This window comes from Pleurodeles waltl, chromosome 7, assembly GCF_031143425.1.
Source record: "Pleurodeles waltl isolate 20211129_DDA chromosome 7, aPleWal1.hap1.20221129, whole genome shotgun sequence".
Classification (NCBI taxonomy): domain Eukaryota; kingdom Metazoa; phylum Chordata; class Amphibia; order Caudata; family Salamandridae; genus Pleurodeles; species Pleurodeles waltl.
Genome location: NC_090446.1, coordinates 623,656,106 through 623,800,284, shown reverse-complemented (window position 1 = coordinate 623,800,284; position 144,179 = coordinate 623,656,106).

The window sequence follows — 144,179 nt, the reverse complement described above, 5'->3', positions numbered from 1 at the left end:
AGCTCTTACCTCCACCAAATTGGCACAGCTGGATGTTGGGATGGTTAGAGATACTTTAGTCCACCACATGTGTCACTGGATCTACGCCTGTCATCTGAAGAGGGGGCCCAAGCCACAGGTCGTTGTTGAAGAGAGGTACCTGCTGAAGCAGGGAAGTGACTCCATCACTCCACGGGGGATTCCTTTGGTTCTTCTGGTACTTGACTCCTGCTGGACTCTTGCAATCTGAATCTGAAGAAACACCCAGAGGAAAGATCCTAATTAGCCCTGACAGGGGGACTGGTCACCTAACCAGGTAAGCACCTATCAAGAAGGGTCTCTGACATCACCTTCAGGCACCGGACACTCAGATGCTCCCAGAGTACCCCACCAATTTGGAATCCAAGATGGCAAAACCCAGTGACATTTGGAGGAGCTCTGGGCACCACCCCTGGGGTGGTGATGGAAAGGGGAGTGGTCACTCCCCTTTCCTTTGTTCAGTTTCGCACCAGAGCAGGGACTGGGGGTCCCTGAATTGGTGTAGACTGGATTATGCAAGGAGGGCACCATCTGTGCCCTTCAAAGCATTTCCAGAGGCTCTGGGAGGATACCCCTCCCATGCCGGTAACAGCGATTTCCAAAGGGAGAGGGTGTAACACCCCTCTCTTAAAGGAAATGCATTGGTCTGCCTTCCTGGGATTGAGCTTCTGAAGCCCCAGGAGGGAAGAAGCCTGTCTGTGAGGTGGCAGCAGCTGGGGCTGTAGTGAAATCCTCAGAAGGCAGTTATGGCAGTACTGGGGATCTACTGTGGAGTCCCTGGAGTGCATGGGCTTGTGCAACCAATAATGGAATCAGTATTGGGGTACAATTCCGAGTTGTTAGACATCTTACATGGCCATATTCGGAGTTACCATTGTGAAGCTGTTCATAGTTATTGACCTATGAGCTGTGCACACTTAAAATGGCATCCCGCACTCACGAAGTCCGGGAAATGGCCCTGGACAATGTGGGGGCACCTCTGCTAGTGCAGGGGTGCCCTCACACACAGGAACTTTTCATCCAACCTTCACGGTCTGAAGGTTTAACATATAGGTTACTTATAAGTGACCTGGTGGTGTGAAAATGGCTGTGAAAAAGTGCATGCACTATATCAAACTGGCTGCAATGGCAGTCATGTAGACATCGTTGCATGGGCTCCCTATGGGTGGCAAAAGAAATGCTGCAGCCCATATGTATACCCTGGAACCCCAATGTCCTGGGTACCTAGGTACCATATACTAGGGACTTGTAATTGGGGTCCAGTATGCCAATTTGAGGTGAAATACTGGGATACCAGTATGTAAGGACAAATTTGGATCCAGAGAGAGCATAAGTACTGGGGTCCTGGTTAGCAGGATCCCAGTGACACAGTCAAAACACACTGACAAACAGGCCAAAAATGGAGGTAAACATGCTAGAAAGAGGTTACTTTCTCACATAACTCCCCCCAAATGAAGGACAATATGGCTAACCTTGGCCAGTTGAGACTTTATTGTCTAAGTGGTGGTAAGTGGAGAGCAAATCTCCAATAGAATGGTTACTCCCTTTATCATCCACTGTATGGTTATTTCCCTGTGGTGAGGTAAACCGCCCTGTTTGGAGATTTTTACCTAGAAAACAGTGCAAGTGCGTACGCTGAGATTCCCTATTTTAAGGTTTAAGAGGTTTAAAGTGGGGCAGTGTGACTATCCTCTGATCCAATGTCAAGACAAGGCTGCTGTCCGAAGGATTGCAATGCCAGACAGGGGTGCTGTCTTAGCAAGGCGAGAGCAGGGAAAAAAAATTGACCCCATGGCTCTGAGAGAAAACAGGGTTGCTGTTCCTCTTGGTTTGAAGCAGAACAGTCTGCTGTCCTAAAGGCTCCACATGAGGACAGGACTGCTGTCCTATGTTTTTAAAGGTAGTGCAGGGCTGCTGCACTAATATTTACCTGGGATGGCTGGACGGTGGCTCCAAATTTACTGAAGTAGTGCAGTTCTGCTTATCTGGTTTAGTGGTTCCACAGAGAGGGACGTTTACATCTGCAAGTTTAACTGTTTCAGCTGTGGGCTCCCTTGGTACAGGTTCCACCCCAGGAGAGGTCTCTCCTACCACAGCAATGGTATACTTTGTGGTAGGGTAGGAAAGGGATACTTTGATACCCTTTTCACCTGTGTGGCGAGGAGGATCCTGAGGCTTCAGAGCTCCTTCTTGTAGGAGGCTGGACTGGCTTGTAGTGAGTACCAAGGGGTACTTGCACCTTGCACCAGGCCCAGTTATCCCTTATTAGTGTATAGGGTGTCTAGCAGCTTAGGCTGATAGATAATGGTAGCTTAGCAGAGCAGCTTAGGCTGAACTAGGAGACGTGTGAAGCTACTACAGTACCACTTAGTGTCATATGCACAATATCATAAGAAAACACAATACACAGTTATACTAAAAATAAAGGTACTTTATTTTTATGACAATATGCCAAAGTATCTTAGAGTGTACCCTCAGTGAGAGGATAGGAAATATACACAAGATATATATACACAATAGCAAAAATATGCAGTATAGTCTTAGAAAACAGTGCAAACAATGTATAGTTACAATAGGATGCAATGGGGAAACATAGGGATAGGGGCAACACAAACCATATACTCCAGAAGTGGAATGCGAACCACGAATGGACCCCAAACCTATGTGACCTTGTAGAGGGTCGCTGGGACTATTAGAAAATAGTGAGAGTTAGAAAAATAACCCTCCCCAAGACCCTGAAAAGTGAGTGCGAAGTGCACCAAAGTTCCCCTAAGGACAAAAGAGTCGTGTTAGAGGAATAATGCAGGAAAGACACAAACCAGCAATGCAACAACTGTGGATTTCCAATCTAGGGTACCTGTGGAACAAGGGGACCAAGTCCAAAATCACAAGCAAGTCGGAGATGGGCAGATGCCCAGGAAATGCCAGCTGTGGTTGCAAAGAAGCTTCGACTGGACAGAAGAAGCTGAGGTTTCTGCAGGAACGAAAAGGGCTAGAGACTTCCCCTTTGGTGGACGAATCCCTCTTGCCTTGGAGAGTCGTGCAGAAGTGTTTTCCCGCCGGAAGGACGCCAACAAGCCTTGCTACACGCAAATCGTGCGTTTGGCGTTTTTGGACGCTGCTGGGGCCCAGGAGGGACCAGGAGGTCGCAAATTGGACCTGCAGAGAGAAGGGACGTCGAGCAAGACAAAGAGCCCTCACTGAAGCAGGTAGCACCCGGAGAAGTGCCAGAAACAGGCACTACGAGGATGCATGAAACGGTGCTCGCCGAAGCTGCACAAAGGAGTCCCACGTCGCCGGAGACCAACTTAGAAAGTCGTGCAATGCAGGTTAGAGTGCCGTGGACCCAGGCTTGGCTGTGCACAAAGGATTTCCGCCGGAAGTGCACAGGGGCCGGAGTAGCTGCAAAGTCGCGGTTCCCAGCAATGCAGCCCAGCGAGGTGAGGCAAGGACTTACCTCCACCAAACTCGGGCTGAAGAGTCACTGGACTGTGGGGGTCACTTGGACAGCATCGCTGGATTCGAGGGACCTCGCTCGTCGTGCTGAGAGGAGACCCAAGGGACCGGTAATGCAGCTTTTTGGTGCCTGCGGTTGCAGGGGGAAGATTCCGTCGACCCACGGGAGATTTCTTCGGAGCTTCTGGTGCAGAGAGGAGGCAGACTACCCCCACAGCATGCACAAGCAGGAAAACAGTCGAGAAGGCGGCAGGATCAGCGTTACAGAGTTGCAGTAGTCGTCTTTGCTACTATGTTGCAGGTTTGCAGGCTTCCAGCGCGGTCAGCGGTCGATTCCTTATCAGAAGGTGAAGAGGGAGATGCAGAGGAACTCGGCTGAGCTCATGCATTCGTTATCTAAAGTTTCCCCAGAGACAGAGACCCTAAATAGCCAGAAAAGAGGGTTTGGCTACCTAGGAGAGAGGAAAGGCTACTAACACCTGAAGGAGCCTATCAGCAGGAGTCTCTGACGTCACCTGGTGGCACTGGCCACTCAGAGCAGTCCAGTGTGCCAGCAGCACCTCTGTTTCCAAGATGGCAGAGGTCTGGAGCACACTGGAGGAGCTCTGGACACCTCCCAGGGGAGGTGCAGGTCAGGGGAGTGGTCACTCCCCTTTCCTTTGTCCAGTTTCGCGCCAGAGCAGGGGCTAAGAGGTCCCTGAACCGGTGTAGACTGGCTTATGCAGAATTGGGCACATCTGTGCCCAACAAAGCATTTCCAGAGGCTGGGGGAGGCTACTCCTCCCCTGCCTTCACACCATTTTCCAAAGGGAGAGGGTGTCACACCCTCTCTCAGAGGAAGTTCTTTGTTCTGCCATCCTGGGCCAGGCCTGGCTGGACCCCAGGAGGGCAGCTGCCTGTCTGAGGGGTTGGCAGCAGCAGCAGCTGCAGTGAAACCCCAGGAAGGGCAGTCTGGCAGTACCAGGGTCTGTGCTACAGACCACTGGGATCATGGAATTGTACCAACAATGCCAGGAAGGCATAGAGGGGGCAATTCCATGATCATAGACATGTTACATGGCCATATTCGGAGTTACCATGGTGAAGCTACATATAGGTAGTGACCTATATGTAGTGCACACGTGTAATGGTGTCCCCGCACTCACAAAGTTCAGTGAATTGGCTCTGAACAATGTGGGGGCACCTTGGCTAGTGCCAGGGTGCCCTCACACTAAGTAACTTTGCACCCAACCTTTACCAGGTAAAGGTTAGACATATAGGTGACTTATAAGTTACTTAAGTGCAGTGTAAAATGGCTGTGAAATAACGTGGACGTTATTTCACTCAGGCTGCAGTGGCAGGCCTGTGTAAGAATTGTCCTAGCTCCCTATGGGTGGCAAAAGAAATGCTGCAGCCCATAGGGATCTCCTGGAACCCCAATACCCTGGGTACCTCAGTACCATATACTAGGGAATTATAAGGGTGTTCCAGTAAGCCAATGTAAATTGGTAAAATTGGTCACTAGCCTGTTAGTGACAATTTGGAAAGAAATGAGAGAGCATAACCACTGAGGTTCTGATTAGCAGAGCCTCAGTGAGACAGTTAGTCACTACACAGGTAACACATTCAGGCACACTTATGAGCACTGGGGCCCTGGGTTACCAGGGTCCCAGTGACACATACAACTAAAACAACATATATACAGTGAAAAATGGGGGTAACATGCCAGGCAAGATGGTACTTTCCTACACTTCTCTTTTTGCTTTTTCGTTTCACTTGAAGCGAGAGGAAGCAATTCCTCAGGGATACCCATCATAGATGCATGGGTTCTAAACTCCACCTCAGCCCAACCTGAGGATATAGGGCCTGATTCAGACCTTGGCGGACGGCAGAGGCCGTCCGCCAAGGTTCCGCCGCCGAATGACCGCACCGCGGTCAAAAGACCGCGGCGGCCATTCAGACATTTCCGCTGGGCCGGCGGGCGCTCTCCAAAAGAGCGCCCGCCGGCCCAGCAGAAATGCCCCTGCAACGAGGACGGCGGCTCAGAATTGAGCCGGCGTAGTTGCAGGGGTGCGACGGGTGCAGTTGCACATGTCGCGTATTTCAGTGTGTGCAAAGCAGACACTGAAATACTTTGCGGGGCCCTCTTACGGGGGCCCCTGCAGTGCCCATGCCATTGGCATGGGCACTGCAGGGGCCCACGGGGGCCCCGCGGCACCCCCTACCGCCATCCTGTTCATGGCGGGTTTCCTGCCATGAACAGGTTGGCGGTAGGGGGTGTCTGAATCCCCATGGCGGCGGAGCGCGCTCCGCCGCCATGGAGGATTCATTGGGGCAGCGGTAAACCGGCGGGAGACCGCCGGTTTACCCTTTCTGACCGCGGCTGAACCGCCGCGGTCAGAATGCCCTCGGGAGCACCGCCAGCCTGTTGGCGGTGCTCCCGTGGTCGGTGACCCTGGCGGTCACCGGCCGCCAGGGTCAGAATGACCCCCATAGATCTTTACCTAAGAGACAGTCTATAGGCAAGCTAGGTGATACTACCACCTGCTTTGGGCGAGTAACTCCACCCCAACTAAGTTGCACTACATCTAAAGGGAGAGCCTGAGTGGAGTTGTTGACATCAGTAACTTGGTACTTCCGCCCAAGGAGGTGTTGTGCAGGTGACACCAGGGTTTCAGTCACCAAAGTGATACTGGTACCTGTGTCCCTGTAGGCCTGGGCGTCAACACCATTTCTTTTATTTGACTGCTTGTACTTGTCCATGTTAAGGGGACAAGCCACCAGGTGTGATAGAAACTGTGTTAGGGGTTTCTACACCTACCCCAGTTTCTATTACGGACCCAAAAGTGAACCCAACTATACCTTTAGTTTGACTATTGCCAGCAGTCCCACCGCTATTACTCCTACTACTACTAGGGGTACTAGAAGTTGAGTGGCTGTAATAGTGGTACTAGGCTCAGGGGCTTTACCTGGGCAGGACGTATCCCCTGGTCTATGGCCTTTACCTCTGCCCACATAGCACCAAGAGTTTTTATTGTGTGTAGAGGAGAAAGAAGAAAATGTTTTATTTCCACCCCCAGAAGAGTGGTGTGGACCTGAAGAGGAATCTTTATGTTTGTCCCCATGCTTGTCCTGAGATTTTTCAACATCTTTCTTCTTTTCTTTATCACTCCCTGTATGAGCTTTTCTGCTCACCCTTGTTCTGACCCATTTGTCAGCCTTCTTTCCCAAGTCTTGGGGAGAGGTCAGATCTGAGTCCACTAGGTACTGGTGTAACAAATCAGACACAAAACTATTCAACATATGCTCTCTCAAAATCAGATTATATAGACCTCACAGTCAGACACTTTGCTGCCATGTAACCAACCTTCTAAAGCTTTGACAGAACAGTCCACAAAGTCAACCCAATCTTGTGAAGATTATTTCTTGGTTTCCCTGAACTTAATTCTATATTGCGCAGTGGTGAGCTCAAAACCATCAATGAGTTCATTTTTCAGAATGTCATAATTGTCTGAGCCCTCCTCCCTAACAGTGACGAGCCTGTCCCTCCCTTTATCAGAGAAGGACAACCAAAGAATAGCAGCCCACTGCCTGTGCAGACCCTTTGAACTTTACAGGCCCTCTCAAGTGCAGCAACCCACTTTTGGATATCATCCCCCACCTTGTACAGGGGGTCCATTTTTTGTAGGTTTCTTGAGTCAATGGTGTCCTCTCTGACCCCATAACCTCTGAAACTACTACTGTTGCTGCTGCCATCATGGGGAACTAACCCCAACCCCTGTTTTTTCCTAGGGCCAACTGTTCCTGTTGTAGCCTCAGTCTAGCCTCTTCCAATCTCAGCTTTCTGAGCTCCCTGTCGAGGGAGTTATCATCAGGATTGAATGTGTGGGACCCTTCAGAGACTGAGGTGATATAAGAGTGAGCAGAGACAGACCTTTCCCTAGCTTGTGTAATCCTAGTAACCTGGCCTCTAGGTGTGAAAGGTGCTCTAGTTGTATATGGCCCCCTCCCACTGCCAGCTACACTAGATGGTTTACCAGGGGAAGATTTTGTGAAGACACTCCATTGCATCCTCAGGACCCTCTCCTGATTCTACTAAGCTAGAATCCCCCTCTCTCTCCTCTTCCTGGTGACCAGACTGTTCCTGTGCATCCTGGAAACAGAGATTTAAGAGGAAATCCTCTTTCCTAGGATTCCCTAGGATTCTCTCTAAGCACAGCCCCCTCAAACTTTTAAAGTTGAGATTCTCTTAAGTAGTTTTACAAATCCTAGGGATGGTCTCAGAGGAAGACATAGTGATAGAAAGTTAGAGTAAAGTAAAAGGAAAGAAAATACCTTCTTTATCTAACTTTTAGAATTTTAGAATGCAAGTGAAATACTAGGGATACTTTTTGTATAGCTCCAAGTACACAGTACACTTTCATGTGGAAAGCATTGGTGACAGAGTTATAAGGCAATTGCAAGTACTTATCCCATTGCTGCACCACCAATGTAGGAGGCTGGCCTGGTTTGTAGCGGGTATCAGAGGTACTTACACCTTATACCAGGTCCAGTTATCCCTTATTAGTGAGTGAAATGTAGTTAGTGTCTAGAAGCCAGGCTGTCTAGAGGTAGCTATAGGCAGAGCAGACAAGGCTGATCTAGGAGACATGCAATGCTCTTGCAATACCACTGTAGTCACACAGTACTCATACACCTGAAAAACAGTACTCAGTGTTACCAAAAATAAAGGTACTTTATTTTAATGACACTATGCCAGAAATACTTTGGAGACTATACTCCCTTAGGAGGTAAGTAAATTACACAATATATACACTAGTAACCAAAATACAGATAAGTAAATAGTCAGTAAATAGTGCAAACAGTGAAAGTCACAATAGGTTGCAATGGGCCTGGGGGAACACAAACCATACACTAAAATAATGACATGCAAAAGTCAGTTTCCCACCTAGGCAAGTGTAGGATGTACAGATAAGTAAAATACCCCACCCCAGAGCCCAGGAACGCAGGAGTAAAATACATCAAGTTTCTTAAAACACACTAGAAGTAGTGATAGAAGACAGTGCGAAAACCAGAAGAGACTGCATGACACCAACAATGGATTCCTGGACCTTAAGACCTGTGGAAGAAGGGGACCAAGTCCAAGAAGCACTGAAGAGTCCAGGGATAACAGGAGCCCATGCTAACCCTGCTGAAGGTGCAAAACTAGAACCAGTGGTGAGAAGACAAAGTCAGTACTGCAACAAAGAAGACATATGTGGGTTCCTGGTTGGTGCAGAAGATGTCCCATCCTGAAAGGATGAATGCAGTCTGGTTTACGTCATTGGATTCTGCCAATAAGCCTTGGATCACGCTAAACACGCAGCTGGCATAAAATGACTCTGCCCGGAACCAGGAGGGACATGATATTCTCTACCAAGAAGGGGGAGACAGAGGGGGCTCTCAGCAGCTTAGAGAGCCCTCAGAAGACCAGGAAGTATGCACAGGAGTCCCATAGCACAGGGACAAAGAAGGAGGAAATGGTGGCCCACACAGCACAACACAAAGGATTTCCACGCCACTGGAGAACCACTCAGGAAGCTGTGCATCGCAGGATGGAGTGCTGGGGGCCTAAGCTGTGCTGTGCACGAAGAACTTCTGGGAAGGTCTCACACAAGCCTTAGTAACTGCAAGTCACATGGTGCACGGGGTACTGTCTTGCGTGGGGAGGCAAGCTCTTGCCTCTACCAAATTTGGACAGCTGGGCTTTGGGACAGTTGGAGTCACTTTAGTCCACCACCCATGTCGCTGGATCCATGCCTGTTATCTGGAGAGGGGACCAAAGCCACCGGTCATCGCTGCAGAGAGGTGCCTGCTGAAGCAGGGAAGTGACTCTGTCACTCCACAGGAGGTTCCTTCGGTTCTCCTGATCCTGGATGAAGACAGGCAGTCTTCGGAGGATGCATGACCTGGAAAGTGTTGCAGGTGCTGGCAGGAGCTGAAGGTACAATGTTGCAGAAGTTGTCTTTGCTTCTTTGTTGCAGTTTTGTAGAGTTCCTGGAGCAGTCAGCGGTTGATTTGTCGGTAAACAATGAAGTAAAGGATGCAGAGAATTCCTGCTGGTGTCTTGCAATTTGAATCTGAAGAAACACCCAGATGAGAGACCCTATATAGCCCAGAGAGGGGGATTGGTCAACTAACCAGGTATGCACCTATCAGAAAGGGGTCTCTGACATCACCTGCTGACACTGGCCACTCAGATGCTCCTAGAGTGCCCCACCACATTGGAATCCAAGGTGGCAAACCCCAGGGACACTCTGGAGGAGCTCTGGGCACCACCTGTGCCCTTCAAAGCATTTCCAGAGACTCTGGGAGGATACCCTTTGCATGCCTGTAAGACTTATTTGCAAAGGGAGAGGGTGTAACACCCTCCTCCCAAAGGAAACACATTGTTCTGCCTTCCTGGGATTGAGCTGCTCACACCCCAGGGTGGCAGAAACCTGTCTGTGAGGTGGCAGCAGCTGGGGCAGCAATGGAAACCTCAGAGAGCTATTCTTCTTGCAAAATCTCTTATCACGACTTTTAGTGTGCCCTGAGGAAACTTGCTGTGCTTTACTCCTGCTTTCCTGGGCTCTGGGGTGGGGTATTATAGGAAAGTACCATCTTCCTTGGCATGTTACCCACATGTATGTCAGTATGTTTTTGCCTGTTTCACTGGGATCCTGCTGGTCACGACCCTAGTGCTCACAGTTTATGGCCTAATGTGTGTGTCTGTATAGTGCTTAACTGTGTCACTGAGGCTCTGCTAACTGAGAACCTATTTACTATCTTTCTAAAAAATTCTAAGTTTGAAAACGTTTTTACAAAGTCAGGTGAGGTACTAACCAGAACCTCAGTGCTTATGCTATCTCTGCTTTCAAATGTGGGGCGTGGTCTGGCCACAATCATCGATGGGAAGAGCTCAGCGGCGAGGATGGCAGCGCTGGTGGCGCACGAGAGTCCCCCAATCATTACCAGGCCAGATGCGGGAGATCGGTGGTGCGGGTGCGGATGCGCCGCTAGCCGTGGAGGGGGACGTGCGATCTCCCCGACAGCTGGGAAGAGCGGAAGCCGAGATCGAGGCCTGCAGTGAGTCGGCCAACCGCGGCCTCGGGTGGGAGGGGGCCTAACCCGGAAGGTGCGCCTCCCTCTGCTGTGAACCCCGGGGTGACGGGCGTCCAGAGGATTCCTCCCCACCCGCCCTTGCCCCCCCCACCCCTGCTTACCACCAAGACATGCGCCAAGGGTCGAGGCGTGGAGGAGGAGCCACAGACCTTGCCGGAGGAAGCGCGCTCTCCCCGAGAAGACGGGGAAGAGCGGAGAAGGCATCAGAGGCCCGTGGCAAGCTGGTAAGCTGCGGCCTCGATTGATTGGGAGATCCGGTCCTGAAGGCGGACCTTCTCCCTTTGCAAACCCTTTGGGCGAGGGCGCCCAGGAACGCTCTCGCCTGCCCCACAGCCTTCGGAAATGCTGCGAATCACAGAGCCCCCCTGCCCAGGGGACCGAGGACCCTGGACACACGGGCGCTCCTGCAACGGGTCGAGAGAGGGTGCCGCATAGACCTGAGTTGCGGCCCTTGCGACTGCACCAACCACTCTACTTCCTACCTTACTTTTTCAGGGTAGAATCCTACAGGGAGGAGAGAGAACGGTAGAAAACAGTCAGCAACAAGACAAAGCTAAAAAAAAAAAAAACTACTAGACAAAAGATGGAGGACAAAATAAAGTAAACAAAAAAAAGAAGGAAGGAAAAAAGAACAAAAAAGGGCGGCGAGGGGGCGGGGTAGGGAAGGGGTGCAACATTACCAACATTAACAGCTGAGCCCCTGAACACCCAGGGGACTCGTCCTAGGGGGCGCGCCCCACCAGCACTCCTACTCCTTCTTTTCCCCTACAGACTTCTTCACGGAGGCAGGCGACGACGAGCGGCAACCGTTCCCCTTTTCAGTATCAGTATCTGTCCAGATGTGCTTCCACTCTGTCCCACTTCCTCTTTAAGAAAAGCAAGGGGATAACAGGGACTACCTGAGTCCGCACCTAAAACCAGGTTCCACACTCTGACCGTGTATCTGATTGTCAGTCTTCTGAGGTTGTCCTGGGAGATGAAGAAGTATCCACCTGAACTTGTTGACGGCCTGGTGCTCCCCCCCTCACTTTACTTTCCCAACAATAATCACGCTTCCAACAGTTGCCACATCAAGTACAAGTATCCTTTGAAATCCTTCCTGTGTGGGGGAACCTGCAATGCCCAGGGGCAAGGCGACGGGCAAATAATCGGGCAAACCAGCCCGTCAATTACTCTTTTCCGAAGAACTGCGGCAACAGAAACTTACTTTGGCGGAAGACCCTCCACCCCACCCCCACATCATTGGCAACATGGCAGAGGGCACACAAGGGTTGTCAATGGACCATATACTACAGGAGGTATCGGCGGTGGGACACAAACTGGAAGGGATGGATAGCACCATGGCCGCACTGACGGCGGAGACAAGATCTATGCGCTTGGAGATAGTGGGGTTCCAGTCGCAAGTCTCAGGGTTGGATCAACGAGTCACAATACTGGAAGCCCATGTAGCTTCCTGGACCGACAGAGATCAAGAACTTCTGCACCTCCGAAGCAAACTGACCGACTTGGAGGATAGAAGCCGTAGGAATAATATCCGCCTTCTTGGATTTCCGGAAGGCACAGAGGGCACCAACACACTCTCCTACCTCCAGGACATGCTTCCGAAGCTAACGGATATAACTTTTGATCCTCCCCTGGAATTTGAAAGGGTGCATAGACTATGCCCAAAGAGGCAAGATGGAAAGGGACGCCCTCGCCCGATCATAGCCTGTTTACTCCGCCATGGACAGGCTTGTCAATTACTGCAGGCAGCCCGAGCGCAAGGTCCACTCCGGCTGGGCACCCTGGAAATCCGACTCTCAGACAATTTTTCCAAAGAGACTGCAGATAGAAGGAGAGCTTTCCTTTCTCTCCGCCCTCGCCTCCGCCACCTGGATGTGAAATTTGGTCTGTTCGAACCGGCCAGGATGTGGATCGCCAAGAACGGCGAATCACGGACTTCCTACAACCCAGAGGACCTGAGAATATTCCTAGAGAGACTTCAGGAACAGACACAACCTATGGAAACAACAGCCCAGACCCCCCAGGACACACAGGGCCTATCCCTGGGAGTCGGTCACCCAGAAACCACATTTAACCCGGAGGGAGGAGCAATCATGGATACTCAAAACAGGGGAAGAGACCTAGAGAGACTGACAAAAAGCCACGACAACAGGGGTCAGGTACTTCAAGCGGTGGCGATGTACACCCAGTTGTCAGACAGGGACAAATCCCGATCCCCTTTGAAGCCCACAGCGGCCCCCTCCTGAGGCCGGCAAGACTCTAGAGCCCCTTAGAGTTTTCATCACCATGAACCTTGGGTTATTATGGATGAGACAAAGAGACCCCGTGGTGGAGAAGACCAACCGGAGAGATGAGTACTTGATCTTGTGAACTCATACAACATCCTAATTTTGTGGGTCTTTGTCCCTGACCATCCCCGTTTAGCGTTGCTGTTGTTTAAGGACCGTTTTTTCTGACTGCACTTAAGTCACCTGTTTTTATGCACCCTTTCACACGCTCTCTGCCCTGAGAGAGACTCAGAACCCATTCCCCCCCACCCTTTTTCTACCTCCCTCCTTACAGTAACACATCTCCCGACCAGACTTGTCTGGTAGCTGGAAGGTATGCATCCCCCCCCCTTTTGTACGCTTGGTACGGTTGGAACTGTTCCCCTGCCCCCCTTCCCCGTCAATATGTCCTAATTGGGTTTGTTTGCAGGGAAGTGTAGCAGAAGGCCCACTGAGGGCAACATAGCATAGCAGCGTAGAATAGATACACACACAACCCCCCCTTCCCCCTCCCGCGTGCTCGTGTCTGTCTCTCATAGTCCCCCATGTAGCCTGAACCCACTTGCATATGGAAGAATCAGTGCAGGGGGGGCCCGGGCGCCACGCGTGTGCTGCCTCCCTCGACGCGGGGCCCGCTGGCCGGGCATTGGAGCTCGATTGACCTGGGTTTTAGACCCGAAGGTTACAGTTCGAGATCGACGGGACCCTAGTCCCGATTTCTTGCTTTTTTTCTTTTCGTTTTCCTTTTTAGCTACCCTTCTCTTTTCTCTTTTCAGCCTCGCTTATTTGCTCCTTTTTGCGCAGATGCCTCTCCCCCCTTTCTCCCCTTTCCCTATTTTTATCCCCCCCAAATACCCACTGCCCCTTCCTTCCCCTACCTCACCTTTCTCCCTTCCCGCTTCTAGAGCCCTAGCCAAGTCCCTATCTTTCTTACCCCCTTTTCACCCATTTACCCCTTCTCTTCCCCTACCCGCCCTGCCCCTTGTGCCCACACCTTCGGGTATGTTCCCTTAGGGTACTAAGATGTCTGATTCAAACAAGGCACCGGCAGTGTCTCTACGGATTATATCATGGAATGTAAACGGCCTCACCCACTTCATAAAGCGGAAAAAAGTCCTGTCTTACCTTAACAAAAAACGGCCCGACATTGCCCTCTTACAAGAGACACACCTGGGCAGACTAGAATCCGATAAACTACGACATGATTGAGTCGGCACCGTCCTATCTAGCTTCAGCCCACCCTCACCCAGTACGGAGAACACCCCGAGAAAATGCGGGGTGGCACTATTGCTACGTAAAACCCTCCCCCACGTGGTCACCAAATCATAGATTGACCCGGTGGGTCGCTATGTATTTGCCAAGCTAAAGATAGGTGACTCCTCACTATGCGTGGGCTTCGTTTACACACCAACGGGTCCTAAACGCCTCTTATTCTTACAAATTAATCAGATCCTGACTGAGATAGGAGCATCTCGCTATGCAAAAGGGGGTGACTGGAACATAACTAGAGACGCAGTATTGAACAGAACGGGACCCTTGGACGTAAGTAATAATGTAGGCAGAACCTTCAAGACCAATGTCCTTTCAGATAACGGCCTAGTAGATCATTGGAGGTTGACCCATCCGATAGAAAGAGAATTTACCTACATCTTGACGGGACATGGCACTCAATCCCGACTCAACTACTTTCTTATATCCCACAGCCTCGTGGCCCACGCACACGATAACAGCATATTAGAAGGCGGCCTTTCGGACCACTCCCCAATCAGTGTAGCCATCTGTTTAGGCCTAGTATCCCCGGGCCGCAAACCCTGGAGATTTGCAGTCCACTGCTACCGATCCCCCCAAGGTAAGTTACAGTTGCAAGACCATGCAGCCACCTTTGCCAAAGACAACCTAGGTACTGTTGAGTCTAGCCGCATCATGTGGGCCACAGCCAAGGCCTCAATTAGGGGGCAACTCATGCGGGACGCCGCGCTGGCGAACAGAGACAGAAAAGAACAGCAGGCGGCACTAGAACTCGATATCCGTTGCCTCACTAGACTATATACTACACATCCCTCCCTACAGAGACGCCGACATTTAGAGCGTGCCCAAATGGCCCTTAACAAGCTATATACTATGCAGACCGAATATGCCCTCCAGAGGTTACAAGGGAGACACTACGAACAAGGCGAAAAAGCGGGGCGCCTGCTGGCAGCCCAGCTTTGCCAAAGAACAGCTGCTCTTGCTATACCGGCCATCGCGCTTCTTCTAGGGGAAATACTAACGCACCCGCAAGCCATCGCAAACAAATTTGCGTCGTTCTACAGGCACCTCTACACACCAGAAATAACATTCAGCCTGGTGCAAGCCACAGCCTTTTTAGAAGGCCTTGACTTACCCTCCCTATCAGATGAGGGCCGCAGTCTCCTTGAAGGGGAAATAAGCAGACAGGAATTATACAGAGTCATCTCCGACCTCCCCTACCATAAATCACCCAGGATGGTGGATTCCCAGTGGAATTTTATAAATGGGTAGGGAAAGAGGCGATAGATATCCTACACGAGGCCCTAAATGAAGCGTGCTCAACACAGACGCTAGGTCCCATATCCAACAACGCAATGATAGCTGTTATTCCAAAACCCGGGAGGGACCCTCGGCTGAGTGGCAGTTCTAGGCCCATATCTCTTCTAAATGGCGATTTCAAAATCTTAGCAAGTATCCTGGCAAACAGACTGCGCAAGTCATACCATCCTTAATCCACCACACACAAGTGGGGTTTGTATCGGGTCACACCTCTAGGAACCATTTGCGCACCTTATACCACACCCTATGGACCTCGAGGGACCAGCTAGAGAAGGCGTTGGCTCTCCCCTTAGATGCCAAAAAGGCATTCGACCCCATAGAGTGGCCCTACCTGTTCACGGCCTTTGAGAGATTTGGCCTGGGAGACAAATTTATCTCACTAGTGTGGCTACTTTCCGACCAGCCAGCGGAAAGAGTCAACTATGAGGGTTTTCTTTCACACCCCTTCCCTATCCGTAAAGGTACACGACAGGGTGGCCCCCTTTCACCACTTTTTTTTTTTACTGGCTATGGAGCCTCTGGACACAGCCATTCAATCCTCCCCCTTATAACCGGCCTCACACTCCCTGAAGGTATATCCAAAATTTACCTATACGCCGATGATATCTTCTTAACCCTCACGGATCTAGAAAGCTCCATACCAGCTATATTGGAGGTCATTTTGGGATTTGCTACCCTATCTGGCTACCGTATCAACTGGGACAAAAGCGAGGCGCTCCCCCTCTCGCGGGTAACCACAAAAGCAGCACTCCTAGGTTTTCCATTTCGGTGGACACCGAAACACCTTAAATACTTCGGGGTGCTAATCAACCCGGGCCTGGCGCACATGGTGGCAGACAACATCGACCCCCTTGTTGCACGGATGAAACTCGACTTCGCAAAATGGACCCAACTGGGCCTGTCCATGTGAGGTCGAGTACAGGCGGTCAGGATGGACACGGTGCCTCACTTTACCTACATTCTGGGACTTCTCCCCCTACAAGTGCCCCTCCATACATTGAGAAACATAGCTGCCCTCTTCAGATCGTTTATATGGGGCTCAATGCGACCGCGATTATCGCCCACCAAGCTCCTAGCCCGTCGCTCCCACAGGGGCATGGGACTTCCATCGGTGGAACACTATTCACTACCGTTACAGCTATCACAGCTGTCCCACACATTGTCCATGGCACCGGACCCACCACAGTGGATCGCCGTGGAACGGCGGTTGTGATCCGCAAATGAGGGACTTGGGGGACCTTACCGCGATGACCTCCCATCTGCTGATTCGGTGAACCCTATCTTGAAAGCGACCAGAGCAGCCTGGCGAAGGGCCCACCGATTGCTTGGGGCCCATCCTCTTATTCACGCCCTGGCGCCCCTGTGGCGTAACAATGGTCCGGATAGGTGGTGAAGTGCTAAATTGGTCACAGTGGAGGGAGGCTGGCATTCACACTCTCTCTCAGATCCTGGAAAACGACGTGATCAAACCCTAACCAAGGTTAAGGGAGGAATTTGGTCTACAACTGAGCCAAGAATGGAGATACTGACAACCTAAGCACTGTATCTCCCAAGGGACTGACGCGACCCGACGGGGGTCCCAACCCTCACCCATAGTGGCCTACCTTCAGCAGTGGGGACAATATAAGGGAGTTATGTCAGGTCTTTATGACCTAATCATCCAACAGTTCTACTCCAACCTCTCCTGGATAAACTGCGCTTACAACGGCAAACCCGGTTACAACAGCCCTTTGACCCAGAGGACTGGAAAGATGTTCTAGAAGCTCTGGACAAAGGTACCCGCGAGGCAAGATTAAAGTTCTGTCTCTTTAAGGTCTTACACGACTGGTATTGGTCCCCGGCGAAACTGCATAGGGTGGGGCTCCTCCCACATGCGCAGTGTTGGAGATGTTCAGAGACTCGCTGTGACCTAAATCACATCCTGATTGACTGTCCAACGGTCCGACCACTGTGGGAGGCTGTGAGCTCTACCCTGGCTGAATCTATGTTACTCTCATCACCGCTCCCCCCTTCTCTTATGCTTCTACAAGACACGACCCCCCCCTCCCAGACCTCTCTAGACCGCACAAAAGATTGCTGCACACAGCACTTGCCACTGCAAAAATATGCATACTCCGCCACTGGCGGTCAGAGATCTCTCCAACCCCGGAAGAATGGATCACAGCCATTCTGGGGAATTTGCCCTGAACAATGTGGGGGCACCTGGGCTAGTGCCAGGGTGCCCACACACTAAGTAACTTTGCACCCAACCTTCACCAGGTGAAGGTTAGACATGTAGGTGACTGATAAGTTACTTAAGTACAGTGGTAAATGACTGTGAAATAATGTGGACGTTATTTCACTCAGGCTGCAGTGGTGGCCTGTGTAAGAATTGTCAGAGCTCCCTAAGGGTGGCAAAAGAAATGCTGCAGCCCATAGGGATCTCCTATCACGACTTCTGTGCTCTCAGGGGGTAGGAGGTGCACTTTACACCTACCTTTCAGGGTCTTGGGTTGGGCTATTATTCTAACTCTCACTGTTTTCTTACAGTCCCAGCGACCCTCTACAAGCTCACATAGGTTTGGGGTCCATTCGTGGTTCACATTCCACTTTTGGAGTATATGGTTTGTGTTGCCCCTATACCTATGTGCTCCTATTGCAATCTACTGTAACTTTACATTGCTTGCATTACTTCCTTTTGCTATAACCTGCATAATTTTGGTTTGTGTACATATATCTTGTGTATATATCTTATCCTCATACTGAGGGTACTCACTGAGATACTTTTGGCATATTGTCATAAAAATAAAGTACCTTTATATTTAGTACTTCTGTGTATTGTGTTTTCTTATGATATTATGCATATGACACCAGTGGTATAGTAGGAGCTTTACATGTCTCCTAGTTCAGCCTAAGCTGCTTTGCCATAGCTACCTTCTAGCAGCCTAAGCTGCTAGAAACACCTCTTCTACACTAATAAGGATTAACTGGACCTGGCACAAGGTGTAAGTACCTCTGGTACCCACTACAAGCCAGGCCAGCCTCCTACATTGGTTGTGCAGCGGTGGGATAGGTACTTGTAACTACTTACCACTTTGTCATTGTGTACTTTTCATAAGAGAATAATATACAAAACAAGTTCAGTGTATGTACACCTAACCATAAAGTTTTGCTTTTCTCCTCTTAAACGTTTTACTAAGTTCTGAAAAGTACTCTAAAACTTCTAAAAGTTTCCAAAAAGTTAGAAAAACTTTTTTTTCTCTGTTCTTTAAAAAGTTCTAAAACTTTTTCTTTCTTCTCACTGTCTCTAAACCTTCTTCTATCATGTCTGATGTAGAGTCTGCTCTTAAAATGGTCAATACTACCTATGACAATTTAAATTACAAGAGCCTAAGGAGTCTCTGCTTAGATAGAGGTTTAGTGATAGGAAAGAACCCTACAAAAGAGTTTCTATATAACATGCTTATGGTGAATGATGAGTCCCAAGCAGGCACTTCAAATGAGAAGTTAATAGATGGCTCCCATTCTGACTCAGGAGATCTCCTTGAGGGAGGTGGGGAGGGTTCTGTTCCAAATCTGCCCCCTGGCAGGCCACCTAGTAATGCTGGTAGTATTGGAAGCTCCCATCATAGTAGGGGTGTCTTCATTCCTGGAGGACAGGTTATTAGAGTCCCGTCAGTTAGGGACAGATCTCCCTCTGTTGTTTCCAATTTATCTTCTGTGTCCAAGCATTCCAAACCAACCCACCCTGAAGACAGCATGTTAGAAAGGGAACTCAAAAAGTTGAGATTGGAAGAGACCAGACTGAAGCTTAAACAGCAACAGCTGGCCTTAGACAGGGAATCCCTAGACCTGGAGAAGGAGAGACAGAGATTGGGTTTTGGACCCCATGGTGGCAGCAATAGCAGTATTCCTGATAGTAATCCTGTTAGAGAGCATGATTTCAGGAATCTGCACAAGATAGTACCCCCCTTACAAGGAGGGGGATGACATCAACAAGTGGTTGCTGCACTTGAGAGGGCCTGTATGGTACAGGGGGTTCCTCAAAGGCAGCGGGCTGCAATATTGTGGCTAGCTTTCAATGGAAAGGGTAGGGATAGGCTCCTTACTGTTAGAGAACGTGATGCTAACAATTTTGCAGTTTTGAAGGATGCACTCTTGGATGGATTTGGCTTAACCACTGAACAATACAGGATTAAGGGTCAGATGTAGCAAAGTAAAATTTTACGAGTTGCAAATTGCGAGTCATACCGACTCACAATTTGCAACTCGCAAAATTTGATGCAGAAAGGTGTCTCAGACACCTTCTGCGACTCGCTTTGGGGTCGCCAAGACCCACCTCATGAATATTAATGAGGTGGGTCGCATTTTGCGACCCCATAGCGAGTCCCTGCACTCACAGGGATAGTGGCCTGCTGGAGACAGCAGACCTCCATGTCTGTGACTGCTTTTTTAATAAACCAGTTTTTTTTTTCTTTTTGCAGCCCATTTTCCTTAAAGGAAAACGAGTTGCAAAAAGAAAAACTTCCAAAACCATTTGGTTTCAGTTTTTTCGGCATTCACAAAGGGGAAGGGGTCCCATGGGGACCCCTTCCCTTTTGCGAGTGAGTTACCACTCACTTCAAGTGGGTGGTAACTGCAAGTTGGTTTGCGACCGCATTCGCGGTCACAAAGCAACTCAGCATGGCGATGCGGTCGCAAATGGGAAGGGAACACCCCTTCCTATTTGCGAGTCGCATCCCAAAATTGTGAGTCGGTACGACTCACAATTTGGGGGTGTGCATCGCGTTAGACTGTTTGCATGGCGCAAACTGCATTTTTCGCAGTTTGCGACATGCAAACAGCTACCTACATCTGGCCCTAAGTTCAGAGACACTAGAAAAGAGTCCTCACAAGACTGGATAGACTTTGTTGACTGTTCAGTGAAGGTCTTGGAGGGGTGGTTACAAGGCAGTAAAGTTTCTGACTATGAAAGTCTGTATAATCTTATTCTGAGAGAGCATATTCTGAATAACTGTGTGTCTCACTTGTTACACCAGTATCTAGTGGACTCAGATCTGACCTCTCCCCAAGAATTGGGAAAGAAGGCAGACAAATGGGTCAGAACAAGACTGAACAGAAAAGTTCATACAGGGGGTGACAAGGATGGCAAGAAGAAGGATGGTAAGTCATCTGACAAGGGTGGGGACAAAACTAAAACTGAGTCTTCATCAGGTCCACAAAAATCCTCTGGTGGGGTGTTGGGACCAAATCCTCTTCAAATCAAGTGAAAAAGCCTTGGTGTTATTTGTGCAAAGTCAAAGGCCATTGGACAACTGATGCCAGTTGTCCAAAGAAAAACACCAAACCTCCCACTACTACAACCCCTACTGCAAATTCTAGTGTCCCTAGTAATAGCAGTGGTGGTGGGAGAAAACCTACTAATAGCCAATCCAAGAGAGTAGCTGGGCTCACTTTTGGTAATTTAGTTGGGGTTGGTATTGTTAGGGAGACCACAGAGGCTGTGTTAGTCTCTGAAGGTACCATTGATTTGGCCACCTTGTTTGCTTGTCCCCTTAATATGGATAAGTACAAGCAACTTCCCCTAATAAATGGTGTTGAGGTTCAGGCCTACAGGGACACAGGTGCCAGTGTTACCATGGTGATAGGGAAACTGGTACACCCTGAACAACACCTACTTGGTCAGCAGTACCAAGTGACAGACGCTCATAACAACACTCTTATCCACCCCATGGCTGTTGTGAATCTCAACTGGGGGAGGGTTACTGGTCCAAAGAAAATTGTGGTTGCCTCAGATTTACCTGTAGACTGTCTACTAGGGAACGATTTAGAGACATCGGCTTGGGCAGAAGTGGAGTTGGAGGCTCATGCAGCAATGCTGGGCATTCCTGGGCATATTTTTGCTTTGACAAGGGCTCAGTCCAAAAAGCAAAAAAGGACAGGGTAACTTGGATCCTAGAACAATGGACCAAGTGCTCCCTAAAGCTAGGGGTAGCACGGGTAAATCCCTACCCACTATCCCTCCCTCTACAGATGATTCTCCTTCTGAGGAAGAAGAATTTCCTCCCTGTGCAGAACCTTTACTAGATGAGCTGATAGCAGACACAGCTGAGCTTTTGGGTGGAGGGGGGCCTGCCAGGGAAGAGCTGAGTGTGGCACAGCAATCCTGTCCCACATTAGAGGGTCTCAGACAGCAAGCTGTAAAGCAGCAAAATGGGGATGCCAGTGACTCACATAGAGTTGACTGGGAGGACAACCTCTTGTACACAGAGGCAAGGGACCCAAAACCTGGAGCAGCCAGGAGATTGGTCATTCCCCTGCAATACAGAGAGTTCCTCCTAACTCTGGCACATGACATTCCTTTGGCTGGGCATTTGGGCCAGATCAAAACATGGGAAAGGCTTGTCCTCCTGTTTCACTGGCCTAGGATGTCAGAGGATAATACAGATTTTTGCAAGTCTTGTGTGACCTGCCAAGCCAGTGGCAAGACTGGTGGCACACCAAAGGCTCCCCTTATTCCACTACCTGTGGTTGGGGTCCCCTTTGAAAGCGTAGGGGTTGACATAGTTGGCCCCCTTGACCCTCCTACTACTTCAAGCAATAGGTTTATCTTGGTGGTTGTGGACCATGCCACAAGATATCCTGAAGCAATTCCTCTAAGGACCACTACAGCACCTGCAGTGGCAAAAGCGTTCCTGGAAATCTTTTCCAGGGTGGGTTTTCCAAAAGAGGTTGCATCAGACAGGGGTAGCAACTTTATGTCTGCATACTTGAAAGCTATGTGGAAGGAATGTGGTGTAACTTACAAGTTCACCAGTCCTTATCATCCACAGACTAATGGACTGGTAGAGAGGTTTAATAAAACTCTCAAAGGTATGATAATGGGACTCCCTGAAAAACTCAGGAGGAGATGGGATGTCCTGTTACGTTGCCTCCTTTTTGCTTACAGGGAGGTACCCCAGAAAGGAGTGGGCTTCAGCCCCTTTGAACTCCTCTTTGGACACCCTGTAAGAGGTCCATTAACACTTGTGAAGGAGGGTTGGGAACAACCTTTAAAAGCTCACAAACAGGACATAGTGGACTATGTACTCAGTCTAAGATCCAGAATGGCCGAGTACATGAAAAAGGCCAGTAAAAACCTTCAGGCCAGCCAAGAGCTCCAGAAGCAATGGCATGACCAGAAGGCTGTTCTGATCCAGTACCAACCAGGACAGAAGGTGTGGGTATTGGAGCCTGTGGACCCAAGAGCATTTCAAGACAAATGGAGTGGACCCCATCTAATTGTTGAAAGAAAGGGTGAGGTTACCTATCTGGTAGACCTGGGCACTGCCAGGAGTCCCCTTAGGGTGATTCATGTCAACCGCCTAAAACCCTACTATGACAGGGCTGATCTCACCCTGCTCATGGCAACAGATGAAGGACAGGAAGAAGAGAGTGTCTCTCTCCCTGATCTTTTCTCCTCCACTGAAGAGGATGCTTTAGCGGAGGGAGTAGTTTTAGCAGACTGTCTGACTGCAGAACAGAAAGACAACTGCGTAAATCTCCTTGGACAATTTTCTGAATTCTTTTCAACTGGGCCAGGCACCACATCTTGGTGTGAACACACAACTGATTCTGGAGACAGCTTGCCTGTCAAAAGTAAAATCTATAGGCAGCCTGACCATGTCAGGGACTGCATAAAACAAGAGGTTCAAAAAATGCTTGATCTAGGAGTGGTTGAACCTTCTGAAAGCCCATGGGTGTGTCCTGTGGTGCTTGTACCAAAGCCTCACTCAAAAGATGGAAAAAGGGAGATGAGGTTTTGTGTTGATTGCAGAGGTCTCAATCAGGTAACAAAAACTGAGGCTCACCCTATACCCATGGCAGATGAGCTCATAGATACACTGGCATCTGCCAAGTATCTAAGCACCTTTGATTTGACCTCAGGATATTTGCAGATCAAATTGGCTGAGGGTGCTAAACCTAAAACTGCATTTTCAACTATAGGAGGGCATTACCAATTTACAGTGATGCCCTTTGGTTTGAAAAATGCACCTGCCACTTTTCAGAGGTTGGTGAACACGGTCCTGCAAGGGTTGGAGGTTTTCAGTGCAGCATATGTGCAACATATCTAGATCATATAGCTGTCTTTAGCTCCACCTCGGATGAGCACCTGGTCCACCTTTGGAAAGTTTTGGAGGCCCTGCAAAATGCAGGCCTCACTATCAAGGCCTCAAAGTGCCAGATAGGGCAGGGAAAGGTGGTTTATCTGGGACACCTGGTAGGTGGAGAACAGATTGCACCACTTTAGGGGAAAATCCAGACAATCATGGATTGGGTTCCCCCTACAACACAGACCCAGGTGAGAGCCTTCTTAGGCCTTACTGGGTATTACAGGAGATTCATTAAAAACTATGGCTCCATAGCAGCCCCACTTAATGATCTCACCAGTAAAAAGATGCCTAAAAAGTTATTGTGGGCCCCATTGCTCATAAGTATGTGCCCTGTATGTGTTCCCTGTGTGATGCCTACCTGTTTCACTGAGGCTCTGCTAACCAGAACCTCAGTGGTTATGCTCTCTCTGCTTTCCAAATTTGTCACTAACAGGCTAGTGATGAAATTTACCAATTCACATTGGCATACTGGTACATCCATATAATTCCCTAGTATATGGTACAGAGGTACCCAGGGTATTGGCGTTCCAGGAGATCCCTATGGGCTGCAGCATTTCTTTTGCCACCCATAGGGAGCTCTGACAATTCTTACATAGGCCACCAGTGCAGCCTGAGTGAAATAACGTCCACGTTATTTCACAACCATTTTCCACTGCACTTAAGTAACTTATAAGTCACCTATATGTCTAACCTTCACCGGTTGAAGGTTCGGTGCAAAGTTACTTAGTGTGTGGGCACCCTGGCACTAGCCAAGGTGCCCCCACATCATTCAGGGCAAATTCCCCAGACTTTGGGGGTGATTCCAACCCTGGAGGTCGGTGATAAAGCGGCGGCCAACCCGCCAACAGGCAGGCGGTTAAAAAAAAGGAATTCTGACCCTGGCGGGAACCGCCAACACAGCCCACCACTTTAACACTCTGACCGCCACGGCGGGACAGACAAACAGCGCGGCGGTCACCGCCAACAGGCAGGCGGCAGACAATGTACCGCCCACCCTATCACAACTCACCAATCCGCCACCTTTTCTGGGGCGGGAGCCCCGCCGATAAAAACACGGCGGAAACAGACTACGAACGGGAAAACGCTCACCTATACACACTCCACGAGGAACCTGGACAGCATGGAACCCGAATTAAACATCCTACCAGCTATTGTCTACCTGCTCATCTACCACGAGTACGAACGCCGTCGCAGACGACAACGGTGAGTACTGCACCTACGACACAGGGGAGGGGGGAGCAGGAAAGCTTACGGGCACACACATACGCAACACACTCCCCCCCCCTGTGAGAAGGTAGCCTCTTTCTAGCCTTGTTACCCCCACTTTTGGCCTGTTTGTGAGTGTATGTCAGGGTGTTTGTCACTGTTTTCACTGTCTCACTGGGATCCTGATAGCCAGGCCTCAGTGCTCATAGTGAAAACACCATGTTTTCAGTATGGTTGTTATGTGTCACTGGGATCCTGCTAGTCAGGACCCCAGTGCTCATAGGTTTGTGGCCTATATGTATGTGTCACTGGGACCCTGTCACACAGGGCCCCAGTGCTCATAGGTGTGCATGTATATGTTCCCTGTGTGGTGCCTAACTGTCTCACTGAGGCTCTGCTAACCAGAACCTCAGTGGTTATGCTCTCTCATTTCTTTCCAAATTGTCACTGACAGGCTAGTGACCATTTTTACCAATTTACATTGGCTTACTGGAACACCCTTATAATCCCCTAGTATATGGTACTGAGGTACCCAGGGTATTGGGGTTCCAGGAGATCCCTATGGGCTGCAGCATTTCTTTTGCCACCCATAGGGAGCTCTGACAATTCTTACACAGGCCTGCCACTGCAGCCTGAGTGAAATAACGTCCACGTTATTTCACAGCCATTTTACACTGCACTTAAGTAACTTATAAGTCACCTATATGTCTAACCCTTACCTGGTAAAGGTTAGGTGCAAAGTTACTTAGTGTGAGGGCACCCTGGCACTAGCCAAGGTGCCCCCACATTGTTCAGAGCCAATTCACTGAACTTTGTGAGTGCGGGGACACCATTACACGCGTGCACTACATATAGGTCACTACCTATATGTAGCTTCACCATGGTAACTCCGAATATGGCCATGTAACATGTCTATGATCATGGAATTGCCCCCTCTATGCCATCCTGGCATTGTTGGTACAATTCCATGATCCCAGTGGTCTGTAGCACAGACCCTGGTACTGCCAAACTGCCCTTCCTGGGGTTTCTCTGCAGCTGCTGCTGCTGCCAACCCCTCAGACAGGCATCTGCCCTCCTGGGGTCCAGCCAGGCCTGGCCCAGGATGGCAGAACAAAGAACTTCCTCTGAGAGAGGGTGTAACACCCTCTCCCTTTGGAAAATGGTGTGAAGGCAGGGGAGGAGTAGCCTCCCCCAGCCTCTGGAAATGCTTTGTTGGGCACAGAGGTGCCCAATTCTGCATAAGCCAGTCTACACCGGTTCAGGGACCCCTTAGCCCCTGCTCTGGCGCGAAACTGGACAAAGGAAAGGGGAGTGACCACTCCCCTGACCTGCACCTCCCCTGGGAGGTGTCCAGAGCTCCTCCAGTGTGCTCCAGACCTCTGCCATCTTGGAAACAGAGGTGCTGCTGGCACACTGGACTGCTCTGAGTGGCCAGTGCCACCAGGTGACGTCAGAGACTCCTTGTGATAGGCTCCTTCAGGTGTTAGTAGCCTTTCCTCTCTCCTAGGTAGCCAAACCCTCTTTTCTGGCTATTTAGGGTCTCTGTCTCTGGGGAAACTTTAGATAACGAATGCATGAGCTCAGCCGAGTTCCTCTGCATCTCCCTCTTCACCTTCTGATAAGGAATCGACCGCTGACCGCGCTGGAAGCCTGCAAACCTGCAACATAGTAGCAAAGACGACTACTGCAACTCTGTAACGCTGATCCTGCCGCCTTCTCGACTGTTTTCCTGCTTGTGCATGCTGTGGGGGTAGTCTGCCTCCTCTCTGCACCAGAAGCTCCGAAGAAATCTCCCGTGGGTCGACGGAATCTTCCCCCTGCAACCGCAGGCACCAAAAAGCTGCATTTCCGGTCCCTTGGGTCTCCTCTCAGCACGACGAGCGAGGTCCCTCGAATCCAGCGACACTGTCCAAGTGACCGCCACAGTCCAGTGACTCTTCAGCCCAAGTTTGGTGGAGGTAAGTCCTTGCCTCACCTCGCTGGGCTGCATTGCTGGGAACCGCGACTTTGCAAGCTTCTCCGGCCCCTGTGCACTTCCGGCGGAAATCCTTCGTGCACAGCCAAGCCTGGGTCCACGGCACTCTAACCTGCATTGCACGACTTTCTAAGTTGGTCTCCGGCGACGTGGGACTCCTTTGTGCAACTTCGGCGAGCACCGTTTCACGCATCCTCGTAGTGCCTGTTTCTGGCACTTCTCCGGGTGCTACCTGCTTCAGTGAGGGCTCCTTGTCTTGCTCGACGTCCCCTCTCTCTGCAGGTCCAATTTGCGACCTCCTGGTCCCTCCTGGGCCCCAGCAGCGTCCAAAAACGCCAAACGCACGATTTGCGTGTAGCAAGGCTTGTTGGCGTCCATCCGGCGGGAAAACACTTCTGCACGACTCTCCAAGGCGTGGGGGATCCATCCTCCAAAGGGGAAGTCTCTAGCCCTTGTCGTTCCTGCAGTATTCACAGTTCTTCAGCCTAGTAAGAGGTTCTTTGCACCAACCGCTGGCATTTCTTGGGCATCTGCCCATCTCCGAGCTGCTTGTGACTTTTGGACTTGGTCCCCTTGTTCCACAGGTACCTTCAGACAGGAATCCATCGTTGTTGCATTGCTGATTTGTGTTTTCCTTGCATTCTCCCTCTAACACGACTATTTTGTCCTTAGGGGAACTTTGGTGCACTTTGCACTCACTTTTCAGGGTCTTGGGGTGGGTTATTTTGCTAACTCTCACTATTTTCTAATAGTCCCAGCGACCCTCTACAAGGTCACATAGGTTTGGGGTCCATTCGTGGTTCGCATTCCACTTCTGGAGTATATGGTTTGTGTTGCCCCTATCCCTATGTTTCCCCATTGCATCCTATTGTAACTATACATTGTTTGCACTGTTTTCTAAGACTATACTGCATGTTTTTGCTATTGTGTATATATATCTTGTGTATATTTCCTATCCTCTCACTGAGGGTACACTCTAAGATACTTTGGCATATTGTCATAAAAATAAAGTACCTTTATTTTTAGTATAACTGTGTATTGTGTTTTCTTATGATATTGTGCATATGACACTAAGTGGTACTGTAGTAGCTTCACACGTCTCCTAGTTCAGCCTAAGCTGCTCTGCTAAGCTACCATTATCTATCAGCCTAAGCTGCTAGACACCCTATACACTAATAAGGGATAACTGGGCCTGGTGCAAGGTGCAAGTACCCCTTGGTACTCACTACAAGCCAGTCCAGCCTCCTACATTGGTTGTGCAGTGGTGGGATAAGTGCTTTGAGACTACTTACCACTCTTGTCATTGTACTTTTCATAAGAGAAAAATATACAAAACAAGGTCAGTGTATATACACATAGCCAAAAAGTTTTGCATTTCCTCTTTTCACTCTTTTCTAAGTGCTGAAAAGTACTTCTAAACTTTCAAAAAGTTCTTAAAAGTTTAAAAAGTTTTTTTCTGTCTTTCCAAAAAGTTCTGAAAACTTTTTTCTCTTTGTCTATCACTTTAACTCTCTCTAAAAATGTCTGGCACAGGCCAAAAAGTTGAACTGTCCAAACTTGCATATGATCACCTTAGCTGGAAAGGAGCAAGGAGTCTCTGCATAGAGAGAGGTTTGAGTGTAGGGAAGAATCCTTCCTTAGAACTGTTAATTAATATGCTTAGAGTACAGGATAAGGCCATAAGTGCCCAATCTGTAGAAAAAGTAGCTAATGGTTCTCAATCTGATCCAGGGACTCCCCCAGGAAAAGGTTCAGGAAAGAAACTTCTCAGCCTGCCCATTACTAGACAGTCTAGCATAGTTGGTACAGAGGTTGAATCACACCATACTGATGGTGTGCTCTCACATTATACTGGTAGCCAAGCTGTTAGGGTGCCCTCTGTAAGGGACAGGTCTCCTTCTGTTCATTCCCATCATACCTCTGTATCTAGAAATGTCCCTCCCACCCACCCTGATGACAGATTGTTAGAAAGGGAGCTCAATAGATTGAGAGTGGAGCAAACCAGACTGAAGCTCAAGAAGCAACAGCTGGATTTGGATAGACAGTCTTTAGAAATAGAGAGGGAAAGACAGAAGTTGGGTTTAGATACCCATGGTGGCAGCAGCAGTATTCCCCATAGTCATCCTGCAAAAGAGCATGATTCCAGGAATCTGCACAAGATAGTTCCCCCTTATAAGGAGGGGGATGACATTAACAAGTGGTTTGCTGCACTTGAGAGGGCCTGTGCTGTACAGGATGTCCCTCAAAGGCAGTGGGCTGCTATCCTATGGCTATCATTTACTGGAAAAGGTAGGGATAGGCTCCTTACTGTAAAAGAAAATGATGCTAACAATTTCCAAGTTCTTAAGAATGCACTCCTGGATGGTTATGGCTTAACCACTGAACAGTACAGGATAAAGTTCAGAGATACCAAAAAGGAGTCTTCACAAGACTGGGTTGATTTCATTGACCAGGCAGTGAAGGCCTTGGAGGGGTGGTTACATGGCAGTAAAGTTACTGATTATGACAGCCTGTATAACTTAATCCTGAGAGAGCATATTCTTAATAATTGTGTGTCTGATTTGTTGCACCAGTACTTGGTGGACTCTGATCTGACCTCTCCCCAAGAATTGGGAAAGAAGGCAGACAAATGGGTCAGAACAAGAGTGAACAGAAAAGTTCATACAGGGGGTGACAAAGATGGCAATAAGAAGAAAGATGGTGAAAAATCTCAAGATAAGCATGGGGATAAGGGTAAAACCAAAGATCCCACTTCAAATCTTAAACACTCTTCAGAGGGTGGGGATAAAACAAAGTCTTCCTCTTCTTCCCAACCTGCACACATTAAAAAGCCTTGGTGCTTTGTGTGTAAAAACAGAGGCCATAGGCCAGGGGATAAGTCCTGTCCAGGTAAACCCCCTGAGCCTACCACCACTAATACATCAAGCTCTAGTGCCCCTAGCAGTAGTGGTACTAGTGGTGGGACTGCTGGCAACAGTCAAGCAAAGGGTGTAGTTGGGTTCACTTATGGGTCCATAGTGGAAACTGATGTAATCAGTCCCAAGACAGTTTCTGTCACACCTAGTGGCACTGGCCTTGCCACACTGGCTGCTTGTCCCCTTACAATGGATAAGTACAGGCAGACAGTTGCAATAAATGGTGTTGAGGCCTTGGCCTACAGGGACACAGGTGCCAGTTTCACTTTGGTGACTGAAAACCTAGTGCCTCCTGAACAACACATCATTGGACAACAGTATAAGATTATTGATGTCCATAACTCCACTAAGTTTCTTCCCTTAGCTATAATTCAGTTTAGTTGGGGTGGAGTTACTGGGCCTAAGCAGGTGGTGGTATCACCTAGCTTACCTGTAGACTGTCTCTTAGGTAATGACCTAGAGGCCTCAGGTTGGGCTGATGTAGAGTTTTATGCCCATGCAGCCATGCTGGGCATCCCTGAGGAATTGTTCCCTCTCATTTCTACTGAAATGAAAAAGCAAAGGAGAGAAGGCCTGAAAACTCAGGATCCCTCTCCATCAACAGGTAAAAAGGGTATCACAGTATCCCCTAACCACCCTACCATTCAGGATACCATTCCTGTGGTGGGAGAAACCTCTCCTGGGGTGGCACCTGTTCCAAGGGAATCATCAGCTGGCATAGCTGGACTCCCTGAGGTAGAAGTACCTCTCTGTGGGATAACTAACATTGGTGACAAAAAGAACACCATTTTAGTTAACATGGAGCATCCCTCCAACCCTCCCAGAGAAACTTTAGTGCAGAAACCCTGTACTGCCTCACAACACTTAGGACAGCATCCCTGCCCTAGTGTGGAGCTCATAGGACAGCATCCCTGCCCTGCTCCAACTCAAGAGAAACAGCATCCCTGTTCCCTCTTCCAGCCAAATGGACAAAGTTTTTGCCCAGCTATGGCTTTACTGAGACAGCATCCCTGTCTGGCATTTCCATCATTGCAAATAGGTTCAGTGGATAATTCCCACTGCTCTAAACTAAAACTTACTGATAGAAACTCTGAAAATACATCTTCACATTGTTGGTTAGCTAAAAAACTTCAAACAGGGTGGTTTACATCCCCACAGGGAAGTAACCATATAGTGGATGATAAAGGGAGTAACCAGTCTATTGCAGAGCTACTCTCTACTTATCACCACTTAGACAATAAAGTCTCAACTGGCCAAGGTTAGCCTTATTGTCCTTCGTTTGGGGGGGGGGTTGTGTGAGAAGGTAGCCTCTTTCTAGCCTTGTTACCCCCACTTTTGGCCTGTTTGTGAGTGTATGTCAGGGTGTTTGTCACTGTTTTCACTGTCTCACTGGGATCCTGATAGCCAGGCCTCAGTGCTCATAGTGAAAACACCATATTTTCAGTATGGTTGTTATGTGTCACTGGGATCCTGCTAGTCAGGACCCCAGTGCTCATAGGTTTGTGGCCTATATGTATGTGTCACTGGGACCCTGTCACACAGGGCCCCAGTGCTCATAGGTGTGCATGTATATGTTCCCTGTGTGGTGCCTAACTGTCTCACTGAGGCTCTGCTAACCAGAACCTCAGTGGTTATGCTCTCTCATTTCTTTCCAAATTGTCACTGACAGGCTAGTGACCATTTTTACCAATTTACATTGGCTTACTGGAACACCCTTATAATCCCCTAGTATATGGTACTGAGGTACCCAGGGTATTGGGGTTCCAGGAGATCCCTATGGGCTGCAGCATTTCTTTTGCCACCCATAGGGAGCTCTGACAATTCTTACACAGGCCTGCCACTGCAGCCTGAGTGAAATAACGTCCACGTTATTTCACAGCCATTTTACACTGCACTTAAGTAACTTATAAGTCACCTATATGTCTAACCCTTACCTGGTAAAGGTTAGGTGCAAAGTTACTTAGTGTGAGGGCACCCTGGCACTAGCCAAGGTGCCCCCACATTGTTCAGAGCCAATTCACTGAACTTTGTGAGTGCGGGGACACCATTACACGCGTGCACTACATATAGGTCACTACCTATATGTAGCTTCACCATGGTAACTCCGAATATGGCCATGTAACATGTCTATGATCATGGAATTGCCCCCTCTATGCCATCCTGGCATTGTTGGTACAATTCCATGATCCCAGTGGTCTGTAGCACAGACCCTGGTACTGCCAAACTGCCCTTCCTGGGGTTTCTCTGCAGCTGCTGCTGCTGCCAACCCCTCAGACAGGCATCTGCCCTCCTGGGGTCCAGCCAGGCCTGGCCCAGGATGGCAGAACAAAGAACTTCCTCTGAGAGAGGGTGTAACACCCTCTCCCTTTGGAAAATGGTGTGAAGGCAGGGGAGGAGTAGCCTCCCCCAGCCTCTGGAAATGCTTTGTTGGGCACAGAGGTGCCCAATTCTGCATAAGCCAGTCTACACCGGTTCAGGGACCCCTTAGCCCCTGCTCTGGCGCGAAACTGGACAAAGGAAAGGGGAGTGACCACTCCCCTGACCTGCACCTCCCCTGGGAGGTGTCCAGAGCTCCTCCAGTGTGCTCCAGACCTCTGCCATCTTGGAAACAGAGGTGCTGCTGGCACACTGGACTGCTCTGAGTGGCCAGTGCCACCAGGTGACGTCAGAGACTCCTTGTGATAGGCTCCTTCAGGTGTTAGTAGCCTTTCCTCTCTCCTAGGTAGCCAAACCCTCTTTTCTGGCTATTTAGGGTCTCTGTCTCTGGGGAAACTTTAGATAACGAATGCATGAGCTCAGCCGAGTTCCTCTGCATCTCCCTCTTCACCTTCTGATAAGGAATCGACCGCTGACCGCGCTGGAAGCCTGCAAACCTGCAACATAGTAGCAAAGACGACTACTGCAACTCTGTAACGCTGATCCTGCCGCCTTCTCGACTGTTTTCCTGCTTGTGCATGCTGTGGGGGTAGTCTGCCTCCTCTCTGCACCAGAAGCTCCGAAGAAATCTCCCGTGGGTCGACGGAATCTTCCCCCTGCAACCGCAGGCACCAAAAAGCTGCATTTCCGGTCCCTTGGGTCTCCTCTCAGCACGACGAGCGAGGTCCCTCGAATCCAGCGACACTGTCCAAGTGACCGCCACAGTCCAGTGACTCTTCAGCCCAAGTTTGGTGGAGGTAAGTCCTTGCCTCACCTCGCTGGGCTGCATTGCTGGGAACCGCGACTTTGCAAGCTTCTCCGGCCCCTGTGCACTTCCGGCGGAAATCCTTCGTGCACAGCCAAGCCTGGGTCCACGGCACTCTAACCTGCATTGCACGACTTTCTAAGTTGGTCTCCGGCGACGTGGGACTCCTTTGTGCAACTTCGGCGAGCACCGTTTCACGCATCCTCGTAGTGCCTGTTTCTGGCACTTCTCCGGGTGCTACCTGCTTCAGTGAGGGCTCCTTGTCTTGCTCGACGTCCCCTCTCTCTGCAGGTCCAATTTGCGACCTCCTGGTCCCTCCTGGGCCCCAGCAGCGTCCAAAAACGCCAAACGCACGATTTGCGTGTAGCAAGGCTTGTTGGCGTCCATCCGGCGGGAAAACACTTCTGCACGACTCTCCAAGGCGTGGGGGATCCATCCTCCAAAGGGGAAGTCTCTAGCCCTTGTCGTTCCTGCAGTATTCACAGTTCTTCAGCCTAGTAAGAGGTTCTTTGCACCAACCGCTGGCATTTCTTGGGCATCTGCCCATCTCCGAGCTGCTTGTGACTTTTGGACTTGGTCCCCTTGTTCCACAGGTACCTTCAGACAGGAATCCATCGTTGTTGCATTGCTGATTTGTGTTTTCCTTGCATTCTCCCTCTAACACGACTATTTTGTCCTTAGGGGAACTTTGGTGCACTTTGCACTCACTTTTCAGGGTCTTGGGGTGGGTTATTTTGCTAACTCTCACTATTTTCTAATAGTCCCAGCGACCCTCTACAAGGTCACATAGGTTTGGGGTCCATTCGTGGTTCGCATTCCACTTCTGGAGTATATGGTTTGTGTTGCCCCTATCCCTATGTTTCCCCATTGCATCCTATTGTAACTATACATTGTTTGCACTGTTTTCTAAGACTATACTGCATGTTTTTGCTATTGTGTATATATATCTTGTGTATATTTCCTATCCTCTCACTGAGGGTACACTCTAAGATACTTTGGCATATTGTCATAAAAATAAAGTACCTTTATTTTTAGTATAACTGTGTATTGTGTTTTCTTATGATATTGTGCATATGACACTAAGTGGTACTGTAGTAGCTTCACACGTCTCCTAGTTCAGCCTAAGCTGCTCTGCTAAGCTACCATTATCTATCAGCCTAAGCTGCTAGACACCCTATACACTAATAAGGGATAACTGGGCCTGGTGCAAGGTGCAAGTACCCCTTGGTACTCACTACAAGCCAGTCCAGCCTCCTACACCCCCCCCCCCCAACTATCTACACACCAATGCAGAGCAACAACTCAGAGGTTCATTGAAGTCATGGAAAATCATCTATTTGAATTATTTAAAAAAAATAATGAACAGTGCGAAATATAAATACATAGGCAATAAGTCCAGCTCATTTTGTTAAAGTTCCACAGTCCGTGGGCCAATGTCCACAAACACATGGGCAAAGCCCACACAGGAGACCAGATACCGTTGGAGAGAACACTGCTGGGGCATCAGATGATAAAACTACAGGCACCTCAGGGGGAAGGGGGGCACCTCAGCCACAGGAGTCCACGACACCAGATCCACGAGGGGCCTCCATGGCCACTGTGCCATCCTGGGGAGTGCAAAGCCACAGTCTCACAAGTCTCTACAGTGGGTGGATTGCCCACTGTGCCATCCTGGGGAGTGCAAAGCCACAGTCTCCAAGTCTCTACAGTGGGTGGCTTGCCCACTGTGCCATGCTGGGGAGTTCAAAGCCAGAGTCCATCAGATGGATAACCGACTCCACTGGTATTGGAGGAGGCAGGGTGCTCAGAGTGCAGCGTGAACACCAGCTCGACACAGAACCGGCACTGTCAATGGGCCAGCGGTGCTTGAGACGGCGGGGCCCAGCGGAGCGGTGCTTGAGACGGCGGGGCCCAGCGGAGCGGTGCCTGAGATGAAGGGCCAAGCGGAACGGTGCTTGACAGGAAGGGCCCAGCGGAGCGGTGCTTGACAGGAAGGGCCCAGCGGAGCAGTGCTTGAGACGGCGGGGCCCAGCGGAGCAGTGCTTGAGACGGCGGGCCCAGCGGAGCGGTGCTTGACAGGAAGGGCCCAGCGGAGCGGTGCTTGACAGGAAGGGCCCAGCGGAGCGGTGCTTGACAGGAAGGGCCCAGCGGAGCGGTGCTTGAGACGGCGGGGCCCAGCGGAGCGGTGCTTGAGACGGCGGGGCCCAGCGGAGCGGTGCTTGAGACGGTGGGGCCCAGCGGAGCGGTGCTTGAGACGGTGGGGCCCAGCGGAGCGGTGCTTGAGATGAAGGGGCCAGCGGAGCGGTGCTTGAGATGAAGGGCCCAGCGGAGCGGTGCTTGACAGGAAGCGCCCAGCGGAGCGGTGCTTGAGACGGCGGGGCCCAGCGGGAGCGGTGCTTTAGATGAAGGGCCCAGCGGAGCGGTGCTTGAGACGGCGGGGCCCAGCGGAGCGGTGCCTGAGATGAAGGGCCCAGCGGAGCGGTGCTTGACAGGAAGGGACCCGCGGAGCGGTGCTTGAGACGGCGGGGACCAGCGGAGCGGTGCTTGAGACGGCGGGGCCCAGCGGAGCGGTGCTTAAGATGAAGGGCCCAGCGGAGCGGTGCTTGACAGGAAGGGCCCAGCGGAGCGGTGCTTGAGATGAAGGGCCCAGCGGAGCGGTGCTTGAGATGAAGGGCCCAGCGGAGCGGTGCTTGACAGGAAGGGCCCAGCGGAGCGGTGCTTGAGATGAAGGGCCCAGCGGAGCGGTGCTTAAGATGAAGGGCCCAGCGGAGCGGTGCTTGAGATGAAGGGCCCAGCGGAGCGGTGCTTGAGACGGCAGGGCCCTGTTCAGCGGTGCCTGTCTTGGCGGGGCCCTGTTCAGTGGTGCCTGTCTTGGCGGGGCCCTGTTCAGCGGTGTTCTTCACGGCGGGGCTCTGTTCAGCGGTGCTCTTCACGGCGGGGCCCTCTTCAGCGGTGCCTGTCTTGGCGGGGCCCTGTTCAGCGGTGCTCTTCACGGCGGGGCCCTGTTCAGCGGTGCTCTTCACGGCGGGGCTCTGTTCAGCGGTGCTCTTCACGGCGGGGCCCTGTTCAGCGGTGCTCTTCACGGCGGGGCCCTCTTCAGCGGGGCCTGTCTTGGCGGGGCACTCTTCAGCGGTGCCTGTCTTGGCGGGGCCCTGTTCAGCGGTGCTCTTCACGGCGGGGCCCTCTTCAGCGGTGCTCTTCACGGCGGGGCCCTCTTCAGCGGTGCTCTTCACGGCGGGGCCCTCTTCAGCAGTGCCTGTCTTGGCAGGGCCCTGTTCAGCGGTGCTCTTCACGGCGGGGCCCTCTTCAGCGGTGCTCTTCACGGCGGGGCCCTCTTCAGCGGTGCCTGTCTTGGCGGGGCCCTCTTCAGTGGTGCTCTTCACGGCGGGGCCCTCTTCAGCGGTGCCTGTCTTGGCGGGGCCCTCTTCAGCGGTGCCTGTCTTGGCGGGGCCCTCTTCAGCGGTGCTTGTCCTGTCTTTCAAGGGAGCCAGACCTGGCCAGGACTCCCCGCTTAGTCGCCCTCCGACCGTGCGGTTGCTGGCCCCTCCTGTGATGGAGTCCTGGGCCCGTGGGTGTCCTCCGTCACACCCGGTATGGGGCTGGTGGGGCCCTCCTGGTCCGCGCGCCTGCTGGCTGACTTCTCCGCCTTGCTGCCCTTGCCCTCCTTCGATGAAGCTCTCTGGCCCTTGCCTCCCCTTGATGTTGTGGCAGGTGACGGGCCACGACTACGCTCCTTGGTGGCAGCCGTCTCAGCCTTCTCGCGCCGGCCCTTTGTTTTTCGGGTTCTCTTCCCAGGGGGTGGGCTGGCTGTCCCCTTGCTGCTGGCCGATGTATCTGCACTCGGAAAAGGTGGACTCCAAAACCCGTGCACAATGGTCGCCCTCGATGCAGGGCTGGTGGTGGCTGAGGTGCTCTTAGGACTCTTACCAGATGGAGGGGGTGGGTCAGGTGATGCAAAGAGGTTAACTTTGGAGAGGAGCAATGAGAAGGGTAGGTGTAGTGGGTATGGGAGTGGAGGAAGAGGATGTGGTTGTAGGAGAGTAAAGTGTGCTGTCTTTGGGTGCAGGTGCTTGTGACGTAGGCTGTCGTGAGGTGGATGGCTGTTGGGTGGGTGGCTGCCTGCGTTTGTGTGTTTTGGAAGAGGGGGTGACAGACACACTGGGAGAGGACACAGGGGACGAGTAAATGGCAGTGGGGGTGGTGACTGCACGTGTGCGGACTGTACTGGAGAGTGTGCTGGTGATGGAAGTACTGGCTGATGGTGGTGTGCATGCAGGTGTGAGTGGAGATGTCACAGGGAGGGAGGAGGGAGACGAGGAGGAGGGGGACACATAGTTGGTAGTGACTGTTGGCATGTGTGCATCTGGATGTTGTTTGTGTGAATGCTTGTGGGATCTGTGGTGCTTATGTCTGGATAAGCTGCCCTTGGGTGTTGAGGTGTGTGCAGGCTGGTCTAATGGTGTGGATGGGATAGGCTGAGGAACAGGAGACTGGGACTGGGTGGAGGCAGTTAGAAGAGGGAGGCTGGAAACAGGGACAATGGCTGCCGTCAGTGCTGAGGCCAGAGCATTGAACGATCGTTGATGAGCAGCCTGACCCGAATGAATGCCCTCCAGGTATGCATTGCTCCGATGCACCTCCCTTTCTACACCCTGGATGGCATTCAAGAGGGTAGACTGCCCAACAATGAGTGTCCTGAGGAGGTCAATGACCTCCTCACTGAGGGCAGCAGGGGTAACTGGGGCAGGGCCTGAGGTGCCTGGGGCGAAGGAGATGCCCGCCTTCCTGGGCGAGCGGGCACAGAGCGAAGGCTGAGGGGCTGCTGGGAGGGCGGGGCTGGTGCGCTGGGTGGCGGCTGTACCTGTTGTGGCGGTGGGCACGGATGTTGCCGCCACCGCAAGGGAGCTCCCTTCCGAGGACGTGTCGGTGTCACTGACGTCTCCACGGGTCCCCGTTGTGGAGCTCCCCTCGCCCTCCGTCTCACTGGTGAACTCGGTGTCTGTAGCCTGGCCCTCCGGGGCCATGTGAGTTGCAGCTCCCTCGTGCTCCGATGCCAATTCTCCTCCGCCTGATGATGCTAATGCACACATGCACAGGAAGAGAAAGAAAATGGGTGGGGGGAGAAATAAAGACAGGTTGAGTGCATGCATTGGCAACACCGTTGGCGGAGAGGACAGACACAGAAGCCCCCTGCACTACGCCGCGCAATCGGGGTACACTACTCAGTACTTGTGACTAGGCCTACAGGTCTATGGACAACAAATGCACACATGGGTGATGCAGGACCATGGATAGCTCGACTTGGCACCCTACAGAGGTGGGGGGCGGGGGCACAGGGCCATGCCTAAAGGAGGGGACTAGCCTACAGAAAGCGCCCTGGCCTAAAGTCACCCACAGCCCTCCTTCCCAACCCAGACACCTCCACTGCGCGCAAAGATAGCAGAATGTGCTGATACTCACCCCCTTGTGTCTGCTGTGATGTCCCCATGCGCCCATCCAAATCGGGGTAGGCCACCGCCAGGATCCGGGACATCAGGGGGGTCAATTGGCGGCTGGCACCCCTCCTACGTTGGGAGGCCATCCCCAGCAGAGAATCGGCGGTCTTCCTGGTCCCGCGGCGGATGTCCTCCCACCTCTTTCGGCAGTGGGTGCCCCATCTGTTGTGGACCCCCAGGGCCCGGACGTCCTTGGCGATGGCACGCCAAATCTCAATCTTCTGATGGGCGCTGACCTATGTGACATGTACAGGGTGGGAAAGGAAATATCATCACTTTTCTGCATAGTAGATGTGAGTGGCCCCCCCTCCCCAACCTTGCCATGTGGCACATGCTCTCATCTGTCGTGCGTTGCACTCCTCATTCGCTCCCCTCCCCACCATCTTACATACACCCCACTCAACACAGGCATAGCCCATTCAACGTGCACCCAGTGTACTCACCTGTTGGTCTGGAGGACCGTAGAGTAGCGCATACTGGGGGAGGACCCCATCAACAAGTTTCTCCAACTCTTCTGAAGTGAAGGCAGGGGCCCTTTCCCCAGTCGCAGCAGCCATAGTATCTCCCGTGCCGAGGTCACAGCAGCACTTGCAGTATAGGTCCTCTGCTGTGGATGATCAGGTCTCGAGTGATTAAGCAGCTAGAAAATGGCAGTCACGCCCGCGGCGGTGCGTACCGCGACCACCGGCGCACATCGTCATTGGCTCCTGAGACCCATAGGGTTCAATGTTAACCAATGCGGCTTCGCACCGCGGTCTTCGACCGCCTACCGCCACGGTGTGCCACGCCAGCGCATTGACCTCACATCCCATTGTCACACTTCACAGGTCAGGCAGCCGCCATTTCAAAGGCCCACATGGCTTAATTTCTACTGCGTCACACAGGCCTAGGCCGTGCATTGCCACTCATACATGCCTTTCACTGCATTGCGATTCATTTACTGTGCAAGCTGTGTGAACGAACCTGTGGCTTGCTTCACTCTGTACTCCATGTTGTCCTTCCTAGGCACCGTCCGCTGGGACTTGCGAGGAGAAGGATGAATCCTCCCGTGTACCGACCGCTGGTGGACCTGTCGACAATGGAAGAACAACATATTATACTTCGTTACAGACTTGACAGAGCCACTATTCATGTACTGTGTGCCCAGCTGGAGCCAGACCTGATGTCCCCCATCCGCCAACCCACAGGGATTCCCCCTCTGGTGCAGGTTCTCTCAGTACTCCATTTTTTGGCAAGTGGGTCTTTTCAGACAACAGTGGCCATGTCATCAGGGATGTCTCAGCCTATGTTTTCTAAGGTTTTGTCCAGAGTGTTGTCTGCCCTGATGAAATACATGCGGAGATACATTGTTTTCCCTGAGGAGGATGATTTGGCTACAGTGAAGGGTGATTTCTATGCCCTTGGACATATCCCCAACATCATTGGTGCCATTGATGGGACCCATGTGGCTTTGGTACCCCCCAAAGGCAGTGAGCAGGTGTACAGAAATAGAAAGAGTTATCATTCTATGAATGTCAAGGTGGTCTGTTTGGCAGACCAGTACATCTCCCATGTGAATGCCAAGTTCCCAGGGTCAGTGCATGACGCGTATGTTATGCGAAATAGCAGCATCCCCTATGTGATGGAACAGCTACAGAGACACCGTGTGTGGTTATTAGGTGACTCTGGTTACACCAACCTCTCCTGGCTATTGACCCCAGTGAGGAATCCCAGGACAAGGCAGAGGAACGGTACAATGAGGCCCATGGGCGAACTAGGAGGATAATAGAAAGGACCTTCGGGTCCTGAAGGCCAGGTTTAGGTGCCTGCATATGACAGGTGGATCCCTAATGTACTCACCAAAGAAGGTGTGCCATATCATCGTGGCCTGCTGTATGCTTCACAATCTTGCATTGCGACGCCAGGTGCCTTTCCTGCAGGAGGATGGTCCAGATGATGGTGTTGTAGCAGCTGTGGAGCCTGTGGAGAGTGAAGAGGAGGAAGACGACGGGGACGACGGGGACGACACGGACAACAGGGATACAGTTATACAACAGTATTTTCAGTAGCACACAGGTAAGATTCACCCACGCCATTTTACATTTACTTCAGGCCTCCTGCGTCTCTACTTTCTGTGTTTCACACCATTTCCTTTTAACTGAATTGTGACTTTCCCTTCACTTTTCAGAGCTGTTTGACCAACTGCGTGACTTCTGCTTTGTTTGCCCATGGACTACAGCTTGTTGTCATTGTTATGTTGTCATTACAATGTAACAGAACATAATTGCACCGTTATGTGTGATACATAATAGTAAAATAAAAGCAGACTCCTGTAATTGTAAGTGCAATAAGTGATTTATTATAAGTGCTACATATAGGTACATGATAGTAAAACGGTGATGGGTGGGGGTGGAGAAATGTCCATGGCAGAGTCCAGTTCTCAGTTTCACAGGTGCATTGTCCATATGCCTGTGGAAGGATGGAGCAGGGGCAGTTCAAGGTTGGACAGGGTGACAATGTGGGACAGTGGGATGACATCAGGGGGTATCTTATGCTGGCGGGGGTCTCGCAATCCTACTCTGTCTTCTTGTGTGATCTCAGGTTCTGCTTGCGGGGTGGTTGTTCTTCAGCAGGAGGTGGGGTTCTGGTGGCCTGACGTTGTGTGGGGGCCTCCTGTCCACTAGCGCCGGCGGAGGTGGTAGGCTGTTCCTGGCCTGGGCTAGTGACAGGGGCCCTTTGGGGTGCCACATGGTCCCGCAATGTGGTGACTATCTGGTTAAGGGCCAGGACGATGGTCCCCTTTGCGGAACCGATGTTCATTAGTTCCTCTCTGAACCCCATGTACCGTTCCTCCTGCTGTGCCTGGATCTCCTGGAACCTGGCCAGTACCGTCGCCATCGTCTCCTGGGAGTGGTGGTATGCTCCCATGATGGTGGTGAGGGCCTCTTGGAGAGTCGGTTCCCTGGGCCTGTCCCCCCCCTGTCGCACAGCAGCCCTCCCAGTTCCCCTGTTTCCCTGGGCCTCTGTCCCCTGGACGGTGTGCCCACTACCACTGCCCCCAGGTCCCTGTTGTTGTTGGGGTGGTGGGTCAACCTGGGTGCCCTGTAGTGGCGGACACACCGCTGATTGACGTGTCCTGGAGACCGAGGCATGGGCCCGCTGGGTGGGAGCTGTGCTGGTGTTCCCAGAGGGGGTTAGGTCTGGTGTAGCCTGTGGCTGTCTGTGGGGAACCGACTGTCCAGAGGTCCCTGATGGGCCGGGCTGGTCATCTGGGTCCAGGTCGACAGAGCTGCTGTCATCGCTGGGGGCCTCTTCTGGGGGTGGGATGGACATCTCTGGACCCTCTGTGGCGGTGTGGTGGCGTTCGGGTCCTGCAGGGGTATAAGGGTATGGTTATTGGTTCTGTGTGTGGCATTTCGTGGGATGGATGGGTGTCCGTGTACCCAAGTGCAGGCATTCCCGTGTGGGGGCTTTGGTGAGGGTGGCTTGTGGGGGGGATGGTTATGTGCAGTGGGCATGCTTTGGTGATGGGTGTCCATGCTTTGTGGTCGCATGCAGGTCTAGGTGTTGGGATGGGTGGGTTGTGATGGTGGTACATTTGGAAGGAGTTGGTGTGATGGGGGTGGGGGTGAGGGTGGGGGTATGTGCTGGCATGCAGATGGGGTGGGAAGTAGTAGTTAAGATTTGCCTTACCAGAGTCCATTCCTCCGCCTACTCCTGCGAGGCCCTCAGGATGCAGGATGTGCAAGACTTCCTCCTCCCATGCTGTGAATTCTGGGGGAGTAGGTGGGGGTCCGCCGCCAGTCTTCTGTACCGCAATGTTGTGCCTTCATACCATGGAACGCACCTTCCACCGTAGGTCGTTCCATCTCTTCCTGATGTCCCCCCGATTGCGTGGATGCTGTCCCACCGCGTTGACCCTGTCGACTATCCTTTGCCATAGCTCCATCTTCCTAGCAATTGTTGTATGCTGCACCTGTGCCCCGAAGAGCTGGGGCTCTACACGTACTATTTCCTCCACCATGACCCTGAGTTCTGCGTCAGAGAACCTGGGGTGTCTTTGGGGTGCCATGGGGTGGTGTGGATGAGGTGAGGGATGTTGTATGTGTTGTGGAGTGTGATGTGTGTGGTGGTGTGTGGTGTTTTGTGCGTTGTAATTGTGTGGGTGATGTTGTGATTAGCCTCTGTGTGATGGTCTACTCTAAGCAGTGCTGTCTCTCTCTGTCCTTGATTCGCAATTGTGGAAGTAAAGGTTTGTGGGTAATGTGGGTGTGTGTTTTATATTGTATTGAGTGTGTGGGAGTGGTGTGTGTATGTGTATCAGGTGTGTGTATTTCAAATTGTCCAATGTGGTTGTGTTTTGTAAGGGTGTGTGTATTTTGACCGCGTTTGAAAGACCGCCGCGTGGATTCGTGGGTCGTAATGGCATGGGCGTATTTCTGTTGGCGTGACGGTGGAGGTTTGGTCATTGCCATTTTTTCGCTGACCTTTGGTGTGGCGGACTTTTGTGGATGTCGGGTTTTTGGCGGTTTGCCAGTTGAGGGTCAGAATGACCGTGGCGGTTTACCGCGGCGGTGTTATGGCGGTCTTCTGACCGTCAGTAAGCGCCTTTTACCGCTGAGGTCAGAATGACCCCCTTTGTGAGTGCGGGGACACCATTACACATGTGCACTGTACATAGGTCACTACCTATGTTCAGCGTCACAATGGTAACTCTGAACATGGCCATGTAACATGTCTAAGATCATGGAATTGTCACCCCAATGCCATTCTGGCATTGGTTGGACAATTCCATTATCCCCCGGGTCTGTAGCACAGACCCCGGGTACTGCCAAACTGCCTTTCCGGGGTATCCACTGCAGCTGCTGGCAACCCCTCAGACAGGTTTCTGCCCTCCTGGGGTCCAGACAGCCCTGGCCCAGGAAGGCAGAACAAAGGATTTTCTCTAAGAGAGGGTGTAACACCCTCTCCCTTTGGAAATAGGTGTGAAGGCTGGGGAGGAGTAGCCTTCCCCAGCCTCTGGAAATGCTTTGATGGGCACAGATGGTGCCCATCTCTGCATAAGCCTGTCTACATCGGTTTAGGGATCCCCCAGCCCTGCTCTGGCGCGAAACTGGACAAAGGAAAGGGGAGTGACCACTCCCCTGACCTGCACCTCCCAGGGGAGGTGCCCAGAGCTACTCCAGTGTGTCCCAGACCTCTGCCATCTTGGAAACAGAGGTGTCTGTGGCACACTGGACTGCTCTGAGTGGCCAGTGCCAGCAGGTGACTTCAGAGGCTCCTTCTGATAGGCTCTTCCCTCTCTTGGTAGACAATCCTCCTTCCGTGGTAGCCAAATCTCCTTTTCTGGCTATTTAGGGTCTCTGCTTTGGGGAATTCTTCAGATAACGAATGAAAGAGCTCACCAGAGTTCCTCTGCATCTCCCTCTTCACCTTCTGCCAAAGGATCGACTGCTGACTGCTCAGGACGCCTGCAAAACCGCAACAAAGTAGCAAGACGACTACTAGGAACCTTGTATCGCCTCATTCTGCCGGCTTTCTCGAGTGTTTCCAGGTTGTGCATGCTCTGGGGGTAGCCTGCCTCCTCTCTGCACCAGGAGCTCTGAAGAAATCTCTCGTGGGTCGACGGAATCTTCCCCCTGCAAACGCATGCAACAAAAGACTGTATCACCGGTCCTCTGGGGACCCTCTCAGCACGACGAGCATGGTCCCTGGAACTCCCACAGTCCAGTGACTCTTCAGTCCAAGTTTGGTGGAGGTAAGTCCTTGCCTCCCCACGCTAGACTGCATTGCTGGGAACCACGTGATTTGCAGCTGCTCCGGCTCCTGTGCACTCTTCCAGGATTTCCTTCATGCACAGCCAAGCCTGGGTCCCCGACACTCCTTCCTGCAGTGCACAACCTTCTGAGTTGTCCTCCGGTGTCGTGGGACTCCCTTTTATGACTTCGGGTGGACTCTGGTTCACTTTTCTTCTACGTGCATGTTCAGGTACTTTTGTGGGTGCTGCCTGCTTCAGTGAGGGCTCCCTACATTGCTGGGCGCCCCCTCTGTCTCCTCCTCCAAGTGGCGACATTCTGGTCCCTCCTGGGCCACAGCAGCTAGCAAGGCTTGTTTGCGGTCTTTGTGCGTCGGAACACCTCTGCAAGCTTCATCGTGATGTGGGACATCCATCCTCCAAAGGGGAAGTTACTAGTCCTCTTCTTTCTTGCAGAACTCCAAGCTTTTTCCAACAGGTGGCAGCTTCCTTGCACCCTCAGCTGGCATTTCCTGGGCTCCTGCCCACTCTCGACACTGTCGCGACTATTGGACTTGGTCACATTGACTTACAGGTACTCAGGTCCGGAAATCCACTGTTGTTGCATTGCTGGTGTTTGTTCTTCCTGCAGAATCCCCTATCACGACTTCTGTGCTCTCTGGGGGTAGTAGGTGCACTTTACACCTACCTTTTAGGGTCTTGGGGTGGGCTATTATTCTAACCCTCACTGTTTTCTTACAGTCCCAGCGACCCTCCACAAGCTCACATAGGTTTGGGGTCCATTCGTGGTTCGCATTCCACTTTTGTAGTATATGCTTTGTGTTGCCCCTATACCTATGTGCTCCTATTGCAATCTACTGTAACTTTACATTGCTTGCATTACTTCCTTTTGCTATAACCTGCATAATTTTGGGTTGTGTACATATATCTTGCCTATATATCTTATCCTCATACTGAGGGTACTCACTGAGATACTTTTGGCATATTGTCATAAAAGTAAAGTACCTTTATTTTTAGTACTTCTGCGTATTGTGTTTTCTGATGATATTGTGCATATGACACCAGTGGTATAGTAGGAGCTTTACATGTCTCCTAGTTCAGCCTAAGCTGCTTTGCCATAGGTACCTTCTATCAGCCTAAGCTGCTAGAAACACCTCTTCTACACTAATAAGGGATAACTGTACCTGGCACAAGACAAGGTGTAACCTCTGGTATCCACTACAAGCCAGCCTCCTACAGGGAGCCGATTCCTTGCATCGTGGGGGCTACACCATGGACCCCTAGTACTGCCAAACCAGCTCTCTTCAGCCATCTTGCTTTGCAAGGTGTGGGGGCACTCGGGAGGGCTCTGAGTGGCCAGTGCCAGCAGGTGACATCAGAGACCCCTCTTGATAGGTCCATACCTGATAAGGTAGCCAATCCCTCTCTCAGGTATATTTAGGGTCTCTCCTGTGGGTTCTCTTCAGATTCTGCTTGCAAGTTTCCTTCAGGAAGGCAGAACAGAACATTTCCTCTGAGAGCAGGGTGTTACACCCTCTTCCCTTTGGAAATAGGTGTTACAGGCTAGGGAGGGGTAGCCTCCCCCAGCCTCTGGAAATGCGTTGAAGGGCACAGATGGTGTCCTCCTTGCATAAACCAGTCTATACCGGTTCAGGTACCTCTTCTCCCCTGTTCTGGTGGGAAACTTGACAAAGGAAAGAGGAGTGACCACTCCCCTGTCCATCACCGCCCCAGGGTGGTGCCCAGAGCTCCTCTAGTGTGTCCCAGACTTCAGCCATCTTGCTTTGCAAGGTGTGGGGGCCCTCTGGAGGGTTCTGAGTGGCCAGCGCCAGCAGGTGACGTCAGAGACCCCTCCTGATAAGTCCATACCTGATAAGGTAGACAAACCCCTCCCAGGGCCATTTAAGGTCTCTCCTGTGGGTTCTCTTCAGATTCTGCTTGCAACTTTCCTTCAGGAATCCTCTGCAACAACTTCAGACTCGTCTGACCTCGGACCAACCGCAGCCTGCTCCAAGAAATGTTGTAACTGCAACAAAGTGTCTACAAGAGATTATTTTCTTCAGCAACCTCAGCTCCAAGTCAGCAACTGCAAAAGTTTCTACAGTGTGCATGCTCTGGGGACTCCCTGTCTTCATCCTGCACCGGAAGGACCGAAGAAATTTCCAGTGGAGTGATGGAGTCACTCCCCTGGTCCAAGCAGGCACATTCCAAGACGGCGACTGGTACCCTAGGATTCCTCTCACAGTGATGAGCATGCTCCTAAGGACACAGAGGGTGGACATCATCGATACAGACTGTCCTGAGGTCCTGCTGACGCAGTTTGGAGGAGGTAGGACCTTGCCTTCCCTGTGAGCGACAGTAGCCCTGTGTACTGCGCCTCCTGAAGGCCTCTGTGCAGTATTTGCAAAATTCATTCTTGCACTTTCTGTCCCAGGTCCCCCGCACTCCATCCTGTGATGCTCAACTTGCTGAGTTGTTCTCCGGCGGTGTGGGACCTTCTTTGGTGTGCTGCATCAACTGCATTTTGCACCTCCTTTGAACATGGATCCTTTGACTCCTGCGGCTGCTGACTGGTATTGTGAGTGCTCTCCAAAGTGCGGAGAGCCCCCTCTTCCTTCTCACACTGAGTTGCGGGCCTCAGGTCCCTCCTGTGTCCATTCAGTGCCGTTTTGATACAAAATGCACTTTTGTCATAGCCAATGCTCGTTGGTGACTTCCAACACAAAATCACATCTAACACGATCTTCATGCCGTGGGACAGCTTTTGCATTATGCAGGAATCCGCTGGCATCTTTCTAGGGTGCATTCCTACAGTCTTTGACTAACTGGGGACTCTTCTTTTGCACCCACTTCTGGGTTGGTAGGGGCTCCTGCCCTTCCTGGATCTTCTTTTGACTTCTGGACTTGGTCCCCTTCCTTTGCAGATTTCCAGGTCCAATAATCCAGCAGTTGTTCTTTGCAGACTTGGTTGGCTCCTGCAAAATCCCCAAAACGAGGTGTAGTGTGTCCTAAGGAAATTTACAGTACTTTACTCCTCCTTTTCTGGGCTCTGGGGTGGGGTAATTTACTAACCTTTACTGTATTCTTATTCTTCCAGCGATTCTGCAAACACTACACTTGTCTAGGGGGGAATTTGTGATTCGTATTCCACTTTCTTAGTATATGATTTTTGTTGCCCCTAGACCTATTTTCTCCCAATGCAGTCGGTAGGATTTGCTTCTGTTTGCATTGTTCTCTGACTATTTACTTGTCTAATTTTGGTGTCATGTGTATATATTGTTTATAACACTCACCTCCAGAAGGAGTATTGTCTCTAAGATATGTTTGGTACTGTGTCACCCAAATAAATACTTTTATTTTTGGTAACACTGAGTATTGTCTTTACTTGTGTATAAGTACTCTGTAACTATACGTAGTATTGCATGAGCTTTGCATGTCTCCTAGTTCAGCCTAAGCTGCTCTGCTATAGCTATCTCTAATCTGCTAGAACGCTACTACTTCACTAATAAGGGATAACTGGACCTGGTATAAGGTGTAAGTACCCAAGGTACCCACTACAAACCAGGCCAGCCTCCTACACCAGGTCCACCAGGTAGGCAACCTCACCTTTCTTTTCCACAATGAGATGGGGTCCACTCCATTTGTCCTGGAGTGCTCTTGGGGCCACAGGCTCCCATACCCACACCTTCTGTCCTGGGTGGTACTCTGTCAGGACAGCTTCTGGTCATGCCATTGCTTTTGGAGCTCTTGGCTGGCCTGAAGGTTTTTAGTGGCCTTTTTCATGTACTCAGCCATTCTACTTCTTAGGCCAAGTACATAGTCCATAAAGTCTTGTTTTGGGGGTTTTAAAGGTTGTTCCCAGCCCTCCATAACAAGAGCAAGGGGACCCCTAACAGGGTGACCAAATAGGAGTTCAAAGGGGCTGTAGCCCACTCCTTTTTGGGGTACCTCCATGTAGGAGAAAAAGAGGCATGATGAGAGGACATCCCATCTCCTTCTGCGTTTTTCAGAGAGTCCCATGATCATGCCTTTGAGAGTTTTAGTAAACCTCTCAACCAATCTATTAGTTTGTGCATGATAAGGGGTGGTGAACTTGTAGATAACACCACACTCAATCCACATTGCCTTGATGTATGCAGACATGAAGTTTCTACCTCTGTCTGATACAACCTCCTTAGGGAAACCCACCCTGGTAAAGATTCCAAGGAGGGCCTTTGCCACTGCAGGTGCTGCAGTGGTCCTTAAGGGGATAGTTTCTGGATACCTTGAGGCATGGTCCACCACCACAAGGATGACTCTATTGCCAGAAGCTGTTGGAGGGTCAAGGGGGCCAACAATGTCAACCTCTACCCTTTCAAAGGGCACCCCAACCACTGGCAGTGGGATTAAGGGGGCCATTGGGGTGCCACCAGTATTGCCACTGTCTTGCCAGGTGACACAGAAGCAACAAAACTCCTTTGTGTCTTCTGACATAAGTGGCCAGTGAAAATGTGGAACAAGTCTGTCTCATGTTTTACTCTGGTCTAAATGCCCAGCCAAGGGAATGTCATGAGCAAGAGTTAGGAGGAATTCCCTGTACTGAAGGGGGATGACCAGTCTCCTGGTGGCACCGTGTTTTGGGTCCCTTGCTTCAGTATAGAGGAGAGTATTCTCTCAGTAAACTCTGTGGATGTCATTGACATCTCACCCTGCTGTTTGACAGCTTGCTGTCTGAGGCCCTCCAATGTGGGACAGGTTTGTTGTACCACCCTCAGATCTTCCCTGGCAGTCCCCCCTTCACCCAAAAGCTCAGCTGTATCAGCTCCCAGTTCCTCTGGTGTAAGTTCTGTGCAGGGTGAGACTTTTCCTCTTCCTCAAAAGGGGAATCATCTGTGGAGGGAGGGATAGTGGACAGGGGTTTGCCCTTCTTACCCCTACTTTTTGGGAGCACTTGGTCCATTATTTCAGGATCCAAGTTTTCCTGTCCTCTCTGTAAGAGCAAAGATATGCTCAGGAATGCCTAGCATTGCTGCATGGGCCTCCAACTCTACTTCTGTCCAAGCTGAAGTTTCCAAATCATTGCCTAGCAGACATTCTTCAGGTAAATCGGTGGCTACCACAACTTTCTTTGGACCAGTAACCCCCCCCATTTGAGATTCACAACAGCCATGGGGTAGCTAACAATGTTGCAATGGGCGTCTGTCACTTGGTATTGGTGACAAAGTAGGTGTTGCTCAGGGGCAACCTGTTTGTCCATCACCATTGTGACACTGGCACCTGTGTCCCTGTAGGCCTCAAACTGAACACCATTAATCAGGGGTAGCTACTTGCACTTATCCATATTAAGGGTAAAATCAACTAAAGTGATGAGGTCAATGCTACCATCAGAGACTAAAACTGCATCAGGGATCTCCCTAACTAGACCAACCCCAACTACATTACCAATGGTGAGCCCAGCTACACCCTTTGATTGGCTATTAGTAGTATTCTTTCCACCACCACTGCTACTACAAGGGGCTCTAGTGGTTGCAGTTGGGGTTGTGGTGGTGGGAGGCTTGGGGGGTCATTCCGACCCCGGCGGGCGGCGGAAGCCGCCCGCCTGCCGGGAACCACCAAAAGACCGTACCGCGGTCAAATGACCGCGGCGGTCATTTTGACTTTCCCGCTGGGCCGGCGGGCGACCGCCAGAAGGCCGCCCGCCGGCCCAGCGGGAAAGCCCCTTCAACAATGAAGCTGGCTCCGAATGGAGCCGGCGGAGTTGAAGGGGTGCGACGGGTGCAGTGGCACCGTCGCGATTTTCAGTGTCTGCACAGCAGACACTGAAATCTTTATGTAAATGTAAAAAAAATGTAAATTAGCACTTGTATAGCGCACTACTCACCCGTTAGGGTCTCAAGGCGCTGTACTCATACCGCTATGGAACCCCTCCTGGCTTTTCCCTGTGAGGTGCCCACTCCTGAGCACCCCCAGGGTGAAGCCAGGCATCCAAGCGCTGTTGGGGCCGTTGTGGAGATTAAGCAAGCTATTGCCCAGAGTTGCAGAGTGGGACCCATGAATTAGATTAGGCACCGAGGCAAGAATTATCTGTCAAGGGGAATTGAGCCCAAGACCTGACGAAGCGGGACTTGAACCCTGGTCTTGAGCCAGATCTCTGCTTCAGGGTCTGCCGCTCTAACCATTGAGCCACACTTCCCCACTTGTTAGGGGTCCCCTGCACTGCCCATGCCAGTGGCATGGGCAGTGCAGGGGCCCCCAGGGGCCCCACGACACCCGTTCCCGCCATCCTGTTCCTGGCGGTATTTACCGCCAGGACCAGGATGGCGGGAAGGGGGTCGGAATCCCCATGGCGGTGCTGCAAGCAGCGCCGCCATGGCGGATTCCTTGGGCCAGGGGTAAACTGGCGGGAAACCGCCGGTTGCCCTTTTCTGACCGCGGCTTTACCGCCACGGTCAGAATGGCCCAGGAAGCACCGCCAGCCTGTTGGCGGTGCTTCCGCGGTCTCCGGCCCAGCCGGTCATGGACCGCCAGGGTCGGAATGACCCCCTTGGTGTTTCTTTTTGGACAATGAGGATCAGTGTAGGGAAGTACCATCTTGCCTGGCATGTTACCCCCATATTTCACTGTATGTATGTTGTTTTAGTTCTTGTGTCACTGGGACCCTGCCAGGCAGGGCCCCAGTGTTCATAGTATGTGCCCTGTATGTGTTCCCTGTGTGGTGCCTAACTGTCTCACTGAGGCTCTGCTAACCAGAACCTCAGTGGTTATGCTCTCTCTGCTTTCCAAATTTGTCACTAACAGACTAGTGACTAAATTTACCAATTCACATTGGCATACTGGTGCACCCATATAATTCCCTTGTATATGGTACTCAGGTACCCAGGATATTGGGGTTCCAGGAGATCCCTATGGGCTGCAGCATTTCTTTTACCACCCATAGGGAGCTCTGACAATTCTTAAACAGGCCTGCCACTGCAGCCTGCGTGAAATAAAGTCCACGTTATTCCACAGCCATTTACCACTACACATAAGTAACTTATAAGTCACCTATGTGTCTAACCTTCACCTGGTGTGAAGGTTGGGTGCCAAATTACTTAGGCCCTCATTCCAACCCTGGCGGTGGGAACCGGCGGTTTCCCGCCGGTTTTCCCCTGGCCCAGGGAATCCTCCTTGGCGGCGCTGCTTGCAGAGCCGCCATGGGGATTCCGACCCCCTTCCCGCCAGCCTGTTTCTGCCGTTTTTCACAGCCAGAACCAGGATGGCGGGAACGGGTGTCGTTGGGCCCCTGCACTGCCCATGCCACAGGCATGGGCAGTGCAGGGGCCCCCTAACAGGGCCCCATACAGATTTTCACTGTCTGCTTTGCAGACAGTGAAAATCGCGACGGGTGCCACTGCACCCGTCGCACCCCTGCAACTCCACCGGCTCCATTCAGAGCCAGCTTCCTCGTTGAAGGGGCTTTCCCGCTGGGCCGGCGGGCGGCCTTTTGGCGGTCGCCCGCCGGCCCAGCGGGAAAGTTGGAATGGCCGCTGCGGTCTTTTGACCGTGGGGCGGTCATTCGGCGGTAACCGCATGGCGGGCGGCGACCGGCGCCCGCCGCGGTCAGAATGACTGCCTTAGTGTGTGGGCACCCTGGCACTAGCCAAGGTGCCCCCACATCATTCAGGGCAAATTCCTCGGAATTTGTGAGTGTGGGGACACCATTACACGCGTGCACTATACATAGGTCACTACCTATGTATAGCGTCACAATGGTAACTTCGAACATGGCAATGTAACATGTCTAAGATCATGGAATTGTCACCCCAATACCATTCTGGTATTGGGGGACAATTCCATGATCCCCCGGGTCTCTAGCACAGAATCCGGGTACTGACAAACTGCCTTTCCGGGGTTTCCACTGCAGCTGCTGCCAAGCCCTCAGACAGGTTTCTGCCCTCCTGGGGTCCAGGCAGCCCTGGCCAAGGAGGGCAGAACAAAGGATTTCCTCTGAGAGAGAGTGTTACACCCTCTCCCTTTGGAAATAGATGTGAAGGGCTGGGGAGGAGTAGCCTCCCCCAGCCTCTGGAAATGCTTTAATGGGCACAGATGGTGCCCATCTCTGCATAAGCCAGTCTACACCGGTTCAGAGATTCCCCAGCCCTGCTCTGACGCAAAACTGGACAAAGGAAAGGGGAGTGACTACTCCCCTGACAAGTACCTCCCAGGGCAGGTGCCCACAGTTCCTCCAGTGTCTCCCAGACCTCTGCCATCTTGGAAACAGAGGTGTTGGGGGCACACTGGACTGCTCTGAGTGGCCAGTGCCAGCAGGTGACGTCAGAGGCTCCTTCTGTAGGCCGTTAACTCTCTTGGTAGCCAATCCTCCTTCCTTGGTAGCCAAACCTCCTTTTCTGGCTATTTAGGGTCTCTGCTTTGGGGAATTCTTCAGATAACGAATGCAAGAGCTCACCAGAGTTCCTCTGCATCTCCCTCTTCACCTTCTACCAAGGATCTACCGCTGACTGCTCCAGGACGCCTGCATAACTGCAACAAAGTAGCAAGACGACTACTAGCAACATTGTAGCGCCTAATCCTGCCAGCTTTCTCAACTGTTTCCTGGTGGTGCATGCTCTGGGGGTAGCCTGCCTTCACCCTGCACCAGAAGCTCCAAAGAAATCTCCCGTGGGTCCACGGAATCTTCCCCCTTGTAACACAGGCACAAAAGACTGCATCACCGGTCCTCTGGGTCCCCTCTCATCCTGACGAGCGTGGTCCCTGGAACACAGCAACTCTGTCCAAGTGCCTCCCACAGTCCAGTGACTCTTCAGTCCAAGTTTGGTGGAGGTAAGTCCTTGCCTCTCCACGCTAGACTGCAAAGCTTTGTACAGCATGATTTGCAGCTGCTCCGGCTCCTGTGCACTCTTCCAGGATTTCCTTTGTGCACAGCCTACCCTGGGTCCCCAGCACTCCGTCCTGCAGTGCACAACCTTCTGAGTTGTCCTCCAGCATCGTGGGACTCCCTTTTGTGACTTCATGTGGACTCTGGTTCACTTTTCTTCTAAGTGTCTGTTGGGGTACTTCTGTGGGTGCTGCCTGCTTCTGTGAGGGCTCTCTGAGTTGCTGAGCACCCCCCGTCTTCTCTTTCAAAAGGCAACATCCTGGTTCTTCCTGGTCCACAGCAGCACCCCAAAACCTCTACCGCAACCCTTGCAGCTAGCAAGTCTTGTTTGTGGCCTTTCTGCGTGGGAACACCTCTGCAAGCTTCATCGCAACGTGGGACATCAGTCTTCCAAAGGAGAAGTCCCAAGTCCTCGTCTTTCTTGCAGAACTTCAAGCTTCTTCCAACCGGTGGCAGCTTCCTTGCACCTTCAGCTGGGGTTTCCTGGGCTCCTGCCCCCCCTGGACACTGTCGCGACTATTGGACTTGGTCCCCTTGTCTTACAGGTACTCAGGTCTGGAAATCCGTTCTCAGTGCACTGTTGGTGTTCGTTCTTCCTGCAGAATCCACCTATCACGACTTCTGTGCTCTCTGGGGGTAGCAGGTGTACTTTACTCCTACTTTTCAGGGTCTTGGGGTGGGGTATTTTTCTAACCCTAACTGTTTTCTTTCAGTCCCAGTGACCCTCTACAAGCTCACTTAGGTCTGGGGTCCATTCGTGGTTCGCATTCCAGTTTTGGAGTATATGGTTTGTGTTGCCCCTATACCTATGTGCTCCTATTGCAACCTATTTTAATTCTACACTGTTTGCATTACTTTCCTTGCTCTCACTTACCTAATTTTTGTTTGTGTACATATAACTTGTGTATAGTACTTACCTTCTTACTGAGGGTACTCACTGAGATACTTTTGGCATATTGTCATAAAAATAAAGTACCTTTATTTTTAGTAACTCTGTGTATTGTGTTTTCTTATGATATTGTGCATATGATATAAGTGGTATAGCAGGAGCTTTGCATGTCTCCTAGGTCAGCCTAAGCTTCTTTGCCATAGCTACCTTCTATCAGCCTAAGCTGCTAGAAACACCTCTTCTACAATAATAAGGGATAACTGGACCTGGCACAAGGTGGATCTGGTACCCACTACAAGCCAGGCCAGCCTCCTACAGTACCTAGGTACCATATACTAGGGACTAATAAGGAGGGGTCCAGTACCTTTATTTTTGGTAACACTGAGTATTGTATTTTATTGTGTCATTTATTGTGTATAAGTACTGTGTAACTATAGTGGTATTGCAGGAGCTTTGCATGTCTCCTAGCTCAGCCTAAGCTGCTCTGCTACAGCTACCTCTAGACAGCCTAAGCTGCTAGAACACTGCCTACATTTCATTAATAAGGGATAACTGGACCTGGTATAAGGTGTAAGTACCTTAGGTACCGACTACAAAACAGGCCAGCCTCCTACAAGGGTTTAATAGGTTATAGGACTTATTGAAGCTAGAGTCTCCTATGTTTTCTGTTTGTATTTTATTTTTTTATTTTTTTATGGTTCCTGTTTGCACTTTTATTATTTACTAAAGGAAGGAGGTGTGTTATGATCTACTATGCTTGTTATGCATTTGGTGCACACCTACATTGTTCTCTCCTCTACTCAGCCAGTGTTTGAGGTCATGGAATGTTGGTGAGTACACAGAGTGTGTGACATTTAGAGAGAATTAGCTGAGCAGAGAGGATGCTGTTCTTGATTTAACTGTGGGAAAGTAATTATTTTTGCTTTGATCACCCCCATTTCTGATGGATACTGGTGGTTACTGATTCTGACTGTGCCCTGGACTTTTCTAACCAGACCCAGGGCCAGTGCTCTGTGTAAAAGGTATATGCAAATTAGACATAATTATTCTTGGCTATGACAGCCTACCTATATGTCCCTAGTATATAATAGGGCAGGGAGCATAAAAGGCCCAGTGGGTTTAATGCGCTCTAATGTGCACTGCTGTAGTGCCTGCTGTCATTCTAAAGGCAGCCCTGCTTTGACATCTGCTTTTAAAGGTAAATTATATGTAAGAGCTCATGAAACTCTGCCATGACCAGAAGTCTGCTATGCCTGAGTACAAACCAGGACAATTGGTGTGGGTGTTGGAGCCTGTCACCCCTAGTGCCCTCCATAACAAGTGAACAGGTCCTATCCAATACTAGAGAAGAAGGGTGAAGTTACCTATCTGGTAGACTTTAACACCCCGAGGAACCCTCACAGGATCCAGCATGTCAATAGTTTGAACCCCCACCAAGAAAGGTGTATACATGACATTGTCACTGGTGACAGCCTACCTGTCAACAACAAGTTGTACAGGTTATTTGACAAGGTCAGAGCAAGTATCAAAGCTGAGGTAGCTAAGATGGTATAACTGGGGTTAATTGAGCCCTCTGGTAGTGCATGGGCCAGCCCAGTGGTGCTGGTACCCAAACCTAATCCCCAAGGTGGAAAAAAGGAGTTAAGTATCTCTGTAGACTACAGAGGATTGAATGCAGTCAATAAGACTGATGCTCACCCTTTACTTAAAGCTTATGAGTTTATTGACAGGTTAGGAGCTGCAAAATATCTGAGTAAATTTGACATTGAGCAGAGGTCAGCAATCTCAAGGCCTGAGAAGCACTACCAGTTCAAAGTAATGCGGTTTGGTTTAAAGAATGCCCCTACTACCTTCTGAATGCTAGTGAACAGGGTCCTTTCTGGGTTAGAACACTTCAGTGCAGCTTATTGTGACAATATAGCTGTGTACAGTTCTACCTGAGAGTATCACCTGGTCCACCTGAAAGAAATGCTTACAGCCCTGTACCAGGCAGATCTTGGTATTGAGGTCAGCAAGTGGCAGAAAGGGCAGAGTTCAGTGGCGTACCTGGGCCACCTTATACATGAAGGCCATGTACAACCCCTCCAACCCAAAATCCAGACCATTCTGGAATGGGAGGCTCCTAAAACCCATACACAGGTCAGGGCCCTTCGTGGCCTGACTGGGTATTACAGAAGATTTGTAAAAAAACTATGGTAACATTGTGGGTCCCCTGACAGAACTCACCTCAAAGAAACAGCCCAAGAGAGTCATTTGGTCTCCAGAGTGTCAAAAGGCCTTTGAGACTCTGAAGGAGGCTATGTGTTCGGCACCAGAGTTGCTGGCCCCGTGTCTACACAAAGGAATTTGTGGTTCAGACAGATATTTCAGTACATGGGATTGGGGCAGTGTTGGCACAAATAAATGAAGAGGGCCTAGATGAGCCAGTAGCCTTCATTAGCAGGAGACTACTCCCCAGAGAGCAAAGATGGAGTGCCATTGAGAGGGAAGCCTTTGCTTTGTTCTGTTCCGCGAAGAAGCTGAGATCATGCATGTTTGGTACTCACTTCCATTTCAAACTGACCACAGATGTCTCAGATGGCTCATGCAGATGAGAAGGGGGAATCCTAAACTGTTGATGAACTTTTCAGTTGAACACAGACCTGGCACTGCCCATGCCAATGCAGATGGAGTTTCCAGGTTTTTTCACTTAGCTGATGAGTAGGACCCCGGTGTAGGTTTGTGACCCATTACATTTCTTCTGGGGGCGTGTGGGAAAATCTTCCTTTGTGCCCTGGTCACCCACATTTATTGACTGATACTGGTGGTTACTGGCTCTGACTGTGCCCTGGGCTCTGCTAACCAGATCCAGGCCAGTGCTCTGTGTTAAAGCAATATCCAAAGTAGGCATAATTATAAATTGACTATGACAGCCTACATACAAGTCCCTAGTATATATAATAGGACAGGGAGGAGTAAAGTCCCAGTGAATTTAATGCACTCTAGTGTGCAATACTGTAGTGTCTACTATCATTTTAAAGGCAGCCCTGCTTTGCAGACTATTTTTAAAGGTAAATTACATGCAACTTCGACTTTGGAATTAAAAGTACTTCCAAAGTCTCAAACTACCTAATGTTTACATATTAGTCACCCTTAAGGTTCCCTCCTAGTGCCCCAGTGGTAGGGTGCTTTGTACCTATAAGCAGGGGCATGATAAAATATGTTTTGTAGGCCCTGGTGAGTGAAACACTCCCATTTTATCACATTGCAGTACATTAGCTCCACAGGCTGACATTGGAATACTTTATTAAAGTGTGTTAATCAAACAAAGTGCAGCAAGCCCAAAGCGGAACGCATCAATCCCTAGTAGTTTCCAAATAGTCACAGTGTACACAGAAAATACATTGTTGAGCATGATATGGTGTGCAACTCCACCAAAGTCCCTGCTGCACAGAGGAACCAGAGGGGTGAGCAAAACACCCCAATTGTCAAAGAAGAAAGGATTAGGGGGTGCACCACTTTAAATTGTAAAGACGATTCTATATAATGATTACGAAAAGTCCCAAATTACTGAACAGGTAGTAACGCAGAGTTTCTGTTAGTTTCTTCCAGAGAACTTTATTTGGTCAGAGATACTTGTTACGACAGTAAGTTCATGAAGTCAAGCAGCCAAACAGCCAACGCGTTTCGCCCTATACACTTGGGCTTCTTCAGGGCTGCAAGAGTAACATATGACCATAGAAGAGTAAAGTAACAGTTGTATTCATAACGTTATAAGAACAAAATATACAGAATATTGTATGGTACAGAGCACAAAACACTATTGCTACATATGGTTGTGAGTCAAGTCACAAAAGAGAAGAAAAAATTCAAATACAGACAATATCTCTGTTTTTAAATCAACCTCAAGTCGTATATAATGGATAGAACCGACAAGGAGGAAAGTAGAAAAGAGGGGAAGAAAAAAGAGAAGTAAATTCTAAAGATTGCATTTGTGACAAAATGTGCACAAAGACGAAACAAAGTGGAAACTATGAATAATATGATAATATAGTGAACCCTGGAACAAAGTAATACCAGCATCACCATGCCAAAGTGTCTGAGAGTCCATCACCAGACACACGGTAACATAAGGTGACAAGAGTTAAAACAGAAAGATGATTTACGTTGAAAAGGACACATACCAAAAAGTTTCAATTTGGATTTAGAAGTCGTTCACAAGGTATGTATGAATACAGATGGAGGTTCAAAAAACTGGAAATAAGAGAAAAAGGAGAAGAAGGGGGGAAAAACGATTCATAATATCCAGAAAATGTCACTAGTTTTAGAAAAAATGGACTGAAAACATTGTATAGGCGTAGGGTTAAATTGAACCATTAAAATATAAAAGCAATAAAATAATATGTAATGTAAGCGGTACCTTTGGGAGTTAATTTAAGTACATTCAGGTAACCGTGCTTGTAAGTTAAAAGGCTACTTCAGCCTTACCTGAAATATCAGATGTGTAGCTGCGCACTGTTCCCGATATATAACAGGTCAGTAGGTAACAAAACAAGGAAGAAGAGAGGCGGGCCCGGCCGTGTTGCCGCCCGTCAAATTTAGCAGTGTATGTAGCGCGTCAGAGTATTGGAAAATATACGGCAAGTAGTGCCGAAGGTTTATAAATGCCGCCGTACGCGGGAGAGAGGTGTAAACATAAATAGAGGACTATACCCAACGGGCGCCATTACGCAATTAGTTTGTGCGGCGGCCATATTGAAGTGAGCAAGAGTGTACAAAAAGTTGTATATAAGAGTATTGCAAAGCGTGAAAAAAGGGAAATATGGGCCCAATAATTTAACAGGACAAAAAAATTTAAAACTGAAGAATAAAGGGATGTAGATTCCAAAATTAATATAATAAAGTGTATTAAGAAGCAGATAATAAAGTGTAAAAAATTAATAATAATAAATAATAAGATAGAAATAAAGAAATATATATATATAAAATATATTATGTAGAGTATATATAGAAAATATAAAATAAAATAAAAAATATACAGAACCCGATAAGAGAAGGAAAAATATTTATATGAGAGTGATAGTACAATAGCAATTATGACAGTAATGGAGCCTATGGTCCCTATTACAATACAATCTCAGTTTTACTAAAGAGATGATCCATTAATATATGATGAACATATAGATACAAGCAGAGTATTATCAAGAAATAGTAAAGCATATAATCCAGAATATAATACAATCTCAGTCTTTATATAGATAGTTGTAATCTATTTACATGTGTTAGAGGCAATTCTTAGGTCACAGCTCTATTCGGCATTGTTAGTAGAAACATTTGTGTTCAATACTCGAAAGAAAAGTGTGCTAAAAGAAAATTGGTATGTATAGTATACAACAAAACCATTACAATTAATAGTGAAGTTCGTGGTCAGTGTTGTGTCCCAACTCGACCGTTCGTAAATGATAAATCCAAGATGCTTCCCTTTTGCGTAGTTGCAGCTCTCTATTACCCCCACTAGGGTTTGGTGGAATGTGGTCAATCCCATGAAACGAGATTAAATCATCATGTCGGTGGATCAATGTCATATGCGATGATAATGGATACGTATTGTCATTGTTCTTAATAGCACGTATATGCTCCTGTATTCGGTGTTTCAGAGGTCTTATAGTGCTACCCACATAAATTTTGTTGCATGTGCATTTTAGAATGTAGATCACAAATTTGGTATTACAATTAATAAAGCTCTTAATAGTAAAGATCCCTATATTGTTATAACAGAAGGTACTAGTTTTATCCAGACCAAAAGCACATACATTACATTCATGACATGTGTAAAAGCCCGAAGGCTTGGCCGGAAGCCATGTAGATACATTAGGTACAGAAACATAACTCGGACAAAGATAATTTCTCAATGTTTTGCCTCTTCGATAGGTAATTTGAGGTGTCTTAGGGAGGAGCCCTTTGGGTCCATGCAAACCAGTAAGTAAGTGCCAATGACGTTTGAGTATTTTATAAATACCCTGACTGTGGACCGTATATCTGGTCACGAAGGACAAACGTTCACTGTGTGTATTCTTTTTGCTTTTGGGTTTTAATAACAACGTGTCCTTTCTAGATGTGCTCATGATACGTTGTTCTGCAGTGCGAAGAGTCTGATGATTATAACCTCTATTAATGAATCTCTGTTTAATGAGTCTAATTTGTTCACAAAATAGGTCTTCAGTACTACAATTTCTTTGCACGCGTACCATCTCACCAAAGGGGATATTGTTGATGGTAGAAGGTGGATGTGCGCTTGTTGCATGTAAGAGGCAATTGCAAGACGTGGATTTCCTGTAAAGAACACTCTGTACAGAATTATTGTAAATGAAAAATCTTATATCCAAAAAGTCAATACTGTTCCTACTATAATGAAGACTAAGTTTTACATTATAGGGATTGTCATTGAGGAATGCGTGATAAAGAGTGAGTTGCTCGATGGATCCATTCCAAATCAGGATAATATCATCAATATACCTCCCCCAAAATACAATAAATTCAGTCCAGGGGGAGGCATGTTTGCCCCATGCATGTATTTTTTCGAACCAGCCCATAAAGAGACAGGCATATGAAGGGGCAAATTTGGAACCCATCGCTGTCCCTTGTGTTTGTTGAAACCATCTGGTGTTATGTAAAAAAAAATTTTTGGATAAAATGATATCAATCATTTCTAAGAGCATCTGATTGTGATCATAATGGTCAGCAGAGCGGGTGTTAAGATATGAAGTGACTGCCAACAGGCCGAAAGGTTTTTGGATACAAGTAAAAAGGCTATTGACATCCATTGTAACAAATAAAAGGTAATTGGACCATGGGAAATCCTCAAATTTGTTCAGGATGTCGTTGCTGTCCTGTATAAATGAAGGTAAGTTACAAACAAACTTTTGTAAAAATTTATTAAAGTGTAACTATTGATTGAGAAGAGCTAAAAATGTCCTTCTTGGACTCAAAATGATAGAATAAATGTTAAATGTCTTATAACTAACACAGAAAGTAAGTTATAGAACTTTATTTTCTGTGAGCCAAGATCCAGCCTTCTAGCAGCCCTTCTCTAATTGTCCAACCTCTGCTTGGCTGAGCCAAGATGCCTTAATGAGGTGTGAAGTGGCTTGCATTGAGACAATGGGACATCTGATGGGTGGAGATCTGCAAGCTGCGGAGCAAAAGATAAGAAGGGGGCTGGGTAGCCAAACTGTTCGTCAAAGGGGGTGACAGTTAGGACAGGACTCTGACTCACACCCCTACATCCTGCCAGCTGAGCCAGATGGGTTCCCCAGTAGTTGGATTAGCAGAGGGCCTGGAGAAAGAGTCTCAGTAAGAATAGGTCACACCAGTAGGATGACTTAGCCAGATTCTGGCCTCAAGGAGAGAATTGCTCCATCTTGGATTTTGGAAGAATAGTGCTTCCTGGAATTGATTTTTGCCATACTTGGCATGAAATGGTCACCTCAGATGGTGGCAGCCTGCACCCCATTGGTCAAGGGTGCCCACCTGCTTGCCAGCCAAGGAACACTGGATGAATATGGCAGAGTTGCCCAGCAACTCAGAACTCTGCCTGCAACTGCAAGACGAAGAAGGACTGCCTTGCTGGAACCCTGGTCTGCACCCCAAAGGACAGCTGTAGGAAAGTACCATCTTGCCTGGCATGTTACCCCCATTTTTCACTGTATATATGTTGTTTTAGTTGTATGTGTCACTGGGACCCTGGTAACCCAGGGCCCCAGTGCTCATAAGTGTGCCCGTATGTGTTACCTGTGTAGTGACTAACTGTCTCACTGAGGCTCTGCTAATCAGAACCTCAGTGGTTATGCTCTCTCATTGCTTTCCAAATTGTCACTGACAGGCTAGTGACCATTTTTACCAATTTACATTGGCTTACTGGAACACCCTTATAATCCCCTAGTATATGGTACTGAGGTACCCAGGGTATTGGGGTTCCAGGAGATCCCTATGGGCTGCAGCATTTCTTTTGCCACCCATAGGGAGCTCTGACAATTCTTACACAGGCCTGCCACTGCAGCCTGAGTGAAATAACGTCCACGTTATTTCACAGCCATTTTACACTGCACTTAAGTAACTTATAAGTCACCTATATGTCTAACCTTTACCTGGTAAAGGTTAGGTGCAAAGTTACTTAGTGTGAGGGCACCCTGGCACTAGCCAAGGTGCCCCCACATTGTTCAGAGCCAATTCACTGAACTTTGTGAGTGCGGGGACACCATTACACGCGTGCACTACATATAGGTCACTACCTATATGTAGCTTCACCATGGTAACTCCGAATATGGCCATGTAACATGTCTATGATCATGGAATTGCCCCCTCTATGCCATCCTGGCATTGTTGGTACAATTCCATGATCCCAGTGGTCTGTAGCACAGACCCTGGTACTGCCAGACTGCCCTTCCTGGGGTTTCTCTGCAGCTGCTGCTGCTGCCAACCCCTCAGACAGGCATCTGCCCTCCTGGGGTCCAGCCAGGCCTGGCCCAGGATGGCAGAACAAAGAACTTCCTCTGAGAGAGGGTGTGACACCCTCTCCCTTTGGAAAATGGTGTGAAGGAGGGGAGGAGTAGCCTCCCCCAGCCTCTGGAAATGCTTTGTTGGGCACAGATGTGCCCAATTCTGCATAAGCCAGTCTACACCGGTTCAGGGACCCCTTAGCCCCTGCTCTGGCGCGAAACTGGACAAAGGAAAGGGGAGTGACCACTCCCCTGACCTGCACCTCCCCTGGGAGGTGTCCAGAGCTCCTCCAGTGTGCTCCAGACCTCTGCCATCTTGGAAACAGAGGTGCTGCTGGCACACTGGACTGCTCTGAGTGGCCAGTGCCACCAGGTGACGTCAGAGACTCCTTGTGATAGGCTCCTTCAGGTGTTAGTAGCCTTTCCTCTCTCCTAGGTAGCCAAACCCTCTTTTCTGGCTATTTAGGGTCTCTGTCTCTGGGGAAACTTCAGATAACGAATGCATGAGCTCAGCCGAGTTCCTCTGCATCTCCCTCTTCACCTTCTGATAAGGAATCGACCGCTGACCGCGCTGGAAGCCTGCAAACCTGCAACATAGTAGCAAAGACGACTACTGCAACTCTGTAACGCTGATCCTGCCGCCTTCTCGACTGTTTTCCTGCTTGTGCATGCTGTGGGGGTAGTCTGCCTCCTCTCTGCACCAGAAGCTCCGAAGAAATCTCCCGTGGGTCGACGGAATCTTCCCCCTGCAACCGCAGGCACCAAAAAGCTGCATCTCCGGTCCCTTGGGTCTCCTCTCAGCACGACGAGCGAGGTCCCTCGAATCCAGCGACACCGTCCAAGTGACCCCCACAGTCCAGTGACTCTTCAGCCCAAGTTTGGTGGAGGTAAGTCCTTGCCTCACCTCGCTGGGCTGCATTGCTGGGAACCGCGACTTTGCAAGCTACTCCGGCCCCTGTGCACTTCCGGCGGAAATCCTTCGTGCACAGCCAAGCCTGGGTCCACGGCACTCTAACCTGCATTGCACGACTTTCTAAGTTGGTCTCCGGCGACGTGGGACTCCTTTGTGCAACTTCGGCGAGCACCGTTTCACGCATCCTCTTAGTGCCTGTTTCTGGCACTTCTCCGGGTGCTACCTGCTTCAGTGAGGGCTCTTTGTCTTGCTCGACGTCCCCTCTCTCTGCAGGTCCAATTTGCGACCTCCTGGTCCCTCCTGGGCCCCAGCAGCGTCCAAAAACGCCAAACGCACGATTTGCGTGTAGCAAGGCTTGTTGGCGTCCATCCGGCGGGAAAACACTTCTGCACGACTCTCCAAGGCGTGGGGGATCCATCCTCCAAAGGGGAAGTCTCTAGCCCTTGTCGTTCCTGCAGTATTCACAGTTCTTCAGCCTAGTAAGAGCTTCTTTGCACCAACCGCTGGCATTTCTTGGGCATCTGCCCATCTCCGAGCTGCTTGTGACTTTTGGACTTGGTCCCCTTGTTCCACAGGTACCCTCAGTCAGGAATCCATTGTTGTTGCATTGCTGATTTGTGTTTTCCTTGCATTTTCCCTCTAACACGACTATTTTGTCCTTAGGGGAACTTTGGTGCACTTTGCACTCACTTTTCAGGGTCTTGGGGAGGGTTATTTTGCTAACTCTCACTATTTTCTAATAGTCCCAGCGACCCTCTAGAAGGTCACATAGGTTTGGGGTCCATTCGTGGTTCGCATTCCACTTCTGGAGTATATGGTTTGTGTTGCCCCTATCCCTATGTTTCCCCATTGCATCCTATTGTAACTATACATTGTTTGCACTGTTTTCTAAGACTATACTGCATATTTTTGCTATTGTGTATATATATCTTGTGTATATTTCCTATCCTCTCACTGAGGGTACACTCTAAGATACTTTGGCATATTGTCATAAAAATAAAGTACCTTTATTTTTAGTATAACTGTGTATTGTGTTTTCTTATGATATTGTGCATATGACACTAAGTGGTACTGTAGTAGCTTCACACGTCTCCTAGTTCAGCCTAAGCTGCTCTGCTAAGCTACCATTATCTATCAGCCTAAGCTGCTAGACACCCTATACACTAATAAGGGATAACTGGGCCTGGTGCAAGGTGCAAGTACCCCTTGGTGCTCACTACAAGCCAGTCCAGCCTCCTACAACAGCACACTACATGTCTGCAGCTGCTGCAAACTTGGGAACTACAGCTCTAAGGACTTTACCTCGCTTCAAGAAGTAAAGGATTCGACTCCCTGACAGCAGCAGGTTAACAGAGCTTCACCTGCATCATCTCCATCAAGAAGACCTGAGTTGGACATCCTCCAGTGACCTTTGAAGGAATTGGCCAGGTGTATTCTGGGAAACGTAGTCCCAACGTCCCAAGGACTATCTCAGAAATTCTAGACCCTTGGATTGGTGTTGTGGACCCCAAATACCCCTGCCTAGAAACAAGAACAAGGACTGCTCTGGTGAACCCCTGGCCTGCACCACAGGGACTGCACTCACAAAGACTGCATCTTCTGTACACTCTGAGCTTCTCAAAAGCGGACTTTACCTGGCTTCTGAAGGAATCAGGAGTGGACTCCCCTGTAACCAACAGGTATAAAGAAACTACCAAGAGCCACCTGCATCAGCTCCTGTCAGAAGAGTGCAGCTGGATGGCGTTCATTGGACTTTTAAGGATTTGGCCAGATGCATTGTGGGAATTTTAGTCCCAACGTCCCAAACAGAAACTCAGAGATTCTGGAGCCCGGATTGGTGTTGTGGACCACTTTCCTGCATCAAGAAACATTACTGAAAGTAAGTGTAAAAGTGTTACATCGTGTGCGGCTAGAATTTTTCACTTTGTCCTGCTCCAGCTTAACCTTTTTTAATCATTTTAGCGCTATTTGCTTCTAAGCACTAGTTTTACTTTTCAAGTTTAAAAATTGATATCTCTGGTTCCCTACATTGGATTTTTCTCATTTTAGTGTCTATGTTTTCATTAAAATGTAAACTATTTATTTTAATTGGTACTGGATTTTTATTGTGTGTTGTGTCTCACTTTTGTAATTGTTAGACTCGGCATCCTTGGCGTGGTCTCCCCTAACTTTTTGCCTCTGTTCCCCAGGTTGTTGATGTGTGTTGTTGCTGTTTTTGGTACACTGGGCACGTTAACACTGCTATCTAGTGCTAAAGTGCAAGTGCTCCTAAGAAAAATGTATGTGTAATTCGCTTTCCATGATTGGCATATTTGATTTACTGGTAAGTCCCTAGTACAGTGCACTAGAGGTGGCCAGGGCCTGTAAATCAACTGCTACTATTGGGCCTGCAGCACTGATTGTGCCACCCACATGAGTAGCGCTGTAAACATGGCCCAGACCTGCCACTACAGTGTCTCCGTGTTTAGTTTTAAATTGCCAAATCAACTTGGCAAGTGTGCCCACTTGCCAGGCCTAAAACTTCCCTTTTCTTACATGAAAGGCACCCCTAAGGTAGTCTCTAGGTAGCCCCATGGAAAGGATGCAGTATATGTTTAAGGTAGGACACATACTAATGTGTTTTCTATGTCCTGACAGTAAAATACTGCCATATTCGGTTTTCACTGTGCAAAGCCTATCTCTCTCATAGGTTAACATGGGGGCTGCCTTTAAATATTATTAAAGTGCAGATTCCCTTTGGGAGCAGGTAGAAATTTGGAGTTTAGGGTCCCTGAACTCACAATTTAAAAATACATCTTTTAGTAAAGTTTATTTTTAGATTGTGTGTTTGAAAATGCCACTTTTAGAAAGTAGGCATTTTCTTGCTTAAACCATTCTGTGACTCTGCCTGTTTGTAGATTCCCTGTCTGTGTCAGTTTGACAGTAGGGATGTTTGCACCTCTCCTCTAGACAGTGACACAAAGGGTGCTGGGGTGTAGCCTGCATATCCTGGTGAGACATTTGTGCTAGGAGGGAGGGGAGGAGTGGTCACTCACACCTGAAAGGGTTATGCCTGCCCTCACACAATATAGTCCCCAACCCCCTGGTGTATGTCTGGGGCCTGGCCAGGGCAAGGCAGCATCTTACAAACAAGAGAGACTTTCCTTTTAAGTTTGCCTATGTGACATGTGAAAGGGGTATAAGTAGTGGATGTAAAACCCCTGAAAATTAGATCACTTCTGCAATCAAAAGGAACCTCTGCCAAGGCGAAGAGCTGAAGAGCTGAGGCGAAGTGCTGCCCCTGCCTGTGACTGTGCTTGGATGGACTATCTTGCAGTTGGTTCTGCTGTCTGTGGAAGGGGACGTAGACTGGACTTTGTTGTGCATTCTTACTTGAGAAGAATCTCCAAGGGCTTGAATTGAGCTTGCCTCCTGTTGATGAAGTCTCAGGGCCATCAAAGATTTCCCCTGTCAGCACCTGGACTCTCTTCTGAGACTCCTGCCCTACCAAGTGGTGCTCTATCCAGTACCTGGGCCCTTGAAAGGTAAAGTTGTCAGACAACAACTGAAAATCCACGCTCAGAACGAAGTATGAGGACATTTCTGACACACCTTACGCAGCGCGGGTGATAAACGATGCACCACCGGCTTCGTGGCTTGAATCCATGCCCCACCTGCATCCCGTCTGGGAGATCAATGCATCGTGGCTGGAGAAACGATGCACAACAGCCGCTTATGTAGCCCGAGCTACAGGTGTTACAGATGTTAGTGTATCTTCTCATCTACTAGGAGTACCAACGTCAGCGGGGATGACCACAGTGAGTACTACTCCTAGCACACAGGGGAGGGGGAGAGGAAAAAGAGAGTGACACACACACACAACACCCCCACCCTCACACCCAACACCATACCCACAAACAAATGCAACAACATTACATATACACCCCGCAACCCTCTGAAAGAACCCAAGTACAAAAGGAATTGAGTCAAATTAGTGTCATATTAGAAATAGTCAGAAATACGTTACAAATTCAAAAAGCAGTATTTACAATATATACAATATGTACATAAGGCAGTACATTGTCCACTCAAAATGTCCTTGGGCCATAGGGCCATATCACATAGGCCAAGCCCACACTTGACTCCTGCCTCAATACGGAGAGAACACTGCAGGGGCATCAAGTCGACAAGACACAGGCACCACAGGGGGATGGGGAAGGGGGGCACCTCAGCCGGAAGATGGGACAACGCCACTGCTCCTGGAGGGGGGGTCGATGTCCACAGCTATGTCCGCAAGTCTCTCAAAAGTGGGTGGTTTGCCCACTGCCTGGTCCTGGGGAGTGCAAGGCCACAGTCTCTCAGGTCTCTCAAGTGGGTGGTTTGCCCACTGCCTGGTCCTGGGGAGTGCAAGGCTACAGTCTCTCAAGTCTCTCAAGTGGGTGGTTTGCCCACTGCCTGGTCATGGGGAGTGCAAGGCCACAGTCTCTCAAGTCTCTCAATTGGGTGGTTTGACCACTGCCTGGTCCTAGAAAGTGAAAAGCCACAGCCTCTCAAGTCTTTCAAGTGGGTGGTTTGTCCACTGCCTGGTCATGGGGAGTTCAAAGCAAAGTCTCTCAAGTGGGTGGTTTGCCCACTGCCTGGTCCTGGGGAGTGCAAAGCAACAGTCTCTTAAGTGGATGCCTTTCTCCAATGGTTCTGGAGGGGTCTGTGTGCCCAGTGTGCTTCATCCTGCCAAGGATAGGGTGAGTGGATGCCTTTCTCCACTGGTTCTGGAGGGGGCTTGGTGCCCAGTATGCTTCATCCTGCCAAGGATAGGATAAGTGGATGCCTTTCTCCACTGGTTCTGGAGGGGGCTCTGTGCCTAGTGATGCAACACTTGGGGTGTGGCAGTTCACAGTCCCTCACCTGGGTGTCTGAGCCACAAGATTTGCAGTGACCAGGATGCAAGTTAGTCCATGGATGCAGAGCTAGAGGCCATCCGGCGGAGGCTAAAGCTGCACAGTAGTGGTAGTGCTGATGCTGGTGGGGGTGCTGCCAGTGGTGGAGGGAAACTCCAGCCCCTCTCCTGCAGCCTCGGACGGCTGTCAACTGGGGATGCTGCTGCTGGCAGTGGTGCTCTGTCAGCGGTGCAGGTGAGGGTGCTTGCAGCAGGGCTTGCGGCAGTGCTTGAGGTGGTGCAGGTGGCGGTGTTGGCCGCAGTGCAGGTGCCGGTGCTGCCAGTGGTGGGGGAAGGTTCCAGCCCTTCTCTTGCAGCCTCAGACAGCTGTCCACTGGGGTTGCTACTGCTGACAGTAGTGGTGCTTGCGACAGTGCGGGCGGCGGTGCAGGTGGCAGTGCTTGAGGCGGTGCTAGCGGCGGTGCTAGCAGCGGTGCTAGCGGCGGTGCTAGCGGTGGTGCTAGCGACGGGGCTGCTGGCGGTGCTGGCCACAGTGCAGGTGGCTGTGCTGGCAGTTGTGCTGGTAGCCACCAGGCCTTCACCTGTAGCCTCGGGCGGCTGAAGTGCCTTGCCTGGTGTTTTGTGCCCCTTCCTCACCTTGGCAGATGGTGGTGTCACTTTGGCAGCTGGAGTCTTTGAGGTGACCTTGCTGGGTGGTTGTGGCTCCTTCCCCTTGGTGGATGCTGTCCCCTTCTTCACCTTGGCAGGTGGCAGAATGGATTTAGCCTTGGCAGGGGTTGGTGGTGCACTGGCTGGGCTGATAGGTGCCCCCTTTGATCCTCTGACAGCTGCAGGAACCAAGGCGGATGTGGACTTGGTGGCTGAGGTGCTAGGCTGGATTTTGGCCACCCTGGCCTGAGGGGAAGCACAGGATGGAGGGGTATAGAAGAGGTCAATGTTTGCCAGGAAAATCTTCTTAGGCACACTGGAGAGGGAAGAGAGAGAAGGTCTGGGAGTGGAGGAAGAGGGAGTGGTTGTAGGAGGGGTCTGTCTGCTGAGTTTGGGTGCAGGTGCATGGGTTGGATGCTGTTTGGAGGTGGATGGCTGTTGGGTGGGTGGGTGCTTGCATTTGTGTACTTTGGGAGGAAGGTCACAGACACAGTTGGAGAGGACACAGGGGACATGTGCATGGATGTGGGCGTGGTGACTGCCAGTGAGGGGTGAGTAGTGATCGGCATGCTGGTGATGGAGGTAGTGGATGAGGATGTAGTGCATGCAGGTGTGAGTGGAGACGCTACTGGGAGGGAGGTGGACATCAAGGAGGAGGGGGATACAGTGGAGGCAGTGGATATTGGTGTGTCTGCATGGGGATGGTGCTTGTGTGAGTGCCTGTGAGATGAAGTGTGGTGCTTGTGTTTGCCTGAGCCACTTTTGTGTGTTGATTTGGGTGAATGCTGGTCTGACGGTGTTCTTGGGATAGGTTGGGGTTGAGGGGATTTGGACTGGGTGGGGGAAGTTGGAGGGGGGAGGCTGGAGACAGGGAAAATGGCTGCCATCAGTGCGGAGGCCAGAGCTTGAAATGCTCTCTATTGGGCCTCCACGCTAGAGTGAATGCCCTCCAGGTATGCAATTGTTTGTTGCAAATGCCTCTCAACACCCTGGATGGTATCCAGAATGGTTGACTGCCCAACAGTGAGGGATCTCAGGAGGTCAATAGCCTCCTCACTGAGCACAGTAGGGCTGACTGGGGCAGGACCTGAGGTGCCTGGGACGAAGGAGATGCCCACCCTCCTGGGTGAGCGGGCATGGGAAACACGCTGTGGGGCTGCTGGGAGGGCAGTGCTGGTAGGGGCGGTGGCGGCTGTACCTGTTGTTGGGGTGAGCACAGAGGTGTCCGCCACCGCCAGGGAGCTTCTATCGGAGGAGGAGTTGCTGTCTGTGGTGTCCCCTCCTGTACCCGTTGTGGTGCTTCCTTCGTCCTCCGTCCCACTGGTGCCCTCACCGTCGGTGGATTCGGCCCCCAGCCCATGTGGGATGTAGCTCCCTCCGTCGCCGGTGCCTCTGTTCCTCCACCAGATGATGCTAATGCACACAAGGACAGGGTGAAAAAACAAAAAGGGGGGGCGACAGAGGATGCACTTGGTCAATGCCAGCAACAACACTACAGTTGGCGTACACAACTCACAAGGGACAGCACTATGCACTAGGCCATGCACTAACAGTTACAATGCCAGTCAGCAGCCCATGTTGTACAATGCCTAACTCCATCAGCTGCACACCTGAAACAAACAGGGCCCTGACCAGTAGTAGATGCCCACTAACACTATTGGGTTTGGAGTGCTTCTGAGCATGCCCAACAAGGGACCTACCCTGCCATGTTCGCCCTGGCCTAGGGCACCCACAGTCCACATCCCCACCCAGGTAAATGCTTAACATGCGCTAAGTGATTAATCAGATTTTGTACTCACCCCCTTGTGGCTGCTGTGATGCCCTCAAGCGCCCATCTAACTCCGGATAGGCCACCGCCAGGATGCGGATCATCACAGGGGTCAGGGTACGACGGGCACCTCTTCCTCGTTGGGAGGCCAGCAGCGCAGGTCCTCCCACCATTTGCGGCAGTAGGTGCTCCGCCTGTCAAAGACTCCCAGAGTCCGCACCTCCTTGGTGATGGCACACCAAATACCCTTTTTCTGATGGGCGCTGACCGGCGTTGAAAAGACAGCAGAAAAGGCAATTAGTTAACTGTCCGGACCGTCACACTCATGTTCCACCATATCCCTCCCATCCCCTGACGCACAGGCAGGTCTGTAACGGGGGTCCATGGATTGTTGTGGCATGCAGGGCTTGGTATTGGGATGGGTGGGTTGGGATGGTGGGGTATATGTGAGGTGGTGGAGTGATATGGGTGAGGGTAGGGGTTGGAGTTTGTGATGGCATTCAGGTAGGTGGGGGATATAGTAGTAAAGATTTGATCTACCAGAGTCCAGTCCTCCTGTTACTCCTGCGAGGCCCTCAGGATGCATTATCACCAAGACTTGCTCCTTCCATGTTAGTTGTGGGGGAGGAAGTGGAGGTCCACCGCTAGTCCTCTGTACAGCTACCTGGTGTCTTCCAACCACGGAATGCACCTTCCCCCACAGGTCATTCAACCTCTTCCTAATGGCATCCCTTGTTCTGGGGTGCTGTCCCACGGCATTGACCCTGTCCACGTTTCTCCGCCAAAGCTCCATCTTCCTAGCAATGGATGTCTGCTGCACCTGTGATCCGAATAGCTCTGGCTCTACCCGGCTGATTTCCTCCACCATGACCCTTAGCTCCTCCTCTCAAAACCTGGGGTGTCTCTGCGGTGCCATGGATGTGGTGTGAGTGATATGTGTGAGGATGTGTGGGGTGATGTGTTGTGGTGTGTGCTGTGAGGTTTGTGGATAGTGTATGGGTGATGGTGTTCTGTGGCTCAGATTGAGTGGGTGCTCCTGGCTTGTGTCTCTCTGTTGACAATTTTTTTGTTGTTGAAAGGGTTGTGGGAGGGTGTTTTATAGTGGTGTGACTGTGTGGATGTGGTGTGTGTATTTGTGTCAGGTGTGTGTATTTTGAATTGTCCAATGTGGTGTAGTTTTGTAAGTCTGTGTGTATTTTGAATGCCATGGTGTGTACCGCCAATGGTTTACCGTGGTGGAAAGACCGCCATGGGGATTCGAGGGTCTTGATACTGTGGGCATATTCCTGTTGGCGTAACAGTGTGGGTTTTGGTACAACCAATATATGACTGACCTTTGGTCTGGCGGACTTGTGTGGGTGTCTGTATAGTAGCGGACTTCTCTGTGTTGGTCGTAATACCCGTAGCGGTATACTGCCATGGTCACGGTACCTTGGCAGCCGTCAGCATGGCAGTAGGCGGCATTTACCACCAATGTTGTAATGAGGGCCTAAGACTCTTATTCTTTTGAAAATTCAGAAGTTAAGAATGCCTGCTCATGCCAAGCTACCAAGGAGGTGAGCGGGGGCTAACTAAGTGTGATTCTCCTTTATCTTGACTAGGGTGAGGGTCCTTGCTTGAACAGGGGGTTACCTGACTGCCAACCAAAGACCCCACTTCTAACACTGGTGATCAGCTGTGAGGATTGAACTTGTATTTGTACTTGACATACAGTGATTAAGTGTACAGTACTGTTTTTAGTACAGACTGTTACGTGACCATATACAGCTTGTTTTTGCTTTTTCTCTTTTGGATTTTTTCCCTACTTCCATATTTTTGATGATCTTGTAGTGACTTTTAAACTTAATTGAGAACTCTTTTTCTTTTTTTTTTTTTTTTAGAATTTTATACTTTTGTTGATTCTTCATCATGTCTCAATCTGGAGATGCATCAGCTGGAGCTGCTTTTGACATAGGGAAACTGGAGAGCTATACAGTTGCTCAGTTGAAGCAATTTTGCAAAACTCGTGCCTGTCCAATTGAGGGTTCCACCAGGAAGGAGAAGCTGCAGAAGGCACTAAGGGCCTGGGTGACAGCCAAGGAAGCTGAGGGGCACACAGAGGGGGAGGAGGAGGATGAGGATGAGGAGGTGCAATACACTCACAACGATAGAGTGGGTGGGCTGGTTGTGTCCAGGAAGAGAGTCTCCAGCGCAGGTAGCAGTGTGTCATCCAAGGTCTGACTCCTGATGAGTTACAGGACAGACAGGCAGAGAGGGCTCACTAACTGGAGTTGGAAAAGTTTACGATGAGAAGGTAGGCTGAAGAAAGGAGAATGGCATAGAGGAAAAGAACGTACTGCTGGCTCATGAGCTCACCTTGAGGGAGCTGGATCAGAGGAGCCAGTCTAGTAGGGATGGTGGCTGCAATATCACAGTGCAGCCTGAGAGGAAGTGTAGGAAAGTACCATCTTGCCTGGCATGTTACCCCCATATTTCACTGTATATATGTTGTTTTAGTGTATGTGTCACTGGGACCCTGCCAGCCAGGGCCCCAGTGCTCATAAGTGTGCCCTGTATGTGTTCCCTGTGTGATGACTAACTGTCTCACCGAGGCTCTGCTAACCAGAACCTCAGTGGTTATGCTCTCTCTTTACTTTCCAAATTGTCACTAACAGGCTAGTGACCAATTTCACCAATTCACATTGGCATACTGGAACAACCTTATAATTCCCTAGTAAATGGTATTGGGGTTCCAGGAGATCCCTATGGGCTGCAGCATTTCTTTTGCCACCCATAGGGAGCTCTGACAATTCTTACACAGGCCTGCCACTGCAGCCTGAGTGAAATAACGTCCATGTTATTTCACAGCCATTTACCACTGCACTTAAGTAACTTATAAGTCACCTATATGTCTAACCTTTACCTGGTAAAGGTTGGGTGCTAAGTTACTTAGTGTGTGGGCACCCTGGCACTAGCCAAGGTGCCCCCACATAGTTCAGGGCAAATTCCCCGGACTTTGTGAGTGCGGGGACACCATTACACGCGTGCACTGTACATAGGTCTCTACCTATGTACAGTGTCACAATGGTAACTCCGAACATGGCCATGTAACATGTATAACATCATGGAATTGTCACCCCAATGCCATTCTGGCATTGGGGAGACAATTCCATGATCCCCCGAGTCTCTAGCACAGACCCGGGTACTGCCAAACTACCTTTCCCGGGGTTTCACTGCAGCTGCTGCTGCTGCCAACCCCTCAGACAGATTTCTGCCCTCCTGGGGTCCAGCCAAGCTTGGCCCAGGAAGGCAGAACAAAGGACTTCGTCAGAGAGAGGGCGTTACACCCTCTCCCTTTGGAAAAAGGTGTCAGGGCTGGGGAGGAGTAGTCTCTCCCAGCCTCTGGAAATGCTTTGATGGGCACAGATGGTGCCCATCTCTGCATAAGCCAGTCTACACCAGTTCAGGGATCCCCCAGCCCTGCTCTAGCGCGAAACTGGACAAAGGAAAGGGGAGTGACCACTCCCCTGCACCTCCCAGGGGAGGTGCCCAGAGCTCCTCCAGTGTGCTCCAGACCTCTGCCATCTTGGAAACAGAGGTGCTGCTGTCACACTGGACTGCTCTGAGTGGCCAGTGCCAGCAGGTGACGTCAGAGACTCCTCCTGAAAGGCTCTTACCTGTGTTGCTAGCCTATCCTCCTTCCTAGGTAGCCAAACCTTCTTTTCGGGATATTTAGGGTCTCTGCTTTGGGGAATTCTTTAGATAACGAATGCAAGAGCTCATCAGAGTTCCTCTGCATCTCTCTCTTCACCTTCTGCCAAAGGATCGACCGCTGACTGCTCAGGATGCCTGCAAAACCGCAACAAAGTAGCAAAGACGACTACTGCAACCTTGTATCGCTGATCCTCCGCCTTCTCGACTGTTTCCTGGTGGTGCATGCTCTGGGGGTAGCCTGCCTCCTCTCTGCACTAGGAGCTCTGAAGAAATCTCCTGTGGGTCGATGGAATCTTCCCCCTGCAACCGCAGGCAACAAAAGACTGCATCACCGGTCCTCTGGGTCCCCTCTCAGCACGACGAGCGTGGTCCCTGGAACTCAGCAACTCTGTCCAAGTGACTCCCACAGTCCAGTGACTCTTCAGTCCAAGTTTGGTGGAGGTAAGTCCTTGCCTCCCCACGCTAGACTGCATTGCTGGGTACCACGTGATTTGCAGCTGCTCCGGCTCCTGTGCACTCTTCCAGGATTTCCTTTGTGCACAGCTGTAGGAGGCTGGACTGGCTTGTAGTGAGTACCAAGGGGTACTTGCACCTTGCACCAGGCCCAGTTATCCCTTATTAGTGTATAGGGTGTCTAGCAGCATAGGCTGATAGATAATGGTAGCTTAGCAGAGCAGCTTAGGCTGAACTAGGAGACGAGTGAAGCTCCTACAGTACCACTTAGTGTCATATGCACAATATCATAAGAAAACACAATACACAGTTATACTAAAAATAAAAGTACTTTATTTTTATGACAATATGCCAAAGTATCTCAGAGTGTACCCTCAGTGAGAGGATAGGAAATATACACAAGATATATATACACAATACCAAAAATATGCAGTATAGTCTTAGAAAACAGTGCAAACATTGTATAGTTACAAAAGGATGCAATGGGGACACATAGGAATAGGGGCAACACAAACCATATACTCCAAAAGTGGAATGCGAACCACGAATGGACCCCAAACCTATGTGACCTTGTAGAGGGTCGCTGGGACTATTAGAAAATAGTGAGGGTTAGAAAAATAGCCCACCCCAAGACCCTGAAAAGTGAGTGCAAAGTGCACTAAAGTTCCCCCATGGACAAAGATGTCGTGATAGGGGAATACTGCAGGAAAGACACAAACCAGCAATGCAACAACGATGGATTTCCAGTCGAGGGTACCTGTGGAACAAGGGGACCAAGTCCAAAAGTCACAAGCAAGTCGGAGATGGGCAGATGCCCAGGAAATGCCAGCTGTGGGTGCAAAGAAGCTGCTACTGGACAGTAGAAGCTTAGGTTTCTGCAGGAATGACAAGGGCTAGAGACTTCCCCTTTAGAGGACGGATCCCTCACACCGTGGAGACTCGTGCAGAAGTGTTTTCCCGCCGAAAGACCGCCAACAAGCCTTGCTAGCTGCAAATCGTTGTAAGCGTTTTTGGATGCTGCTGTGGCCCAGGAGGGACCAGGATGTCGCAAATTGCGTCAGGAGACAGAGGGGATGTCGAGCAAGACAAGGAGCCCTCTCAACAGCAGGTAGCACCCGGAGAAGTGCCAGAAACAGGCACTATGAGGATGCGTGAAACGGTGCTCACCCGAAGTTCCACAAATGAGTCCCACGTCGCCGGAGACCAACTTAGAAAACCGTGCAATGCAGGTTAGAGTGCCGTGGACCCAGGCTTGGCTGTGCACAAAGGATTTCCGCCAGAAGTGCACAGGGGCCGGAGTAGCTGCAAAAGTTGCGGTTCCCAGCAATGCAGTCTGGCGTGGGGAGGCAAGGACTTACCTCCACCAAACTTGGGCTGAAGAGTCACTGGACTGTGGGGGTCACTTGGACACAGTTGCTGGATTCGAGGGACCTCGCTCGTCGTGCTGAGAGGAGACCCAAGGGACTGGTGATGCAGTTCTTTGGTGCCTGCGGTTGCAGGGGGACGATTCCGTCGACCCACGGGAGATTTCTTCGGAGCTTCTAGTGCAGAGAGGAGGCAGACTACCCCCACAGCATGCACCACCAGGAAAACAGTCGAGAAGGCGGCAGGATCGGCGTTACAGAGTTGCAGTAGTCGTCTTAGCTCCTTTGTTGCAGTTTTGCAGGCTTCCAGCGCGGTCAGCAGTCGATTCCTTGGCAGAAGGTGAAGAGAGAGATGCAGAGAAACTCAGATGAGCTCTTGCATTCGTTATCTAATGTTTCCCCAGAGACAGAGACCCTAAATAGCCAGAAAAGAGGGTTTGGCTACCTAGGAGAGAGGATAGGCTAGCAACACCTGAAGGAGCCTATCAGAAGGAGTCTCTGACGTCACCTGGTGGCACTGGCCACTCAGAGCAGTCCAGTGTGCCAGCAGCACCTCTGTTTCCAAGATGGCAGAGGTCTGGAGCACACTGGAGGAGCTCTGGACACCTCCCAGGGGAGGTGCAGGTCAGGGGAGTGGTCACTCCCCTTTCCTTTGTCCAGTTTCGCGCCAGAGCAAGGCTAAGGGGTCCCTGAACCGGTGTAGATTGGCTTATGCAGAAATGGGCACCAAAAGTGCCCATGAAAGCATTTCCAGAGGCTGGGGGAGGCTACTCCTCCCCTGCCTTCACACCATTTTCCAAAGGGAGAGGGTGTAACACCCTCTCTCAGAGGAAGTCCTTTGTTCTGCCATCCTGGGACAAGCCTGGCTTGACCCCAGGAGGGCAGAAACCTGTCTGAGGGGTTGGCAGCAGCAGCAGCTGCAGTGAAACCCCAGGAAAGGCAGTTTGGCTGTACCAGGGTCTGTGCTACAGATCACTGGGATCATGGGATTGTGCCAACTATGCCAGGATGGCATAGAGGGGGCAATTCCATGATCATAGACATGTTACATGGCCATATTCGGAGTTACCATTGTGAAGCTACATATAAGTAGTGACCTATATGTAGTGCACGCGTGTAATGGTGTCCCCGCACTCCCAAAGTCCGGGGAATTGGCCCTGAACAATGTGGGGGCACCTTGGCTAGTGCCAGGGTGCCCTCACACTAAGTAACTTTGCACCTAACCTTTACCAGGTAAAGGTTAGACATATAGGTGACTTATAAGTTACTTAAGTGCAGTGTAAAATGGCTGTGAAATAACGTGTGCGTTATTTCACTCAGGCTGCAGTGGCAGACCTGTGTAAGAATTGTCAGAGCTCCCTATGGGTGCCAAAAGAAATGCTGCAGCCCATAGGGATCTCCTTGAACCCCAATACACTGGGTACCTCAGTACCATATACTAGGGAATTATAAGAGTGTTCCAGTAAGCCAATGTAAATTGGTAAAATTGGTCACTAGCCTGTTAGTGACAATTTGGAAAGAAATGAGAGAGCATAACCACTGAGGTTCTGGTTAGCAGAGCCTCAGTGAGACAGTTAGTCACTACACAGGTAACACATTCAGGCACACTTATGAGCACTGGGGCCCTGGATGACAGGGTCCCAGTGATACATACAACTAAAACAACATATATACAGTGAAAAATGGGGGTAACATGCCAGGCAAGATGGTACTTTCCTACAACAGCCAAGCCTGGGTCCCCAACACTCTAACCTGCAGTGCACAACCTCCTGAGTTGTCTTCCGGCGTCGTGGGACTTCCTTTTGTGTCTTCGGGTGAGCTCCGGTTCACTCCTCTTCATAGTGCCTGTTCTGGCACTTCTGCGGGTGCTGCCTGCTTCTGTGAGGGCTCCCTGACTTGCTGGGCGCCCCCTCTGTCTCCTCATCCAAGTGGCGACATCCTGGTCCCTCCTGGGCAACAGCAGCATCCAAAAACCCTAACCCCGGCCCTTGCAGCTAGCAAGCCTTGTTTGTGGTCTTTCTGCATGGGAACATCTCTGCAAGCTTCTACGCGACGTGGGACATCCATCCCCCAAAGGGGAAGTTTCTAGCCCTCTTCGTTCTTGCTGAATCCACAGCTTCTACCATCCAGTGGCAGCTCCTTTGCACCCTCAGCTGGCATTTCCTGGGCATCTGCCCAATCTTGACTTTGTCGCGACTCTTGGACTTAGTCCCCTTGTTCCACAGGTACTCTTGTCCGGAAATCCACTTTGGTTGCTTTGCTGGTGTTGCTTTTCCTTGCAGAATTCCCCTATCACGACTTCTATGCTCTCTGGGGAATATAGGTGCACTTTACACCTACTTTTCTGGGTCTTGGGGTGGGCTATTTTTCTAACCCTCACTGTTTTCTTACAGCCCCAGCGACCCTCTAGAAGCTCACATAGGTTTGGGGTCCATTTGTGGTTCGCATTCCACTTTTGGAGTATATGGTTTGTGTTGCCCCTATACCTATGTGCTCCTATTGCAATCTACTGTAACTTTACATTGCTTGCATTACTTCCTTTTGCTATTACTGCATATTTTTGGTACTGTGTACATATATCTTGTGTATATTTGGCATCCTCATACTGAGGGTACTCACTGAGATACTTTTGGAACGTTGTCATAAAAATAAAGTACCTTTATTTTTAGTATATCTGTGTATTGTGTTTTCTTATGATATTGTGCATATGACACCAGTGGTATAGTAGGAGCTTTGCATGTCTCCTACAGTACCTAGGTACCATATACTAGGGACTAATAAGGAGGGGTCCAGTACCTTTATTTTTGGTAACACTGAGTATTGTCTTTTATTGTGTCATTTATTGTGTATAAGTACTGTGTAACTATAGTGGTATTGCAGGAGCTTTGCATGTCTCCTAGCTCAGCCTAAGCTGCTCTGCTATATCTACCTTCTATCAGCCTAAGCTGCTAGAAACACCTCTTCTACACTAATAAGGGATAACTGGACCTGGTACAGAGTGTAAGTACCCCTTGGTACCCACTACAAGCCAGGCCAGCCTCCTACAGGAGGGTGTACATTCCTTAGGACCTTATGAAGGATTACAAAAGGGAGGATGATATATTCTTGTGGTTCAAGGGGTATGAGTCTGCCCTCAATATGAAAATGGTCCCTGAAGCTCATTGATGGGGTGGGTCTGTGGAAGCATTTTGAGGTACAGGGGAGGGATACTCTGACATCCTCAGGGGATCCTCAAGGGCTCACTTACTCTATCATGGAAGACACCCTACTCACAAGGTATGGTCTCACCCTGAGCAGTATAAGGACAAGTTTAGATTCTATAAAAGGAATCCCAAACACGGTTAGAATGTGTTGATTCTTTTTGTAGGTCATTGGATGGTTGGGTGAAGGGCAGTAAGGTGACAATGTATGAGGGGCATTACAATGTATTTGCTTGGGAGCACTTGTACAGTTTATGTTTTACAAAGCTGTGCCAGCACCTAATTGAAGCAAGCTGACTGATCCTAGGAAGCTTGCGCAGGAAGCAGACTGTTGGGAGAGCACCAGGGTACAGAAGAGGTATGGGATAGACAACGCAAAGGGTGGGCACGGACCCTCTCAGAAGAAAGGGGGTTGTAGGAGGCTGGCCTGGCTTGTAGTGGGTACCAAAGGTACTTACACCTTGTGCCAGGTCCAGTTATCCCTTATTAGTAGAATAGAGGTGTTTCTAGCAGCTTAGACTGATAGAAGGTAGCTATGGCAAAGCAGCTTAGTCTGAACTAGGAGACATGCAAAGCTCCTACTATACCACTTATATCATATACACAATGTCATTAGAAAACACAATACACAGATTTACTAAAAATAAAGGTACTTTATTTTTCTGACAATATGCCACAAGTATCTCAGTGAGTACCCTCAGTAAGAAGGTAAGTAATATACACAAGTTATATGTACACAAACCCAAAACAGGTAAGTAAGAGTCAGAAAAGTAATACAAACAGTGTAGAATTACAATAGGTTGCAATAGGTGAACATAGGTCTAGGGGCAACCCAAACCATATACTTCAAAAGTGGAATGCGAATCACGATTGGACCCCAGACCTATGGGAGCTTGTAGTGGGTCGCTGGGACTGTAAGAAAACAGTCAGGGTGTCCAAGATACCCCACCCCAAGACCCTGAAAAGTAGGAGTAAAGTTCACCTACTACCCCAAAGGAGGACAATAGTCGTGATGGGGGATTCTGCAAGAACAACAAACACCAGCAGTGCACTGAAAATGGATTCCTGGACCTGAGGACCTGCAAAGCAAGGGAACCAAGTCCAATAGTCGCAACAGTGTCCAGGGGGGGGCAGGAGCCCAGAAAACCCAGTTGAAAGTGCAAGAAAGCTGCCTCCGGATGGAAGAAGCTTGGAGTTCTGCAAGAACGAAGAGTACTAGGAACTTCTTCTTTGGTTGGAACAAGTCCGACGTCGCGATGAAGCTTTCAGATGTGTTCCCATGCAGAAATACTGCAAACAAGCCTTGCTAGCTGCAAGAGTAGCAGTAGAGGTTTTTGGGTGCTGATGATGACCAGGAAGGACCTGGATGTCGCCCCTTGGAGGAGGAGACAGAGGGGGCGCACAGAAACGCAGAGAGCCCTCACAGAAGCAGGCAGCATCCACAGAAGTAACCGAACAGGCACTTAGAAGAATTGTGAACTGGAGTCCACACAGAGTTACAAAGGAGGGTCCCACGACGTCGGAGGCCAACTCAGAGGGTTGAGCACTGCAGGACGGAGTGCTGGGGACCCAGGCTAGGCTGTGCATGAAGGAAATCCTGGAAGAGTGCACAGGAGCCGGAGCAGCTGCAAATCACGCAGTACACAGGTTTGCAGTCTAGCGTGGGGAGGCAAGGACTTACCTCCACCAAACTTGGACTGAAGGATCACTGGACTGTGGGAGTCACTTGGATAGAGTTCCTGTGTTCCAGGGAGCACGCTCATCAGGATGAGAGGGGACCCAGAGGACCGGTAATGCAGTCTTTTGGTGTCTGCGTTAGCAGGGGGAAGATTCCGTCGACCCACAGGAGATTTCTTCTGTGCTTCTGGTGCAGGGTGAAGGCGGGCGACCCCCAGAGAATGCACCACCAGGAAAAAGTCGAGAAAGCCGGCAGGATTAGGCGCTACAATGTTGCTGGTAGTCGTCTTGCTACTTTGCTGCGGTTTTGCAGGCGTTCTGGAGTAGTCAGCGGTGGAATCCTTGGTAGAAGTCCAAGAGGGAGATGCAGAGGAACTCTGGTGAGCTCTTGCATTTGTTATCTGAAGAATTCCTCAAAGCAGAGACCCTAAATAGCCAGAAAAGGAGGTTTGGCTACCAAGAAAGGAGGATTGGCTACCAAAAAAGGTAAGAGCCTATCAGAGGGGGTCTCTGACGTCACCTGCTTGCACTGGCAACTCAGAGCAGTCCAGTGTGCCCCCAACACCTCTGTTTCCAAGACGGCAGTGGTCTGGTCAGGGGAGTGGTCACTCCACTTTCCTTTGTCCAGTTTCGTGCCAGAGCAGGGCTGGGGGATCCCTGAACCGGTGTAGGCTGGCTTATGCAGAGATGGGCACCTTCTGTGCCCATCAAAGCATTTCCAGAAGCTGGGGGAGGCTACTCCTCCCCATCCCTTCACACCTATTTCCAAAGGGAGAGGGTGTGACACCCTCTCTCACAGGAAATCTTTTGTTCTGCCTTCCTGGGCCAGGGCTGGCTGGACCCCAGGAGGGCAGAAACCTGTCTGAGGGGTTGGCAGCAGCAGCAGCTGCAGTGGAAAGCCCGGAAAGGCAGTTTGGGTTCTGTGCTAGAGACCCGGGGGATCATGGAATTGTCCCCCTAATACCTGAATGGTATTGGGGTGACAATTCCATGATCTTAGACATGTTGCATGGCCATGTTTGGAGTTACCATTGTGACACCATACATAGGTAGTGACTTATGTATAGTGCACGCCTGTAATGGTGTCCCCTCACTCACAAAGTCCGGGGAATTTGGCCTGAACGATGTGGGGGCACCTTGGCTAGTGCCAGGGTGCCAACACGCTAACTAACTTGGAACCCAACCTTCACTAAGTGAAGGTTAGACATATAGGTGACTTATAAGTTACTTATGTGCAGTGAAAAATGGCTGTGAAATAACTTGGACGTTATTTCACTCAGGCTGTAGTGGCAGACCTGTGTAAGAAATATCAGAGCTCCCTATGGGTGGCAAAAGAAATGCTGCAGCCCATAGGGATCTCCTGGAACCCCAATACCCTGGGTACCTCAGTGCCATATACAAGGGAATTATATGGGTGCACCAGTGTGCAAATGGGAAATGGTAAATTTAGTCCCTAGCCTGCAGTGACAAATTTAGAAAGCAGAGAGACCATAAACACTGAGGTTCTAGTTAGTAGAGCCTCAGTGAGACACACATACTATGAGCACTGGGGTCCTGCCTAGCAGGGTCCAAGTGACACAAGGGCTAAAACAACATACATACAGTGAAATATGGGGGTAACATGCCAGGCAAAATGGTACTTTCCTACACCCTCCCCCCCCCCAAACGAAGGACAATAAGACTAGCCATGACCTGATGAGTCTTCAATGTCTAAGTGGAAATATCTGGAGAGTCCATCTGCATTGGAGTGGGTACTCCCAGGTCTATGTTCCACTGTATAGTCCATTCCCTGTAGAGATATGGACCACCTCAACAATTTAGGGTTTTCACCTTTCATTTCTTTTAGCCAAAGTAGAGGTTTGTGGTCTGTCTGAACAATGAAGTGAGTGCCAAACAGGTATGGCCTCAACTTCTTCAGTGCCCAGACCACAGCAAAGGCCTCCCTCTCTGTGGCAGACCAACGCTTTTCTCTAGGGGTTAACCTTCTGCTGATAAAAGCAACTGGTTGATCCTGGCCCTCAGAATTCAGTTGTGATAAGACTGCCCCTACCCCTACCCCTAATTCAGATGCATCAGTTTGAACAATGAATTTCTTGGAGTAACATGGGCTTTTTAGGACAGGTGCAGAGCACATGGCCTGTTTGAGCTCCTCAAAAGCTTTCTGACAGCTAGCTGTCCATAACACCTTTGTAGGCATTTTCTTACTTGTGAAATCATTAAGAGGGGCTGCTATGCAGCCATCATTTTTAATGAATCTTCTGTAATACCCTGTGAGGCCTAAAAAGGCTCTCACCTGGGTCTGAGTTGTAGGGTGAACCCAATCCATGAATGTCTGGATTTTCCCCTGTAGTGGTGCAATCTGTTCTCTACCTACCAGGTGGCCCAGATAAACAACTTTCCCCTGCCCTATCTGGCACTTTGAGGCCTTGATAGTGAGGCCTGCCTTTTGCAGGGCCTCCAAAACTTTCCAAAGGTGGACCAGGTGCTCATCCCAGGTTGAGCTAAAGACAGCAATATCACCAAGATATGCTGCACTGAAAGCTTCCAACCCTTGCAGGACTGTGTTCACCAACCTCTGAAGAGTGGCAGGTGCATTTTTCAAACCAAAGGGCATTACTATGAATTGGTAATGCCCTCCTATAGTAGAAAATGCAGTCTTTGTTTTAGCATCTTCTGCCAATCTGATCTGCCAATACCCTGCAGTCAGATCAAAAGATATTTGCAGATGCCAGTGTATCAATGAGATCATCGGCCCTGGGTATAGGGAGAGCATCAGTTTTTGTTACCTGATTGAGCCCTCTGTAGTCTACACAAAACCTCATCTCCCTCTTTCCATCTTTGGTGTAAGGTTTTGGTACAAGCACCACTGGACTAGCCCATGGGCTTTCAGAAGGTTCAACCACTCCCAGATCTAACATTTTCTGCACCTCTTGTTTAATGCAATCTCTGACATGGTCAGGCAGCCTATAAATTTTACTTTTGACAGGCAGGCTGTCTCCAGTATCAATTATGTGTTCACACCAGGATGTTGTACCTGGTACAAGTGAAAAGAGGTCTGAAAATTGGCTTAGGAAATTGATGCAGTTGTCTTTCTGTTCTGCAGTCAGACAATCTGCCAAAACTACCCCCTCCACTAAGGCATCTGCTTCAGTAGTGGAGAAGAGATCAGGGAGAGGGTCACTCTCTTCTTCCTGTCCGTCATCTGTTGCCATGAGCAGGGTGAGATCAGCCCTGTCATAGTAGGGTTTTAGGCGGTTGACATGAATCACCCTAAGGGGACTCCTGGCAGTGCCCAGGTCTAACTAATAGGTAAACTCACCCTTTTTCTCAACAATTAGATGGGGTCCACTCCATTTGTCTTTGAGTGCTCTTGGGGCCACAGGCTCCAATACCCACACGTTCTGTCCTGGTTGGTACTGGATCAGAACAGCCTTCTGGTCATGCCATCGCTTTTGCAGCTCGTAGCTGGCTTGAAGGTTTTTACTGGCCTTTTTCATGTACTCAGCCATTCTGGATCTTAGGCCAAGTACATACTCAACTATATCCTGTTTAGGAGCTTTTAAAGGTTGTTCCCAACCCTCCTTCACAAGAGTGAGTGGACCTCTTACAGGGTGCCCAAAGAGGAGTTCAAAGGGGCTGAAGCCCACTCCTTTCTGGGGTACCACCCTGTAAGCAAAAAAGAGGCAAGGTAACAGGACTTCCCATCTCCTTCTGAGTTTTCCAGGGCGTCCCATTATCATTCCTTTGAGAGTTTTATTAAACGTCTCAACCAGTCCATTTGTCTGTGGATCGTAAGAGGTGGTGAACTTGTAGGTAACACCACACTTCTTCCACATTGCTTTCAAGTATGCAGACTTGAAGTTGCTACCTCTGTCTGATACTATCTCTTTAGGAAAACCCACCCTAGAAAAGATTCCCAGGAGGGCCTTTGCTACTGCAGGAGCTGTAGTGGTCCTTAAAGTTATGGCTTCAGGATATCTTGTGGCATGGTCCACAACCACCAAGATAAATCTATTGCCTGAAGCAGTAGGAGGGTCAAGGGGGCCAACTATGTCAACCCCTACCCTTTCAAAGGGCGCCCCAACCACTGGTAGTGGAGTTAGAGGTGCCTTTGGAGTGCCAGCAGTCTTGCCACTGGCCTGGCAGGTCACACAAGACTTTCCTCAATCTTTGGTGTCCTCTGACATACGAGGCCAGTGAAACAAGGGAACAAGCCTTTCCCAAGTTTTTATCTGGCCCAAATGCCCAGCCAAAGGAATGTCATGTGCTAGAGTTAGAAGAAACTCTCTGTACTACAGGGGAATGACCAATCTCCTGGCTGTTCCAGGTTTTGGGTCCATTGCCTCTGTGTACAAGAGGTTATCTTCCCAGTATACTCTATGGCTTTCACTGGCATCCCCATTTTGCTGTTTTACAGCTTGCTGTCTGAGACCCTCTAATGTGGGACAGGTTTGCTGTGCCACACTCAGCTCTTCCCTGGCAGGACCCCCTCCACCCAAAAGCTCAGCAGTGTCTGCTGCCAGCTCCTCTGGTGTAGGTTCTGCACAACGAGGAAATTCCTCTTCCTCAGAAGGGGAATCATCTGTAGAGGGAGGGATAGTGGGTAGGGATTTACCCTTCCTACCCCTAGCTTTAGGGAGTACTTGGTCCATTGTTCCAGGATCCAAGTTACCCTGTCCTTTTTGCATTTTAGCCTGAGCCCTGGTTAAAGCAAAAATATGCCAAGGAATGCCCAGCATTGCTGCATGAGCCTCCAACTCCACTTCTGCCCAAGCTGATGTCCCTTAATAATTCCCTAGTAGACAGTCTACAGGTAAATCTGAGGCAACCACAATTTTCTTTCGACCAGTAACCCCCCCCCCCCCAGTTGAGATTCACAACAGCCATGGGGTGGCTAAGAGTGTTGTTATGAGCGTCTGTCACTTGGTACTGCTGACCAAGTAGGTGTTGTTCAGGGTGAACCAGTTTTTCTATCACCATAGTTACACTGGCTCCGGTGTCCCTGTAGGCCTGAACCTCAACACCATTTATTAGGGGAAGTTGCATGTACTTATCCATATTAAGGGGACAAGCAACCAAGGTGGCCAAATCAATGGCACCTTCAGAGACTAACACAGCCTCTGTGGTCTCCCTAACAAGACCAACCCCACCTACATTGCCAATGGTGAGCCCAGCTACACCCTTGGATTGGCTATTAGTAGTAGATTTCCCACCACCACTGCAATTACTAGGGGCACTAGAATTTGCAGCAGGGGTTGTGGTGGTGGGAGGTTTGGTGTTTTTCTTTGGACAACTGGAATCAGTTGCACAATGGCCTTTGACTTTGCACAAATAACACCAAGGCTTTTTAGGTTGATTATTGGAAGAGGGTTTGGACCCACCACCCCCAGAGGATTTTGTGGGCATGATGAAGACTCAGAATGTTTACTTTTGTCCCCACCCTTGTCAAAAGACTTACCACCCTTCTTCTTGCCATCCTTGTCACCCCTTGTATGAACCTTTCTGTTCACCCTTGTTCTGACCCACTTGTCTGCCTTCTTTCCCAATTCTTGGGGAGAGGTCAGATCCGAGTCCACTAGGTATTGGTGCAACAAGTCAGACAAACCGTTGTTCAGAATATGCTCTCTCAGAATACGATTGTACAGGCTTTCATAGTCAGATACCTTACTGCCATGTAACCACCCCTCCAAGGCCTTCACTGAACAGTCCACAAAATCTGTCCAGTCTTGAGAAGACTCTTTTCTGGTGTCTCTGAACTTAATCCTGTATTGTTCAGTGGTTAAGCCAAATCCATCCAAGAGTGTATCTTACAATACTGTGTAGTTGTTAGCTTCACTTTCTCTAACAGTAAGGAGCCTATCCCAACCCTTTCCATTGAAAGATAGCCACAAAATAGCAGCCCACTGCTTTGAGGGACCAACTGTACCATATAGGCCCTCTCAAGTGCAGCAAACCACTTATTAATGTCATACCCCTCCTTGTAAGGGAGGACAATCTTGTGCAGATTCCTGGAATCTTGCTCTCTAACAGGATTGCTAGCAGGAATACTGCTGCTTCCTCCATGGGGTACTAACCCCAACCTCTGTCTTTCCTTCTCAATATCTAGGGATTCCCTATCTAAGGCCAGCTGTTGCTGTTTAAGCTTCAGTCTGGTCTCTTCAACCCTCAACTTTTTGAGTTCTCTTTCTAACAAGATATCCTCAGGGTGGGTGGGTTGGGAATGCTTTGACACAGATGACAAATTGGAAACTTCAGAGGGGGACCTGTCCCTTTGGGGCATATTTATACTCCGTCTGTGCCGAATGTGTGTAAAAAATGTGGACGTACATTCAGCGCAAATGTTGCCCCGTAGAGCGAGGTTGGTTGAGCGAAGTTGACGGGTGGGAGTGTAGAAGGTGAGGCGACTGTTGAGGTATTCGGGGCCCTTATTGTGGAGGGCTTTGTGTGCGTGCGTGAGGAGCCTGAAGGTGATCTTTTGTTGACGGGGAGCCACTCGCAGTATGTGTCACTGGGACCCTGTTCACCAGGGCCCCAGTGCTCATAAGTGTGCCTGAATGTGTTACCTGTGTAGTGACTAACTGTCTCACTGAGGCTCTGCTAACCAGAACCTCAGTGGTTATGCTCTCTCATTTCTTTCCAAATTGTCACTAACAGGCTAGTGACCAATTTTACCAATTTACATTGGCTTACTGGAACACCCTTATAATTCCCTAGTATATGGTACTGAGGTACCCAGGGTATTGGGGTTCCAGGAGATCCCTATGGGCTGCAGCATTTCTTTTGCCACCCATAGGGAGCTCTGACAATTCTTACACAGGCCTGCCACTGCAGCCTGAGTGAAATAACATCCACGTTATTTCACAGCCATTTTACACTGCACTTAAGTAACTTATAAGTCACCTATATGTATAACCTTTACCTGGTAAAGGTTAGGTGCAAAGTTACTTAGTGTGAGGGCACCCTGGCACTAGCCAAGGTGCCCCCACATTGTTCAGGGCCAATTCCCCGGACTTTGTGAGTGCGGGGACACCATTACACGCGTGCACTACATATAGGTCACTACCTATATGTAGCTTCACAATGGTAACTCCGAATATGGCCATGTAACATGTCCATGATCATGGAATTGCCCCCTCTATACCATCCTGGCATAGTTGGCACAATCCCATGATCCCAGTGGTCTGTAGCGCAGACCCTGGTACTGTCAAACTGCCTTTCCTGGGGTTTCACTGCAGCTGCTGCTGCTGCCAACCCCTCAGACAGGCATCTGCCCTCCTGGGGTCCAGCCAGGCCTGGCCCATGATGGCAGAACAAAGAACTTCCTCTGAGAGAGGGTGTTACACCCTCTCCCTTTGGAAAATGGTGTGAAGGCAGGGGAGGAGTAGCCTCCCCCAGCCTCTGGAAATGCTTTATTGGGCACAGATCTGCCCAATTCTGCATAAGCCAGTCTACACCGGTTCAGGGGACCCCTTAGCCCTGCTCTGGCGCGAAACTGGATAAAGGAAAGGGGAGTGACCACTCCCCTGACCTGCACCTCCCCTGGGAGGTGTCCAGAGCTCCTCCAGTGTGCTCCAGACCTCTGCCATCTTGGAAACAGAGGTGCTGCTGGCACACTGGACTGCTCTGAGTGGCCAGTGCCACCAGGTGACGTCAGAGACTCCTTCTGATAGGCTCCTTCAGGTGTTGCTAGCCTATCCTCTCTCCTAAGTAGCCAAACCCTCTTTTCTGGCTATTTAGGGTCTCTGGGGAAATTTTAGATAACGAATGCAAGAGCTCATCCGAGTTCCTCTGCATCTCTCTCTTCACCTTCTGCCAAGGAATCGACTGCTGACCGCGCTGGAAGCCTGCAAAACTGCATCATAGTAGCTAAGACGACTACTGCAACTCTGTAACGCTGATCCTGCCGCCTTCTCGACTGTTTTCCTGGCGGTGCATGCTGTGGGGGTAGTCTGCCTCCTCTCTGCACTAGAAGCTCTGAAGAAATCTCCCGTGGGTCAACGGAATCTTCCCCCTGCAACCGCAGGCACCAAAAAGCTGCATTACAGGTACCTTGGGTCTCCTCTCAGCACGACGAGCGAGGTCCCTCGAATCCAGCAACTCTGTCCAAGTGACCCCCACAGTCCAGTGACTCTTCAGTCCAAGTTTGGTGGAGGTAAGTCCTTGCCTCACCTCGCTAGACTGCATTGCTGGGAACCGCGACTTTTGCAGCTACTCCGGCCCCTGTGCACTTCCAGCGGAAATCCTTTGTGCACAGCCAAGCCTGGGTCCACGGAACTCTAACCTGCATTGCACGACTTTCTAAGTTGGTCTCCGGCGACGTGGGACTCCTTTGTGTAACTTCGGGTGAGCACTGTTTCACGCATCCTCGTAGTGCCTGTTTCTGGCACTTCTCTGGGTGCTACCTGCTGCTAAGAGGGCTCCTTTTCTTGCGCGACGTCCCTTCTACCTCCTGGTCCAATTTGCGACCTCCTGGTCCCTCCTGGGCAACAGCAGCGTCCAAAAACGCTAACCACACGATTTGCAGCTAGCAAGGCTTGTTGGCATTCTTTTGGCGGGAAAACACTTCTGCACGACTCTCGACGGCGAGCGGGATGCGTCCAACAAAGGGGAAGTCTCTAGCCCTTTTCGTTCCTGCAGAAACCTCAGCTTCTTCTGTCCAGTAGAAGCTTCTTTGCATCCACAGCTGGCATTTCCTGGGCATATGCCCATCTCCGACTTGCTTGTGACTTTTGGACTTGGTCCCCTTCTTCCACAGGTACCCTAGATTGGAAATCCATCGTTGTTGCATTGTTGGTTTGTGTCTTTCCTGCATTATTCCTCTAACACGACTTCTTTGTCCTTAGGGGAACTTTAGTGCACTTTGCACTTACTTTTCAGGGTCTTGGGGAGGGTTATTTTTCTAACTCTCACTATTTTCTAATAGTCCCAGCGACCCTCTACAAGGTCACATAGGTTTGGGGTCCATTCGTGGTTCGCATTCCACTTTTGGAGTATATGGTTTGTGTTGCCCATATCCCTATGTGTCCCCATTGCATCCTATTGTAACTATACATTGTTTGCACTGTTTTCTAAGACTATACTGCATATTTTTGCTATTGTGTATATATATATCTTGTGTATATTTCCTATCCTCTCACTGAGGATACACTCTGAGATACTTTGTCATATTGTCATAAAAATAACGTACCTTTATTTTTAGTATAACTGTGTATTGTGTTTTCTTATGATATTGTGCAAGTGACACTTGTGGTACTGTGGTAGCTTCACACGTCTCCTAGTTCAGCCTAAGCTGCTCTGCTAAGCTACCATTATCTATCAGCCTAAGCTGCTAGACACCCTATACACTAATAAGGGATAACTGGGCCTGGTGCAAGGTGCAAGTACCCCTTGGTACTCACTACAGGCCAGTCCAGCCTCCTACATTGGTTGTGCAGCGGTGGGATAAGTGCTTTGAGACTACTTACCACTCTTGTCATTGTACTTTTCATAAGAGAAAAATATACAAAACGAGTTCAGTGTATATACACATAGCCAAAAAGTTTTGCATTTCCTCTTTTCACTCATTTCTAAGTGCTGAAAAGTACTTCTAAACTTTCTAAAAAGTTCTAAAAAGTTTAAAAAGTTTTTTTCTGTCTTTCTAAAAGTTCTGAAAACTTTTTTCTCTTTTTCTATCACTTTAACTCTCTCTAAAAATGTCTGGCACAGGCCAAAATGTTGATCTGTCCAAACTTGCACATGACCACCTTAGCTGGAAAGGAGCAAGGAGTCTCTGTGTAGAGAGAGGTTTGAGTGTAGGGAAGAATCCTTCCTTGGAACTGTTACTTAACATGCTTAGAGAACAGGATAAGGCTAGAAGTGCCCCATCTGTAGAAAAAGTAGCTAATGGTTCCCAATCTGATCCAGGGACTCCCCCAGGAAAAGATTCAGGAAAGAAACTTCAAAGCCTGCCCATTACTAGACAGTCTAGCATAGTTGGTACTGAGGTTGAGTCACACCATACAGATAGTGTTGTCTCACACCATAACAAGAGCATTCATTCTCATCACAGTAGAAATTATGTTTCTGTTAGCCAAGCTGTTAGGGTGTCCTCTGTAAGGGACAGGTCTCCTTCTGTCCATTCTCACCATACTTCTGTTTCAAGGCATGTCCCTCCCACCCACCCTGATGACAGATTGTTAGAAAGGGAGCTCAATAGATTGAGAGTGGAACAAACCAGACTGAAGCTCAAGAAGCAACAGCTGGATTTGGATAGACAGACTTTAGAAGTAGAGAAGGAGAGACAGAAACTGGGTTTAGAAACCCATGGTGGCAGCAGCAGTATTCCCCATAGTCATCCTGCAAAAGAGCATGATTCCAGGAATCTGCATAAGATAGTCCCCCCTTATAAGGAGGGGGATGACATTAACAAGTGGTTTGCTGCACTTGAGAGGGCCTGTGTTGTACAGGATGTCCCTCAAAGGCAGTGGGCTGCTATCCTATGGCTATCATTTAGTGGAAAAGGTAGGGATAGGCTCCTTACTGTGAAAGAAAGTGATGCCAATAATTTTACAGTTCTTAAGAATGCACTCCTGGATGGTTATGGCTTAACCACTGAACAATACAGGATAACGTTCAGAGAGACCGAAAAGGAGTCTTCACAAGACTGGGTTGATTTCATTGACCATTCAGTGAAGACCTTGGAGGGGTGGTTACATGGCAGTAAAGTTACTGATTATGAGAGCCTGTATAACTTGATCCTGAGAGAGCATATTCTTAATAATTGTGTGTCTGATTTGTTGCACCAGTACTTGGTGGACTCTGATCTGACCTCTCCCCAAGAATTGGGAAAGAAGGCAGACAAATGGGTCAGAACAAGGGTGAACAGAAACGTTCATACAGGGGTGACAAAGATGGCAACAAAAAGAAGGATGGTAAGTCTTCTGACAAGGGTGGGGACAAATCTAAAAACAAATCTTCATCAGGCCCACAAAAACACTCTGGTGGGGGTGGTGGGTCCAATTCCTCCTTTAATCAAAACAAAGAAAAGAAACCATGGTGCTATTTATGTAAAGTAAAAGGCCATTGGACAACAGATCCCAGTTGTCCAAAGAAAAGCACCAAGCCTCCTACCACTACAACCCCTACTGCTACACCTAGTGTCCCTACTAATAGCAGTGGTGGTGGGAGCAAACCTACAAAATAGCCAATCCAAGGGTGTAGCTGGGCTCACTATTGGTAACTTAGTTGGGGTTGGCCTTGTTAGGGAGGCCACAGAGGCCGTGTTAGTCTCTGAGGGGGCTATTGATTTAGCCACCTTAGTTGCTTGTCCCCTTAATATGGATAAGTACAAGCAGCTACCCCTAATAAATGGTGTTGAGGTTCAGGCCTACAGGGACACTGGTGCCAGTGTGACTATGGTCATAGAGAAACTGGTCCACCCTGAACAACACCTACTTGGTCACCAGTACCAAGTAACCGATGCTCACAACAACACACTTAGCCACCCCATGGCTGTTGTTAATCTCAACTGGGGGGGGTTACTGGTCCAAAGAAAGTTGTGGTAGCCACAGATTTACCTGTAGACTGTCTACTAGGAAATGATTTGGAGACATCAGCTTGGTCAGATGTGGAGTTGGAGGCCCATGCAGCAATGCTGGGCATCCCAGGGCATATTTTTGCTTTAACCAGGGCTCAGGCCAAAAAGCAAAAAGGACAGGGAAGCTTGGATCCTGGAACAATGGACCAAGTGCTCCCTAAAGCTAGGGCTAGTAGAAGCAAACCACTTCCTACTATCCCTCCCTCTACAGTGGATTCTACTTCTGAGAAAGAAGAATTCCCTCCCTGTGCAGAACCTACACCAGAGGAGCTTCAAGCAGATACTGCTGAGCTTTTGGGTGAAGGGGGGCCTGCCAGGGAGGAGCTGAGTGTGGCACAGCAAACCTGTCCCACATTAGAGGGTCTAAGACAACAAGCTGTCAAACAGGCTAATGGGGATGTCAGTGACTCTCACAGAGTTTACTGGGAGGACAACCTCTTGTACACTGAGGCAAGGGATCCTAAACCTGGATATGCCAGGAGGTTAGTGATTCCTCAGGAGTACAGAAAGTTCCTCCTAACTCTTGCACACGACATTCCCCTAGCTGGGCATCTGGGACAAATGAAAACTTGGGACAGACTTGTTCCCTTGTTTCATTGGCCTAGAATGTCTGAGGACACAAAAGATTTTTGTAAGTCCTGTGAAACCTGTCAAGCCAGTGGCAAAACAGGTGGCACTCCAAAGGCACCCCTTATTCCACTGCCTGTGGTTGGGGTTCCCTTTGAAAGGGTAGGGGTTGACATAGTTGGCCCCCTTGACCCTCCTACTGCTTCAGGCAATAGGTTTATCTTGGTGGTAGTGGACCATGCCACAAGATATCCTGAAGCTATTCCTTTAAGGACCACTACAGCACCTGCAGTGGCAAAGGCCCTCCTGGGAATATTTTCTAGGGTGGGCTTCCCAAAGGAAGTAGTATCAGACAGGGGAAGCAATTTCATGTCTGCATACTTAAAGGCCATGTGGAAGGAGTGTGGTGTAACTTATAAATTCACTACACCCTATCATCCACAAACAAATGGACTGGTGGAGAGATTTAATAAAACTCTCAAAGGCATGATTATGGGTCTCCCTGAAAAACTCCGCAGGAGATGGGATATCCTTCCACCATGCCTCCTTTTTGCCTACAGGGAGGTACCCCAGAAAGGAGTGGGCTTCAGCCCCTTTGAACTTCTTTTTGGACACCCTGTTAGGGGTCCACTCACACTTGTCAAGGAGGGTTGGGAACAACCTTTAAAAGCTCCAAAACAAGATATTGTGGACTATGTACTTGGCCTCAGATCAAGGATGGCTGAGTATATGAAAAAGGCCAGTAAAAACCTTCAGGCCAGCCAAGAGCTCCAGAAGCAATGGCGTGATCAGAAGGTTGTTTTGGTTCAGTACCAACCAGGGCAGAAAGTGTGGGTCTTGGAGCCTGTGGCCCCAAGAGCACTCCAAGATAAATGGAGTGGTCCCCACACAATTGTTAAGACAAAGGGTGAAGTCACCTATTTAGTTGACTTAGGCACTGCCAGGAGTCCCCTTAGGGTGCTCCATGTCAACCGCCTGAAACCCTACTATGACAAGGCTGATCTCACCCTGCTCATGGCAACTGATGAGGGACAGGAAGAAGACAGTGATCCTCTACCTGATCTCTTCTCTTCCACAGAACAAAATGCTCTTGTGGAAGGGGTAGTTTTGGCTGATTGTCTTACTGCTGAGCAGAAAGACCATTGCATAAATCTCCTAGATCAATTCTCTGAACTCTTTTCTACTGTGCCAGGTACCACTTCTTGGTGTGAGCACACTATAGATACTGGAGACAGTTTACCTGTCAAAAGTAAGATCTATAGGCAGCCTGACCATGTCAGGGACTGCATAAAGCAAGAGGTGCAGAAAATGATAGAACTAGGAGTGGTTGAGCACTCTGAAAGTCCATGGGCTTCTCCTGTGGTACTTGTACCAAAACCCCATTCCAAAGATGGAAAGAAGGAAATGCAGTTTTGTGTAGACTATAGAGGTCTCAACCTGGTAACCAAAACTGATGCTCACCCTATACCCAGGACAGATGAGCTCATAGATACACTGGCATCTGCCAAGTATCTAAGCACTTTTGATTTGACTGCAGGGTATTGGCAGATCAAATTGTCAGAAGATGCTAAACCTAAAACTGCATTTTCAACCATTGGAGGCCATTACCAATTTACAGTAATGCTTTTTGGTTTGAAAAATGCACCTGCCACTTTTCAAAGGTTGCTGAACACAGTCCTGCAAGGGCTGGAGGCTTTCAGTGCAGCATATTTGGACGATATAGCTGTCTTTAGCTCCAGCTGGGATGATCACCTGGTCCACCTATGGAAAGTTTTGGAGGCCCTGCAAAAGGCAGGCCTCACTATCAAGGCTTCAAAGTGCCAGATATGCAGGCAGGGTAAGGTGGTTTATCTGGGACACCTTGTTGGTGGGGAACAGATTGCACCACTTCAGGGGAAAATCCAAACAATTATTGATTGGGTTCCCCCTACCACTCAGACTCAGGTGAGAGCCTTCCTAGGCCTCACTGGGTATTACAGGAGGTTCATTAAGAACTATGGCTCCATTGCAGCCCCTCTTAATGACCTCACATCCAAGAAAATGCCTAAAAAGGTATTATGAACAGCAAACTGTCAGAAAGCTTTTGAGGAGCTGAAGCAGGCCATGTGCTCTGCACCTGTCCTGAAAAGCCCTTGTTACTCTAAAAAATTCTATGTCCAAACTGATGCATCTGAATTAGGAGTAGGGGCAGTCCTATCACAACTTAATTCTGAGGGCCAGGATCAACCTGTTGCTTTTATTAGTAGGAGGTTGACCCCTAGAGAAAAGCGTTGGTCTGCCATAGAGAGGGAGGCCTTTGCTGTGGTCTGGGCTCTGAAGAAGTTGAGGCCATACCTGTTTGGCACTCACTTCATTGTTCAGACAGACCACAAACCTCTACTTTGGCTAAAACAAATGAAAGGTGAAAATCCTAAATTGAGGTGGTCCATATCCCTACAGGGAATGGACTATACAGTGGAACATAGACCTGGGAGTAGCCACTCCAATGCAGATGGACTCTCCAGATATTTCCACTTAGACAATGAAGACTCATCAGGTCATGGCTAGTCTTATTGTCCTTCGTTTGGGGGGGGGGGGGTTGTGTAGGAAAGTACCATCTTGCCTGGCATGTTACCCCCAATTTTCACTGTACATATGTTGTTTTAGTTGTATGTGTCACTGGGACCCTGTTCACCAGGGCCCCAGTGCTCATAAGTGTGCCTGAATGTGTTACCTGTGTAGTAACTAACTGTCTCACTGAGGCTCTGCTAACCAGAACCTCAGTGGTTATGCTCTCTCATTTCTTTCCAAATTGTCACTAACAGGCTAGTGACCAATTTTACCAATTTACATTGGCTTACTGGAACACCCTTATAATTCCCTAGTATATGGTACTGAGGTACCCAGGGTATTGGGGTTCCAGGAGATCCCTATGGGCTGCAGCATTTCTTTTGCCACCCATAGGGAGCTCTGACAATTCTTACACAGGCCTGCCACTGCAGCCTGAGTGAAATAACGTCCACGTTATTTCACAGCCATTTTACACTGCACTTAAGTAACTTATAAGTCACCTATATGTCTAACCTTTACCTGGTAAAGGTTAGGTGCAAAGTTACTTAGTGTGAGGGCACCCTGGCACTAGCCAAGGTGTCCCCACATTGTTCAGGGCCAATTCCCCGTACTTTGTGAGTGCGGGGACACCATTACACGTGTGCACTACATATAGGTCACTACCTATATGTAGCTTCACCATGGTAACTCCAAATATGGCCATGTAACATGTCTATGATCATGGAATTGCCCCCTCTATACCATCCTGGCATAGTTGGCACAATCCCATGATCCCAGTGGTCTGTAGCACAGACCCTGGTACTGTCAAACTGCCTTTCCTGGGGTTTCACTGCAGCTGCTGCTGCTGCCAACCCCTCAGACAGGCATCTGCCCTCCTGGGGTCCAGCCAGGCCTGGCCCAGGATTGCAGAACAAAGAACTTCCTCTGAGAGAGGGTGTTACACCCTCTCCCTTTGGAAAATGGTGTGAAGGCAGGGGAGGAGTAGCCTCCCCCAGCCTCTGGAAATGCTTTCTTGGGCACAGATGTGCCCAATTCTGCATAAGCCAGTCTACACCGGTTCAGGGGACCCCTTAGCCCTGCTCTGGCACGAAACTGGACTAAGGAAAGGGGAGTGACCACTCCCCTGACCTGCACCTCCCCTGGGAGGTGTCCAGAGCTCCTCCAGTGTGCTCCAGACCTCTGCCATCTTGGAAACAGAGGTGCTGCTGGCACACTGGACTGCTCTGAGTGGCCAGTGCCACCAGGTGACGTCAGAGACTCCTTCTGATAGGCTCCTTCAGGTGTTGCTAGCCTATCCTCTCTCCTAAGTAGCCAAACCCTCTTTTCTGGCTATTTAGGGTCTCTGTCTCTGGGGAAATGTTAGATAACGAATGCAAGAGCTCATCCGAGTTCCTCTGCATCTCTCTCTTCACCTTCTGCCAAGGAATCGACTGCTGACCGCGCTGGAAGCCTGCAAAACTGCAACATAGTAGCTAAGACGACTACTGCAACTCTGTAACGCTGATCCTGCCGCCTTCTCGACTGTTTTCCTGGTGGTGCATGCTGTGGGGGTAGTCTGCCTCCTCTCTGCACTAGAAGCTCTGAAGAAATCTCCTGTGGGTCGACGGAATCTTCCCCCTGCAACCGCAGGCACCAAAAAGCTGCATTACTTGTCCCTTGGGTCTCCTCTCAGCATGACGAGCGAGGTCCCTCGAATCCAGCAACTCTGTCCAAGTGACCCACACAGTCCAGTGACTCTTCAGTCCAAGTTTGGTGGAGGTAAGTCCTTGCCTCACCTCGCTAGACTGCATTGCTGGGAACCGTGACTTTTGCAGCTACTCCGGCCCCTGTGCACTTCCGGCGAAAATCCTTTGTGCACAGCCAAGCCTGGGTCCACGGCACTCTAACCTGCATTGCACGACTTTCTAAGTTGGTCTCTGGCGACGTGGGACGCCTTTGTGTAACTTCGGGTGAGCACTGTTTCACACATCCTCATAGTGCCTGTTTCTGGCACTTCTTCGGGTGCTACCTGCTGCTAAGAGGGCTCCTTGTCTTGCTCGACGTCCCCTCTACCTCCTGGTCCAATTTGCGACCTCCTGGTCCCTCCTGGGCCACAGCAGCGTCCAAAAACGCTAACCGCGCAATTTGCAGCTAGCAAGGCTTGTTGGCGTTCTTTTGGCGGGAAAACACTTCTGCACGACTCTCCATGGCGAGCGGAATCTGTCCAACAAAGGGGAAGTCTCTAGCCCTTTTTGTTCCTGAAGAAACCTCAGCTTCTTCTGTCCAGTAGAAGCTTCTTTGCATCCACAGCTGGCATTTCCTGGGCATATGCCCATCTCCGACTTGCTTGTGACTTTTGGACTTGGTCCCCTTCTTCCACAGGTACCCTAGATTGGAAATCCATCGTTGTTGCATTGTTGGTTTGTGTCTTTCCTGCATTATTCCTCTAACACGACTTCTTTGTCCTTAGGGGAACTTTAGTGCACTTTGCACTCACTTTTCAGGGTCTTGGGGAGGGTTATTTTTCTAACTCTCACTATTGTCTAATAGTCCCAGCGACCCTCTACAAGGTCACATAGGTTTGGGGTCCATTCGTGGTTCGCATTCCACTTTTGGAGTATATGGTTTGTTTTGCCCCTATCCCTATGTGTCCCCATTGCATCCTATTGTAACTATACATTGTTTGCACTGTTTTCTAAGACTATACTGCATATTTTTGCTATTGTGTATATATATATCTTGTGTATATTTCCTATCCTCTCACTGAGGATACACTCTGAGATACTTTGGAATATTGTCATAAAAATAACGTACCTTTATTTTTAGTATAACTGTGTATTGTGTTTTCTTATGATATTGTGCAAGTGACACTTGTGGTACTGTGGTAGCTTCACACATCTCCTAGTTCAGCCTAAGCTGCTCTGCTAAGCTACCATTATCTATCAGCCTAAGCTGCTAGACACCCTATACACTAATAAGGGATAACTGGGCCTGGTGCAAGGTGCAAGTACCCCTTGGTACTCACTACAGGCCAGTCCAGCCTGCTACATTGGTTGTGCAGCGGTGGGATAAGTGCTTTGAGACTACTTACCACTCTTGTCATTGTACTTTTCATAAGAGAAAAATATACAAAACGAGTTCAGTGTATATACACATAGCCAAAAAGTTTTGCTTTTCCTCTTTTCACTCTTTTATAAGTGCTGAAAAGTACTTCTAAACTTTCTAAAAAGTTCTAAAAAGTTTTAAAAGTTTTTTTCTGTCTTTCTAAAAGTTCTGAAAACTTTTTTCTCTTTTTCTATCACTTTAACTCTCTCTAAAAATGTCTGGCACAGGCCAAAATGTTGATCTGTCCAAACTTGCATATGACCACCTTAGCTGGAAAGGAGCAAGGAGTCTCTGTGTAGAGAGAGGTTTGAGTGTAGGGAAGAATCCTTCCTTGGAACTGTTACTTAACATGCTTAGAGAACAGGATAAGGCTAGAAGTGCCCCATCTGTAGAAAAAGTAGCTAATGGTTCCAAATTTGATCCAGGGACTCCCCAGGAAAAGATTCAGGAAAGAAACTTCAAAGCCTGCCCATTACTAGACAGTCTAGCATAGTTGGTACTGAGGTTGAGTCACACCATACAGATAGTGTTGTCTCACATCATAACAAGAGCATTCATTCTCATCACAGTAGAAATGATGTTTCTGTTAGCCAAGCTGTTAGGGTGTCCTCTGTAAGGGACAGGTCTCCTTCTGTCCATTCTCACCATACTTCTGTTTCAAGGCATGTCCCTCCCACCCACCCTGATGACAGATTGTTAGAAAGGGAGCTCAACAGATTGAGAGTGGAACAAACCAGACTGAAGCTCAAGAAGCAACAGCTGGATTTGGATAGACAGACTTTAGAAGTAGAGAAGGAGAGACAGAAACTGGGTTTAGAAACCCATGGTGGCAGCAGCAGTATTCCCCATAGTCATCCTGCAAAAGAGCATGATTCCAGGAATCTGCATAAGATAGTCCCCCCTTATAAGGAGGGGGATGACATTAACAAGTGGTTTGCTGCACTTGAGAGGGCCTGTGTTGTACAGGATATCCCTCAAAGGCAGTGGGCTGCTATCCTATGGCTATCATTTAGTGGAAAAGGTAGGGATAGGCTCCTTACTGTGAAAGAAAGTGATGCCAATAATTTTACAGTTCTTAAGAATGCACTCCTGGATGGTTATGGCTTAACCACTGAACAATACAGGATAAAGTTCAGAGAGACCAAAAAGGAGTCTTCACAAGACTGGGTTGATTTCATTGACCATTCAGTGAAGACCTTGGAGGGGTGGTTACATGGCAGTAAAGTTACTGATTATGACAGCCTGTATAACTTGATCCTGAGAGAGCATATTCTTAATAATTGTGTGTCTGATTTGTTGCACCGGTACTTGGTGGACTCTGATCTGACCTCTCCCCAAGAATTGGGAAAGAAGGCAGACAAATGGGTCAGAACAAGGGTGGACAGAAACGTTCATACAGGGGGTGACAAAGATGGCAACAAAAAGAAGGATGGTAAGTCTTCTGACAAGGGTGGGGACAAATCTAAAAACGAGTCTTCATCAGGCCCACAAAAACACTCTGGTGGGGGTGGTGGGTCCAAATCCTCCTTTAATCAAAACAAAGAAAAGAAACCATGGTGCTATTTATGTAAAGTAAAAGGCCATTGGACAACAGATCCCAGTTGTCCAAAGAAAAGCACCATGCCTCCTACCACTACAACCCCTACTGCTACACCTAGTGTCCCTACTAATAGCAGTGGTGGTGGGAGCAAACCTACTAATAGCCAATCCAAGGGAGTAGCTGGGCTCACTATTGGTAACTTAGTTGGGGTTGGCCTTGTTAGGGAGGCCACAGAGGCCGTGTTAGTCTCTGAGGGGGCTATTGATTTAGCCACCTTAGTTGCTTGTCCCCTTAATATGGATAAGTACAAGCAGCTACCCCTAATAAATGGTGTTGAGGTTCAGGCCTACAGGGAAACTGGTGCCAGTGTGACTATGGTCATAGAGAAACTGGTCCACCCTGAACAACACCTACTTGGTCACCAGTACCAAGTAACCGATGCTCACAACAACACACTTAGCCACCCCATGGCTGTTGTTAATCTCAACTGGGGGGGGTTACTGGTCCAAAGAAAGTTGTGGTAGCCACAGATTTACCTGTAGACTGTCTACTAGGAAATGATTTGGAGACATCAGCTTGGTCAGATGTGGAGTTGGAGGCCCATGCAGCAATGCTGGGCATCCCAGGGCATATTTTTGCTTTAACCAGGGCTCAGGCCAAAAAGCAAAAAGGACAGGGAAGCTTGGATCCTGGAACAATGGACCAAGTGCTCCCTAAAGCTAGGGCTAATAGAAGCAAACCACTTCCTACTATCCCTCCCTCTACAGTGGATTCTACTTCTGAGGAAGAAGAATTCCCTCCCTGTGCAGAACCTACACCAGAGGAGCTTCAAGCAGATACTGCTGAGCTTTTGGGTGAAGGGGGGCCTGCCAGGGAGGAGCTGAGTGTGGCACAGCAAACCTGTCCCACATTAGAGGGTCTAAGACAGCAAGCTGTCAAACAGGCTAATGGGGATGTCAGTGACTCTCACAGAGTTTACTGGGAGGACAACCTCTTGTACACTGAGGCAAGGGATCCTAAACCTGGAACTGCCAGGAGGTTAGTGATTCCTCAGGAGTACAGAAAGTTCCTCCTAACTCTTGCACACGACATTCCCCTAGCTGGGCATCTGGGACAAATGAAAACTTGGGACAGACTTGTTCCCTTGTTTCATTGGCCTAGAATGTCTGAGGACACAAAAGATTTTTGTAAGTCCTATGAAACCTGTCAAGCCAGTGGCAAGACAGGTGGCACTCCAAAGGCACCCCTTATTCCACTGCCTGTGGTTGGGGTTCCCTTTGAAAGGGTAGGGGTTGACATAGTTGGCCCCCTTGACCCTCCTACTGCTTCAGGCAATAGGTTTATCTTGGTGGTAGGGGACCATGCCACAAGATATCCTGAAGCTATTCCTTTAAGGACCACTACAGCACCTGCAGTGGCAAAGGCCCTCCTGGGAATATTTTCTAGGGTGGGCTTCCCAAAGGAAGTAGTATCAGACAGGGGAAGCAATTTCATGTCTGCATACTTAAAGGCCATGTGGAAGGAGTGTGGTGTAACTTATAAATTCACTACACCCTATCATCCACAAACAAATGGACTGGTGGAGAGATTTAATAAAACTCTCAAAGGCATGATTATGGGTCTCCCTGAAAAACTCCGCAGGAGATGGGATATCCTTCCACCATGCCTCCTTTTTGCCTACAGGGAGGTACCCCAGAAAGGAGTGGGCTTCAGCCCCTTTGAACTTCTTTTTGGACACCCTGTTAGGGGTCCACTCACACTTGTCAAGGAGGGTTGGGAACAACCTTTAAAAGCTCCAAAACAAGATATTGTGGACTATGTACTTGGCCTCAGATCAAGGATGGCTGAGTATATGAAAAAGGCCAGTAAAAACCTTCAGGCCAGCCAAGAGCTCCAGAAGCAATGGCATGATCAGAAGGCTGTTTTGGTTCAGTACCAACCAGGGCAGAAAGTGTGGGTCTTGGAGCCTGTGGCCCCAAGAGCACTCCAAGATAAATGGAGTGGGCCCCACACAATTGTTGAGAAAAAGGGTGAAGTCACCTATTTAGTTGACTTAGGCACTGCCAGGAGTCCCCTTAGGGTGCTCCATGTCAACCGCCTGAAACCCTACTATGACAAGGCTGATCTCACCCTGCTCATGGCAACTGATGAGGGACAGGAAGAAGACAGTGATCCTCTACCTGATCTCTTCTCTTCCACAGAACAAAATGCTCTTGTGGAAGGGGTAGTTTTGGCTGATTGTCTTACTGCTGAGCAGAAAGACCATTGCATAAATCTCCTAGATCAATTCTCTGAACTCTTTTCTACTGTGCCAGGTACCACTTCTTGGTGTGAGCACACTATAGATACTGGAGACAGTTTACCTGTCAAAAGTAAGATCTATAGGCAGCCTGACCATGTCAGGGACTGCATAAAGCAAGAGGTGCAGAAAATGTTAGAACTAGGAGTGGTTGAGCACTCTGAAAGTCCATGGGCTTCTCCTGTGGTACTTGTACCAAAACCCCATTCCAAAGATGGAAAGAAGGAAATGCGGTTTTGTGTAGACTATAGAGGTCTCAAACTGGTAACCAAAACTGATGCTCACCCTATACCCAGGGCAGATGAGCTCATAGATACACTGGCATCTGCCAAGTATCTAAGCACTTTTGATTTGACTGCAGGGTATTGGCAGATCAAATTGTCAGAAGATGCTAAACCTAAAACTGCATTTTCAACCATTGGAGGCCATTACCAATTTACAGTAATGCCTTTTGGTTTGAAAAATGCACCTGCCCCTTTTCAAAGGTTGCTGAACACAGTCCTGCAAGGGCTGGAGGCTTTCAGTGCAGCATATTTGGACGATATAGCTGTCTTTAGCTCCAGCTGGGATGATCACCTGGTCCACCTATGGAAAGTTTTGGAGGCCCTGCAAAAGGCAGGCCTCGCTATCAAGGCTTCAAAGTGCCAGATAGGGCAGGGTAAGGTGGTTTATCTGGGACACCTTGTTGGTGGGGAACAGATTGCACCACTTCAGGGGAAAATCCAAACAATTATTGATTGGGTTCCCCCTACCACTCAGACTCAGGTGAGAGCCTTCCTAGGCCTCACTGGGTATTACAGGAGGTTCATTAAGAACTATGGCTCCATTGCAGCCTCTCTTAATGACCTCACATCAAAGAAAATGCCTAAAAAGGTATTATGGACAGCAAACTGTCAGAAAGCTTTTGAGGAGCTGAAGCAGGCCATGTGCTCTGCACCTGTCCTGAAAAGCCCTTGTTACTCTAAAAAATTCTATGTCCAAACTGATGCATCTGAATTAGGAGTAGGGGCAGTCCTATCACAACTTAATTCTGAGGGCCAGGATCAACCTGTTGCTTTTATTAGTAGGAGGTTGACCCCTAGAGAAAAGCGTTGGTCTGCCATAGAGAGGGAGGCCTTTGCTGTGGTCTGGGCTCTGAAGAAGTTGAGGCCATACCTGTTTGGCACTCACTTCATTGTTCAGACAGACCACAAACCTCTACTTTGGCTAAAACAAATGAAAGGTGAAAATCCTAAATTGTTGAGGTGGTCCATATCCCTACAGGGAATGGACTATACAGTGGAACATAGACCTGGGAGTAGCCACTCCAATGCAGATGGACTCTCCAGATATTTCCACTTAGACAATGAAGACTCATCAGGTCATGGCTAGTTTTATTGTCCTTCGTTTGGGGGGGGGGTTGTGTAGGAAAGTACCATCTTGTCTGGCATGTTACCCCCAATTTTCACTGTACATATGTTGTTTTAGTTGTATGTGTCACTGGGACCCTGTTCACCAGGGCCCCACTGCTCATAAGGGTCCCTGAATGTGTTACCTGTGTAGTGACTAACTGTCTCACTGAGGCTCTGCTAACCAGAACCTCAGTGGTTATGCTCTCTCATTTCTTTCCAAATTGTCACTAACAGGCTAGTGACCAATTTTACCAATTTACATTGGCTTACTGGAACACCCTTATAATTCCCTAGTATATGGTACTGAGGTACCCAGGGTATTGGGGTTCCAGGAGATCCCTATGGGCTGCAGCATTTCTTTTGCCACCCATAGGGAGCTCTGACAATTCTTACACAGGCCTGCCACTGCAGCCTGAATGAAATAACGTCCACGTTATTTCACAGCCATTTTACACTGCACTTAAGTAACTTATAAGTCACCTATATGTCTATCCTTTACCTGGTAAAGGTTAGGTGCAAAGTTACTTAGTGTGAGGGCACCCTGGCACTAGCCAAGGTGCCCCCACATTGTTCAGGGCCAATTCCCCGTACTTTGTGAGTGCGGGGACACCATTACACGCGTGCACTACATATAGGTCACTACCTATATGTATGGCCATGTAACATGTCTATGATCATGGAATTGCCCCCTCTATACCATCCTGGCATAGTTGGCACAGTCCCATGATCCCAGTGGTCTGTAGCACAGACCCTGGTACTGTCAAACTGCCTTTCCTGGGGTTTCACTGCAGCTGCTGCTGCTGCCAACCCCTCAGACAGGCATCTGCCCTCCTGGGGTCCAGCCAGGCCTGGCCCAGGATGGCAGAACAAAGAACTTCCTCTGAGAGAGGGTGTTACACCCTCTCCCTTTGGAAAATGGTGTGAAGGCAGGGGAGGAGTAGCCTCCCCCAGCCTCTGGAAATGCTTTCTTGGGCACAGATGTGCCCAATTCTGCATAAGCCAGTCTTCACCGGTTCAGGGGACCCCTTAGCCCTGCTCTGGCGCTAAACTGGAGTAAGGAAAGGGGAGTGACCACTCCCCTGACCTGCACCTCCCCTGGGAGGTGTCCAGAGCTCCTCCAGTGTGCTCCAGACCTCTGCCATCTTGGAAACAGATGTGCTGCTGGCACACTGGACTGCTCTGAGTGGCCAGTGCCACCAGGTGACGTCAGAGACTCCTTCTGATAGGCTCCTTCAGGTGTTGCTAGCCTATCCTCTCTCCTAAGTAGCCAAACCCTCTTTTCTGGCTATTTAGGGTCTCTGTCTCTGGGGAAATGTTAGATAACGAATGCAAGAGCTCATCCGAGTTCCTCTGCATCTCTCTCTTCACCTTCTGCCAAGGAATTGACTGCTGACCGCGCTGGAAGCCTGCAAAACTGCAACATAGTAGCTAAGACGACTACTGCAACTCTGTAACGCTGATCCTGCCGCCTTCTCGACTGTTTTCCTGGTGGTGCATGCTGTGGGGGTAGTCTGCCTCCTCTCTGCACTAGAAGCTCCGAAGAAATCTCCTGTGGGTCGACGGAATCTTCCCCCTGCAACCGCAGGCACCAAAAAGCTGCATTACTGGTCCCTTGGGTCTCCTCTCAGCACGATGAGCGAGGTCCCTCGAATCCAGCAACTCTGTCCAAGTGACCCCCACAGTCCAGTGACTCTTCAGTCCAAGTTTGGTGGAGGTAAGTCCTTGCCTCACCTCGCTACACTGCATTGCTGGGAACCGCGACTTTTGTAGCTACTCCGGCCCCTGTGCACTTCCGGCAGGAATCCTTTGTGCACAGCCAAGCCTGGGTCGACTGCACTCTAACCTGCATTGCACGACTTTCTAAGTTGGTCTCCGGCGACGTGGGACTCCTTTGTGTAACTTCGGGTGAGCACCATTTCACGCATCCTCTTAGTGCCTGTTTCTGGCACTTCTCCGGGTGCTATCTGCTGCTAAGAGGGTTCCTTGTCTTGCTCGACGTCCCCTCTACCTACTGGTCCAATTTGTGAGCTCCTGCTCCCTCCTGGGCCACAGCAGCGTCCGAAAACGCTAACCGCATGATTTGCAGCTAGCAAGGCTTGTTGGCGTTTTTTTGGCAAGAAAACACTTCTGCACGACTCTCCACGGCGAGTGGGATCCGTCCAACAAAGGGGAAGTCTCTAGCCCTTTTTGTTCCTGCAGAAACCTCAGCTTCTTCTGTCCAGTAGAAGCTTCTTTGCACCCACAGCTGGCATTTCCTGGGCATATGCCCATCTCCGACTTGCTTGCGACTTTTGGACTTGGTCCCCTTGTTCCACCGGTACCCTAGATTGGAAATCCATTGTTGTTGCATTGTTGGTTTTTGTCTTTCCTGCATTATTCCTCTAACACAACTTCTTTGTCCTTAGGGGAACTTTAGTGCACTTTGCACTCACTTTTCAGGGTCTTGGGGAGGGTTATTTTTCTAACTCTCACTATTTTCTAATAGTCCCAGCGACCCTCTACAAGGTCACATAGGTTTGGGGTCCATTCGTGGTTCGCATTCCACTTTTGGAGTATATGGTTTGTGTTGCCCCTATCCCTATGTGTCCCCATTGCATCCTATTGTAACTATACATTGTTTGCACTGTTTTCTAAGACTATACTGCATATTTTTGCTATTGTGTATATATATATATCTTGTGTATATTTCCTATCTTCTCACTGAGGATACACTCTGAGATACTTTGGCATATTGTCATAAAAATAAAGTACCTTTATTTTTAGTATAACTGTGTATTGTGTTTTCTTATGATATTGTGCAAGTGACACTTGTGGTACTGTGGTAGCTTCACACGTGTCCTAGTTCAGCCTAAGCTGCACTGCTAAGCTACCATTATCTATCAGCCTAAGCTGCTAGACACCCTATACACTAATAAGGGATAACTGGGCCTGGTGCAAGGTGCAAGTACCCCTTGGTACTCACTACAAGCCAGTCCAGCCTCCTACAGAGAGTATCAGCTGGGTGTCGTCGGCGTAGGAGATGATGTTGATGTTATGTTTGCGAGCGATGTTGGCGAGGGGGCTCATGTAGATATTGAAGAGAGTGGGGCTGAGTGAGGAGCCTTGTGGGACGCCGCAGATGATCTTGGTAGGTCCTGAGCTGAAGGGCAGGAGGTAGACTCTCTGTGTTCGGTCCGAGAGGAACGAGATGATCCAGTTAAGGGCCTGTCCTTGGATACCAGTGGAGCGGAGGCGGTTATTAGGGTGCAGTGTCAGACAGTGTCGAAGGCGGCCGAGAGGTCAAGAAGGATGAGGGTGGGTGTTTCTCCGTTGTCCATCAGGGTTCTGATGTCGTCGGTGACTGCGATAAGGGCGGTTTCCGTGCTGTGGTTGGCCCTAAAGCCAGACTGGGAGGGGCGAGCAAGTTGTTGTCTTCGAGGAAGTTGGTCAGTTGCTTTTTGACAGCCTTCTCGATGACCTTGGCCAGGAAGGGGAGGAGCGAGATGGGGCGGAAGTTCTTCAGGTCATTGGGGTCTGCTGTAGGTTTCTTCAGGAGCGCGTTGACTTCTGCGTGTTTCCAACTCTCGGGGAAGGTGGCCGTGGCAAGTGAGCTGTTGATGATGCTCTGGAGATAGGGGGCGATGATGGCGTCGACTTTGTTGAAGATGTGATGGCTGCATGGGTCCGATGGGGCGCCGGAGTGGATGGTGTTCATGGTGGTTCTTGTCTCTTTGGGGCTTATGGGAGTCCAAGCGTTGAGGGTGATGGTTGGGGCTGTGAGTTCAGTGGTGGTCGGCGGGATATGGGGTCCGAAGCTGTCGTGTAGGTTGGTGATCTTTCGATGGAAAAAAGTGGTGAGAGAGTTGCAGAGGTCTTGTGAGGGCGTGATGGTGTTGGAGCTGGCGTTGGGATTGGAGAGCTCTTTGACGATGTTGAAGAGTTCTTTGCTGTTGTGGGTGTTCTTGTCCAGTCTCTCTCTGAAGGATGCCCTTTTGGTGGAGCGGATCAGCTGGTGGTGTTTGCAGGTAGCGGTCTTGAGGGCTGACATGTTCTCTGCGGTGTGTTCTTTGCGCCAGGTTTTTTCGAGGGTGCAGCAGGTTTTCTTGGATTCTTTGAGGGCGTCTGTGAACCAAGGAGGTTTCCTTATGTCGGTCTGTCTTGGGAAGTTTCTGAGGGGGGCGAGGATGTCGGCGCAGTTGGTGATCCACTGTGTGAGGCAGAGGGCTCACACATTGGCGTCGAGGGTGATGGCAGGTTGGTTGTGGTTGAGAGTGAAAAGTAGCTGCTCTGTGGAGATTTTGTTCCAGGATCTGTGGGAGATTAGTTGTGTGCGAAGGTGGTGGGTCTTGCGTCTGAAGGTGAAGTGTACACATCTGTGGTTGGTCCAGTGTATCTCGGAGGAGTAGTCGAAGGCTACGTGGTTGCTGGCGGAGAAGGTGGGGTCGAGCGTGTGGCTGGCGGTGTGAGTGGGGGTGTTCACCAGTTGCTTGAGTCCGAGGTTGGTGAGGTTGTCGAGCAAGGTGGCACTGTTGGTGTTGTTGTTCTTCTCCAGGTGGAAGTTCAGGTCCCCGAGGAGGATGTAGTCAGGCGAGGCTAGGGCGTGCGGGGTGATGAAGTCTGTAATGGATTCGCTGAATGGGACACGTGGTCCAGGGGGCCTGTAGACGAGAGTGCCTCTGAGGGTGGTCCTGGGGTCGGTGTGGATCTGGAAGTGCATGTGTTCGGCGGCGAGGGGGGTATCTTCGGTGGAGGTGGTGACGTTGATGGAGCTTTTGTAGATGATGGCGATGTCTCCTCCGGTTTGGTTGGTGCGGTCTTTCCTGGCTATTTTGTAGCCGTTAGGTATGGCTAGGGCGATGTCAGGAGCCGATGAGGTATTCATCCAGGTTTCTGTGATGAAGGCAACGTCGGGTGCGTTAGAGTCCCAGAAGTCCCATAGTTCAATGGCGTGTCTGAGGATGGAGCGTGCGTTGAGGAGGATGCACTTGAGGTGGTTGTTGGGGTGTGGGCCGATGGACGGATTGTAGGTGAGGTGGAAGGTATACTTGCAGGTTTGGCAGGTGAAGGGTCCCTGGGTCCGTTTGGGGCTGGCTTGGAAGCAGGTGGTAGTGCGTCCAGGGTTGAGTGCGTGGAGGGAAGCGGCGTCGTAGCTGAGCTGGGGGTTTTGGGAGCGCTGGGGGCTAGGGTTTCTGGCACTGGGCGCGGTCCAGGCGCGGATGGGCGCAGACGGGCTTGCCTTTGGCGCGCCAGTGGCGCGGCCACCATAAGAGGGAAGGGGGGAGGAGGGGTCAGTTGGGAGGTGGGAGGGGGGACAACGAATGGGAGCGGGGGCGGGGACGCACGGGGGCAGCAGCAGGAAAGCGGGAGGCAGGAGGGCGGGAAGGCGGGAGAGCGGAAAACGGGAGGGAAAGGTAACTCGAGAAAAATAGGCAAAAAGCAAGAAAAGGCAACAAGAGTTAAAGGCAAAGGAGTGAAAAGGCAACAAGAGCTAAAGACAAAGGAGAGAAAAGGCAACAAGAGCGAAAGACAAAAACGAGGAAGGTAACGAGTGCGATAAGGCAAGAGATAAAGGCAAAAGAGAGCAGGAAAGGCACCAAGAGAAAAACTGGCAATTTAGAGGCAAGCGCAGAGGTGGAGTGCAGGTGGAGCTGCAGCGGTGGGGGAGCGACCTACCCTAGGGTCAAGGGTCGCTGACTCCACCGCGCAGCGGCCGCCATAAGAGGGAAGGGGGGAGGAGAGGTCAGCTGGGAGGTGGGAGGCGGGAGGGGGGACAATGAATGGGAGCAGGGGGCGGGGCTGCATGGGGCAGCGGCGGGAAAGCGGGAGGCGGGAAGGCGGGAGAGCGGAAAACGGGAGGGAAAGGCAACCGGAGAAAAATAGGCAAAAAGAGAGAAAAGGCAACAAGAGCTAAAGACAAAGGAGAGAAAAGGCAACAAGAGCGAAAGACAAAAGCGATGAAGGTAACGAGTGCGATAAGGCAAGAGATAAATGCAAAAGAGAGCAGGAAAGGCACCAAGAGAAAAACTTTTAATTTAGAGGCAAGTGCAGAGGTGGAGTGCAGGTGGAGCTGCAGCGGTAGGGGAGCGACCTACCCTAGGGTCAAGGGTCGCTGGCTCCGCCGAGCAGCGGCCGTTATAAGAGGGAAGGGGGGGAGAAGGGGTCAGCTGGGAGGCGGGAGGGGGGACAACGAATGGGAGCAGGGGGGCGGGGCCACACTGGGGCAGCGGCGGGAAAGGAGGAGGCGGGAGAGCGGAAAACGGGAGGGAAAGGCAACCGGAGAAAAATAGGCAAAAAGAGAGAAAAGGCAACAAGAGCTAAAGACAAAGGAGAGAAAAGGCAACAAGAGCTAAAGACAAAGGAGAGAAAAGGCAACAAGAGCGAAAGACAAAAGTGAGGAAGGTAACGAGTGCGATAAGGCAAGAGATAAAGGCAAAAGAGAGCAGGAAAGGCACCAAGAGAAAAACTGGCAATTTAGAGGCAAGCGAAGAGGTGGAGTGCAGGTGGAGCTGCAGCGGTGGGGGAGCGACCTACCCTAGATATGAACGTGTTAACAACACTGTCAAAATGAATCTGTGTATGGAACTATCATCTCACCCCCAGTGAAGACACACGGACACCTGTATCACAAGTCACAATGCTAGGGAGGGCACACTGTACTGCAAATCCCAAAATATACTGCTGACAACCGGTCAGCAGCGAAACACTCGTTCAGCCAAGGAAACAACACGATGGAGATGGTACATCCTACAAGCCTAGGATACGACATAATAACACAAAGGAGTCACAGACAGCACAAGACAACTACTGCCATGAAAGGTCATTTCAACAGGGCTAGCTACATCAACATGATCCCCTTCATTTTCTCTTGCAGCTGATCAGGGGTATGGCATCCAGCCATGGATAATGACACCTATTGGCAACCCGAGTACTGCAGCAGAGAGTGCCTACAATGACGCACATAGGAGGACACGCACCATAGTCGAGCGGACATTCGGCATCCTCAAGTCAAGGTTCCGGTGCCTCGACATCACTGGTGGTAGGCTCCTATATTCCCCGGAGATGGTCTGTAAGATCATCCTAACATGTGCTATTCTGAACAATATTTGCATGAAAAGGAACATTCTCCTTCTGGAGCCAACTCTGTCCAAGTGACTCCCACAGTCCAGTGACTCTTCAGTCCAAGTTTGGTGGAGGTAAGTCCTTGCCTCCCCACGCCAGACTGCATTGCTGGGAACCGCGACTTTTGCAGCTACTCCGGCCTCCATGCACTTCCGGCGTAAATCCTTTGTGCACAGTCCAGCCTGGGTCCACGGCACTCTAACCTGCATTGCACGACCTCCTAAGTTGTTCTCCGGCGACGTGGGACTTCTTTGTGCGACTTCGGGTGAGCACCATTTCACGCATCCTTGTAGTGCCTGTTTCTGGCACTTCTCCGGGTGCTACCTGCTGCTGAGAGAGCTCCTTATCTTGCTCGACGTCCCCTCTCTCTCCTGACGCAATTTGCAACATCCTGTTCCTTCCTGGGCCACAGCAGCATCCAAAAATACTTACCGCATGATTTGCAGCTAGCAAGGCTTGTTGGCAGTCTTCCGGCGGAAAATCACTTCTGCACGACTCTCCACGGCGAGAGGAATCCGTCCACCAAAGGGGAAGTCTCTAGCCCTTTTCGTTCCTGCAGAAACCTCAGCTTCTTCTGTCTAGTAGAAGCTTCTTTACACCCACAGCTGGCATTTCCTGGGCATCTGCCCATCTCCGACTTGCTTGTGACTTTTGGACTTGGTCCCCTTGTTCCACAGGTACCCTAGATTGGAAATCCATCGTTGTTGCATTGTTGGTGTGTGTCTTTCCTGCACTATTCCCCTATCACGACTTCTTTGTCCTTTGGGGAACTTTAGTGCACTTTGCACTCACTTTTCAGGGTCTTGGGGTGGGCTATTTTTCTAACCCTCACTATTTTCTAATAGTCCCAGCGACCCTCTACAAGGTCACATAGGTTTGGGGTCCATTCGTGGTTCGCATTCCACTTTTGGAGTATATGGTTTGTGTTGCCCCTATCCCTATGTGTCCCCATTGCATCCTATTGTAACTATACATCGTTTGCACTGTTTTCTAAGACTATACTGCATATTTTTGGTATTGTGTATATATATCTTGTGTATATTTCCTATCCACTCACTGAGGGTACACTCTGAGATACTTTGGCATATTGTCATAAAAATAAAGTACCTTTATTTTTAGTATAACTGTGTATTGTGTTTTCTTATGATATTGTGCATATGACACTAAGTGGTACTGTAGGAGCTTCACTTGTCTCCTAGTTCAGCCTAAGCTGCTCTGCTAAGCTACCATTATCTATCAGCCTATGCTGCTAGACACCCTATACACTAATAAGGGATAACTGGGCCTGGTGCAAGGTGCAGGTACCCCTTGGTACTCACTACAAGCCAGTCCAGCCTCCTACATTGGTTGTGCAACGGTGGGATAAGTGCTTTGAGACTACTTACCACTCTTGTCATTGTACTTTTCATAAGAGAAAAATATACAAAACAAGTTCAGTATATATACACATAACCAAAAAGTTTGGCATTTCCTCTTTTCACTCTTTTATAAGTGCTGAAAAGTACTTCTAAACTTTCTAAAAAGTTCTAAAAAGTTTAAAAAGTTTTTTCTGTCTTCCTAAAAATTCTGAAAACTTTTTTCTCTTTTTCTATCACTTTATTTTTCTCTAGAAATGTCTGGCACAGGCCAAAATGTTGATCTGTCCAAACTTGCATATGATCACCTTAGCTGGAAAGGAGCAATGAGTCTCTGCATAGAGAGAGGTTTGAGTGTAGGGAAGAATCCTTCCTTGGAATTGTTACTTAACATGCTTAGAGAACAGGATAAGGCTAAAAGTGCCCCATCTGTTGAAAAAGTAGCTAATGGTTCCCAATCTGATCCAGGGACTTCCCCAGGAAAAGATTCAGGAAAGAAACTTCCAAGCCTGCCCATTACTAGACAGTCTAGCATAGTTGGTACTGATGTTGAGTCACACCATACAGATAGTGTTGTCTAACATCATAGCAAGAGCATTCTTTCTCATCACAGTAGAAATGATGTTTCTGTTAGCCAAGCTGTTAGGGTGTCCTCTGTAAGGGACAGGTCTCCTTCTGTCCATTCTCATCATACTTCTGTGTCTAAAAATGTCCCTCCCACCAACCCTGATGACAGAATGTTAGAGAGGGAACTCAATAAGTTGAGGGTGGAACAAACCAGACTGAAGCTTAAAAAGCAACAGCTGGATTTGGATAGACAGTCTTTAGAACTAGAGAAGGAAAGACAGAAGTTGGGTTTTGAAACCCATGGTGGCAGCAGCAGTATTCCCCATAGTCATCCTGCAAAAGAGCATGATTCCAGGAATCTGCATAAGATAGTTCCCCCTTATAAGGAGGGGGGTGACATTAACAAGTGGTTTGCTGCACTTGAGAGGGCCTGTGTTGTACAGGATGTCCCTCAAAGGCAGTGGGCTGCTATCCTATGGCTATCATTTAGTGGAAAAGGTAGGGATAGGCTCCTTACTGTGAAAGAAAGTGATGCCAATAATTTTACAGTTCTTAAGAATGCACTCCTGGATGGGTATGGCTTAACCACTGAACAGTACAGGATAAAGTTCAGAGAGACCAAAAAGAAGTCTTCACAAGACTGGGTTGATTTCGTTGACCATTCAGTGAAGGCCTTGGAGGGGTGGTTACATGGAAGTAAAGTTACTGATTATGACAGCCTGTATTACTTGATCCTGAGAGAGCATATTCTTAATAATTGTGTGTCTGATTTGTTGCACCAGTACTTGGTGGACTCTGATCTGACCTCTCCCCAAGAATTGGGAAAGAAGGCAGACAAATGGGTCAGAACAAGGGTGAACAGAAAAGTTCATACAGGGGGTGACAAAGAGAACAATAAGAAGAAAGATGGTGAAAAATCTCAAGATAAGCATGGGGACAAGGGTAAAACCAAAGATCCCACTTCAAATCTTAAACACTCTTCAGGGGGTGGGGATAAAACAAATTCTTCCTCTTCTTCTCAACCTACACAATTTAAAAAGCCCTGGTGCTTTGTGTGTAAAAATAGAGGCCATAGGCCAGGGGATAAGTCCTGTCCAGGTAAACCTCCTGAGCCTACCACCACTAATACATCAAGCTCTAGTGCCCCTAGCAGTAGTGGAACTAGTGGTGGGACTGCTGGCAACAGTCAAGTTAAGGGTGTAGTTGGGTTCACTTATGGGTCCATACTAGAAACTGGGGTAGTCAGTCCCAAGACAGTTTCTGTCACACCTAGTGGCATTGGCCTTGCCACACTGGCTGCTTGTCCCCTTACAATGGATAAGTACAGGCAGACAGTTTCAATAAATGGTGTTGAGGCCTTGGCCTACAGGGACACAGGTGCCAGTATCACTTTGGTGACTGAAAACCTAGTGCACCCTGATCAACACATCATTGGACAACAGTATAAGATTATTGATGTCCATAACTCCACTAAGTTTCTTCCCTTAGCTATAATTCAGTTTAGTTGGGGTGGAGTTACTGGCCCTAAGCAGGTGGTGGTATCACCTAGCTTACCTGTAGACTGTCTCTTAGGTAATGACCTAGAGGCCTCAGGTTGGGCTGATGTAGAGTTTTATGCCCATGCAGCCATGCTGGGCATCCCAGAGGAATTGTTCCCTCTCATTTCTACTGAAATGAAAAAGCAAAGGAGAGAAGGCCTGAAAACTCAGGATCCCTCTCCATCAACAGGTAAAAAGGGTATCACAGTATCCCCTAACCACCCTACCATTCAGGATACCATTCCTGTGGTGGGAGAAACCTCTCCTGGGGTGGCACCTGTTCCAAGGGAATCATCAGCTGGCAAAGCTGGACTCCCTGAGGTAGAAGTACCTCTCCGTGGGATAACTAACATTGGTGAGAAAAAGAGCACCATTTTAGTTAACATGGAGCATCCCTCCAACCCTCCCAGAGAAACTTTAGTGCAGAAACCCTGCACTGCCTCACAACACTTAGGACAGCATCCCTGCCCTAGTGTGGAACTCATAGGACAGCATCCCTGCCCTGCTCCAACTCAAGAGAAACAGCATCCCTGTTCTCTCTTCCAGCCATATGGACAAAGCTTTTTCCCAGCTATGGCTTTTCTGAGACAGCATCCCTGTCTGGCATTTCCATCACTACAAATAGGTTCAGTGGACAATTCCCATTGCTCTAAACTAAAACTTACTGATATAAACTCTGAAAATACATCTTCACATTGTTGCTTAGCTAAAAAACTTCAAACAGGGTGGTTTACATCCCCACAGGGAAGTAACCATATAGTGGATGATAAAGGGAGTAACCAGTCTATTGCAGAGCTACTCTCTACTTATCACCACTTAGACAATAAAGTCTCAACTGGCCAAGGTTAGCCTTATTGTCCTTCGTTTGGGGGGGGAGTTGTGTGAGAAAGTAGCCTCTTTCTAGCCTTGTTACCCCCACTTTTGGCCTGTTTGTGAGTGTATGTCAGGGTGTTTTCACTGTCTCACTGGGGTCCTGCTAGCCAGGGCCCAGTGCTCATAGTGAAAACCCTATGTATTCAGTATGTTTGTTATGTGTCACTGGGACCCTGCTAGTCAGGACCCCAGTGCTCATAAGTTTGTGGCCTATATGTATGTGTTCCCTGTGTGGTGCCTAACTGTCTCACTGAGGCTCTGCTAACCAGAACCTCAGTGGTTATGCTCTCTCATTTCTTTCCAAATTGTCACTAACAGGCTAGTGACCAATTTTACCAATTTACATTGGCTTACTGGAACGCCCTTATAATTCCCTAGTATATGGTACTGAGGTACCCAGGGTATTGGGGTTCCAGGAGATCCCTATGGGCTGCAGCATTTCTTTTGCCACCCATAGGGAGCTCTGACAATTCTTACACAGGCCTGCCACTGCAGCATGAGTGAAATAACGTCCATGTTATTTCACAGCCATTTTACACTGCACTTAAGTAACTTATAAGTCACCTATATGTCTAACCTTTACCTGGTAAAGGTTAGGTGCAAAGTTACTTAGTGTGAGGGCACCCTGGCACTAGCCAAGGTGCCCCCACATTGTTCAGGGCCAATTCCCCGGACTTTGTGAGTGCGGGGACACCATTACACGCGTGCACTACATATAGGTCACTACCTATATGTAGCTTCACAATGGTAACTCCGAATATGGCCATGTAACATGTCTATGATCATGGAATTGCCCCCTCTATGCCATCCTGGCATAGTTGGCACAATCCCATGATCCCAGTGGTCTGTAGCACAGACCCTGGTACTGCCAAACTGCCTTTCCTGGGGTTTCACTGCAGCTGCTGCTGCTGCCAACCCCTCAGACAGGCTTCTGCCCTCCTGGGGTCCAGCCAGGCCTGGCCCAGGATGGCAGAACAAAGGACTTCCTCTGAGAGAGGGTGTTACACCCTCTCCCTTTGGAAAATGGTGTGAAGGCAGGGGAGGAGTAGCCTCCCCCAGCCTCTGGAAATGCTTTCTTGGGCACAGATGTGCCCAATTCTGCATAAGCCAGTCTACACCGGTTCAGGGCAACCCTTAGCCCTGCTCTGGCGCGAAACTGTACAATGGAAAGGGGAATGACCACTCCCCTGACCTGCACCTCCCCTGGGAGGTGTCCAGAGCTCCTCCAGTGTGCTCCAGACCTCTGCCATCTTGGAAACAGAGGTGCTGCTGGCACACTGGAGTGCTCTGAGTGGCCTGTGCCACCAGGTGACGTCAGAGACTCCTTCTGATAGGCTCCTTCAGGTGTTGCTAGCCTATCCTCTCTCCTAGGTAGCCAAACCCTCTTTTCTGGCTATTTAGGGTCTCTGTCTCTGGGGAAACTTTAGATAACGAATGCAAGAGCTCATCCGAGTTCCTCTGCATCTCTCTCTTCACCTTCTGCCAAGGAATCGACTGCTGACCGCGCTGGAAGCCTGCAAACCTGCAACATAGTAGCAAAGACGACTACTGCAACTCTGTAACGCTGATCCTGCCGCCTTCTCGACTGTTTTCCTGGTGGTGCATGCTGTGGGGGTAGTCTGCCTCCTCTCTGCACTAGAAGCTCCGAAGAAATCTCCCGTGGGTCGACGGAATCTTCCCCCTGCAACCGCAGGCACCAAAAAGCTGCATTACCGGTCCCTTGTGTCTCCTCTCAGCATGACGAGCGAGGTCCCTCGAATCCAGCAACTCTGTCCAAGTGACTCCCACAGTCCAGTGACTCTTCAGTCCAAGTTTGGTGGAGGTAAGTCCTTGCCTCCCCACGCCAGACTGCATTGCTGGGAACCGCGACTTTTGCAGCTACTCCGGCCCCTGTGCACTTCCGGCGGAAATCCTTTGTGCACAGCCAAGCCTGCATCCACGTCACTCTAACCTGCATTGCACGTCTTTCTAAGTTGGTCTCTGGCGACGTGGGACTCCTTTGTGTAACTTCGGGTGAGCACCATTTCACGCATTCTCGTAGTGCCTGTTTCTGGCACTTCTCCGGGTGCTACCTGCTGCGGAGAGGGCTCTATGTCTTGCTTGACGTCCCCTCTACCTCTTGGCGCAATTTGCGACATCCTGGTCCTTCCTGGGCCACAGCATCCCCCAAAAACGCTAACCGCACGAATTGCAGCTAGCAAGGCTTGTTGGCATTCTTTTGGCGGGAAAACACTTCTGCACAACTCTCCACGGCGTCAGGGATCAGTCCTCCAAAGGGGAAGTCTCTAGCTCTTGTCGTTCCTGCAGAAACCTCAGCTTCTTCTGTCCAGTAGAAGCTTCTTTGCACCCACAGCTGGCATTTCCTGGGCATCTGCCCATCTCCGACTTGCTTGTGACTTTTGGACTTGGTCCCCTTGTTGCACAGGTACCCTCGACTGGAAATCCATCGTTGTTGCATTGTTGGTTTGTGTCTTTCCTGCCTTATTCCCCTATCACGACTTCTTTGTCCTTTGGGGAACTTTAGTGCACTTTGCACTCACTTTTCAGGGTCTTGGGGTGGGCTATTTTTCTAACCCTTACTATTTTCTAATAGTCCCAGCGACCCTCTACAAGGTCACATAGGTTTGGGGTCCATTCGTGGTTCGCATTCCACTTTTGGAGTATATGGTTTGTGTTGCCCCTATCCCTATGTGTCCCCTTTGCATCCTATTGTAACTATACATTGTTTGCACTGTTTTCTAAGACTATACTGCATATTTCTGGTATTGTGTATATATATCTTGTGTATATTTCCTATCCTCTCACTGAGGATACACTCTGAGATACTTTGGCATATTGTCATAAAAATAAAGTACCTTTATTTTTAGTATAACTGTGTATTGTGTTTTCTTATGATATTGTGCATATGACACTAAGTGGTACTGTAGGAGCTTCACTCGTCTCCTAGTTCAGCCTAAGCTGCTCTGCTAAGCTACCATTATCTATCAGCCTATGCTGCTAGTGTAGGAAAGTACCATCTTGCCTGGCATGTTACCCCCATTTTTCACTGTATATATGTTGTTTTAGTTGTATGTGTCATTGGGACCCTGTTCACCAGGGCCCCAGTGCTCATAAGTGTGCCTGAATGTGTTACCTGTGTAGTGACTAACTGTCTCACTGAGGCTCTGCTAATCAGAACCTCAGTGGTTATGCTCTCTCATTTCTTTCAAATTGTCACTAACAGGATAGTGACCAATTTTACCAATTTACATTGGCTTACTGGAACACCCTTATAATTCCCTAGTATATGGTACTGAGGTACTCAGGGTATTGGGGTTCCAGGAGATCCCTATGGGCTGCAGCATTTCTTTTGCCACCCATAGGGAGCTCTGACAATTCTTACACAGGCTTGCCACTGCAGCCTGAGTGAAATAACGTCCACGTTATTTCACAGCCATTTTACACTGCACTTAAGTAACTTATAAGTCACCTATATGTCTAACCTTTACCTGGTAAAGGTTAGGTGCAAAGTTACTTAGTGTGAGGGCACCCTGGCACTAGCCAAGGTGCCCCCACATTGTTCAGGGCCAATTCCCCGGCCTTTGTGAGTGCAGGGACACCATCACACGCGTGCACTACATATAGGTCACTACCTATATGTAGCTTCACAATGGTAACTCCGAATATGGCCATGTAACATGTCTATGATCATGGAAATGCCCCCTCTATGCCATCCTGGCATAGTTGGCACAATCCCATGATCCCAGTGGTCTGTAGCACAGACCCTGGTACTGCCAAACTGCCTTTCCTGGGGTTTCACTGCAGCTGCTGCTGCTGCCAACCCCTCAGACAGGCATCTGCCCTCCTGGGGTCCAGCCAGGCCTGGCCCAGGATGGCAGAACAAAGAACTTCCTCTGAGAGAGGGTGTTACACCCTCTCCCTTTGGAAAATGGTGTGAAGGCAGGGGAGGAGTAGCCTCCCCCAGCCTCTGGAAATGCTTTCTTGGGCACAGATGTGCCCAATTCTGCATAAGCCATTCTACACCGGTTCAGGGGACCCCTTAGCCCTGCTCTGGCGCGAAACTGTACAAAGGAAAGGGGAGTGACCACTCCCCTGACCTGCACCTCCCCTGGGAGGTGTCCAGAGCTCCTCCAGTGTGCTCCAGACCTCTGCCATCTTGGAAACAGAGGTGCTGCTGGCACACTGGACTGCTCTGAGTGGCCAGTGCCACCAGGTGACGTCAGAGACTCCTTCTGATAAGCTCCTTCAGGTGTTGCTAGCCTATCCTCTCTCCTAAGTAGCCAAACCCTCTTTTCTGGCTATTTAGGGTCTCTGTCTCTGGGGAAACTTTAGATAACGAATGCAAGAGCTCATCCGAGTTCCTCTGCATCTCTCTCTTCACCTTCTGCCAAGGAATCGACTGCTCACCGCGCTGGAAGCCTGCAAAACTGCAACATAGTAGCAAAGACGACTACTGCAACTCTGTAACGCTAATCCTGCCGCCTTCTCAACTGTTTTCCTGGTGGTGCATGCTGTGGGGGTAGTCTGCCTCCTCTCTGCACTAGAAGCTCTGAAGAAATCTCCCGTGGGTCGACGGAATCTTCCCCCTGCAACCGCAGGCACCAAAAAGCTGCATTACCGGTCCCTTGTGTCTCCTCTCAGCATGACGAGCGAGGTCCCTCGAATCCAGCAACTCTGTCCAAGTGACTCCCACAGTCCAGTGACTCTTCAGTCCAAGTTTGGTGGAGGTAAGTCCTTGCCTCCCCACGCCAGACTGCATTGCTGGGAACCACGACTTTTGCAGCTACTCCGGCCCCTGTGCACTTCCGGCGGAAATCCTTTGTGCACAGCCAAGCCTGGGTCCACGGCATTCTAACCTACATTGCACGACTTTCTAAGTTGGTCTCCGGCGACGTGGGACTCCTTTGTGTAACTTTGGGTGAGCCCCGTTTCATGCATTCTCGTAGTGCCTGTTTCTGGCACTTCTCTGGGTGCTACCTGCTGCTGAGAGGTCTCCTTATCATGCTCGACGTCCCTTCTACCTCCTGGCGCAATTTGCGACATCCTGGTCCTTCCTGGGCCACAGCAGCCCCCAAAAACACTAACTGCACGATTTGCAGCTAGCAAGGCTTGTTGGCATTGTTTTGGCGGAAAAACACTTCTGCACGACTCTCCATGGCGTGAGGGATCTGTCCTCCAAAGGGGAAGTCTCTAGCCCTTGTCCGTCCTGCAGAAAAATCAGCTTCTTCTGTCCAGTAGAAGCTTCTTTGCACCCACAGCTGGCATTTCCTGGGCATCTGCCCATCTCAGACTTGCTTGTGACTTTTGGACTTGGTCCCCTTGTTCCACAGGTACCCTCGACTGGAAATCCATCGTTGTTGCATTGTTGGTTTGTGTCTTTCCTTCCTGATTCCCCTATCACGACTTCTTTGTCCTTTGGGGAACTTTAGTGCACTTTGCACTCACTTTTCAGGGTCTTGGGGTGGGCTATTTTTCTAACCCTTACTATTTTCTAAAAGTCCCAGCGACCCTCTACAAGGTCACATAGGTTTGGGGTCCATTCGTGGTTCGCATTCCACTTTTGGAGTATATGGTTTGTGTTGCCCCTATCCCTATGTGTCCCCATTGCATCCTATTGTAACTATACATTGTTTGCACTGTTTTCTAAGACTATACTGCATATTTCTGGTATTGTGTATATATATCTTGTGTATATTTCCTATCCTCTCACTGAGGGTACACTCTGAGATACTTTGGCATATTGTCATAAAAATAAAGTACCTTTATTTTTAGTATAACTGTGTATTGTGTTTTCTTATGATATTGTGCATATGACACTAAGTGGTACTGTAGGAGCTTCACTCGTCTCCTAGTTCAGCCTAAGCTGCTCTGCTAAGCTACCATTATCTATCAGCCTATGCTGCTAGACACCCTATACACAAATAAGGGATAACTGGGCCTGGTGCAAGGTGCAAGTACCCCTTGGTACTCACTACAAGCCAGTCCAGCCTCCTACATTGGTTGTGCAGCGGTGGGATAGGTGCTTTGAGACTACTTACCACTCTTGTCATTGTACTTTTCATAGGAGAAAAATATACAAAACATGTTCAGTGTATATACACATAACCAAAAAGTTTTGCATTTCCTCTTTTCACTCTTTTCTAAGTGCTGAAAAGTACTTCTAACTTTCTAAAAAGTTCTAAAAAGTTTTAAAAGTTTTTTTTCTCTGTCTTTCTAAAAGCTCTGACAAACTTTTTATCTTTTGCTATCACTTTAACTCTCTCTAAAAATGTCTGGCACAGGCCAAAATGTTGATCTGTCCAAACTTGCATATGATCAACTTAGCTGGAAAGGAGCAAGGAGTCTCTGCATAGAGAGAGGTTTGAGTGTAGGGAAGAATCCTTCCTTGGAATTATTGCTTAACATGCTAAGAGAACAAGATAAGGCTAAAAGTGCCCCATCTGTTGAAAAAGTAGCTAATGGTTCCCAATCTGATCCAGGGACTCCCCCAGGAAAGGATTCAGGAAAGAAACTTCAAAGCCTGCCCATTACTAGACAGTCTAGCATAGTTGGTACTGATGTTGAGTCACACCATACAGATAGTGTTGTCTCACATCATAGGAAGAGCATTCATTCTCATCACAGTAGAAATGATGTTTCTGTTAGCCAAGCTGTTAGGGTGTCCTCTGTAAGGGACATGTCTCCTTCTGTCCATTCTCATCATACTTCTGTTTCAAAACATGTCCCTCCCACCCACCCTGATGACAGATTGTTAGAAAGGGAGCTCAATAGATTGAGAGTGGAACAAACCAGACTGAAGCTCAAGAAACAACAGCTGGATTTGGAGAGACAGACTTTAGAAGTAGAGAAGGAGAGACAGAAACTGGGTTTAGAAACCCATGGTGGCAGCAGCAGTATTCCCCATAGTCATCCTGCAAAAGAGCATGATTCCAGGAATCTGCACAAGATAGTTCCCCCTTATAAGGAGGGGGATGACATTAACAAGTGGTTTGCTGCACTTGAGAGGGCCTGTGTTGTACAGGATGTCCCTCAAAGGCATTGGGCTGCTATCCTATGGCTATCATTTAGTGGAAAAGGTAGGGATAGGCTCCTTACTGTGAAAGAAAATGAAGCCAATGATTACAAAGTTCTTAAGAATGCACTCCTGGATGGTTATGGCTTAACCACTGAACAATACAGGATAAAGTTCAGAGAGACCAAAAAGGCGTCTTCACAAGACTGGGTTGATTTCATTGACCATTCAGTGAAGGCCTTGGAGGGGTGGTTACATGGCAGTAAAGTTACTGATTATGACAGCCTGTATTACTTGATCCTGAGAGAGCATATTCTTAATAATTGTGTGTCTGATTTGTTGCACCAGTACTTGGTGGACTCTTATCTGACCTCTCCCCAAGAATTGGGAAAGAAGGCAGACAAATGGGTCAGAACAAGGGTGAACAAAAAAGTTCATACAGGGGGTGACAAAGAGAACAATAAGAAGAAAGATGGTGAAAAATCTCAAGAAAAGCATGGGGACAAGGGTAAAACCAAAGATCCCACTTCAAATCTTAAACACTCTTCAGGGGGTGGGGATAAAACAAATTCTTCCTCTTCTTCTCAACCTACACAATTTAAAAAGCCCTGGTGCTTTGTGTGTAAAAATAGAGGCCATAGGCCAGGGGATAAGTCCTGTCCAGGTAAACCCCCTGAGCCTACCTCCACTAATACATCAAGCTCTAGTGCCCCTAGCAGTAGTGGTACTAGTGGTGGGACTGCTGGCAACAGTCAAGTTAAGGGTGTAGTTGGGTTCACTTATGGGTCCATACTAGAAACTGGGGTAGTCAGTCCCAAGACAGTTTCTGTCACACCTAGTGGCACTGGCCTTGCCACACTGGCTGCTTGTCCCCTTACAATGGATTAGTACAGGCAGACAGTTTCAATAAATGGTGTTGAGGCCTTGGCCTACAGGGACACAGGTGCCAGTATCACTTTGGTGACTGAAAACCTAGTGCACCCTGATCAACACATCATTGGACAACAGTATAAGATTATTGATGTCCATAACTCCACTAAGTTTCTTCCCTTAGCTATAATTCAGTTTAGTTGGGGTGGAGTTACTGGCCCTAAGCAGGTGGTGGTATCACCTAGCTTACCTGTAGACTGTCTCTTAGGTAATGACCTAGAGGCCTCAGGTTGGGCTGATGTAGAGTTTTATGCCCATGCAGCCATGCTGGGCATCCCAGAGGAATTGTTCCCTCTCATTTCTACTGAAATGAAAAAGCAAAGGAGAGAAGGCCTGAAAACTCAGGATCCCTCTCCATCAACAGGTAAAAAGGGTATCACAGTATCCCCTAACCACCCTACCATTCAGGATACCATTCCTGTGGTGGGAGAAACCTCTCCTGGGGTGGCACCTGTTCCAAGGGAATCATCAGCTGGCAAAGGTGGACTCCCTGAGGTAGAAGTACCTCTCCGTGGGATAACTAACATTGGTGAGAAAAAGAGCACCATTTTAGTTAACATGGATCATCCCTCCCACCCTCCCAGAGAAACTTTAGTGCAGAAACCCTGCACTGCCTCACAACACTTAGGACAGCATCCCTGCCCTAGTGTGGAGCTCATAGGACAGCATCCCTGCCCTGCTCCAACTCAAGAGAAACAGCATCCCTGTTCTCTCTTCCAGCCATATGGACAAAGTTTTTGCCCAGCTATGGCTTTTCTGAGACAGCATCCCTGTCTGGCATTTCCATCACTACAAATAGGTTCAGTGGACAATTCCCATTGCTCTAAACTAAAACTTACTGATAGAAACTCTGGAAATACATCTTCACATTGTTGCTTAGCTAAAACACTTCAAACAGGGTGGTTTACATCCCCACAGGGAAGTAACCATATAGTGGATGATAAAGGGAGTAACCAGTCTATTGCAGAGCTACTCTCTACTTATCACCACTTAGACAATAAAGTCTCAACTGGCCAAGGTTAGCCTTATTGTCCTTCGTTTGGGGGGGAGTTGTGTGAGAAAGTAGCCTCTTTCTAGCCTTGTTACCACCACTTTTGGCCTGTTTGTGAGTGTATGTCAGGGTGTTTTCACTGTCTCACTGGGGTCCTGCTAGCCAGGGCCCAGTGCTCATAGTGAAAACCCTATGTATTCAGTATGTTTGTTATGTGTCACTGGGACCCTGCTAGTCAGGACCCCAGTGCTCATAAGTTTGTGGCCTATATGCATGTGTTCCCTGTGTGGTGCCTAACTGTCTCACTGAGGCTCTGCTAACCAGAACCTCAGTGGTTATGCTCTCTCATTTCTTTCCAAATTGTCACTAACAGGCTAGTGACCAATTTTACCAATTTACATTGGCTTACTGGAACGCCCTTATAATTCCCTAGTATATGGTACTGAGGTACCCAGGGTATTGGGGTTCCAGGAGATCCCTATGGGCTGCAGCATTTCTTTTGCCACCCATAGGGAGCTCTGACAATTCTTACACAGGCCTGCCACTGCAGCCTGAGTGAAATAACGTCCACGTTATTTCACAGCCATTTTACACTGCACTTAAGTAACTTATAAGTCACCTATATGTCTAACCTTTACCTGGTAAAGGTTAGGTGCAAAGTTACTTAGTGTGAGGGCACCCTGGCACTAGCCAAGGTGCCCCCACATTGTTCAGGGCCAATTCCCCGGACTTTGTGAGTGCGGGGACACCATTACACGCATGCACTACATATAGGTCACTACCTATATGTAGCTTCACAATGGTAACTCCGAATATGGCCATGTAACATGTCTATGATCATGGAATTGCCCCCTCTATGCCATCCTGGCATAGTTGGCACAATCCCATGATCCCAGTGGTCTGTAGCACAGACCCAGGTACTGCCAAACTGCCCTTCCTGGGGTTTACCTGCAGCTGCTGTTGCTGCCAACCCCTCAGACAGGCATCTGCCCTCCTGGGGTCCAGCCAGGCCTGGCCCAGGATGGCAGAACAAAGGACTTCCTCTGAGAGAGGGTGTTACACCCTCTCCCTTTGGAAAATGGTGTGAAGGCAGGGGAGGAGTAGCCTCCCCCAGCCTCTGGAAATGCTTTCTTGGGCACAGATGTGCCCAATTCTGCATAAGCCAGTCTACACCAGTTCAGGGCACCCCTTAGCCCTGCTCTGGCGCGAAACTGGACAAAGGAAAGGGGAATGACCACTCCCCTGACCTGCACCTCCCCTGGGAGGTGTCCAGAGCTCCTCCAGTGTGCTCCAGACCTCTGCCATCTTGGAAACAGAGGTGCTGCTGGCACACTGGACTGCTCTGAGTGGCCTGTGCCACCAGGTGACGTCAGAGACTCCTTCTGATAGGCTCCTTCAGGTGTTGCTAGCCTATCCTCTCACCTAGGTAGCCAAACCCTCTTTTCTGGCTATTTAGGGTCTCTGTCTCTGGTGAAACTTTAGATAACGAATGCAAGAGCTCATCCGAGTTCCTCTGCATCTCTCTCTTCACCTTCTGCCAAGGAATCGACTGCTGACCGCGCTGGAAGCCTGCAAAACTGCAACATAGTAGCAAAGACGACTACTGCAACTCTGTAACGCTGATCCTGCCGCCTTCTCGACTGTTTTCCTGGTGGTGCATGCTGTGGGGGTAATCTGCCTCCTCTCTGCACTAGAAGCTTCGAAGAAATCTCCCGTTGGTCGACGGAATCTTCCCCCTGCAACCGCAGGCACCATAAAGCTGCATTACAGGTCCCTTGGGTCTCCTCTCAGCACGACGAGCGAGGTCCCTCGAATCCAGCAACTCTGTCCAAGTGACTCCCACAGTCCAGTGACTCTTCAGTCCAAGTTTGGTGGAGGTAAGTCCTTGCCTCCCCACGCCAGACTGCATTGCTGGGAACCGCAACTTTTGCAGCTACTCCGGCCCCTGTGCACTTCCGGCGGAAATCCTTTGTGCACAGCCAAGCCTGGGTCCACGCCACTCTAACCTGCATTGCACGTCTTTCTAAGTTGGTCTCCGGCGACGTGGGACTCCTTTGTGTAACTTCGGGTGAGCACCATTTCACGCATTCTCATAGTGCCTGTTTCTGGCACTTCTCTGGGTGATACCTGCTGCTGAGAGGGCTCTTTTTCTTGCATGATGTCCCCTCTACCTCTTCGCCCAATTTGCGACATCCTGGTCCTTCCTGGGCCACAGCATCCCCCAAAAACGCTAACTGCACGATTTGCAGCTAGCAAGGCTTGTTGGCGTTCTTTTGGCGGGAAAACACTTCTGCACAACTCTCCACGGCGTGAGAGATTTGTCCTCCAAAGGGGAAGTCTCTAGCCCTTGTCGTTCCTGCAGAAACCTCAGCTTCTTCTGTCCAGTAGAGGCTTCTTTGCACCCACAGCTGGCATTTCCTGGGCATCTGCCCATCTCCGACTTGCTTGTGACTTTTGGACTTGGTCCCCTTGTTGCACAGGTACCCTCGACTGGAAATCCATCGTTGTTGCATTGTTGGTTTGTGTCTTTCCTGCCTTATTCCCCTATCACGACTTCTTTGTCCTTTGGGGAACTTTAGTGCACTTTGCACTCACTTTTCAGGGTCTTGGGGTGGGCTATTTTTCTAACCCTTACTATTTTCTAATAGTCCCAGCGACCCTCTACAAGGTCACATAGGTTTGGGGTCCATTCGTGGTTCGCATTCCACTTTTGCAGTATATGGTTTGTGTTGCCCCTATACCTATGTGTCCACTTTGTATCCTATTGTAACTATACATTGTTTGCACTGTTTTCTAAGACTATACTGCATATTTCTGGTATTGTGTATATATATCTTGTGTATATTTCCTATCCTCTCACTGAGGATACACTCTGAGATACTTTGGCATATTGTCATAAAAATAAAGTACCTTTATTTTTAGTATAACTGTGTATTGTGTTTTCTTATGATATTGTGCATATGACACTAAGTGGTACTGTAGGAGCTTCACTCGTCTCCTAGTTCAGCCTAAGCTGCTCTGCTAAGCTACCATTATCTATCAGCCTATGCTGCTAGTGTAGGAAAGTACCATCTTGCCTGGCATGTTACCCCCATTTTTCACTGTATATATGTTGTTTTAGTTGTATGTGTCACTGGGACCCTGTTCACCAGGGCCCCAGTGCTCATAAGTGTGCCTGAATGTGTTACCTGTGTAGTGACTAACTGTCTCACTGAGGCTCTGCTAATCAGAACCTCAGTGGTTATGCTCTCTCATTTCTTTCAAATTGTCACTAACAGGCTAGTGACCAATTTACATTGGCTTACTGGAACACCCTTATAATTCCCTAGTATATGGTACTGAGGTACCCAGGGTATTGGGGTTCCAGGAGATCCCTATGGGCTGCAGCATTTCTTTTGCCACCCATAGGGAGCTCTGACAATTCTTACACAGGCCTGCCACTGCAGCCTGAGTGAAATAACGTCCACGTTATTTCACAGCCATTTTACACTGCACTTAAGTAACTTATAAGTCACCTATATGTCTAACCTTTACCTGGTAAAGGTTAGGTGCAAGGTTACTTAGTGTGAGGGCACCCTGGCACTAGCCAAGGTGCCCCCACATTGTTCAGGGCCAATTCCCCGGACTTTGTGAGTGCGGGGACACCATCACACGCGTGCACTACATATAGGTCACTACCTATATGTAGCTTCACAATGGTAACTCCGAATATGGCCATGTAACATGTCTATGATCATGGAATTGCCCCCTCTATGCCATCCTGGCATAGTTGGCACAATCCCATGATCCCAGTGGTCTGTAGCACAGACCCTGGTACTGCCAAACTGCCTTTCCTGGGGTCTCACTGCAGCTGCTGCTGCTGCTGCTGCCAACCCCTCAGACAGGCATCTGCCCTCCTGGGGTCCAGCCAGGCCTGGCCCAGGATGGCAGAACAAAGAACTTCCTCTGAGAGAGGGTGTTACACCCTCTCCCTTTGGAAAATGGTGTGAAGGCAGGGGAGGAGTAGCCTCCCCCAGCCTCTAGAAATGCTTTCTTGGGCACAGATGTGCCCAATTCTGCATAAGCCAGTCTACACCGGTTCAGGGGACCCCTTAGCCCTGCTCTGGCGCGAAACTGTACAAAGGAAAGGGGAGTGACCACTCCCCTGACCTGCACCTCCCCTGGGAGGTGTCCAGAGCTCCTCCAGTGTGCTCCAGACCTCTGCCATCTTAGAAACAGAGGTGCTGCTGGCACACTGGACTGCTCTGAGTGGCCAGTGCCACCAGGTGACGTCAGAGACTCCTTCTGATGGGCTCCTTCAGGTGTTGCTAGCCTATCCTCTCTCCTAAGTAGCCAAACCCTCTTTTCTGGCTATTTAGGGTCTCTGTCTCTGGGGAAACTTTAGATAACGAATGCAAGAGCTCATCCGAGTTCCTCTGCATCTCTCTCTTCACCTTCTGCCAAGGAATCGACTGCTCACCGCGCTGGAAGCCTGCAAAACTGCAACATAGTAGCAAAGACGACTACTGCAACTCTGTAACGCTGATCCTGCCGCCTTCTCGACTGTTTTCCTGGTGGTGCATGCTGTGGGAGTAGTCTGCCTCCTCTCTGCACTAGAAGCTCCGAAGAAATCTCCCGTGGGTCGACGGAATCTTCCCCCTGCAACCGCAGGCACCAAAAAGCTGCATTACCGGTCCCTTGTGTCTCCTCTCAGCATGACGAGCGAGGTCCCTCGAATCCAGCAACTCTGTCCAAGTGACTCCCACAGTCCAGTGACTCTTCAGTCCAAGTTTGGTGGAGGTAAGTCCTTGCCTCCCCACGCCAGACTGCATTGCTGGGAACCACGACTTTTGCAGCTACTCCGGCCCCTGTGCACTTCCGGCGGAAATCCTTTGTGCACAGCCAAGCCTGGGTCCACGGCATTCTAACCTGCATTGCATGACTTTCTAAGTTGGTCTCCGGCGACGTGGGACTCCTTTGTGTAACTTTGGGTGAGCACCGTTTCATGCATTCTTGTAGTGCCTGTTTCTGGCACTTCTCTGGGTGCTACCTGCTGCTGAGAGGTCTCCTTATCTTGCTCGATGTCCCTTCTACCGCCTGGCGCAATTTGCGACATCCTGGTCCTTCCTGGGCCACAGCAGCCCCCAAAAACACTAACCACACGATTTGCAGCTAGCAAGGCTTGTTGGCGTTCTTTCGGCGGAAAAACACTTCTGCACGACTCTCCACGGCGTGGGGGATCTGTCCTCCAAAGGGGAAGTCTCTAGCCCTTGTCCGTCCTGCAGAAACCTCAGCTTCTTCTGTCCAGTAGAAGCTTCTTTGCACCCACATCTGGCATTTCCTGGGCATCTGCCCATTTCCGACTTGCTTGTGACTTTTGGACTTGGTCCCCTTGTTCCACAGGTACCCTCAACTGGAAATCCATCGTTGTTGCATTGTTGGTTTGTGTCTTTCCTGCCTTATTCCCCTATCACGACTTCTTTGTCCTTTGGGGAACTTTAGTGCACTTTGCACTCACTTTTCAGGGTCTTGGGGTAGGCTATTTTTCTAACCCTTACTATTTTCTAATAGTCCCAGCGACCCTCTACAAGGTCACATAGGTTTGGGGTCCATTCGTGGTTCGCATTCCACTTTTGGAGTATATGGTTTGTGTTGCCCCTATCCCTATGTGTCCCCATTGCATCCTATTGTAAATATACATTGTTTGCACTGTTTTCTAAGACTATACTGCATATTTCTGGTATTGTGTATATATATCTTGTGTATATTTCCTATCCTCTCACTGAGGGTACACTCTGAGATACTTTGGCATATTGTCATAAAAATAAAGTACCTTTATTTTTAGTTTAACTGTGTATTGTGTTTTCTTATGATATTGTGCATATGACACTAAGTGGTACTGTAGGAGCTTCACTCGTCTCCTAGTTCAGCCTAAGCTGCTCTGCTAAGCTACCATTATCTATCAACCTATGCTGCTAGACACCCTATACACAAATAAGGGATAACTGGGCCTGGTGCAAGGTGCAAGTACCCCTTGGTACTCACTACAAGCCAGTCCAGCCTCCTACATTGGTTGTGCAGCGGTGGGATAAGTGCTTTGAGACTACTTACCACTCTTGTCATTGTACTTTTCATAGGAGAAAAATATACAAAACATGTTCAGTGTATATACACATAACCAAAAAGTTTTGCATTTCCTCTTTTCACTCTTTTCTAAGTGCTGAAAAGTACTTCTAAGTTTCTAAAAAGTTCTAAAAAGTTTAAAAAGTTTTTTTTCTCTGTCTTTCTAAAAGCTCTGACAAACATTTTATCTTTTGCTATCACTTTAACTCTCTCTAAAAATGTCTGGCACAGGCCAAAATGTTGATCTGTCCAAACTTGCATATGATCACCTTAGCTGGAATGTAGCAAGGAGTCTCTGCATAGAGAGAGGTTTGAGTGTAGGGAAGAATCCTTCCTTGGAATTATTGCTTAACATGCTTAGAGAACAAGATAAGGCTAAAAGTGCCCCATCTGTTGAAAAAGTAGCTAATGGTTCCCAATCTGATCCAGGGACTCCCCCAGGAAAAGATTCAGGAAAGAAACTTCAAAGCCTGCTCATTACTAGACAGTCTAGCATAGTTGGTACTGATGTTGAGTCACACCATACAGATAGTGTTGTCTCACATCATAGCAAGAGCATTCATTCTCATCACAGTAGAAATTATGTTTCTGTTAGCCAAGCTGTTAGGGTGTCCTCTGTAAGGGACAGGTCTCCTTCTGTCCATTCTCATCATACTTCTGTTTCAAAACATGTCCCTCCCACCCACCCTGATGACAGATTGTTAGAAAGGGAGCTCAATAGATTGAGAGTTTAACAAACCAGACTGAAGCTCAAGAAACAACAGCTTGATTTGGAGAGACAGTCTTTAGAAGTAGAGAAGGAGAGACAGAAACTGGGTTTAGAAACCCATGGTGGCAGCAGCAGTATTCCCCATAGTTATCCTGCAAAAGAGCATGATTCCAGGAATCTGCACAAGATAGTTCCCCCTTATAAGGAGGGGGATGACATTAACAAGTGGTTTGCTGCACTTGAGAGGGCCTGTGTTGTACAGGATGTCCCTCAAAGGCATTGGGCTGCTATCCTATGGCTATCATTTAGTGGAAAAGGTAGGGATAGGGTCCTTACTGTGAAAGAAAATGAAGCCAATGATTACAAAGTTCTTAAGAATGCACTCCTGGATGGTTATGGCTTAACAGGATAAAGTTGAGAGAGACCAAAAAGGAGTCTTCACAAGACTGGGTTGATTTCATTGACCATTCAGTGAAGGCCTTGGAGGGGTGGTTACATGGCAGTAAAGTTACTGATTATGACAGCCTGTATTACTTGATCCTGAGAGAGCATATTCTTAATAATTGTGTGTCTGATTTGTTGCACCAGTACTTGGTGGACTCTGATCTGACCTCTCCCCAAGAATTGGGAAAGAAGGCAGACAAATGGGTCAGAACAAGGGTGAACAGAAAAGTTCATACAGGGGGTGACAAAGAGAACAATAAGAAGAAAGATGGTGAAAAATCTCAAGATAAGCATGGGGACAAGGGTAAAACCAAAGATCCCACTTCAAATCTTAAACACTCTTCAGGGGGTGGGGATAAAACAAATTCTTCCTCTTCTTCTCAACCTACACAATTTAAAAAGCCCTGGTGCTTTGTGTGTAAAAATAGAGGCCATAGGCCAGGGGATAAGTCCTGTCCAGGTAAACCCCCTGAGCCTACCACCACTGATACATCAAGCTCTAGTGCCCCTAGCAGTAGTGGTACTAGTGGTTGGACTGCTGGCAACAGTCAAGTTAAGGGTGTAGTTGGGTTCACTTATGGGTCCATACTAGAAACTGGGGTAGTCAGTCCCAAGACAGTTTCTGTCACACCTAGTGGCATTGGCCTTGCCACACTGGCTGCTTGTCCCCTTACAATGGATAAGTACAGGCAGACAGTTTCAATAAATGGTGTTGAGGCCTTGGCCTACAGGGACACAGGTGCCAGTATCACTTTGGTGACTGAAAACCTAGTGCACCCTGATCAACACATCATTGGACAACAGTATAAGATTATTGATGTCCATAACTCCACTAAGTTTCTTCCCTTAGCTATAATTCAGTTTAGTTGGGGTGGAGTTACTGGCCCTAAGCAGGTGGTGGTATCACCTAGCTTACCTGTAGACTGTCTCTTAGGTAATGACCTAGAGGCCTCAGGTTGGGATGATGTAGAGTTTTATGCCCATGCAGCCATGCTGGGCATCCCAGAGGAATTGTTCCCTCTCATTTCTACTGAAATGAAAAAGCAAAAGAGAGAAGGCCTGAAAACTCAGGATCCCTCTCCATCAACAGGTAAAAAGGGTATCACAGTATCCCCTAACCACCCTACCATTCAGGATACCATTCCTATGGTGGGAGAAACCTCTCCTGGGGTGGCACCTGTTCCAAGGGAATCATCAGCTGGCAAAGCTGGACTCCCTGAGGTAGAAGTACCTCTCCATGGGATAACTAACATTGGTGAGAAAAAGAGCACCATTTTAGTTAACATGGAGCATCCCTCCAACCCTCCCAGAGAAACTTTAGTGCAGAAACCCTGCACTGCCTCACAACACTTAGGACAGCATCCCTGCCCTAGTGTGGAGCTCATAGGACAGCATCCCTGCCCTGCTCCAACTCAAGAGAAACAGCATCCCTGTTCTCTCTTCCAGCCATATGGACAAAGTTTTTGCCCAGCTATGGCTTTTCTGAGACAGCATCCCTGTCTGGCATTTCCATCACTACAAATAGGTTCAGTGGACAATTCCCATTGCTCTAATCTAAAACTTACTGATAGAAACTCTGAAAATACATCTTCACATTGTTGCTTAGCTAAAAAACGTCAAACAGGGTGGTTTACATCCCCACAGGGAAGTAACCATATAGTGGATGATAAAGGGAGTAACCAGTCTATTGCAGAGCTACTCTCTACTTATCACCACTTAGACAATAAAGTCTCAACTGGCCAAGGTTAGCCTTATTGTCCTTCGTTTGGGGGGGAGTTGTGTGAGAAAGTAGCCTCTTTCTAGCCTTGTTACCCCCACTTTTGGCCTGTTTGTGAGTGTATGTCAGGGTGTTTTCACTGTCTCACTGGGGTCCTGCTAGCCAGGGCCCAGTGCTCATAGTGAAAACCCTATGTATTCAGTATGTTTGTTATGTGTCACTGGGACCCTGCTAGTCAGGACCCCAGTGCTCATAAGTTTGTGGCCTATATGTATGTGTTCCCTGTGTGGTGCCTAACTGTCTCACTGAGGCTCTGCTAACCAGAACCTCAGTGGTTATGCTCTCTCATTTCTTTCCAAATTGTCACTAACAGGCTAGTGACCAATTTTACCAATTTACATTGGCTTACTGGAACGCCCTTATAATTCCCTAGTATATGGTACTGAGGTACCCAGGGTATTGGGGTTCCAGGAGATCCCTATGGGCTGCAGCATTTCTTTTGCCACCCATAGGGAGCTCTGACAATTCTTACACAGGCCTGCCACTGCAGCCTGAGTGAAATAACGTCCACGTTATTTCACAGCCATTTTACACTGCACTTAAGTAACTTATAAGTCACCTATATGTCTAACCTTCACCTGGTAAAGGTTAGGTGCAAAGTTACTTAGTGTGAGGGCACCCTGGCACTAGCCAAGGTGCCCCCACATTGTTCAGGGCCAATTCCCCGGACTTTGTGAGTGCGGGGACACCATTACACGCGTTCACTACATATAGGTCACTACCTATATGTAGCTTTACAATGGTAACTCCGAATATGGCCATGTAACATGTCTATGATCATGGAATTGCCCTCTCTATGCCATCCTGGCATAGTTGGCACAATCCCATGATCCCAGTGGTCTGTAGCACAGACCCTGGTACTGCCAAACTGCCTTTCCTGGGGTTTCACTGCAGCTGCTGCTGCTGCCAACCCCTCAGACAGGCTTCTGCCCTCCTGGGGTCCAGCCAGGCCTGGCCCAGGATGGCAGAACAAAGGACTTCCTCTGAGAGAGGGTGTTACACCCTCTCCCTTTGGAAAATGGTGTGAAGGCAGGGGAGGAGTAGCCTCCCCCAGCCTCTGGAAATGCTTTCTTGGGCACAGATGTGCCCAATTCTGCATAAGCCAGTCTACACCGGTTCAGGGCACCCCTTAGCCATGCTCTGGCGCGAAACTGGACAAAGGAAAGGGGAGTGACCACTCCCCTGACCTGCACCTCCCCTAGGAGGTGTCCAGAGCTCCTCCAGTGTGCTCCAGACCTCTGCCATCTTGGAAACAGAGGTGCTGCTGGCACACTGGACTGCTCTGAGTGGCCTGTGCCACCAGGTGACGTCATAGACTCCTTCTGATAGGCTCCTTCAGGTGTTGCTAGCCTATCCTCTCTCCTAAGTAGCCAAACCCTCTTTTCTGGCTATTTAGGGTCTCTGTCTCTGGGGAAACTTTAGATAACGAATGCAAGAGCTCATCCGAGTTCCTCTGCATCTCTCTCTTCACCTTCTGCCAAGGAATCGACTGCTGACCGCGCTGGAAGCCTGCAAAACTGCAACATAGTAGCAAAGACGACTACTGCAACTCTGTAACGCTGATCCTGCCGCCTTCTCGACTGTTTTCCTGGTGGTGCATGCTGTGGGGGTAGTCTGCCTCCTCTCTGCACTAGAAGCTCCGAAGAAATCTCCAGTGGGTCGACGGAATCTTCCCCCTGCAACCGCAGGCACCAAAAAGCTGCATTACCGGTCCCTTGGGTCTCCTCTCAGCATGACGAGCGAGGTCCCTCGAATCCAGCAACTCTGTCCAAGTGACTGCCACAGTCCAGTGACTCTTCAGTTCAAGTTTGGTGGAGGTAAGTCCTTGCCTCCCCACGCCAGACTGCATTACTGGGAACCGTGACTTTTGCAGCTACTGTAGCCCCTATGCACTTCCGGCAGAAATCCTTTGTGCACAGCCAAGCCTGGGTCCACGGCATTCTAACCTGCATTGCACGACTTTCTAAGTTGGTCTCCGGCGACGTGGGACTCCTTTGTGTAACTTTGGGTGAGCACCGTTTCATGCATTATTGTAGTGCCTGTTTCTGGCACTTCTCCAGGGGCTACCTGCTGCTGAGAGGTCTCTATATCTTGCTTGATGTCCCTTCTACCTCCTGGCGCAACTTGCGACATCCTGGTCCTTCCTGGGCCACAGCAGCCCCCAAAAACACTAACCGCACGATTTGCAGCTAGCAAGGCTTGTTGGCGTTCTTTCGGCGGGAAAACACTTCTGCACGACTCTCACCGGCGTGAGGGATCTGTCCTCCAAAGGGGAAGTCTCTAGCCCTTGTCCGTCCTGCAGAAACCTCAGCTTCTTCTGTGCAGTAGAAGCTTCTTTGCACCCACAGCTGGCATTTCCTGGGCATCTGCCCATCTCCGACTTGCTTGCGACTTTTGGACTTGGTCTCCTTGTTCCACAAGTACCCTCGACTGGAAATCCATCGTTGTTGCATTGTTGTTTTGTGTCTTTCCTGCCTTATTCCCCTATCACAACTTCTTTGTCCTTTGGGGAACTTTAGTGCACTTTGCACTCACTTTTCAGGGTCTTGGGGTGGGCTATTTTTCTAACCCTTACTATTTTCTAATAGTCCCAGCGACCCTCTACAAGGTCACATAGGTTTGGGGTCCATTCGTGGTTCGCATTCCACTTTTGGAGTATATGGTTTGTGTTGCCCCTATCCCTGTGTGTCCCCATTGCATCCTATTGTAACTATACATTGTTTGCACTGTTTTCTAAGACTATACTGCATACTTTTGGTATTGTGTACATATATCTTGTGTATATTTGCTATCCTCTCACTGAGGGTACACTCTGAGATACTTTGGCATATTGTCATAAAAATAAAGTACCTTTATTTTTAGTATATCTGTGTATTGTGTTTTCTTCTGATATTGTGCAAGTGACACTGGTGGTACTGTAGGAGCTTCACTCGTCTCCTAGTTCAGCCTAAGCTGCTCTGCTAAGCTATCATTATCTATCAGCCTATGCTGCTAGACACCCTATACACTAATAAGGGATAACTGGGCCTGGTGCAAGGTGCTAGTACCCCTTGATACTCACTACAAGCCAGTCCAGCCTCCTACAGCCACGCTGCATCATTTTGAAAGTGCAGGGATGCATCCTAGTTACAGAAATATGACGCATCCCTGTACTTTCCTCAGCGGTGCCACACAAACTGCTGCCTACCACCAACACAGGCACCCTTGTGCCATGGTGCAAGGGTGCCTGCATTGCAGGTGTGATTGTTTATGTGCAGGAAGGGACACGTTCCTGCACAGAAACAATCATTAATGGTGTTTTCCTCTTTCTACGTTTGCTGCAGATTGCAGCCACACATAGAAAGAGGAAATAATATAGAGAAATATCATTATTTTTCCCTGTTGCACCACTTTATCTCCACCCCTGAAGTGGCATAGGAATGAACACATTTCCAGCCTTGTAAATGTGGGAATGTGTCAGATTCCATCAGGTTCCATGGGTATTCCGTGGGAACACCCACAGCAACACCTATGTAACGCCCTTTTCACACAGTTATGTGTGGAAGGGGGCCATATTTACAAGGCAATGAGAAGTCACACAAGGTGGCTTTGTGAGACCATGTAAATATAGCTCTCACTCTGCACAGCCTGAGCTTAAAATGAAATGATGCTCCTGTAGCGCAGTGTGCCACTAGGGCCTTGTAAATGTGGCTCTGAGTCTGAACACAATACAATTGATTCAGAGGGCATGATTAAAAGTTAAAAAACAACATCTTCCTTGTGAGTGGGGACATTACCCTATTGGGAAACCACATCTGCAGCAGTAAATCGTTAAGAAAGGGTGTGAGCTTTTTGAAATAATGATCGAACAAAATCCCACTCAATATTTCCACTTGTTCCTAAAAAGAATATATAGAGCTTGGCATCATATTGAGCTTGCCAACAGCAGCTTCACATTTGAAAGAATCAAAAATTCTTTAACCATAATATTTAGAAAACCTGGTAGAAAAATGTTTCATGACAGGCTGCATCATGAACAATCTGTCATAGTTTGGAAGGGCCTGTGGAAATGTTGTAGAGCTGCCATTGAAAGGCAATATGTGCTGCAGAATCAATAAATGACCCTTACTCTCATGACAGATGAGACTCTGGGTATTACTCTAACTGTAAGACAAGACCTATAAGACTGTACTGATGTTTTCTTTAATATTCCCATGAGCAATGTAAGGTTCCAAATTGTATTCACCTACAAAGTAGGGAGCGCCTACAGGTACTTCCTAGAATGAGGAGCTAGAATGACTCAATGCACCTTCACAAACTGTTAGACAACCAGATGTGTTTGCAGCAAGCTTACCCTAAGGAATACCACATCCAAAAAGCTTTGCCGCATTGACTTTACATTTAGCATCTCCAGTGAAAGGAAAAATTGAAGGCTGGAATCTATTAACTGCCTAGCAAGTGAGCACTCTTGCTGTGCGCTGCACATTAACTCCTTGAACCTAGATTGTATTACACTGCCACTGTCTCTTAGTGAGAGAGGTGGTGCTTCTGAAGAGACTCTGCCTTGTTGATCACAATGACATGTTCTTCAGAAACATTGTAAGAGGAGTCATCTTCTGATGGAACGCCACAAATTGAAAACTCACTACCAGAGTCTGATCCATGACTTTCTCCCTCAGATGCAGGCTCAGTATCAGAATCAGTTTCATAATCCTCCATTATGTCTTGACTTAAGGCTCAGGCAGCAGCCACATATCTGTTTCCTATCTAAAACTTTTTTACCTCAAATACTGTGTGTGTTAGAAACGTCAGTGTTAGGTGTGGTCTTCCCACAAAGTGTTTGCCTACTTACCTTCAATTTTTTGCTGCACTTCGTTTTACTTGGCCTTAGAACTTCAGTGCACCCTCCCACTGCTAACCAGTGCTAAAGGTCTTGTGTTCACTGTAGGAGGCTGGCCTGGCTTATAGTGGGTACCCTGTGGTACTTACACTCTGTGCCAGGTCCAGTTATCCCTTATTAGTAGAAAAGATGTGTTTCCAGCAGCTTAGGCTGATAGAGGGTAGCTATGGCAAAGCAGCTTATGCTGAACTAGGAGACATGCAAAGCTCCTACTATACCACTTATATCATATGCACAATTTCATAAGAAAACACAAGACACAGAGTTACGAAAAATAAAGGTACTTTATTTATATGACAGCATGCCACAAGTATCTCAGTGAGTACCCTCAGTAAGAAGGTAAGTAATATACACAAGTTATATGTACACACACTCAAAACAGGTAAGCAAGATTAAGAAAAGTAATGCAAACAATGTAGAATTACAATAGGATGCAATAGGTGAACATAGGTCTAGGGGCAACACAAACCATATACTCCAAAAGTGGAATGCGAATCACAAATGGACCATAGACCTATGGGAGCTTGTAGAGGGTCGCAGGGACTGTAAGAAAACAGTCAGGGTGTCCAAGATACCCCACCCCAAGACAGTGAAAAGTAGGAGTAAAGTACACCTACTTCCCCAAAAGCACACAATAGTCGTGAGATTCTGCAAGAACAAACACCAGCGGTGCACTGAAAACAGATTCCTGGACCTGAGGACCTGCAAGGCAAGGGGACCAAGTCCAAGAGTCGCGATAGTGTCCAGGGGGGGCAGGAGCCCAGGAAACCCCGGATGAAGGTGCAAGGGAGCTGCCTCTGGATGGAAGAAGCTTGGATTTCTGCAAGAACGAAGAGGACTAGGAACTTCTCCTTTGGATGGAAGATGTCGCACGTCACGTTAAAGGTTGCAGAAGTGTTCCCACGCACAAATACTGCAAACAAGCCTTGCTAGCTGCAAGGGTTGTGGTAGAGGTTTTTGGATGCTGCTGGGGACCAGGAAGGACCAGGATGTCGCCCCTTGGAGGAGGAGACAGAGGGGGTGCTCAGCAACTCAGAAAGCCCCCACAGAAGTAGGCAGCACCCGTAGAAGGACCCGAACAGGCACTTAGAAGATTTGTGAACCGGAGTCCACACAGAGTTACAAAGGAGGGTCCCACGACGTCGGAGGCCAACTCAGAGGGTTGAGCACTGCAGGACGAAGTGCTGGGGACCCAGGCTAGGATGTGCATGAAGGAAATCCTAGAAGAGTGCACGTGAGCCGGAGCAGCTGCAAATCATGCAGTCACAGGTTTGCAGTCTAGCGTGGGGGGGCAAAGACTTACCTCCACCACACTTGGACTGAAGGATCACTGGACTGTGGGAGTCACTTGCATAGAGTTCCTGTGTTCCAGGGACCACACTCGTCAGGATGAGTGGGGACCCAGAGGACCGGTGATGCAGTCTTTTGGTGCCTGCGTTAGAAGGGGGAAGATTCCGTCAACCCACAGGAGATTTCGTCTTGGCTTCCAGTGCAGGGTGAAGGCAGATGACCCATAGAGCATGCACCACCAGGAAATAGTCAAGAAAGCCAGCAGGATGAGGCGCTACAATGTTGCTGGTAGTCGTCTTGCTACTTTGTTGTGGTTTTGCAGGTGTCCTGGAGCAGTCAGCGGTCGATCCCTGGCAGAAGTCGAAGAAGGAAGTGCAGAGGAACTCTGGTGAGCTCTTGCATTCGTCACCTGAAGAATTCCCCAAAGGAGAGACCCTAAATAGCCAGAAAAGGAGGTTTGGCTACCAAGAAAAGAGGATTGGCTACCAAGAGAGGCAAGAGCCTATCAGAGGGAGTCTCTGACCTCACCTGCTGGCACTGGCCACTCAGAGCAGTCCAGTGTGCCCCCAACACCTCTGTTTCCAAGATGGCAGAGGTCTGGGACACAATGGAGGAGCTCTGGGCACCTCCCCTGGGAGGTACTGGTCAGGGGAGTGGTCACTCCCCTTTCCTTTGTCCAGTTTCGCGCCAGAGCAGGGCTGGGGGATCCCTGAACCGGTGTAGACTGGCTTATGCAGAGATGGGAACCATCTGTGCCCATCAAAGCATTTCCAGAGGCTGGGGGAGGCTACTCCTCCACAGCCCTTCACACCTATTTCCAAAGGGAGAGGGTGTAACACCCTCTCTCAGATGAAATCCTTTGTTCTGCCTTCCTGGGCCAGGGCTGCCTGGACCCCAGGAGGGCAGAATCCTGTCTGAGGGGTTGGCAGCTGCAGCAGCTGCAGTGGAAACCCCAGAAAGGCAGTTTGGCACTTACCCGGGTCTGTGCTAGAGACCCGGGGGATCATGGAATTGTCCCCCCAATACCAGAGTGGTATTGGGGTGACAATTCCATGATCTTAGACATGTTACATGGCCATGTTCGGAGTTACCATTGTGACGCAATACATAGGTAGTGACCTATGTATAGTGCACGCGTGTAATGGTGTCCCCGCACTCACAAAGTCCGGGGAGTGAGTACCAAGGGGTACTTGCACCTTGCACCAGGCCCAGTTATCCCTTATTAGTGTATAGGGTGTCTAGCAGCTTAGGCTGATAGATAATGGTAGCTTAGCAGAGCAGCTTAGGCTGAACTAGGAGACGTGTGAAGCTACTACAGTACCACCTAGTGTCATATGCACAATATCATAAGAAAACACAATACACAGTTATACTAAAAATAAAGGTACTTTATTTTTATGACAATATGCCAAAGTATCTTAGAGTGTACCCTCAGGGAGAGGATAGGAAATATACACAAGATATATATACACAATAGCAAAAATATGCAGTATAGTCTTAGAAAACAGTGCAAACAATGTATAGTTACAATAGGATGCAATGGGGAAACATAGGGATAGGGGCAACACAAACCATATACTCCAAAAGTGCAATGCGAACCACGAATGGACCCCAAACCTATGTGACCTTGTAGAGGGTCGCTGGGACTATTAGAAAATAGTGAGAGTTAGAAAAATAGCCCTCCCCAAGACCCTGAAAAGTGAGTGCAAAGTGCACTAAAGTTCCCCTAAGGACAAAGAAGTTGTGTTAGAGGAATAATGCAGGAAAGACACAAACCAACAATGCAACAACTGTGGATTTCCAATCTAGGGTACCTGTGGAACAAGGGGACCAAGTCCAAAAGTCACAAGCAAGTCGGAGATGGGCAAATGCCCAGGAAATGCCAGCTGTGGGTGCAAAGAAGCTTCTGCTGGACAGAAGAAGCTGAGGTTTCTGCAGGAACGAAAAGGGATAGAGACTTCCCCTTTGGTGGACGGATCCTTCTTGCCGTGGAGAGTCGTGCAGAAGTATTTTCCCGCCGAAAGAACGCCAACAAGCCTTGCTACCTGCAAATCGTTTGGTTAGCGTTTTTGGACGCTGCTGTAGCCCTGGAGGGACCAGGAGGTCGCAAATTAGACCAGGAGAGAGAGGACACGTCGAGCAAGACAAAGAGCCCTCTCAGCAGCAGGTAGCACCCGGAGAAGTGCCAAAAACAGGCACTACGAGGATGCGTGAAACGGTGCTCACACGAAGTCGCACAAAGGAGTCCCACATCGCCGGAGACCAACTTAGAAAGTCGTGCAATGCAGGTTAGAGTGCCGTGGACCCAGGCTTGGCTGTGCACAAAGGATTTCCACCGGAAGTGCACAGGGGCCGGAGTAGCTGCAAAAGTCGCGGTTCCCAGCAATGCAGCCCAGCGAGGTGAGGCAAGGACTTACCTCCACCAAACTTGGACTGAAGAGTCACTGGACTGTGGGGGTCACTTGGACAGAGACGCTGGATTCGAGGGACCTCGCTCGTTGTGCTGAGAGGAGACCCAAGGGACCGGTAATGCAGCTTTTTGGTGCCTGCGGTTGCAGGGGGGAGATTCCGTCGACCCACGGGAGTATTCTTCGGAGCTTCTGGTGCAGGGAGGAGGCAGACTACCCCCACAGCATGCACAAGCAGGAAAACAGTCGAGAAGGCGGCAGGATCAGCGTTACAGAGTTGCAGTAGTCGTCTTTGCTACTATGTTGCAGGTTTGCAGGCTTCCAGCGCGGTCAGCAGTCGATTCCTTGGCAGAAGGTGAAGAGAGAGATGCAGAGGAACTCGGATGAGCTCTTGCATTCGTTATCTAAAGTTTCCCCAGAGACAGAGACCCTAAATAGCCAGAAAAGAGGGTTTGGCTACTTAGGAGAGAGGATAGGCTACTAACACCTGAAGGAGCCTATCAGCAGGAGTCTCTGACGTCACCTGGTGGCACTGGCCACTCAGAGCAGTCCAGTGTGCCAGCAGCACCTCTGTTTCCAAGATGGCAGAGGTCTGGAGCACACTGGAGGAGCTCTGGACACCTCCCAGGGGAGGTGCAGGTCAGGGGAGTGGTCACTCCCCTTTCCTTTGTCCAGTTTCACGCCAGAGCAGGGGCTAAGGGGTCCCTGAACCGGTGTAGACTGGCTTATGCAGAATTGGGCACATCTGTGCCCAAGAAAGCATTTCCAGAGGCTGGGGGAGGCTACTCCTCCCCTGCCTTCTCACCATTTTCCAAAGGGAGAGGGTGTAACACCCTCTCTCAGAGGAAGTTCTTTGTTCTGCCATCCTGGGCCAGGCCTGGCTGGACCCCAGGAGGGCAGATGCCAGTCTGAGGGGTTGGCAGCAGCAGCAGCTGCAGTGAAACCCCAGAAAGGGCAGTTTGGCAGTACCAGGATCTGTGCTACAGACCACTGGGATCATGGGATTGTGCCAACTATGCCAGGATGGCATAGAGGGGGCAATTCCATGATCATAGACATGTTACATGGCCATATTCGGAGTTACCATTTTGAAGCTACATATAGGTAGTGACCTATATGTAGTGCACGCGTTTAATGGTGTCCCCGCACTCACAAAGTTCAGGGAATTGGCTCTGAACAATGTGGGGGCACCTTGGCTAGTGCCAGGGTGCCCTCACACTAAGTAACTTTGCACCTAACCTTTACCAGGTAAAGGTTAGACATATAGGTGACTTATAAGTTACTTAAGTGCAGTGTGAAATGGCTGTGAAATAACGTGGACGTTATTTCACTCAGGCTGCAGTGGCAGGCCTGAGTAAGAATTGTCAGAGCTCCCTATGGGTGGCAAAAGAAATGCTGCTGCCCATAGGGATCTCCTGGAACCCCAATACCCTGGGTACCTCAGTACCATATACTAGGGAATTATAAGGGTGTTCCAGTAAGCCAATGTAAATTGGTAAAAATGGTCACTAGCCTGGTAGTGACAATTTGGAAAGAAATGAGAGAGCATAACCACTGAGGTTCTGATAAGCAGAGCCTCAGTGAGACAGTTAGTCACTACACAGGTAACACATTCAGGCACACTTATGAGCACTGGGGCCCTGGGTTACCAGGGTCCCAGTGACACATACAACTAAAACAACATATATACAGTGAAAAATGGGGGTAACATGCAAGGCAAGATCGTACTTTCCTACACAACCCCCCCCCCAAACGAAGGACAATAAGACTAGCCATGACCTGATGAGTCTTCATTGTCTAAGTGGAAATATCTGGAGAGTCCATCTGCATTGGAGTGGCTACTCCCAGGTCTATGTTCCACTGTATAGTCCATTCCCTGTAGGGATATGGACCACCTCAACAATTTAGGATTTTCACCTTTCATTTGTTTTAGCCAAAGTAGAGGTTTGTGGTCTGTCTGAACAATGAAGTGAGTGCCAAACAGGTATGGCCTCAACTTCTTCAGTGCCCAGACCACAGCAAAGGCCTCCCTCTCAATGGCAGACCAACGCTTTTCTCTAGGGGTCAACCTCCTACTAATAAAAGCAACAGGTTGATCCTGGCCCTCAGAATTAAGTTGTGATAGGACTGCCCCTACTCCTAATTCAGATGCATCAGTTTGGACATAGATTTTTTTAGAGTAACAAGGGCTTTTCAGGACAGGTGCAGAGCACATGGCCTGCTTCAGCTCCTCAAAAGCTTTCTGACAGTTTGCTGTCCATAATACCTTTTTAGGCATTTTCTTGGATGTGAGGTCATTAAGAGGGGCTGCAATGG